Genomic DNA, 141,737 nt, shown 5'->3' with positions numbered 1-141,737 from the left:
TGTTAAAAACAACTTTGAGTTGTAATTACTAAGTTCATCAGTACAAAGTTGCCCCCAAGCAGCCCTGTAGCTGTTCCCCTGTTTCCAGTCTTTACGGTATGCTAAGCTAACTAACTGCAGCTACTTATCTAAAGCAAAGACATCAGTGTGGTATTTATTTTTTCTCATCTGACTCTCTGCTAAAAAGCAAAGCATCTAATTTCTGAAAATGTCAAACTCTTCTATATTTATTCAACTGCGGCCCGCTAAAATGTTATGACTAAAAGCACTGTGACTCACCTAAAGCATGCTGGGATAGTCTCCAGACGCATGCGGTCCTGAAAAGACAGAAAGGACTAACACAGATATTTAAAGGTGCAATATGTAAGAAGTGGCCACCCACTAAATTCATACTCAAAACAAATAGAGGCTACATATCATCAGATTAACCGCTAACTTCTGCTAACTCAGCTAGCTCAGATATCCATGCAGCTAGTGGTCCGGAGTGGGAGCTAAGTGCACCGGGGGGAGGGTTTGATGTTTACACGGCTAACCAAAGTGCTTTGGACCAGGACAGGCTGGGGCTAGCTGGTTAGCATGCTAGCTTCAATATAAATCTCTGCAACACAAAATGTAGACGTCACAAAGTCAAAACTTTTATTTTTTTTCACTAAACTAAACATTTTCACTAAAATTCTCACATATTGCACCTTTAAATATGTTTGAACAAGAAACATTTCAACTAAAGGTCAGACAGGTAGATTTTTCAAGAGGTTTGAACCGTTTACAGGACAGACAGCACAGAAATATTTGTTTTGTCTGTACAACTGAACAAACCTCTGAGGAAGACTGTGAGGAGTGAACATACATGCTCAGCATTTTAATTTGACACCTTTTGGTTTATTATTGTTAGCGTGTCATTATTATATGTTTGCGGGCAACAATAATACACAAAACGTCATGATAAAACTACATTTGGCACAAAATGATCAAATTGAATGAGCCAGCACAATTTGCACGTTAATATGAAACCTTCCTCGCAGTTTTTTTTATCCAAGCAGCTTCATTGGACTCTGGAGGAGGACTGACAAGAATAAGATGGCATCTGTTAATGATAGATAGTGTCCTTTCATGTCACTTCCAGCTCTCTTTTTCTCTTTCTAGGCTGTTTTTCTTTTGTCCCATCTGTCACCACCATGCTACAGGGTACACTTGTCATCCAAAGTCTCTCAATCTCCTCCCTTCAGTTTGCTAAACTCCATCTTTCTCCGTGGTTTTACCTCTTTATCCCTCTCTTGTTCCAGCACTCTCTTTCTGTCTTGTCCTGGCTCTCTTGCTTTTTCCTGGTATTTGTGATTCTTGTGATTACGTCTGATTTTGTGGGGGGGGGAAGGTGGCGGGGGCGTTCTTCAGCACTGAGAGATGCTCTCGGGGGGTTCAGCTTGTGAAAGGCGTCCAATCTAAATGCAGATGGAAATATCTTTCAATTCCACCATGTGCAGTACTCCAAATAAGGCTTTATTTTTCTCTTGTTATGCTCATTTAGTTTTCTACAAACTGGTGCCTTTGACTAACAGGGAAAATTTGAACGGAGAGGAGAGGAAAAGAAAACAAATGCAAAAATCCCCGAGCAAATTTGTTTTGGGCTTATTAAAGCTTTGCAATTATGTCTTGTCTTGGTTCTGTTTGAGACTTACAGGCCTTGTTGCTCCTTGATTCAGTGAGCAGAAACAGCTACTTCCTTCAGATTATTTATGAGAATATAGTTTGTTTTGATGCTTGTCCAAAACAAAGAGTAAAATCAGTTGTCATTTCTCTATATGCAAATAAATGACATTTCAATGCAGCATTATGCAAGAATTTGTATTTGTTTGCGATTTGGCACCTTTACATTTTGGATCGCAGTTCAGTTTTTCACCACTGTCGTAAATATGGACAGTTGAACGTATGTTAAGACGTAGACATACAGTAGCAAGCTGATATAACTCACTAGTCCAACAGTAAGAATTCCACATTGGCGTCCGTCTTTCAGCCTTTTATTTAGCGAAGCTCTCACCAACAACCTAAAGCCAATCCTAATTTCACTCTAGTGCAGCCTATTGCTCAGTCACACTCTCTATTTCTCATTTTAGCATTCTCTATCAGCATCCTCTCCTGTCTTTTCGCCTTAGTCATGATGTCCATAGAGGCTGCAAACCCATTTCTGTTGCCTGTTCGCTTGGCTCGATATCTGGTGCCCATTCCTGCACCGTTCCCCTCCAGCATTTACCGCTTCGGGCCTGAAAACCTCCTCAACCTGGCGGTCCAAAGCTCCTGTGCTAGCTGTGTAAACACCAACATACTTGAGTCATCTGGCTCCGAGCTAACCAGCTAAAAGCAGCATCCCTAAGCAGCAGTTGATTGTACTTGTTGCTAAAGTAACCGCTATCTGTTTATCAGAAAACTCTGTAAATCACGGTCTGTTGAGGCAGAGCAGCCAGACCACATCAGAGGGATACCCAGAAAACATTTTATTCAGTAAAATATGATCCAGTTTCACCGTTACAGTTGTTGGTGGTGTGTGACTTAAGTGCCTTAAAGCGCTATATACTTCTTGCTGGAGACTGCACGAAGAAATGGGAATGGCAGGGACACCGTTCTGCCTACTAAAAGTTAGTGAACCCTCAAGATGAGTTTATAAGGTTGATTTAAGGAAATCAACTTGTGTGGTTTGGAAATGTCTTTTATGTTTCACGAAAGCAAAACTTCAACCTTTCTCTTTTGAATAAAATATCACAAGTAATCCACAATAGAAGCCGCACAGAGGCCGGCATTGGTTGGTAGGAAGATAATGCCTGTACAGGTGATCCTGTTGTCATGGTTACATTGAACCTGCATGTCATGGCAACCAGACCGAGTGAATTGCAGATATCAATCTGCACAACCATTCAGTGACATTACCTTTACACGGAAACACCTCTTATATTGAATAACTTTAAACTGATGAGGTTGTGTGAAAGCTGGAGTCATTTATGTGAACAAAGAGAAAACAAAGGGCAGAAATGAAAGGAATATGTAGAAACTTTAATAATTTAGTTGGAGGCTGTGAGCCGCACTGTGATCACTGACGTGTTTGTCTTCTCATGCCTGTTTAAACTGTATGCAATTGTGTGTGAGTGCCTGGTTTCCCCATAATGTGCTCCTTTTCTCACCAGAGACTTACAGCCACTCATAAACTAAATCGCCTGACTGTCAAACTCCATCTCACTCTTCTCTTGCACCACTTCTTCTGAACAGGGTCACCAATAAGAATCAACTCTTAGAGATAAGTCACTTAGCCAACAATCTGGTTGGTATTTTCGCCCTCCAAATGACCTCGTCCCTGATCCGCAAAGCACTCAGAATCACAAATGATTCAAACCTTACAACTCAACTCTTTCCTTCCCTCCGGATGCAGGTATAGATTATCCATGCTCGTTTTAATAAGCAGCCATACAGTCTAAGTGTGTAGGTAAAGAAATGAATCTCGCATGGCAAGGAAAAAAACTAGCAGAAGCTACTCTTCTGTCTGTGATTGACAAAGGTTACATATTGTATATCCAGGCTTACAGGCCTTGACTCAGTGTACCACGCATCTTTATGTTTTATTACAAAAGCAAAGTCTCTTTCTTTATGGTTTGTTGGGTTGGACGTCATTCGCCACTCGCAGACTACAGCACTGGAAAATGTTTTATCTATGAAGCAAAAAACCTCCCCTGTACCCTGGTTTTTGACAGATTAAGGGAAAACTTCACACAATACACCCTGCTCATGGAATAATTTGCAAAGAGATCTAAAAATCAGACACATTTGAAGCCATTGATGAATTTAAGGGCATCATCAGGAAAGTGGTGAAGGTTACACTTTGTGGTTTTTCTCTCGAGGCCACTGTGTTTGAATAACTCCTCTTTTTAATGTGGATTTTATGTATAACATCATAAAAATGTTGTATTTTGGTGATTTTGTGTGGATGCTACCTCAGCCAGGTATCTCTTGTTAAAAGAGATCTGAATCTCAATGGGACTCCCTGATTTTTGTCTCTGTTGTGTGATCCCTGTAATTAAATGTTCCCATACCTCCTGTTTGTATTTGCATAATACCACTGTCAGGTATTATTAATAAAGCTAGAAATCTGTCTATCTTTGGTGGAATGATAAAAGTTCTTGTTTGGACGTGTGAAATCGCTAACAAATCCCTGAGGTCTTAGAAGCAACAGCACAGCCTACACTTTCTATACAACTCCTCTGCTGCTCAGTGTAGGTTACCGTACAGCATTTCTCGAGTTACTCACGTCCGTCCAAAAATATTTATCTGCTGAATCCTTGTTTTCTTCCCTTGTGAGCAAAATGTCCTCCAACCTATTTAATTGCATAATCTAATTATGTCCTCGCCTGTTGTTCGTCCTCTCCGCTGTAGGTGCAGCCTCCTCCATCGTGAACATGCGTAGGATCACCCATCCTACGGTACAACAAACGCTGGCAGGCAAAGCCGTCCTCCCGTGCGTCTTCACCCTCCAGACCAGCTCCTCCAGCGAGCCTCCTCACCTCCTGTGGACTCGTATCAGGCCACCAGCGGGAGGGCAGGGCGCTCCTCAGGAGGAGACTGTGCTTTCTGCTAAAGGTAAAACACAAGACGTGACGATCTGGTTTAGCTGCTGATTTAACACATACATTACTTAACATTCGTACAAGCACCTAGAGAATACAATGAAAAGGTGCACTAATTCATATTCTTATATTCACTCTGCAAATGACTTGAGTGTATATGAAAGAAGCTGTTATCACCCGACTCCGCAGCTCTCATCATCTCAGAGTTTTTTAATGATTTAATCTGAAGGCCTGAAGAACTTAACAAGCTGACTATAGCAGCTTGTGGAATTAAAATGAGATAAACTGTCTAAGCAGAGGTTTTTTTTCACTGCTTGTAAACGCTCCAAACTTCCCTGAGAGGAAGGATTTTAGCAAAGTCAAGGCTACGTAAAGATTGAATTCATCCATCGGGGGCCTCTTAAAGTTTTTGGTGCGTCTCAGTTCATTGGTTTGGTTTTAAGGCCCCGAATTTTACGACTGTTTTGGTTCAGCCTCACTGCTCTCATCAACCCCGTTTTCAGATGCAACAGGCGACGGTACACTACCTTTTGCAAACACAGGCCAGATTGAAGCCATTTATTGGAGCCAGTGTGCAGTCCATTACTTTAAACTGAACCACTCAAAGGAAATCAAATTACTGATCAAAGTTCCTGAAAACCTGGGTTGTATCTTTTTCTTCCAACATCAGATATTATTGACTAAATAAACAGAAATCAAACGTTTGATAGAACGTAATAAAAAGTAATATCTTATTTACACAGAGCTCATCTCTCTAAAACTGAGCTCATCTGCTTCATCAGAACATTTCATTGACTGATAGTGGCCCAAAACAGAAGCGAACAACCCACAGATGTCAGATTTTGATTCAGTCCTGGTCAGTCCACAGAAATACATGACATCGTGATGTTTCATGTGAACCTGCCCAGTCCAACGAGCCAGAGAAGTAAAGACAAAAACACAAATCTTTCATGGGAAATGACCAAACCACTAAAAGTAAGAGGCCGATTGACAAAATATGTTTTCTGAGCCTTTACACCGACTGTATCAATCTATTTATCAGTTTTATTTAACCTCGAAGGACCATTGAGGAGATTTACAATGGTCACGATGTAAAACAGGGCTCGTAGCGTAGCGTATGAGAAGAATACCTTGTACTTTTGCTGAAGTATTATTTTAATACCAGTAGTTTTACTTGAGTAATGTTTCAGTAGTGCAGCTGTAGTCGTACTTCAGTATGGCTCCAGAACAGCGGTCCTACATCACACTGAGCGTCAGGTTCAAAGATGGCCGTTGTCTAAAACTGTCAGATATTTAGAATAACCAGTGATAAATAAGACGATATCAAAAGCTCAGTTCTTGCTTGGCTTCACAGTTCACTGCTGTGCAGACGGATGACTATTCTTCTTAACTAGGTGTTTTCATCCTGCAGTCTACACACATCAAACTTGATATTGTACCCAAGTTTATTAGTTCAATTTATCTATGTTTCACAGTGTGCCTCGCAATAAACTGATGAAGATGCCACGAGGCATTTAGCATATTATTCCATGTACGTCAGAGAATTGCATTTTTTCTAATTCAGCTCTGATTTATCGACTGTGAAGCAACAGCCTATTCTGTGAGCCGGTCCCAAGATGATTTTCGAGTTGAAAGGAATGAAACAGAAGGTGGAAGCATCTGTATTAAAGCTTTATAGATGAAGAAAAACCAAAGCTGCTCCCGCCTCACAGCCAATCCAGTAATCTAAAACCAGCAGGATGCCAGCAGACACTTTTAATGAAGAAACCTCTCTTTCTGTGCCAAAGGTGATGTAATCAAGGTGAATAAGGCTTTCAGCGGCCGCGTCATGCTGCCAGGATACACTGCCAACCCTCTGAATGCTACCATGGAGATCTCCAGTCTCCGCACCAACGACTCAGGCACTTACCACTGTCAGGTTGTCTGGGGTAACGACTATGAGAGAGACACTGTGCCCCTGGTGGTCTCCGGTAAGTTCAGCAGCCGCTGTCGTGAGAAATGTTTAATGCCACAACTCCCCGAAGGAAACATTTAAATAAGCAGAAAACGGCTGCTGACAGACTGAGCAGCAGCAACACAAGGAGACTTTCAAATTCTTCCTCCAGCTTAATTGATTTGTGTGTTATTGCATTGCAGGCTTGTTGTGTGCGAATGCAAGATAGATACTGGCAGCTTTAAAGACAGGAGACCTGCCAACCCCCTTTACAGCTCTTTTATTTAATTAAACATTAATAATATTGTTTCACCCTATCAATATCATAATGACTGACTTAATTAATTGTAGCTTGCTGCGTTTTCTGTTTGTGTTGTTGTTGTTATCCAGTTTTCCACTTGAATATTGTGTAATTCTTTTAATTAAACAGTTTGGACTGAATACCAATGATCATTTTTCTGTGTTCATTGGTTAAAATTTAGGCATAGTTCGAGACTGATCTGTTTTTGGCCACAATAACATGTTTATTGATCCACATCCCACTGATTTATTGATTTTAAACTTGGCTGTTGGTGTATCTCCATGGCTGTGTTCGCCTGTGTAGGTGTGGTGTTTCACTATCAGACTCCCAGTGCCCGCTACGCGCTCTCATTTACCGACGCCCAGCGGGCCTGCCAGGAGAACTCCGCTCAGATGGCGACACCGGCCCAGCTGTGGGCAGCGTACTATGACGGCTTTGCCAGCTGTGCAGCCGGCTGGTTGGATGATCAGACTGTCCGGTGAGGAGACGTTCAATAACTTCCTTCTGCTTGTCACATGATTGTAGTGTCGCTCGCTAAGTTGCAGTTGAGTCCTGCCCTGTTTTAAAACATTATACTTGTTATCAATTAAGATGCAGATTATTTACCTGATTAACTGATTTGGGATTAGATTGACCAGAGTGCAGTTTTTCATATGAGCCCTGGTCAAAAACAAGAAATAGTCCAGTAGATAGTTCAACATTCTCAGAAATATGCCTATTAGCTGTCAAGATTCAGATGAGTAGATTGATACCACTCTCGTGTCTGTACGGTTCGATATAAAGCTACAGGCAGCAGCTGGTTAGCTTAGCTTAGCACAAAGACTGAAAACAAGGGGGGCAGCTAGCCTTCCGCTTTCATTTTTTATATTTAAGTTCTTGTACAGCTTAAACACATGAGATATAATGTGTAAGTGAGATTTAGAGTTGCTGGTAGGAGCCAGGCTGGGTTCATACTGACTGTACAAACATGACGCTGGTATCTCAATGAGAGCAGAGATGTTTATTTCTCAAAATGTCAAACGGAAATTACTTAGACGATTAAGCGATTATCAAAATTAACAATCAACCCTCAACGAATCTATTTTGAAGACTGCTCTCTTTGTTATCACACCTGCTATTTCTCTAATATGAAGACATTTGCTTTGTTTTCTGTACTGTTTGTTCCCTTGTCTTGGATCATCTGCTGTCTCAATTAATATTCAGTTCTTCTGTTTTGTCACCTCATCTACTTCAGATTCATGTTCTTCTTTTTCCCGCTATTGTTTTTCTTTTCCTTTTAATTGTATTTTAATTTATTCCAATCCATCGCCCCTTTAAAAGAGAACGCAAACAAGACATTTAAAGTCTTAATGAAAATAAAACGCTGCCGTGTGTCAGCTGAGATAATGTTCATGGAGTAAAACTTCAACCTGACATTGCTACTTATGTCCTGTGATTAATAAAAATGAGGTTCATTCCCAATATGACTCCCACATGGTCGTCTCCACAGCTATTCTGTCCAGTTGCCAGAGCTTGGTTGCTATGGACACAAGGAGTACTCCGCTGGAGTGAGGAATTATGGGAAGAGGGACCCGAAAGAGCTGTTTGATGTGTACTGTTTTGCAAAAGAGCTGGATGGTACAAACACACACACACACACACACACACACACACAAAACACATCAAAACTTGTCACAGCTTCCGGCTTTCACTGTTTGCATCATATTCTGTTACAACATGAAAGGACAAGTCGGTTATGCGCTGTTCGTTTTCTAACTTTCAATGGATCCAGTACAAAAAGACAAAAAAAAAAAAAACTTTCTTTTTCTACAAAAGTGTATTAATCTGTGCTTGTGAATAGTCCCAAACGATACACCAGCTACACATGTTTTCAGTAACGTTTGTTAAAGTCTGCAGTGCCCAGTTTTAGAAAATTACTGAGCCATTTGTATCCTCATTTTAAAGATCTAAAGATTTATATATCTTCACTAGCAACCGATGGGCCATGGTCATGGTAGGAATGTCAGAAACTATTGAGAGATGCACAAATTTGTTGAGAATAACAAACACAATATCACCAACCTTATCCTTTTTAAGTCTTCACATACAGTGTTAAAACCAGGTGTCTTCCTGCTAAAAAATCTGACAGGCATCCTCTGCTTCTTGACACGTTCCTGTCTCTTGTCCTCCTCGTCCAGGTGAGGTGTTTCACTCCTCGGTCCCAGGCAGACTGTCTCTGTCCTCAGCCTCAGACCGCTGCGTGTCCCTCGGGGGGCAGCTGGCCACAGTGGGGCAGATGTATCTGGCCTGGATGGCCGGCCTGGACAGCTGCGCCCCAGGCTGGTTGTCTGATGGCAGCGTCCGCCACCCGGTGGCGTGGGCTCGCCCGGACTGTGGAGGGAGCCTGCCGGGCGTCCGCACCGTCGCACCTAACACTACTGCTGACAACGCCACGGCACTGTACGATGCTTACTGCTACAGAGGTATGGTACAATGAGAGGAAAACCACTGAAAACCACCAATATATAATGATAATACTGCCATCTCCATCCTAATCCATGCTATTAATGTAGTAACAATGACAATAAATGTCATTTGCAGCTAATTTCTGATCCACATTAGTTGGTTTACACCGCAGGAACTTTCCTGAGGGACTTGGACTTGTTCCACCGCAGGGACCAGAGCCTAAATTAAGTTCCAGTGACATTATTTTAGGCCCCAAAAAGTCCCTGCTCAGAGGGTAGTGCTTTGCCAAAAGTACAGGATCTCTGGGAGCGAGGCTTGCAGCGCTGAACATTTCTGACTGGTCAAGTACTTGCAGCATTTTATTTCAGCCACGATTTTTAAAAATCTGCAGCCACAAACCAGATACATCGAGACACAGAAGAAAGTTAGACAAGTTTACCTAATCTTTAGACCATGATGGAAACTTAGACAACAACAGGCTGGAGGAGTCTTTTAGTTTCCTTGAAAAGTTATAGGTACCTTCGGAGAAAATGCAGCTACTGTCTGGTCTTTTACGTCAAGTCTCTGTGAAACTGTGGATCTGTGGGTTGACAGAAGGAGTTGGAGAGAGAAAGAGAGGACACGATGTGTTGAAGTGAAATATCTAGATGTTCAGCTTTTGTTCTCTATTTGTTGACTGCTACTTGCAAATTCCTCTGTAAAGCTTCGAGACAAACTTGACAAAATCCTTCAGCGATTGGCATCTGAACAGCAAATCCCTTTTTCTAGGTAAAGTGAAGAATTCGGGCTCCATCTCTGAGATCTACACCTCCCTGTGGAAGCCCTGGAGTTACCTCACAGCCTCAAGTGATGCTGAGTCTGCAGGGACAGACAATCCCGGCGGGACTGCGCTGCAAACCACCACTGCCAGAGGTTTTTTACATTTTTCTACGATTTGATAGAAGAGCATCAATAGCCTGATGAATATACACAAGTACAGTAAGATTGAACAAATGTTTTTGCAAATACGTCCCTTCAGGCTCCTCAGATGGCAGTGATCTTTCACCTTCGAACTGGACAGGATTGGTGGACCTCGAAGAGGAGGCCACCCTTCACAGCACTGATGCTTGTAAGGCTGGTTTCCAATTATGTATAGTTATCAAAATAGAGTGTAGATATGTGATAACAATCCATCTGACTGTGTCCTCAGCCTCAGACCCCTGGTCCTCAGAGTCTTCAAAGTCATTCGTGACCCTCCAGATCATCCCAGGACAGAAGCTCTTAGACTGGGGAGAGCCACTGGAGCATGGCCCCGACTCAGAGGAGTTCCTCCGGCCACCAGTCCAACCCACTGCTGCTGAGAAGAAGGTTGGTCTTGGGTTTAGCTTTTAAAAACTGAAACAGCATCACTGGACCAGCTAAGTTTCTGTCCATTCACTTGTTCAATGTTTCAGGTGATCTCAAAGATCGTCAAGTCCATTTGGAAGCCTTGGAACTACCTGGCGGGGAGCGAAGATGAGGAAGGAACCCAAGCGCCAAGCGAACCAGCAGCGGAAGAGGTGACGGCCATGAAAAAGACAGATGAGGGATCGAATTCATCCAGGACATCATCACCAGGTGAGTTGATTTATCCTGTTTCAAATGTGTAAACTAATACGGCCGATAATGGATAAAAGGCCTGATGGCAGCGCGTGTGTGTGCATGTAGAGAAGTCTGTACATATTTCTGGCGAGGCACTAATTGGCTCAGCTCTGTGATGTTGGGGAAGCATCAGTTGTGAAAACACAACGGGATGGTACGTTAATTACAGTACAAACAAGCCCTTGGAATGGGGTTCATTAGAGGAACACGGCGTTATTAAGGGATAAAACTGGGAGAGCAGAGGCCTCGGAGCTCTGGCATGCACTGAGCAGAGCGTGTCCAGAATCAATTCTCTTTTTCTGTAGGAACAGCAAAAACTGGCTTGAAGTGTGGTGACAAATTGAAGTCACACTGACCTTTCTCTGCAGTTCAGCCCGGCTCTTCCGGAGGGTCACTAACGAGCTGTGATTGACACCAGCTGTGACAGCTGACGACCTCCAGCTGGACGCAGTGATCTCCCTCACACTGGGAACGTATGGAGATAAAATCAAGTGAACATGTAGAATATCAGAATTCATTTTATACGATTTTATTCTTACCAATTTATGGTGAATAATGGGATACAGCATGACCATATAACAAAGCAAGCAGTTTGGGTCGATATTTAAATATGCTGAAAATGCCAACCCAAATATAGTGAAATAAAAAACGGATTTTAAAAATGTCCACGGCAGGAAATTAGTTTTCAAATTTTCAATTTTTTCTGAGTGGGACTGGGGGGACAAGGCCCCAGACAAATTGCCCCTCGGATTAATAGAATAAATCCAAGAATGTGAAAGTGAAATTAATTTTAAATCATCAATAAAAAACATGAAAAAAAAAGGTACTCAAAAATCACAATCTAGATCTACATCACAAAAGGAGAAGGTCTGGCACCAAGTGGAGTGAAATTTCGACTCATATTTCTTCTTCTTGGGAAAGACTGAATCTATTTTCAGCAGCAGACTGAGCAGAGTGGGCCTCGAGAGACGAGGGGACGCACGTCAGTCAGGGTCGGTCGTGCCCACCGCTTGCCAGGTACATCGACACATATCCTGAAACACCCATTTGATTTGTTACACTATGAGATTTTGAGATTTACAGGAAAAAATGTTACCAATTGGGACCACGGCAGGAGAACAGGGTTAAAAATAAGAAGACTCTATCAGGAGTGTTGGCAGGTATGGGCGTCTCCGCTGACACTGGCGTCTTCATTAACACCGATGTTGGACACTTGTTTGTGACCCGTGGGCAGCTCTTAAGGCCGGTCAGGCTACGGTCGGTACCTGGTAGTTAAAAATACATTAGCCACTAAGTTTTTCTGTAAGTTCCAACGCCAGATGTTTGCTTAGGTCATACTTGTACCCCTTGAATAGCTACTTGTTCTTATACCTACACTATAAATTATTCTTAAGTTCCCACAGTTGCTCAATTATCTCCTAACATCACATTTTTCCGTTGTACCTCCATGTTTGTACCGGTGCGTCCTGTAAAATCGTAAAATTACACCGTAAATTGAGAATAATCTGTATATAAAAACATTCTAACCAAAAATCACAGTGTGAGGTTCGGAGCACAGCTGAGGTCATTTTCCTACGTGATGCCCATTATTAACTTTCAGGCACGTGTATTATGGTTGGAAACATCAGGGTTGCCTTCAAACGCGGACGCAGGCAGATGATAGATAAAAAGTGATATCCGACTCATCGGCCTCGTGTCTGTGGGGTCCAGCAGGTTTACAGCTATTTATGTTCTGGCTGTGGATGAAAGTGGTTTCCAAACGGCAGGCATCTCCGCTCAGTGTTTGTTGAAACTGTGTTACAGGGTTGTTGATTCAATTCTGAGGCAATATGTGAAGCTGCGGTGGTCTTTAGTTTCATTCTGTTTCGCCTGACAGTGTATGTGTGTGTGTTTGTGTGTGTGTTTTTGTCTCTATGTGTGTATCCAGAGCTTTTAGACTTTCGCCCACGTTTCTTTCCTCTACTTATGTTCCCTTTAGTGAACATTTGCTGTTTTTAATGATGCATTTATTGACATTTTTTGCACCAATGTCTGTCAGTCAGCCTCAGGTTTTAGTTTGTCTTTTCTTACCATATATTGTCATGTTCTTTGAAAATGTCTTTGAGCCACAGTCAGTGATGGACATATTTGAGGGGCAGGGGTGAAATAAACGTAGAAATAGGCAGCAGCTGCATGCGGTTGTGATACACTTATAGTGAAATGAAAAGGCACCCTAGAGGTCACTTTATCATGTTTTATCTACTTTTCAAGAGGGCACTTTTCTCTTCGTGCATGGGGGGCACCAGTGGACCACATCGGATAATCTTAAATCTCTCAGACTGATATCTTCGGAGAGCGGGGTTCAACTCTACTGTCCCTCTGCAGCACTGTTACCTAATGCTGTGTTCAGGTCATATGAAACAATTCAGTATAGCTCACCGGTCTCACTGCTTTTGTAATAAAACAGCTTTCATTACTTCATCCATCGCTTATTTAAACTGTTAGCTGATAATAATGTGTTACACTCCGTAGAGGGAAACGTTCTGCACCATTCAGCCCTTTGCTTGTCCACGGAGGTTTGCATGCCGCTGTTGATAATACTGAAGTGTAGACGATGCTGGTACAGCTGACAGATAGCTCAGACTGCTCAGAAGTGTTTGTTTTGTTTCCCTTGGCAAAGCAGAGAGAATCCATAAGATGATTTTCTACTTTGTTCGTCACTCTTGGCTTTCCCTTTTGCACTATTCTCGCTGTCTGCAGTTATTGCTCTCCTCCTGACTCCCCTCTTTCTTCTCTTTTTCTTTGTGTCCTCCGCAGGTTTGTTTTCTTGGGGAAGTTCATGGTTCAACGGCCCCACGAGGGAAAACTCTGCAGCAGCAAGTGAAGAATCACCCACTCGTCTGGCATCTACTCTGGCCGCCTCCAGTAACTCAATGACTACAGAGAGCACCAAGAGCTGGGAGAATTCAGAGACGCACACGTCCACCGCCTCCAGCTCTGCACCTGAAATCACCTCATCCAGCGGGGATACCTGGGTCCGCGTCGAATCGGAGACAACGACCCAGTCGGGCGACAAGAGGGAGGAGACGGTGACGTCTAGAGCTGGTAGAGGCAGAGGAAGAGGGAAGAAGAACCGAGGGGAGGACAGGAACAGGGGGGAAGAGAAGGATAAAGGGAAAGGAGAAGACGAGGGGAGCGGAGAAATCACCGGTGCCGAAGCAAAAGGGGAGATCCAAGTTTCACGTCGACCAGTTGGAACGAGTAAACCAAGAGAAAGATCCAGAGAAAGATCTAGAGAGAGGGGTCACAGGAAGGGACAGACCACCACGACCACGGCCACCACAACTAACGCCACTCCTCTGGAGCTCACAGTGGTGACCACAACTGGGTCAGAAATCACTGACTTATCTACGTCTGAGTCCCCGTCAACTTCACCAGTACAAACCCCATCGCCATCAGTCTCACCAGATCTGTACCAGTCCCCCTCCTCTTCTCCATCACCATCGCCATCTGCCGCTGCGTCCACGTCCCCGTCCCCGTCCCCGTCCCCGTCCCCATCTCCATCTCCATCCTCTTCTCAACCATCCCCATCTCAATCCCTGCTCGAATCCCATACGCCCTCGCCATCCCCTTCCTCCTCCCCATCTCCTTCCCCATCTCCTTCCCCATCCCCTTCCTCCTCCCCTTCCTCACCTCCATCCAATTCCCAAACCTCAACCATCTCACCTTCACCATCATCAATCCCTTCCCATTCCCCATCTCAAACGGTTGGATCAGGAGAACCAGCCCCGTCTCCTCGCTCAGACAGCTCCACCAACCCCCTGACATCACTTAACTGGGTCCCAGTAGAGAAAGCAGTCCTGAACAGCTCTCTGGATTATCCTCCAATACTGTCGGGACCCCCAGATGAGGAGGAGCCCGCTTGGTCTCACGCCGTGGGCTCGGGGGCCCTGTTACCTGGCAACATGGAGGAGGAGAGCAAAGGAGGAGGGGTCAACATCAGTACCATCACTCTCAGCCCAACAGGTTAGCGCTGTCTGTTTTTCAGATGCCCTGTCATCCTGTGTGCGTCCATGTATCTGCATATTGATTTTAATTAATCCACAATGAAGACATTATTCCACAAAAAGCACTATTTTAATTTGAGAGCCTCAAAGGAACTCGGGTTTTGTTTTTGTACTTAATTGCTGAGATCTGTGAATTGCTGAAAAGAGTCCGATGGGGCAGGAAACAGGAGCAGTCAGATCATCAGACAAAAGGTTTTAAACAAATCCCCAGGGTGAGCAAAGCGTATCTGGAATGAAAAACAAAGGCAAACTGTGCAATTATCACCCACATTGTCAGTTGTGCATACATATTAGTGATTATTGTTGACTTTTGGGATACTTTAGCTAACATTCCCTCCAAATGGATCAGATATTCTGTCTAAGCTGTTGTCTTTTATCACGAGTTATAGTAATGTGGTCACTTTCTAAAACATTTCACTTACCAATCCACTAGTAACATTGGGGTCTCTGAGCATTTAGTGGAGACACTTTATGTTTTGCAGTTGATGCAGGAGCTGGATGTGGTGGAAGCAGTTAGCCTTCACCACAAGAGGAGACATTTGTTTCCTGGTAACTCGTTGTAGTTATATGTTGTGTCTTCTTAGCTGTCGTGCTAATATTAACAACTGGAAAACCTACGTACGTTCTTCACTGAGGACTAGACGTCTGGAGTACTGCGTGCAAGGTGCTAAGCTAGCTGTTGGTGTTCAAAAAACTAACAAACCAGAGGCTGTCTGCTCGTTAAAGGAGACATATGATGTCTGCTCTGATTGGTCAGCTCACACATGCCTGAGCCCGCACTGCTCACTGTGTCTCCAGTTGGCTCTGTCATGTTTTCAGTTTCCAGTTAGCTTCATCATACAGGCATAAATTATGCAAATGTGTGACATGGTGACGTAGTCTGATGTCACAAAGTCACTGAATTAAAGGCGGGACTACTGATGAGGCGTTTCAGGAGCAGTTTTTTCTGTGGGAGAGAGGAGACTTTGGGCTTTTTAACTTTTAAGACCTTTTACATGCACAAGAACATTTATAAAACACTGAAGTAAAGAAAAAAACAAAAAAGCATAATAGATCTACTTGAAAGTAAAAGTTGAAATCTCGGGAATATTTTTATTCACTTTCTTGCTGAGAGTCAAATGAGTAAATCGATACCACAGCCGTGTCTGCCTATTAAAATCGTAGCCAGTAGCTGGTTAGCTTAGCTTAGCTAAGGACACAGACTGGAAACACAGGGAAACAGCTAGCAAGCAAGCTAGTTAACAAAATCTACCTTTCAGGCTATAAACTGTGTTGTGTAGCAGAAAGGATGTGATGAGTAAAGTAATCATTTATTGAAATAATTTAACTTTTTAAAGTTGATAACTGGCCCAACGCTGTTTATAACCTGATTGCTTAACTCTCTATACTCTGATAGTTTGTGTTTCTTGCTCTGTTGTACTTAGGGACAATTTGGCTGCATGTCTCAGAAATTATTTTGGTAAGTACTTGGTTATCATAACCGGCAGAAATGAACACACAACACAACAAAAATAACCATCCTTAAAGATTGCCTTTTCCGTTTCCTCCTCTGACCTCGCCAGTGGCATATTTATTCAAAAAAATTCAGTGTGTATTCCCCAGGCTGCATACCTTTTATTCCCGCCAACATACACAATCTGTTGATTAAGTCTACAGCCCGGTGTATCTCAGTGAAGCTCCTGGCTGGCTGGTTTACTACTTATTTTCTGCTTGATAATGAGAGCTCATGCTGGATACATCCTATTTGAAAGCCCCGTGGGCATCACGCTATCACACAGTTCTACGGTGATTTATTTCGCTCCCTTTGAAAGCGGCTCATGTCTGCCGCATCCGTTGCTGAGCCGACTGCTCGGGGTGTGTGGAGTCTGCGGATGGAAAACAGCTGTAAACTGTATCGACAAGAAGCCGAGGGCAACCATCTGGGCTGTTGGTGTACAGTATGAGGGCTGAGTGATTGACTGAGACCCTGGAGTCATGCAGGCAGAAGGCCATAAACACACAAACACACAGTGATATCTTTGCTACACAAACAGAACGAGGCCGTCGCAGGAGATTCGACCAGAATAATAACTTCCAGCTTACATCTCTCTCTCTCTCTCATGTACACACTCTCTGCTTCAGTGCAGTCCCTTGTGGATTGGTTTCATGGCGGTGGTCAGTATTTCCACTCCTGACTGGATCACAGAGCACTTCATCAGTCAGTTCAATCAATGAAAGAGAAGAGAAAAAAAAGAAACGGCTCAGGTTGCATTCAAGGACCTTCGGTATCACAGCATATTGTTCTCACACACGTGCACAAACGGCACAGGTGCTATCAACTTTCTTTCCACCGTCTGATTTTTCTTTTAAAGATTTTTATCACGCCACCTTTTCTGTAACATTTAAATTGCAGCCGGTTTCTTTCTTCCCACCTTCACAAAAATGCCAACACCGTCTGTGAGGTCGAAAGTGCTTATCCGGAAATCATAATTCCAAAGTAAACCATATTGCCACCGTATCTCTGGCTGTGATTACTCAAAGCAAAAGCTGTGTTTGATGTTCGGATTAATACTTTGAGGTATCCCAGCGTTCCCGTCCTATCTCTGTAAACTTATTAGCTGGATTTTGCTGTTGCCAGCTTATTGTTGTTGTTTGTGCCGGTGGTGTCGGCCGCTGTGCAGGGCAAGGGACAGTCCTCTCTGTCAGCTCCTTCTGCAGACTATTGATTTTTCTGCACCACTCGCTTTAATGAACGGCCAATCGCACTGGGTCTATCTTTCACACGCACGCACACACACAAACACACACACACATATTGTACTAGTAAATCTGCTTGTCATAACAGTTGATTTTTGTCAAGGCGTGCGATGACCTTGACTGATGCAGAGGGTGCAAGTGCGCTTGGGCCTGGACTGATGTACATTAAATGAAATGCATGGCTGGTTTTAGCACCTGACTTCAGCAGAATTCAAACCACGAGCAGGGGATTCGCTCGCAAAACTTAACATAAATCCATAGAGCTGATGCTATTGAGAAATCTCCCTCTGTGGTGCTGGAGCGCTTGTGATTGAAAACCGTCAATCTCGTTTTTTTTCCTCTTTGTCCCTGAACGAGTATTTTGCCCAACGTGCTGGTGATTCAGAGGATGTGAGCTTTGTGATGTCTCCTTCTGCTTAGTTATTGGACAGGATCAAGCTCAAGGCTAATCATAGCCAAGGTATTGATTTTCGTTCATCGTACCGTGTAAATACAAACCTACACACACACATCGCCAACCTCACACACACCACCACCACCCCCCCTCCCAAGCAGTCCTCAGTGTCAGGGAGCGATGGCAGAACAAAGACTCCCACAGCCGAGCCTTTGCGGCCAGGATGAACGAGTGGTGGTTTTCAAAGACCTTAAGTTGCTATAATGAGCAGCTCAGGGGAGAAACACGTGGTAGTGTGTCAATTGATATGGAAATGTGTAATTGTGGAAGGGGACCACACACACGCACACATTTAGGGGGTGAATAGCGGGGCCGAGGCGCTCGCCGGGAGGTCTGCTCATTTCTGTTGAGGATGGCTAATGTCTGAAGTTCTCACGCTGCCCACTACGCTCGGCGAAGCGAGCCAAGGCCTCGCTTTCCATATGGTAACCATGACAACTGTGGCTGTGAGTGGATGGCGGGGTTGAGGCTCTCCGGCTTCTGATCCCTTTGAAAAGAGGCAGAGTGTGAAATGGATATGCGTGTGTTGTATTGGCTGAGCTGCAACGATGGAAAATTGGGGTGTGGCGTTTCTTCTGAGTCACACATTGATTTTATATTTGTTCACAATCTGGGCAGGAGGGAGGGAAATTGTGTTTAAGGCCCTCCAACTTCAGGGGATCACCACGGGAATGAACATTATAAGCTTTATTCAGGCGGTGAGTCGAGATACACCTGTTTCACCCTCTCCTAAATGAATGGTATTCACAAACTGAAAAAAAAACAATCTCCTTTGCAGTATCACTAATTAGCTCCCTTATTTTGAATCCCTAAATTCCCCCTCCACCCCCATCCGTCTGTCTCTTTCAGTGGAGGTGGAGCCCTGCGTGACAAACCCATGTCTGCACGGAGGAAAGTGCCTTCCTCAGGGAACAGGCTACAGCTGCTACTGCCCACAAGGATACGCTGGGGAGAACTGTGAGATTGGTGAGTGATGCTCACACACACGCACACACACGCTCACACATCCCACACAGACACACACACGCACGCATGCATCAACACAGTGGCATAATAAAGTTGGCCCCGCGTCAGTCTGCTCATATTGACATTAAGGCTCTCCAACGGCTTATTGGCAGGTCAAAGGCCGAGCTGTCCGTCACATCGGGAGAGGAGGTTGAATGGAGGCTGGGGTCAAAGGTTAGGGTCACACTGTCAGAGTGTGGTTATAGTAATGATCCCTCAAGGTCAAACTATTGGTAGCTTTCACTTCCGAGGTTTTTTTCCCCCTCACAAATCAAATTCCTGGCTTTAAGTAGCATCATGTGGTGAAGAAAATTAATGATCTATCTACAGTCTCCTGAATTTTTAAGTCAAATTGATTTCTTGTCCCCCACAAAACACCTAAAGGTTTTGGAATCAAGTCAAAGCCTCTCTTACTTTCATCATGACTAGAAAACTAAATCGTTTAATGGCGGAAATCCCAGACTCGGATCAGCAGCACAAACAAATCAATTGTTCTTCACCCAAAGGCCTTTACATGCCCACCGAACTTCATAGAAATCCGTTCATAGGATTTTATGATTTGCTGCTGACAGTAAAACTAACAGAGGGAGAAAACATAAGCTCCTGATGCAGGTATAACGATGGTGCTGATCACTGCTGTTTTGTGATGAGGTTTCAGATAAGATGGAGGGGGTAAGGTCATGTTGAACAAAACCAACGGTGACCTGCGTGAGCTGTGAGACAAAGAGGAACATTATCTGGTCTCAAAATCTCTCAGATCAATTCTTCTTTATCTACATGTAATTTCCTCTCTCTTTCTTTGTGGCAATTTCTCTTTTGTCTTTGGTTCTGTGCTTCTGAACAGAGGTGAGTCTTCATTATTGCTGTGGTGGTTTCAGAGGGGCCAGATGTGATCCACGAATAAACATCTGCAGAAAAATAGATGAAACTGTGTTGGGAGTGCTCCAAAATCTGACCGGCGCCGTTTGAGCGATTTCCACTCCATTTGTATTTGGCATAAACAGCAGATGTCACTTATGCTGACTTAAATTGGCGGCTGCATGGCGGCATGTGAACCAAATATTATGTGGACCAACAAAATAGACTAAAGGTTCGGAGGACTAAAGTTTTCATTCTCACTGAAGTTGGATGGCGGAGTCCACAAGGCAACTATAAGGACACAGCAGGAAAAAGATATCGCTGGGGTCACTTTCAGAGCGATTTGATGAACGATAGAAACGCCAATTAAAATTCCTTCTGAATTCACAGGGCCTCATTTCACAACTTATAAAAACGAAATGCTTATATAATGTAATATTAGGCTGCAAATGAGGCATAAGAAATGTAATTTTACCTGAGATACTTTGCCAAATGGTCTTTGGCGCTGTCTCTGAAGTTTGTTTTGTCTTTACTGATGTCCTATTTGACAATCACCAGGTCAGTTGATGTTAAATCATCAAAAAAATACAAAGTATACATACAAATGATGTGAATAAAATGTATCTTCAAGAGATGACAACTCTCTTACCAAGCTCCTGTCAGCTTTTAGGAATTTTTTGAATCCACTACCGTCTGGGGGTTTTGTGTTTCTCTGTGCAATTTAAAAAAGTAACAGGTCATTAAAATCCATTTTTCTTCGCTGCCGACACGTTATCGTTCATCAGCGTGGATGCTCACATCGTTATCTTTATAGTTAGCGTTATGTAGTTCTTGGTGTGGACGACCCTTATTACACACACTTTTAAAAAAGCTTTTAAGTGGCTGAATTGACAGAATAAAGGTACTAAAATAAACACGTGAAAGCTCTGAGAGATTACATTTAGTTTCAACACGGCATCTCAACTACGGTTTCTGCTTTCAGAGAGTCAAAGTCATACCTGCTGCCTCGTGAGTCACTTGCACTCCACGCTTTTTTGTTTCACATTTTTTCGCCTTTATAAATGTCTGATAATGTAGAGCTCGACAGGAAACGAGAGACGAGAGAGTCAAAAAATTCCAGGACCAAAGAGTTTCTATGGTATTCACCTTGATCATTCAGCTACCAGTTCACCCACTGCACTCCATTTAAAATGAAATGCTAAAAAATGCAGCCATGAACCACTCACAAAAACTCATTCATTCCATTTCCACCTAAATGTCTTGCTTAATGCATGATTTAAATGCCATACAGAGCCATGACTCACTCACATACTTGTTACTTCTCAGGACTTGTGCTTGATTCACAGAGGACAACGTTATTAGTAACGCCTGTGAGCTTTCCACTGTGTCAAATCAATATCGGCTGTGTTAAAGGGTCTTTTGAACTGCCATTCATTCTTCTGTTGCACCTGTTAGGGTTGTACAAGTTACAGCTTTATCACTGTTTTCCGGTCCATGTAGTTTGATGACATCGTATAACTCGCAGCACAGCTCTGTCCAACTTTAACTCGAGCAGCGGTCTGATCAGAATGACTGAAAACACCTGTAAGCACCAATTTAACAAGTCTTTGGATTGTTTTTTAGTTTCAGCTCATATTTTAATTCCATACTGAAGTCTTTACAGTATATTCTGACTTCAAAAAAAGTATAATTTTGTCACATTGTGCAAATCACAGCTGGTGTTTGAAGTCGGTGAGGCTTCTTTAAACAGGATTTACACATTCATGTGATGAATACCTTGTTTTTCCAAATATTTAATTTTGCTGGATTATCCAACAGCAGACATTACATACCAATATTTTCTGTACCTCCCACTTTAAATCCAAACTGTGCCTCTAATGCAGTGGCAGTTTTGAAGTGCGAGCTCTGGCGTGTTCCTCTGCGTCCCCAAAGCTGCGACACCTGCACGGAGGAAACTGTCACACTTTGACACGCAGATATAAATCTGTCTTAGGGGTCCTAATTTGTTCCTAAACATATGCTCAGCTCATTAAGCAACCACTCCTCAAGGAAGAGAGCAGTTTATTAATAAATGAACCACATACGCACTCGTCGGCGTTCACGGTCCCATTTCCGGCTGTGAACACCTTGATACCAAATTTAGAGCTAAGTTTTGTTGCGGCGTCACAGAAATACGGACGGACAGACAGGCAGACGATCAGACTGACAGGCAGCAGCTGATGCGTGGGTATGCTGCAAGGCTTTGTTATGGATTTGCAGAATTTGCAGTATTATCTCTCCGAGGAGCAGCTTCCCCTCTGCATAATGGATGAGAGGGACGAGGGGATCAGACTTTTTTATATCAAACAACAAAGAGCTGCAGTGATTTTAATGGGCAGAGGAAGTTGGTGGTGTGTGTTTAACTGTGAACCAGCACATCTGGAGGTCCCTGAAGGTCACGCCAGTCATGATTAACTTGGCGGAGTTTCGTATTTTATATCCATGATGATTTTTTTTTTTAAGTTACATGTTAGGTTTTTATGTTTTCAAACCACTTAACATGTATTTTTCTGCGAAGAGTCTGAGTAACGTCATGTTTCCCGGAGGAGGCATTTTCTCCACTGTTGAGAAAATAAAAATAAAGCTTCTCCATCACTTTGCAGGAAATCCAGCCTCTGCACTTTTCGGCTGAGCACACTAATGCATGATTTTCAGATGAATTTCTCATGCTTAAACCTGCAGAGATTATCTCAAAATTTGAATCAAAGCGTTTGGCTGAGTTGCACCCACACGGTTTCTTTTTTAATCTTTCAGAAATCAAAGTTTGATACATTTATGTATTAAATTACTAATCCCTGATTCATATTATCAAGGTTTTTTGTACAATTTCAACTTAGTTTAGTTACTTTGAAATGGATTTAATTCTAATATCTAATACCTTCCACATTCTTGTTACTGCAAATTTTCAAATTAGATGCTTTAAAGGATAAGTTCAACTAAAAATGAAATTCGTTCATTATCTACTCACCCTCGTGCTGATGGAAACTCAGATGAAGTTTCGCAAGTCCACAAAACATTTCTGGAGCCTCACAGCAAAACAGTGTTGCAGCAGAAGCAGATGGGGATGTTTAAAACATCAAAAAAAAAAACGACAGAAAAAGCTCCACACAGCTCATCCAGCGTAATCCAAGTCTCCAGAAGCCCTGTGATCCTGAATTGATTTGCAGAGACGTTATTTACACTCTTTTTTCAAGCTGAAATCTTCACTGTAGCTGGTAAACTAAAAGCGTTTGGGATCTTGGTGCTTCTGGAGACTTGGATTACACCGGGTGAGCTGTAAGGAGCCATTTTATGTATTTTCCAGTTGATTTTTTTTTTTGTTTCATTGATTTAGCACAGCTGCTCTGTTGTTTCGATAACATTTTAAACCAACTCCCCATCTAGTTCAGTTGTCTGGGAGAACACTGCAACACTGTTTTGCTGTGAAGCTCCAGAAACGTTTTGTGGAGGACAGAACTTCACCTGACTTTCCGTCAGCGTGAGGGCGAGCAGATAATGACTGCACTTTCATTTTTTGGTTAAACTTATCCTTTAAGTGATTCATGAGCCAAGCCATTCACAGAAGGTTATTTCTTCAATAAGAAAAGTGACATTTGAAAAACTCTCAAACCACCTATGCTCTTAAATTGCTATTTAATCTTGCAGACTGATTAAATAGAACATTTGACTGATCACAACTTTGAGCCCGCTGGAGGAGTAATAAATCATATTAGCATAAATCTCTGATCTGATTTTAGTTCCGGTATCTGTCCTCAAAAAACATTTCCCTCATTTTCCTTCATTAATCTTAAAAGAGCTGCAGTCTCTAAACAGCCTCTGCTGTCAGATTAAAGTCAAATCAGACCTTTAACATTTTGAAGCCAAAGCACAAACAGTTAAAGCTGAGAAAATTGGATCTTTAAAAAAAGATGGAAAAAACAATCTTACAACATACTTTATTCATAAATCACAGTTAAAATCCGGATTAAAAGTGAAAGCTCGCTATTCAAACACTCGGTGTTTGGTAATAAGTGTCTGAAAAGTCTTGTACGAGGCTAAAGGTCATTCTAGTTTGATCTGTCTCACACATTTAGCTCTTCACAGCCGCTGACCTTTTTCAGTGGCGAGCTTCTTTTTTCTCAGAACTAAGTAACCGTTAAGATCTGAGGAAACACTTTTCGCTAAGTTTAAACTATAAGTAGCTTTCTTTTTGCTCCCTCGCTGTGAGTTTTAATAGATTTCTTCAGTCCTGGGGTATATCTGTTATTCAGGGGTCCAAAAAAACCCCACAGTGGTGAAAGGAGATTACATGCTCTCCATTTACAATGATAAAGTGATACTTTATGGATCCCCGCAGAGAAATGTTCCTTTTTTGCTTGCTCTTTTCTCCCAAAGAGAGGTTAGAGAGCACAGTTAACGCAGTAGCACAGCCGCCCTGGAGCTGATAGGGTATCTGATGTTGCTTAATGCCTCTTCTGCAGGGTGGATGGCTGCCAAAAATGGGGGCTTGTACCCAGATCCGATGGTCAGGTTCACCAAAATTTATGTCTGTACTTTAACTGCTTTAAAGGGAAAGAAATGCAACTGGCTGCTTTCCATTTCTCGCTCATGCAGCCTTTTGTAAATTGGGACAATGGAGAGGAAACAAAGGAGATTAGACATACATCAAGTCAACCTTAGGCTCTGGAAATACATAAAAAAGGATGTAATAACACTTGAAAAGCTTTTAGAGTGTCTTCCTGTGCGAGAGAATGGGGACAAATCAGGAATGTAAAGGGGATTAGGCTGTCTGTATTCTCCTCACACCCTGTTTGAATTATGATACTGTACTCACCAACATGGATGCATTTCCACTCTCTAAACCAGGCCTAATGACCGGCTCGTTTTGTGTCAGAGCTTGAATGGCAGCAGACGCCCACACGCTCTCTCCCTCTTTATGAACAACATCTCCTCAGCAGAATACATCCTTTTAATTTGAACCCTAATGAGATCTGCAACCCGCCGCCTGTTTTTTTTTTCCTCTCTCTCTCTCTCTCTCTCTCTCACAGACGTAGATGACTGCCAGTCAGAGCCATGTGAAAATGGAGGCACTTGCATCGACAAGATTGATTCCTTCCTCTGCCTTTGCCTGCCGAGCTATGGAGGAGACACGTGTGAGAAAGGTGAGAGTGAGAATACAACACGCACACAAACGCACACAGAAAGATGAAGATTACTCCCAGCTATGTGAGGGTGGAATCATCATGCATCCCCCCTTTTCTTCATACGAGATGTTATTGGACTGCGTACCACCAATAAATCCAGGTCGCTGTTGTTGTTGTGTGCAGCCACAGTGCTGAGCTTGTTAAGATTCCCAGTCATCTGATGCTAGCTGTAAAAATGTTTGTTGCAAACTGTGCCGGTGGAAATAATCCTGATCAGTGTGCAGCGTCTGTTACAGCCGCACGTCAGGACACAATATCACAGAGATGCATCTCTCCGCAGTTATCAGACGGTGTATCTGTGTGTGTCACAGCGGCTGCTGGGTGACAGATACACACCGAAACTCCTGCAGGCACAACAACACGCACACTGCTCTCCAAGCATCAGTCAGCATTTGCACGGTTTTCAGTCAGCTTCCCACATCCATGAACACACCCGTACGTCTGATGTGTGGGTGCGATAGTGATGCTGCTTTTTGTGGTTCCAGATTATTGCTGTGTTTGTACTTTAAAGGTGCCCTGTGGAGTTTTGTAGTAAACAAGCAAAAGCTCTGTTTACATTCACTGTTCCTCGAGGTCAGACAAACATGTTGAATGTGTTTTTCTCTCTGTATAAGTACTTTCATTGTTTATGTTCACGTTTACTGGCTTGCAGTCTTCTTCTATGCTTTTGTTGGTGCGCTGCCATGCTTCTTTGTGCGTTAACGCCGTTTCAATCAGCAAAATAGCGTGAAATCCATGACAGGAAACAAAGTGGGTTTTTTTCTTCGGGGTGGCCAAGTCATGACCCGCCCCACTCTGCCTCTAATTGGTTAATAAGTACTCATTGCCTTCGCTGGTTGGGTTGGTTTGGTTTTGGCAGAGCCCCTGAGTAAGGAGAGCCGTGTCACTTCTGTTTACTCCAGTGGACCATTTTTTCACAGCAATGGCGCATCATGGAGCCTCTCAATAGCTAATGCTAATAGCTAATGGCATTAGGAGTGAGATTGGCTCGGATTTGGGTAAGAAAATCGGGGTACATCAGTCAATCAGAGGCAGAATAAGGTGGTTTGTGCCTTCACCATCCTGGGAAAGAAAATAATTGCCCTGACAGGAACATTATTAATAGTATTGCAAGGCTGCACATGTGCATGTGTAAAAAGAAAAATGTGATTTTGCATGTAAAATGTTTGCTCAATGGCACTACTAGTGGTCAAAATCACCACAGGTATGGGGACACCGAGACATTTTGTTTCATGATCAGGCCTACAGCGTCCTTACCTGTGGAGGTGGAGGAAGTAGATACATTTGTTGATAATACGGACCAGAAAGAGTTACTGTTGCCAAACTTTTTCTGTTAACGTAGCATTTTTCAAAACAGTAGGGATAAAGTAAAATGAGAAAGAGGGAGATAAAAAAGACAGAGTATAGACAATATATAAAAACAGTTAGAATTAAATGAACAATCCACAAAACAACATGTATAAAATCAAGAAAAACAAAAGGGTTTCAAGATTTTTCAAGGAATAATTTGACATTTTGGAAAATCTGCTTATTCGCTGTCTTAGCATTAATTAGTGAGATTTAGGTGCTGTTTGGCTGATTTCGTTTCCTTTGGACAGAGCCAAGCTAGCTGTTCCCACCTGTTTGATAGTGAGTCAATGACAATCAAAAAAAGCCAGGCAAAACAAGCAGCAGGGTGGCTTTTTCTGCAAAATACAAACCAGGCTAAGATGGCAATGAACTGACAAGTGATCTCATATGGAAATCAAAGAGGCAGCAACCAACCCTCAGATTCAGGGTACAGGGCAACACAATAGAAAAGGAGGCAATCTAGCCTCATTGTAATGAGTTTTAGACGTGTGTCTGTGTGGTAGGTGGCACTCATCACCCCTCATACCACACACTGAAACCAACACGCACACAAGCGCTGATTCATCACCTCACTGGTTTCAGCCACCTCCAGGTCCAGAGCTGTCCCCCGCATGTGTGTGTGTGCGCGCAGTAGGAGTGATAGTAATGAGAATTAATGAATATCTAACCTTTGCAGTTATAAATGAATCCGCAGCCCTTGGTGTTATTAATGAATACTAATAGTGCACAGCGAGGGCCACGTGTGCTGTGAATTGAAAACGAGCCTGTATAATTACAGTTCAGGTATTTAGCCTCTCAAGATGCCAGAGTCATAGATTTTAGTCTTAATCTGCCAAATGAGAAAGAGCTTCCTCTCTCGCACAACTACGCTCGCACGTACTGTAGCCTTCATAAAACATTGTAGCTTCTCTCATTTCCCCTCCTCTTCCCTCTTCATCTTTACAGACATCGAAGGCTGCGAGCACGGTTGGAGGAAGTTCCACGGCCACTGCTACAGGTAGGAATGATGAAAAACTGCGCCGTGCTGTTAAAATTAATGGAGTCACATTATATTTACCTGCAACCACAGGTGCCTTATCCATCTGCATTACTCCTTTATACCCTGGAGTTATTCGTGACACACTTACTGGGCGCTCTGTTCCATTTAATGCTGTCTGGCAGCATAATATATGAAATATGTCTTTTCGTAACGTTCTCCCACAGGTACTTCACCCACAGACACACCTGGGAGGATGCAGAAAAAGACTGCAGAGAGCACAGCGCCCACCTCAGTAGTGTCATCTCCGTCACAGAGCAGGAGTTTATCAACGGTATGTGTGTGTTTCTCTCAGTTTGGTTTCATTCGGATGTACGCAACGGGGACGAGGACGAGGGGGGAAGCCACTAATAATAAAATGATAAAGTAGTATAGTTGGTGAAACAACTGTTTTAAACTGATAGAGTCAAAGTCAAAGGAACATGTTGCACTGTTGTTTTGTACAGGTCTGGGTCACGACAACGCCTGGATCGGACTGAATGACCGCACCGTGGAGGAGGACTTTCAGTGGACTGACAGCAACGATCTGGTCAGTGATTCCTAGTGAATACTTGCTGCCATGTGAGAATTCAATCTCTCGTTTAAAGGAGACCTACTGTGCTTTTTTTAGTGTTTTATATGTTCTTGCGCATTTAAAAGAGCTTGAAAGGTCCGCGCCAACAGAAGCTCCTCTCTCCCACAGAAAACACTGCTCCTCAAACGCCTCTTCAGTAGCCCCGCCCTTAATTCTGTGTCATTGTGACATCACACTACGTCACCAGGTCACATATTTACATAATATATGCCTGGCAGCTAGTTTGACACGTAAGAATTGATTCAGCACAGCTGCTCTGTTGTTGTAATCGGTGCTGGCTCAGGCGTGTGTGAGCTGACCAATCAGAGCAGACTGGGTATTCAGGAGGAGGGGCCTCAAAGAGACAGGAGCTAAAACAGAGCGTTTCAGACAGAGCTATTATTGATTAAAAACTCAGATAATCAGCTCCATCAGGGCTGTGTTTAATCAGATTTGATAGATGTCAGGCATCCAATATTAGCAGACCAGACAAGTGACATCAGATTATTTTTTCAAATCATAATTAACTTGATTAATATCAAAGCAAAAATATGTTATCCGTCAAATTATATGGCTAAAAAAATTACCCTCCTTTTAGATCTTTAAAGATACTGATATTAAAAAACATTTGACTATTGTTGACAACTTACAACCCAAAATTCATTAATTGGCAAAAAACTATTAGATTACTTAGACATCCCAGATTTAGCTCAGCGGTTCTCAGTCTTATTCGAGTCACAACCCACCAAAGAAAACAGGTTGGTGTTCTTGACCGTCCTGCACCCGCCCACACAGCACTGGAACATTTAACACACAGCATCCTGAAAGTGGCAAAATAAAAGTGTGTGTGTGTGAGTTCTGATCTGACACACACACACTCTCACAAACACACTCAATAAAATCTATTTTAAGAAAAAATTATATCCCTGGTGCAAGCACTGTAATATAAAACCCATTCCCCAGTCTAAAATATGTCATTTCACAACCATCTGGCGACACCTGGAAATTAACTTGCCACCACCTTGGGAGTTTCGACCTACAGGTTGAAAATCAATGGTTTTGCAAACCCTGAAGTTTTTTGGGTTTTTTTTTCTTTTTCCTTTTCCTACAATAGAAATATGTGACATCACCTTTTTTTCCAACAGAGCCCCGCCCACTTCGAACCAGTGAGGAAAGCTCAAAATGAAGAAATCTCTCCTGAAAGAGTTTAAGATAAAAGCTTTGGCAGAAGATTTTGTATTCATAACGGACTCCGTTGCTCAGAGTGGGGAAACTGATTGAGAGCATTTCTTTCCATCACCTTTAAAGCTGTTCATTTTCTATCATTTTTTAATCAAACCTCAAAATCTCATCCTCAGTCTTCATCCTCTTAGAGAAGATTGGAGATTCCCCGTCTGACGGTTTCTGACAAATGAAAGTAAATGCGGCTCAATCCTGTTGTTTGCTGCCGTTGCAGGTATACGAGAACTGGAGGGAGAGCCAGCCGGACAACTTCTTTGCAGGAGGCGAGGACTGCGTGGTGACCATTGCCCATGAGGATGGCAAGTGGAACGACGTGCCCTGCAACTACAACCTGCCCTACATCTGCAAGAAAGGCACAGGTACTGTGATGCTGCTGGACTGAATGTGTGACCAAAAGTGCGAACAAACTTAACACCAAAGTAACTTCCTGTTCCTTCCTTGTTTGACACATCCAGGTCCAGTATGATTTAATCAATTCATGAGGAGAGCCTCTTCATACAGTCTGGCTGCTTGTGTGTTATGTCTGACCAGCTGGCCACCTGTTAGTCATCGGTGCTCATCATCAGTGCTTGTGCTCCTTATGTAGACAGGATTTCTCTCTCTGTGGTTGGTCGGTCAGACCACAGTAGTTGTTTGGCATCTCTCGCACTTTTTCTCCATTAAAGGTCGCCGCAGCAAAAGGCTCCAAAAATTGACAATGAACACAAACTTAAGTGAAGATTGTGATTCAATCTCAAGCCTGTATTGATTTTCGAGGGCAATATCAATCTCAATCTTCCTCTTATTGCCGTCTCTCCCTCCTTAGGGCTCCCTTCCACTTGTCCAGCCAGCAGAACTGAAGTTGCACTTATTGCCAATTACTGCCTTGTTCACACAAATATGATCTGAAAAGTCCTCTGAGCCGTTTTTGCCAGGTTTTCCTAATACTCACCCACACGGACTCGGCCGACCCAAATGTGAATGCGGTAATGAGATCATTGCGTGAGGCGAAGAGGGCTAAAGACGCAGAAGAAGAAACAGAGGATGGTCAGGAGGAGTTAGAAAAGGGAAGGAGAAAGATGGAGGAGGACATGGAGAAAGGGATTAAGTAGTCTGAGAGTGTTTGTTTGTCTGGCTGCGGTCTTATGCCTCAGTGGTTTGGCTGTACTCCCTGTCTACTGCAGAGACCCATTACCTCCTTCTGGCCTCAACACTCAGACACAGACACAAGGCTGCCATCTAGAGGCAAAACACACCTGCAGTATTGTCACTTGACATGTAATATGGTCAAAAAGACACTATATGTGACATTTTTGCTTTACATTACATTATGTTATTTCCTGCAGTGTTGTGCGGGACCCCGCCTGCAGTGGAGAACGCCCATTTGATAGGTCGACGGAGGTCACACTATGACATCCATGCGGTGGTACGTTACCAGTGCGCCGATGGCTTCTTCCAGCGCCACATCCCCACCGCCCGCTGCCGGGCCGACGGGAGCTGGGAGAGACCGAAGATCATCTGCACAAAGTGTGAGTGCTCAGTATTATTTATTGATGTGATCCTTTTACTGCTTTGTGTCAGTTTTGGAGATCCATACTTACAATTCTAAATCTTCTGTCAGGTCGTCGTTGCAAATGATTATTTGCTTTTTACTCTGGTTTCCTGGTTACATATGGCCAAATTCCTGGTCTCTGATGGTCATACAGTATCCAGAGCAGCTGTCAGTACATTTATTGCAGCAGTAAAACAGAAAAAAATGTCTTTTAATCACAAAAAAAAAAAGATCAATTCGAAGTAAGAAGTACCACAGTGGCCAAGCGGTCAGGGCCATTGTTCATGTTTTAAGTCATAGAGGGGATTTTTGTTGAATGTGACTCATCTTCTCTCTCTCATTTAATTTCCTGCCATCTTTCTATCGTAGACTCACTACTGAAGGCATAAAAGAGAATGAAAGTGCAAACTAGTCCATTCATGCATGATTAAATCACAAAGTAATATTCTCTTTTCAATGTTTGTCATTACTCTTAAAGTGAAGAATCATTAACTTCCGTATATGTTATTTTGAAGGAGTTATATATACAGTACGCCCACCACAGTGGTATAAAAAGCGATTCAGGATTAAATCCGTTTATTCATAGAAAACCAGACTGGTAAAAAACAATATTTTTCAACTAGATGAGAGAAATACTTTTATCTAGATTTTTTATAATAACGTCTGGCACATGTTTTGTCTGTGACTGAAAATACATCTGTCCACTCCAGTGAAGGGAATATTCTGCCTATTGGACTATATTTAGATACAATCTGAGGACTATTTAAAGCAACATTATGTAACTTTTTTACCTTTGAATAACAGCTTCAAAATCATGTTGATGGTACAGTGTCTTGTAAACAGGGTGAGTGGTGTCTCTGTCTCAGCCACTCCGCCCCCCTATCACTTGTTTCTGCACTATGTAACTTCAGTGAGAGGGCAGGATCACAGCGTTAAACATGTTTACTTCAACATACAAGTTTTCAACACATTATATTGTTATGATGTAATGAGTTTTGTTTATAGTCAGCACCTACATTATGTCTGAAAGATTCTTACAGACCTAACAGACATACAAGTGGTGCATCCAATTCATATCTTTAAGAGAAGTACAAAGACACAACCAGTTGATAGTTGTGACGTGTATAACATAAAACTCATTTGTTTCCGTCCTCTTTTCAGCCCGGAGATCTCACCGGTACCGACGCCACCACCACAATCAGCACCATGAACGCCGCGGCCACAGGAGACACGGAGGAGAGGGACACAAGGCCAGAGAGGACGCACACAGCTACTACTGAACCAAATAATACAACATCTGCAACGCCTAGGTGCTAACCATGGCCCATAAAGACAGACGGTAGTTCACATCACCCTCATCTCCTCCCCCCCTGCTTCTAGCCATGCTCTGTTTAGCTTTATTCCTCCTGACAAATAAGGTTTTCTTACTCTTAACATATCTACACATCTCCTGTCCCCCGAGTTAATTCGGGCGTTTTTGATGCTTCTCCTTGTTTTCACCCCCGCTTCCTTTAACCGAGGTCCATGCGAACACTAACTGTAACACTAACTGTTGTTAACACCCCGTCCTCCTAACACCTCAGTACGGTAAATCCTCTACCAACTAAAGCCCTCTCTCGGCCTGTCAGACTGATAGCAGTGTGTGAGCGTGTGTGTGAGCGTATGCATGTCAGAGAGAAACTTAGAAAAAGTGCTGAGTCACTTCTGTTTTTTGTAAAGGTTTGCTTGTTCTACATGAAAAATGACTCTCACCCTAGTATTCTGTTTACAAAGCACAGATGTAATTGATGCAAGATAGCATTCAGTCCCTGTAACCCTGAGCTTTTTGTATGTGTACCGTAGTGTTACTTTTTTCCATAGAAGCTCCTGATAGCTGGTCTGTTTTATTCTACTGACATGCTTTTTTCTAATATTTGCTATGTTTTGGTGTTATGTTACTATTTATTATGAATCATTTGCTAGTGGATATGCTTTCTTTTTCTAACTTATACTTAAGCGAGCCGATGTAACATCATTTTTCTATAACAGTATAGAAGTCCAACTCAACAATAAAACTAAATTAATCATCTGATTGCCTCTAATCTCTGTATTGTAAATATTGTTGGTGTTTGTTATTGGCTGATCCTCGATCAATAGCTGGACCTTGTCCAATCAAATAGATTCCCCCCCCATCCCCATAACCACTCTCAGCTAATGAATATGTCCCATTGACATAGGTAGTGTGGATGGGACTAAACAATACTCTTCTCAAGATAACCACTTGATTGTATCTGGATTGCTAAATACTTTCGATCTTTGCACGGCTATATTTACATGATGCTTAGAATGTCATGATTTTTTGTCCTTTGGTCCCTTTGATATTTGATCAGTCATCCACTTTTTTGGTGTTCTTATGACTTTTTGTCCTGCTGTTGTATTCCATTCTTAATAAAGTGAGAAAATGAACAACAACATGTCTGATTGTTTTTAAGTATGCTCCTTTATTAGCCACGTTAGCGGCGATAGCAATGTTGCTGTTTGTCCATTAGTCGTTCCTCCACTTTGGTCGTCCGTGGTGCCCGGAGGATAAATCCTAATCCGTGATGGAGTGTAACTAAGTACATCTACTCAACTATTGAATAATTATGATGTACTTTACTTGAGTATTTCCATTTTCTGGTACTTCATACTTCCACTCCACTCAACTTAAATGCACTTAATTTCTTTGATGACTTTAGTTACCACTAGAGCTAAAGCAGCTCAGTTTTTTAAATTGAGTTATTTTTTCGCAATCTGATAATAAAACAGAGCTTCCAATATTACTCATTCAGAAAAATGCTGAGAATCAGATTCGGTAACTGGTCGACCCTTAGTATACAGCAAACACATGCATGTAATACATGTGTAATTTACTTTTACCTGTACTGTTGAGCTTTAAGCATAGATTTATTATTACTTAAGTACATTTAAGATCAGATACGATCAGAAGTACTTTTCGTATGTTTGACTTTCACTTTTGCCTTTACTTAACTTTTACTCAAATATGACTTTTATGTGCCGAATGTACAAATGTGGTTACAATCTTAACATTTTCCTCACATTTGAGTCATAAATTAATGTGAAACAGGTTATACATCTGTTAAAAACATGTTTCTGTGTAAAAGAAACAATATGTTCAGTTAGATTTAACACTTTGCTTTTAGGTTTAGATTCAACTTAGATTTACTATTCAGATTTAATATTTAGATTGAAAATCTGGATATAAATTTTAGATTTAGCTGAAACACTTTTAAATTGAAAAGATTTAAATTGAATATTTAGACTCAACTTTTAGATTCTACTCTTTTTCAACATATAAACGTATTTTTAACACTTACATAAAATGTGTTTTACATGAATTTATGCCCCATATGTGAGGACAACGCACTAAATATTGAAAATCTATCGGTTGATCAAGTTTTAACATTCGGCACCTCATAGACTTTCGGTTACTTTTAACAACACTAATCTTAATTACTTTCCCCCACTTTCATTTTGCTGCTTTGACTGGTTTGTCTGGATGTCTACTGGATGGGTTGCCATGAAATTAGCAAATGTTAGCCTGACATGTTAAACTAAGAAGGTAAACACTGCACCTGCTAACATCAGCATGTTAACATTGTCATTGTGAGCTTGTTAGCATGCTGATGTTAGCATTTATCTCAAAGCATCACAGTGCCCAAGTACAGCCTCACATAGAGCTTCTAGCCTGAACTGTTGTTTTTTTGTTTTTTTTTACTGGAGTGTGTACAGATCCCCAAATCCATTAGCTTTAGACAGGAAAGTGTTGTTGTCCTCAGAGATTGCTTCTATCATGTCACCTCTGCACCCCCGCAGATAAAACTCCATCAAACCCCTTTACTTTGGCTTTACCTTTCTGAGCTTTGCCGCTCACTTTGTTTTTCACTCTTCTCAGCGAGCGATAGTTTTATCCTGTTTGGTTCACAAGGCAATTTTCCTCATCTCTGCTGTGTCTGAGCAGAATATTTGAGGAAGAGAAGAATGGCTCACCAGGGGGACGATACAAACAACAATGTGTTGGCCAGAAAAGTTAATAAACCAACAGCGCCCAACGTGTCGTAAAACAATCAATTAAATTTTATTGAAGTAAATTAAAGTTACCTAAGTTTGGTCTTAAAAATGAACACTTATCTTTACAGTTGACTGGAGTTGTGTATTTGTTTCGTCTATCCTGAAATTTTCTGCCATGATTTTAGAAATACTGAGGTCATAACTCCAAATAGGATTTTTCTTGATCCAAAAGTTGTCACATTTCAGAACACTGCCCCTAAAACACACCAGTGTCCACCTTTAAAGAAGGCATGCGTTACTTCAGGTCCTTTGGCACCCAAGACAAAAACAGTCAGGGCCACGGACAGCTGACCGGTGTGTCATGAGATCATTTGTTTGGCCGTTCTGTGCGGCTCACCTAAATCCAGGGTTCACCTCTTATCAGTTAGACGGCAGAGTTAACTGGGCCAACGTTTCACTGCACGAAGGGCACAATGACATCACCGACTGGAGACGATATTGACATGTGAGGACAGTGGAGTCAAACAACCGACCCGCTCCGTTTGTGCACTCAGACGCTCACACATACTGCGATCTGCTCGAATTAATCTGTACGCCATTTTTTATACAAAAACAAGCCCAGTTCAGCGCTTTATTTTTCATCTTCGTTTTTATTTTGCAAAAATAAAATGGAACATAAAGCCACACAGATGTACACAACTAGAGGTGAAGTAGTTTGCCAATAAATCAATTAGTTGATGGACAGAAATACAACTATAAGTTATGAAATCGAGCAAATACACTAAATAATCTCTGGTGTCAGTTTCTCAAGTGTGAAGTGTTGATGCTTTTCCCTTTTAAAATGATTTCATACTGAATATTTTTGGATTTGGAACAGTTGGTCAGACAAAACCGACTATTTCAAGATGTCACCGTGATTCTTTCTCCCCTGAATAATCAATTCACAAAAACCTGAAATTATGCATGTGGCAACATGTAAATATGTTGTGTCTAAGGCACCAGGTGGACTTTCTCCTTCATCGACATTATCTCTGCCATCATCTCCTTTATAAGCAACTCAGTCATTTCAAGCCTTCATGAACCCCTTTTATATTAAGTTTTTAAACAATGTCAGCTGTGATAGTTTTCACTGACTCGCTGTGGAGATTTAATGTGGATTTCTACATAAGAAGATGCATAAAAATGACTGTCACCAACATGTACAATCCAAGTTAATAGTTATAGTTTGTGAAGATACCAACTGGGTGTCTGCATGAGTCACCGGAAAGCTGTGCTGGCTGAGCACAGCCCTCGCCTCCATCAACAGCCCTCTTATCAGGGTCCAATAGTCCATGCAGGGAGTGCTGCCGCTTCACGAGGTGACTGATTTTCAACAGTTGACTCAGACAGCAGTTTTTAGATTTCCTCCGGGATGAAAAATTGTGTGTTTAATGCAGTTTGTGTGCCATCGAGAGTCCCCAGAAAACATTAGCCTTGTCACAGCGTGAAGTATTCCTCGACAGTCCGTGGCTGGTTTGTGTGTGTGTGTGCGGTCTAGTTTTTCTTCTTCTCGTTGTTGGCCTGTCCCTTGGGAACGGGTTTCATAAAATAAGCGGGGTTGCTGTAGCAGCGCAGGGCCAGCAGAGCCGGGGCGGCGGCGAGCAACGCATTGAGGCCGATAACAGGCCACCACTTGTCTGCTGGGACTCGGTACGTGAAGGGAGTGCGGGAGTGCAGAGATGCTCCGATGTGGCACCACTGGGTCTGAGAGAAGAGCAGGAGCAGGTCAACTTCATGCTGCTTTTTTCAAGGGATATCAATAACTGCAAAGACATAGTTAGAAAGTTACCTGAGCCATGGCTGCGGCAAAGAAGATGGTCCAGTCCAACATCCAGCTGCATCCAGGTGTTCTCAGACCGTAGATGAAGACAGTCAGCAGCGGCACAGCATAGAACAAATACGCCAGCATCTGCACGAAAAGATCAGTTATCATTAGGATCAAGAAGACACAGTACATTTGGTTCAGTCCAGCGTGCATTTTTCTCCAGACTCACCATGACCCTGGGAAAGCCAACTGGGTCTTTGAGGTAGGGCTCGTACTGGTAGACGTAGGTGAAACAGGTGTCTAGAGGACAGTCCAGCACCACCTGGAGCAGAGCGGGAGTGAGTTATAGTATCCATGCCGTACGTGCGGCCTCGTGTCTCAAGTGAGCAGAGATGCTGAACGTGTAGTTTTACTCACAAAGCCTCTGAACACAGAGAAGGCCCCTGCCGCGAGTAACAGAAGTGACAGGAGGAGGTCAACGGGTCGAAACAGCAGACTTTTCTTCTGCTCCACTGAAATCTGGTCAACACACAAACAATACATGTAAACTGTACACTTCATCACTGCAAATGGTCACTTAAGCCTGGTTTCAGAGTGTTTTTTAGTTGATTCTCTATCGCAAAGGGTTCTTTTTTCATACCGTCTAACTTTTTTGTAGACAAAGAGACAGAGCTGGACTCTATCCATCTAGAAGTCTGACAGAGTTGTTGCTAAATAAGTTAAGTACCTTTAAATCTTTGCTTCCTCACTGTAAGGATTCATTCTGTACAGTTTCACCTCTTCTGACCTCTAACGCTGCATTTCCACCCAAAGTACCTAAAACTTTTACTCCCAGGAACTAAAAAGTGTGTTTCTTCAGCTTGTTGTTTGCATTTCCACCACGGTCTAAAGTCCCATGAAGATTAGGTATGTCGTAGTTTTTCTTCTGTAATTCCATGTTGATATGTCGAAACACAATGAACAAAAATAACTGGTTTGTGACTGCAGGTCTTTAAAAATGGTGGCTGAAATAAAATGCTGCAAGTACTCGGCATACCAGAAATGTTCTGAACTACTCCCCAAACTGGGACTTTTTCAGGGGGAACCCTAGTCCCCCCCCGGTGGAAACGGCAGGTCCTTAGGAAACAGTCCTTAAAAAGGAAAACACTAGTACTCGAGATACACAATGTCTTTACTGACCTTGTCTGCTGTCACGATGGGCATCTCTCTGGGTCTGCTGAAGAGCAGAGACGCCGCCCAGAAAGGAGCCAAAAAGAAGGGGATGTTCCTCCAAAAGGCTGGTCGGATGTTAGACCCATATTTACCTGCAGGAACAAGAACATCATTCATAGAAAAAGCCACAAACAACACAGATAATGATGTGATGGATCTCTTTCATGTAAGCAGCACTCACCAACAACCACTCCTGGGATGAGAACAATCTGATGGGCCATCGAGGAGCCCGCCCACAGCAGCGCCAGGCTGCGATACGACTTCCTGCGTGGACAGAAAATCAACAGGTTTCAATACGAGGACACTCTGAACACACAGCAGACAGGTTGTGATGAGCTTACCCTTTGAACATGCGGTGGATGATAATGAGGAAGAGGAGGTAGTGAAGGACGCCCTCCCAGTAAGACATCATCACAGCGTAGGCCGTGCTCATGTGAGGCTCGCCCTGAAGAGACATCGACAGCACACGATGAATTTAAACGTTGAAACGAGAGGGGGAAGGTTTAGCTCAGTGCAACTCCTCTTACCTTCTTTACGTAGAAGCCCATGAAGCCAGAGATGAACCCATCCTGCTCCAAAGCGTTCGTCAGACCCACCAGGCAGGTGAAAGAAAACTCTGCAAATGCTGGAGAGACACACAGGAGGCACAGTGAAATAAACAAGACTCCACCTTCGGTTCACTGATGGGTGTTAAAGCGTGTGAAGTACCGTAGAATAAGGGGTCCACTTTCTTCTGGTTTCGCACAATGAGGAGGGTGAGAAGAAGAACACATCCCAGGACGACCATTCCCACTCCCAGGATAGGAAGAGGTCTGAGGAGAAACAGTGACGGTGATCAGCTCATCTGTGCAAGTCTGCAAGCATATTAACTTGAGCTAAGGAAACTATTATGATGATTGATTGTTGAAGTCATCTTTTATAGCTGAGATGGGTCAATCCATGGAAACTGAAATCAAACCAAATGTAGAATTTTGTTGAATATATTAGACCTGCAATGAAACACATTATTGCAAGCTTAGGCACCATTTCACACCTGTGACAGGGCGTAATGTGATGGGGTGGAAATATTCAAAGATATTATCTCTTCGGTCAAAGCTATTACCAATAGATAAATTAAAAAATCATGTTTCATACAGATACATTTTAAAATGTCATTTAAAAAAATGATTTCCCCATGTTTTTTGAGTGACAAGCTGGATATATTATGCCTGACAGCAGGTTTTGAGCAGAAATACAACGGTGTGGTGGGGTTTTCTTATAAAAATTGTGTTCTACTTTGTGCTTAAGTACCCTTGAATGTACCCAAATGAGTGTCTTCAGCCACTAAAAACATTATTGACAGTTTCATACCTATTTTTCACCTTAAATGTTAAAATAAAATGTTCTGAACAAAGGTCTAACTAAAACATTCACTGGTTCCAGCTCCTCATTCGGGAGGATCTGCTGCTTTTATGTGTCCTTTTGGGGGTTTGAGGCTATTTAATATGTCACCTTGTGCTTTAGAAAATTATGAGAACCGAGAGATGTTTCCTGCACCTTTCCTTCTTTTATTCATCGACATAATAATCAGCAGATGGAAAAATAATGAATAATCATCAGTCGCAGCACTAATTTGAACTACTCTATTTATATTCATACTTTCATCAGAACAAAAGGTGATAAATGAAGGTTTTCAGGTTGTGCATTACCCTCTGAGCAATTTCATTCAATTCAGTCCACCTGTTCCTCCATTTTCTTTTCAGAATATTTACCTCAGCACTCTTTATTTGGACTCAAAAGGGCCCAAACTCCTCTAACCCTTTCATAAAAAGGTCTACACTTCTTTAGACATCAAACTCAAAGACGTAACCTGAAGATGCAACGCTGGTCAAGTTTTGAACACCAATTAAACCAACATCATCTCATGAAGTAAAGACAATTCAATCATTGCTTCTCACTGATCTTGGGGCCAAAGGGGATGCATTTGAATGTTAAAAGCCTTACACTCAGGATGATTAATTAATTTACTTTTAAGAGATTACACTTCCCTTGAATTCACTTAGTTTTACCTTCACGGCTTAAGTGAATCTTGTTTTCCGTGTAGGCTTTAAGAATCTCCACAGCTAGTAGAAATGAGGTTACCTCAGGATAAAAACACACCCTCGCTAAACCTCCTCTTCCCTCCAGGCTGTGGGCCGCTTCATAAGCCTATTAACATCATCGGCTTTACACTGAGAGATACCTCCTTACTGCAGGCCAAGATGAGAGTGAAGTTATCAAACTTACTCCTGAAGAGCAGGGATGTTGTTGATGGTGTACAAAACTCCAGGAGCCAGCAGAGAGAGGAGGCACACGGACACTTCCACCGGCGGCCTCATGGTTGAAAAAAAACGTGTTTGTTTGACCTCTTTTTGAGAAAAACAAAAAAAAACAAACGTCCAGATAGAAATATTCCTGCTAAACACGCTCGGGTGCGAAGCGATGCATGTTAGACGCGCAGTGTCTTCTCCACTGGCACACCAGGAGGGAGGCAGATAATTAAAAGGAGTGTCACCTGTTGCCTTTTGATCCGTGACAACGATATGCTGCTGCAATATGTCTGCTATCTGTAGGTCTCAAAGTTCAACTCAGGAGTTCAACTCAGGAATGGGTGAAAATTTAAATGTAGCGATGCCAGATGTCAGATAAAAGACTGCTGAGTCGTGCGTAATGCGTAAAATGCGCATTTATCATAGTGGAAACGCGCAATTTGGGGACATTGGGTGCGATTCAGTGCAGTTCAACTCTACCAGGCGATTCATTTAAATCAACGACCCTATCTTCGTTCACCAATCAGTGTGTGCTTGCACAGACTGCCCCCTGGTGGAGGAAGTGCTCTCATGTTCTCTGTCATTTATGTCTTTTTTCAAGCCACTGACTCCATTTCATTCAGTTTGTGGATTATAAAAACACATAAGATGAATCTGTAATGACAGAAGAAAAAAAAACCCATGTTGATGTGCTGTCTAGGCCCCTGTGGCCCCTGGGGTTCGATTAAAGGAGCCATCTGTCCTGTGTTGGTGTAAGATTAAGAACTCCTCCGTCTGATGTCTCCAGTCTTGATTAGATTCTGGATTACATCTGAGAAAGAACATAAAGTTCAGAACACAGATTATGTTGTTTTTTAAGTCACATTTCTTGAACCGTTTCTTAACAAAAGCCTGCTTCAAACCACTCTTTTTTTCCTGCTTTTTATTGTATAGACTGCACGTATGTATGACATAACAGCCTCTTATGTATGGACAACATTACTAAAGCAGGCCCTGCATCGAAAGCAACTTTATCTCCAGTAACAAAGCGGCTGAAGAGGATTAATGCTGCTGTTGCCTCAGGAACTTAGTGACCAGTGGAGAGAGGGAGTAGTCAGGGGTGGGGAGTCCATGGAGAGAGTAGAAACAGACAGATCCAATCAGACAACTCTTTGCCCACACAGCAGACACACGTTTTTTTGAGGTGACACACATCTTTTGAAATAGTTCGCACAGCCTGCCGCCATGTGGCACCCTTTGCTCATCGGCATTATGACCGTGAACACATCTCTGACCGTCGTCTACTGGACCTTCATCCTGGGTGATGCCTACTGGAAGTGGATGATGGAGCCAGAGGACAAACCCAAGAAGATAGTCACCCCAGCCTGAGGGAGGCACAGTCGATATGGACTGACTTTTGCTTAGGACTAGTCTGCAAGAGCAGCCCCGCTTATAGTGCTTTCTGTGGAGATTGTGTAACTGACCTGCTTTCTGTTTCACCTGGAGAAGACTTGGAAAACCCCCTTTTGTTAACCTATACATCTTACTGAACTGAATGGATCCTACGAGTGAATGAGAAAGGAGTCATTCATACTGATACAGGTAATGTCCAGGATTTATCTCAAACTTTAGCACAGGAGTACACTCTGTGACCACTTTGTTAGGTACCACATGTAGCCAACAGTCTAATGCAATACAATACAGAGAATAAAAAGATGAGAAGCCCTACAATTCAATACAATCGCGCTGCCATTTCTACCTGTATAAAGTTTATAATGTTTGTTTTTTGTTGACATTGTCAAAAATCCAACAATATAGATTTTGAGGTCATGGGTTTTTGTACTGGACTACATTTTATTGAAAGTTGTGTCTAGTTTTTTGGCCACTTACGTACATAAATGGAGCAGACTTTAACAAACATCTCTGACATCCCTTCTAAAACACACGACCAGTGTCAAAAACACCATTACAGGTATTGTAAAAGTATATTTAATGGCCAGACAAGCTGTTGTGTTGGATTGTGTTAGATTGGAGAGGTGTGCCTAACAAAGTGGCCACTGAGTGTACACTGAATCACACTTGTTGTTATCTGTGATTTTGTGGTTTTCAGTGTGAACCAGCTGTTTAAATCTGCAGGTGAAGCTAAATGAACCCCATCTTGTGTTTTGCCGCCTGCTGACTTAGATGAAAGGTGTAGCTGGTGGCGGCGTCGATCAAATCCTGTCAAGGATTACCACAGAACACCTTGACGCTGACACACGCAGCCTTACTCTCGTGACAGCCTCGTCCTGAGAGAGACCTCACATTCATCTCTTTTTCAGCTGCTGCAGACTTGGTTTTTCAGTCATCCTTTGATATATTTTTAGATCTCCTCTTTCGGCTTTTGCACATCATGACTCATGCCTTCTACTACGGGCTGCACCCGGTCTCTTGGTTCATTCTTTTTATGAATGTCGCCATCTCCATCATAGAATGGCAGTTTCTCATTTCTCAGTTTATAAAAGTTTCCAAGCCGGCTCCAGATGAGTCTAAACCTGCCGAGAAGGCCTGATGCTCCACCAAGAGGATTTGGAAGGATAAAGTTTATTTTTTATTTTTGGATCACTGTTTAGCTGCCCACATGTAGAGAAAAATGACGGTGGGGCTTTTTTTGTTGTTGCTTTGTTTTGTTCCTTTAGTTTTACAGTAATTCTTCTGTTTGCATGACGTTTGTGTTTGTGGTTGTTTCCAGAGCCGTCTGTGTGTAATGACACAACAATTTGGAAATCCTTTCATTCACAAGTCGAAGAAAAGACTTGAGGAGCTGTTTCAAGTTTTGATCACAAGGTAAGGAATCATTAAGCCTTAAAACTTCACACTTCCTCACTCCATCGACATGTTGTTGTTCCTTTTTCTCATCATTTATACCAGAAATGGAGCTTATATGTTGTTCTCTATCAATTTCACAGCAGTCTTTCATACATTGAATTTGATGATGTAAAGTCTTCCTCCCCAAGGGAATATTCATTGGTCACAAATCTCACATTGCGTTATGAAATATCACCATCTGCTCTATTATGAAGCGAATGAGCCATGAAAATATAGTGTCATATCAGTGAATTATGTGACAGGATATTTATAGAACATAAGAAGTGGACCTGCTGTGCTCAAAGATGAATTTAAAGCGTGGAAAATCCATAAATCAATGCCAGTTTAAACCCAGGAGAAAGTGGCTTTACTGTAATATATGTATCATACATATATATATATATATGCAACGTAGTCATGGAGGACCATAAGCCTCTTTGGCGTATTACTGTCCACCTCTCCTCGCTCATATCTCTAATCCCTGCAGATGGAAAGCTGATATTGCTCTCTAACAGACTCAATCCTATTAACTCTGTCTGTCCTATATTCACCTCTCCACCGTCTCACACTCCTCACTCCCCTGGATATTTTGACCGAGGACCCCCTCTCCGAAAGACTAGAAGGAGGAATGCTGGGATTTAAGTCTAGACGAAAGATTAGGAGAATGGGAACACTTATGCCATCACGTTTTTCTTGTCTGGTGAACTACATTGCCGAAGCACTACTCTGTGACAGAGAGCTGCCACTCATTTGTGAACCATCTTGACATCTCCACCTGTCATCCATCCTGACATTCTCCCCAACTCTAAAAAAATATATAAAAATGTTCGAAAACTTCTAACGCTCTGTCACTCTCCCTCCTCGTCTCGCCCCCGTTCTCCAAAAATGTCACAGTGCCACGAAGGAGCTTGGATCTGCAACAAGACAATAAAGACACTTTCTTTATACAGACTATTAAAGACAGTATCCACCATGAACCAACAACCAGTTGTGTCCCTGAACGCCTCAGGAGGCCTCCTGAACCTCACACAGTTGGTGTTTGAGCAGCGACAGCTCCTCCAGCTGTCCAAAGGGAAAGAGGAGGAGGCCTATTTTGTGGACTACATTCCTCCAGCGAGAGATGCTATAACTCTGCCGCGGAACGTAGTCTATGTCCTTATCGGGGTGGTGTTGGTCATAGTGGCCACTTATGCCATAGTTGGACATCTGATTAAAGATCTGATGCATGACCTGGCAGGTAACCCCCCCCCCCCCCCCCCACTCAGTGGATGGTGACCTCTCCTTCCCATCACTCTTTCCACTCTGGTGTCCACGTTTGCGGAGTCCTGTGTTTCGACTTTCCCTTTTCTCCCTTTTGGATGACCATGTTGCGTGATGACCAACCCAAGTGTTTCCTTGTTGTACCATTAAGGTAAATGCAGAAAAACTGATTACAGTTTGAGTGAATGATTGTTGCTAATATAGCACCTTAAAGGGGCACTCTGGTGATTTTCTGTCACACTCTGTTTCTGCTGTCAGCATCTTCCCAGATTCCTCCCTTCTTCCCAGTGGCGCACAGGATGTTTGAGGGTCAGGGGCATAAAGAATAAAAAGGGCACCAGCAGTGTGCAGTGGGACACCAGTGCGCAGAAAGGGCATTGACATTTTCATCTACCATATGGGCATCATAGAGGATACTTTTTAGCTGCGTTTTTTGAACATGGGGGCATCAGGGGATAGTTTTCAGTCCTCCCCAATACCTATAAACTGAGCTTCATGTGTAAAACCAGTGGAGTGCCCCTTTAAAACACACAGAAGTCAGACAAAGTCATTTTTTATTCTATTTCATTCTCACTTTGTTCTATTTTTTTCTCCTCGCAGACTGGATTCTTGGCCCCAAAATGAAGGAGGATGATTTAGAGGAGGGGAGAGCAGAAGTAGAAGAAGAGCGGCGACCGAGCGTTTCCAGTAAGCTGACGATGGAGAAAGACCGGCTGAAGATGGAGAACGAAAAGGACGGGCTGCTGCCGGGTTGTCGCCGTCCGTCCTCCCCTGCACCTCTGAGAAGCTCCATCGCTTCGTCCCTCCTCTGGGACAAACGGATATCTACTCATAGTGTGACCTTCGCCTGCCCCATGACCCCTTACGTCACCTCCCTTTGAGTTTTGTCATATCAGTGATCGGTGTTGTCTGTTTGCTGTAGAGATTCAATGCATTTCTGTTTTATATAAAAAAAACACGTATAGTTTGTATTCAATTTGCTGATGACAAATGCTTTCTGTGATTACTTATTAAAAATGTGTATGAACCTGGTCCATATTGTCAGTCATTAAAAAGTACCTTGCGCTATTTATCATTGTTTTGTGCCCACATGATGTCTCATGCTAAGAAATGTAAATTCTGTACCTCAGTAGATGATGACGTGAGCTGTGAAGAAGACATTTCATCTGAGCGTCTGACATTTAATCACTTCTCCAACAAAAATGTCAAATACACCAAAGAAAAAAAACATCAAGAAAGTTTTGTAAAACTGTACGTGAATTGCTGTTTTGTCACACATGTTGCTGAATGATCAGTTTTTCTTGTTCTGGTGTCGGACTAAGCTTCTCTCAAGTAAACAACTGAATAATACAAGAGTGTCGTTATGTCTTGTCCGTGTTCGTTAATCCCTCTTACATTCCTCTAATACCTGGTTGAGTCAGGGGCGGTGACCTTATTTGTGAAGGCCAAGGATTAGATTACTGTTAGATTACTGTACATTAGCCATATTAAATACTGCCCCCATAAAGATGTAAGCGATAGATAGATAGATAGATAGATAGATAGATAGATAGATAGATAGATAGATAGATAGATAGATAGATAGATAGATAGATAGATAGATAGATATGGATGCATGTGTTTCTATATGCATCTCTCCACCTCATTTGGAAACTGTGTTGGCAGCATCGTTCCTCTGACCTTGAGTACCTCAAGCTGCTGCAGCTAATCTAGTTTCCATCTGCGTAGCTCCACAAGCAGCCACACAGGGAGTCTGTACAGGGAAACAAAATGAAGACTTTGTCAGAGTGCTTGTAATCTCAACTGAAGTCTTTCTCGGTCGGTGTAGTGTTTATCCGGGGCCGTGAAGAGTGAAGTGAATTGGAGAATCCTTGCCTGCTTCCTGGAAAGTTTTTTTGTTCACCTTCTGGTTGCTAAACTTTTGGTTACTTTATGCAGAAATGCTGCAGACACACTTTCCAAAGTCTACAGTTTTTTGTGGGTTTGCAGTGAAAGATCTATAAGATGTAGCCTGCATCATCCGAGACAGCGGTGACACTGAGGTATTAAGTGGATCCCCAGGGTGACAGCAGTTTCAAAGACTCGCAGACAGCAATGGATGCAGTGACGGAGGGCTTAAACGTTCGCTACAGGGAAGAAGACGGGATGGTGTTCTTCGAGAGCTACAAACCCCCCTCTCGGGATGCTGTCCACCTGCCCACCTACGTCCTCTACTTGCTCATGGCCTTGTTTATCTTGTTTGGTGTTCTTTATGCCATCATTGGCCACCTCATCAAAGACCTCTTGCATGACTTTGCAGGTTGGTGACCTCTCTGTAGCCAGAAGATGCTAAAAGTGCTTGTTTCACACTGATCTCTTTCTGTTTTCCAGACTGGCTGTTTGGGGAGCAGCCCGAGGAGGTGGTGGTGAACTACTGCGAGGCCAAGGATAAGTTCATGGCAGACTGGTGTCCAGAAACTTCCCCGGAGCTGGAGGCGATGGCCCGGGCCGAGGAGAACAAGGTCATGGATAGGGACTTCATGAAAGCCCCCGCCATCTGGATCATCTCTGCAGAACCTCAGAACGCGGGCAGGACGGGACCCCGTGTAGTGTTTGGGACGAGGAACTGATGTCAGTGCCGACCCTCTGGATGTGGTGTGATTGTATGCGTACTGAAGGTGAAGCGACTGGTTGTAATGAAGCTTTACTGTGAGAGGCTGAAGTCACAGAGGGACGCTCCTGCTGTAAGTAGACGGTGGTCTTATGAGGACATCTAGTGTCTGCTGAGGTTACTGCAGCGGTTTCACTGGAATAAAGTGGAACCACGTCACACAGATGTGTGTCAGCACAAGTTTGTTGGTAACAAGAAATAGTGGAAAAACTATGATATGCCTTAAGTCACCTCTGATACAGATTATTTAAAAAGCTTAAGACAGTGTTGCTTTTTTCTGTAAATGACTGGTGAGAGAAAACAAGTATTTATGTCATCTGTTTGTAAAAGTCAAGTGTATCAAGAGTATATGTTGAAGCTGCAGGGTAATCTACTATTAATAAAAACATGTAGAAAAAATGTCTTCAGTTTATTTGTTTAACGTTTACTTCCAGTCACATCTCATACGTGGAAAAAGCTCTATGTCAGTCAGGTAGTCCACATAACCTGAGTTATCAACGGAGGCTAGGAGACATCAGATATATTTAACTACTACGCCTCTGTAACAAAAACACACACAGGGAATGATGGTCTGCAACCAGTTTTTTAGTTTGAAGTCACTAAGGACACATACAGCATACTACAGCTCTGATTCAAAGGCTTTGTGCCAAGACAAGCCACAGGGCAGGCCAAAATCTCAAGACACTCTTGTTTTCGTATCTGTGCAAGATAGCCTCTATCTAATCACTCTGTTCACATTTATTTTTGGTTCCCTGGAAATGTTTGAAAGGATTTTTTTTTAGAATTTATCTCTATTCAGTAGCAGACTTTAGATGTTTGGCGGGCAGGGTCGAAAAAAATAAAAAAGGGCACCAGCTGGATGCAGTATAGGGGCATCCGAGAAGGCATTTTTCGCTGTGTTTTTTCAAACATAGGGGCAGCAGCGGGTCTGCCAGTGTCTGTATTTATGTTACGCCCCCCAGAAAAACCCCTACCCAACATAATCAAGTCTAGTTACAATAAAAAGTATGTCTAAAGTTAATCAAACAAACTATAAACCAACTACAAATAACACAAGTAAATAAAAAACACACAACAAAAGGGCACCCACCTAGACCAGCCCACAGGGTCCCATCGGACTGGGGGCTAACCCTGAACAATTACACAATATGAACATACTAAACAGACACAAAGCCGTGAAAAGAGGACTATCATACCCATCAGCATACATGGACATTTGGAGATGTACATCTTAACCAGGCTAAACCAAACCTTCATCTTAAAGGTTCAGTCCACCAACATAAAAATGACATTATTCCTCATTTACACCTGCGTGAACAAGAACCTGAATGCACACATATCCTACAACTTGTCCTCCATCTTTAGTTATAGCACAGGAAGTAGTTTTCTGCAACTGTCTACACTGATAAAGGTCAAGGAACAGGTCATACATACGGTTGAGTTTGGTGCACACTGGTGCTTCAGCTAGCACAGATCAGCCGAGCATTGCAGAGTGAGGGAGTGACTGACAGGCATCTATGGCACCAGGAGAGGGCGCCATGGTGAACATGCACCTGAGAGAAGCAGGAACCTTTTCCGGCTGATGTGTTGGCCTCCAGTAAAGAAGCAAGTGTGAAGCAGAACATCTTAGCTCTGATATTTCTGGCTCCTTTATAAGCTTCACAAGTCCTTCATCCTCCAGACTCATGTGTTGTTGCCACAGGCTCAGTTAGGAACTAGCTGCACTCATCCAAAGCTGTCTGTCGGGTGTATTTGTGGGTAAAGTTACACATCGGTTCTTTTGCTTCTAACAAGATTACCAACGCTTCCCTCTTCCCTCTCCACATTCTCTCGCTGTTACTAACTGCTAAAGCAAACAGTGACATAATCTGATTAACTTTGTCCCCCTAATCCCCCCCACTCTTTTAGAGCAGGACCCCCGAGTCACTATCTTCAAATAGATTAGACAATCAGCAGCCTCTGAGTGGGATTTCAGCTGAATCATTGGTTGTTGCATGTATCTTTAGAAAGCAAAGTTAGTGCTATCGCTTTGTTAAATTGATAAATTAGAGGCAACATGATTATGTAATGGGATTAAAATGATCTGCAGCCACACAAAGATTTAATGTTTTGCAGAAAAATGGGTGGTTCTCTGATTTAGATGCGTTTGTTATCCATTTACCAACAATTACTGCTCCTCTACTTTTTGTTTATTCTACTTGACTATTACTTATTACCATGTTCTGCTACTTTACACTTCAACATTTCAACCTGAATTAATGTATGGTAGTAGGCTTATCGCATGGAAATAATTGACAGCAATAGTTACAAGTTGATTTACAGGTTAAATCTTTGATCCATAGAAAGGTCTGTGCCACACAATCCTAATAAAAACAGGTCAGCTTTATTGCCACTTGGACAAACCACATGCAGAACTGCATATATATATATATATATATATATATATATATATATATATATATATATATATATATATATATATATATATATATATTGGTCAGGATATGAAAAATGTAGGCTACATTTTATTTTAGAGGGTCTTTTATTTTGGAAGAATCAGCTGTTTTCAGTCAAATTATGAAATGACAAGATCATTATTTTGAAGGATGTGTTGTTAGAAAGCGTTTTCACTTCCTAAGCAGCACATTGTTCCTCTCAGCTCCTGTGTTGGTGGTGGTGGTGGTGGAGGTGGTGAACAGCGGGGGGCTCTGCTCTGTGGGATGGGGGACTCTGCTTTCATTTGTCGGGGCGCGCATCCTCACACACCCCCCTCCACCAGAACCTGAGCGGTGTGCGCTGCGTCGACCGCGTACACGAACATGCTCCTGTGTGGTTTGTGTTATTTACCTCTGAGGGGAACAAATTGAGTAATGGACGGATGATTTGAAGGCAGAGGCTTACCGGCATGGATGCCCGTTGACTGAAGGGAGAGTCTATATGGATTGGAGCTCATCGTCGCCAGAGGAAATCTGGGGAGAGTCTGAGAGGTGAGGCGGCGGCGGCGGCGGTGGTGATGGTGACGAGGGGGATACTAGCGCTCATTTAAACAAAACCGCCGTGATTGTGTCGGTTATTGTCTCTCATGTTGCCTCCAGTGTTTTATCATAAAGCAGTCGCGGTGTAAAAAAGCCCATTTTTTCCACACACACACAGGCTGGAGACACAGTAGCCATCTGCATGCTTCATGGATCGCTGGATAAAAGCTATTGAGGCCACTGGCGATGGACATTTTGACTTTGATTAACACGTTGCACCGGATATCTGTACAAATGCATGCATAGAAGGATTTTCTGGTGAAATACGTGGAAAAATAAGCGCTTCGGGGGCTAATCATCGGCCCACTGTGGCACAAATTGGCTTACATTGCGATACTGTGGCAAATATTTAAAGGCCCAGTTCGTGCGTATTTGGAGACACTTTGTGTTGCAGGCCAGAAGTCATTTATAGGAGAGCACGACATCACAGCCCTCCTTATGCATTGAATACAGTGTACTAGTGAAGTGTTGGCGGTCCCACAGTCCAGATCCTCCATGCAGCGTGTCCATATTGTATGTAGGTTACTGCATCACCAAATCCCTCCTACACACAGACACACACAGACACACACACACTGTATCCCTGAATAGACCATCACACTCCCACAAGAAAACTGAAGAGAAATGTGATTATGGTGACACCCCACCACCAATAATGCAGAATGTGAACTATTTATCCACCTGGTGATCTTGTAAACCTCTGGCATGCACCAACTGTCTTTACATTTCTGAGCGAGCAGCTGTCAGAGGAATTTACATGGTAGTGAGTGGAAGAGGAGGGGGGAGTGCTAATGCAGCCCTGTTTGAGTTGTAGTGGGCTTATGGTGCTACTGTTATGTTATGGTCAGGTCACGCAGTACCCGTAGGTGTCATTTACACTGGGACACGTCCAAAAACATGTTTTTTTGTCCACATCACGTTTTAAAATGCACAATTTGTTGAAAATGTGCTAAATAAAATACCTTGCACCAAGAAATGTTAACAAATGGCCGACTGACGTGCCTTAGTTGTGATATTGGCATCGTTTTATTGGACGTGGTGGTAAATTTGTGGATGTGATACGTGTGTTACTTGGTTGGTGAACAGTATTTTGTGTTTTATGCTCAGTGTTTTTGCATTGTTGACCCTTCAGTGATGTCCTATTATGTATTTTTTTCCCACCGTATTAAATACCCTGACCTCTGACTGATCACCACTATAGAGAGGCAAAGTCCCTCCTCTCCACCATGTGACGTTATTTCAGAAAATAACCGCTGTGTTCCAGGTTTAAAGTCATGCAACGTACAAAATCTGACAAATGATCATCATTTTACATCTTCCTGTTTGATCAGCATCTGGAAAAACAATGGATGTAAAAAGCCACAGGGGCATTGGACCATATTTCGATGTAGAACAACATATCTGACGACCCGTTAGCTTCCGTTAGACAACAGCTAATGTTAGCATTCAAAAAAAACAGAAGGCATAAATGAACCTCTAAATATCAGCGCACATCTTTGACACATTTAAGTGTAATCAAACTTTAATGTTAGCTGGGAAGTGGTCAACACATTTTTACCAATATAAGAGTCTTCGCCTCCCTTTACTAATCCCCCTACACTGGGTGTCCCCTCCACTTTTCAACATAACGTGTCGCCCTTACATGGGCCTGTAAATCACACATTCAAACCCTCCAATGTGTTTACTCTAACATTTACTTATAACCAGATTAAATGTATAATTATTCAGTTGATAGCAGCAGACATGTAGCAGCCCTAGTTGTGGTTGGTAGACAGCAGATAGTTGGGTGCACTGAGAGGCTCAGATGAACTCTGACCCTCAGTGGCTCCTCCTGTCCCATCAAATCTCTCCTCTCCCCTGCTGGGACTTCCTGATGACCCCCCCAATTTCCCACAGAGGTGCAAATGAGATCATGCTGTTATAGTGAAAGGATGGTGAGATAAGTGGCTTTTTTCATTTCTAGAGGAGCCATCTGCCTTTAATAAGCTTATGAAATTCTCCAGAAATGTCCTGATGGATGTGCTGCTGCAGGTTTCTCTTTTTGATTTCACATATTTTATTTACTCTCTCTCTCCCTCCCTCTCTCTCTCTCTCTCTCTCTCTCTCTCTCTCTCTCTGCGTGTGTGTGTGTGTGTGTGTGTGTGTTACCCCATGCTGACAAAGCTCTTTTCTTTGTTTCTCTGGACAGTGCTGTGGAAGAGGAGACTTCATCCAAGATCACAGGTCACATGACAGGTACGAAGCTCTCATTAATAAAAGGCTTTGTGTAAAAAAAAACATAAACTGCTTATATGTTTTTTGCTAATGCATGTTTTTTTTTTCTCCTCTTCTTTAGATTTGTGTAGCGATGAAACAGACAACTCTCCTCCTCTTCAGCTTCACACACTCAAGGAGTTTGAACAGGTGAGAGCTTTTATTTTGAATTCTCATTGGGCTTGATGTGGTCGACACTTCCTTATCCATCAGCATAAGAATTGATAGTCGTATAAGCAATGAGAATACACTCCACAGTGCCATCTTGTGTCTGTGTTACTTCCTGCAAGAGGTAATGAGCTGATCTGGTTTGTTTTGATGCGATATCCTCACAATGAAATTGAGTGTTTACTCCAGAAATCAATGCTCATTATGTCCAAACTCTCTGTAATATATATTTTAAACAACTGTACAGAAAAGGAGAACACCTACAGCTGATGATATCATGTGGAAAACACCCTGAACCCTCCTGGTGGTTTCAGCCTGCCTCTGGCTACAGGATGACCCACTTTAGGATTTCTCATCGCTCTCTCATCTGCTGCACTATTTTCGGCACTGTCACATTTTTACAGAATACTATATTAGATATGTCTTTTAATGTTTGGCAGCAGGGTGTTGTAATGAGCAAGGAGAACGTTATTAACCCAAAGTCAGATCCATATATGATTATTCATGATGCTGAGTTGTACTATAACAAGTAGCGACTCCCATCAAACTGCAGGATCCTTGTGTTCAATGCACCTCTTACGAAAAATATAACTTGAAAGCCAAGAGTTAAATGAAAAGATTGATATCACTCCCATGCCTGTGTGTTAAGTAGGAGCCAGGAGACAGTTAGCCTAGCTTAGCATAAAGACTTGAAACAAAGGGGAGAAAGCTAGCCTGTAAATTAAACAGGTAAAAAGTTAACTAGGCACAAAATGGTGTTTCACATTTCTGTCTGTGTACTAATGAAAGACATGATAATTAGTGAGCTTTAGCATTTTGGTTGACTTTTTTAAAAAAATTCGACAGAGCCAGGCTAGCTGTTTCCCTCCATTTCTAGTCTTTATGCTATGCTAAGCTAAGCTTGAGTTTCATAATTAACCTTCAGACAGTGTTATTGATGTACTCTTTGAATTCTTGGCAAGAAATCAATTAATATTACAAAAAATAAGAAGCAAATCATTGCCACACTAGATGCAGAGCAATATTAATATGAAGCATTGCAGTGTTTATCAGTCAGTCTGTAACTTCCTGCCTAAATCCACATGTAACTTTATCTAAAACCTAAGTATTCTTAATCAGTAGTGTGATGGTAATATAGCACATAAGTAACCCACTTTGTATGAGTGTATATTGTCCATTTGCTATCGTTGTTTATCAACGTCTGTATTGTGCATCCCCCTTATTAACATCCTCCTCTTCATCCCCTAGTAGCAGAGGGAGTGCAGGGGCAGGGAGGATGTAGCAGACATTCTTTTTCTTTTTCTCTCAATCCCACCTTCTGTAAGTTTTGTGTTGGATCTATATTATTCATTAAACTATATACTAAACTGAATCGATACTAGCCTAAACTGTAGTAGTAGTGTCACCTTCGTGATCAAAAGTACAGCCCCAGACCAAGCCACGTCTGTCACATATATTTTAGGGGAGACATGACTACAGATATAGCTTTTACTATGGGGTGAGGGTTAGTTGCTCCCATTGGGCCACCCGCCCTTGTTCAAATTACCTACTGAGTGTTAACATATGTTTATGCTCTGTGCAAAAAGGTTTACATAGGTGTGCAGCCAGATGATGTTGCACAATATTACATTACACACCCGTGCTCCTTTTCAAGGCTCAGACACAGACGAGATCAGACTGGAACGAAAGCACTAAAACTGTCTTTGTGAAAGTCCTTTCATGTTATTCTGGAGGTGCTGCTGAGCCCTTGTTAAAACAGGAGGTGTCACCAACCAGTCACGAAAGCTGAAGTCACTTTCCGAAAGGCAGCGCCCTATTTCAAAGCTGGAGTCACTTTCGTGTCTGTCAGGTGTTGGATGTGTCACTTTTACACTGAGATAAACACTCGTACACGCGCCGCACGCACATATTTACACACATTCACTTCTATTTGTTTGTCTGTGATGCCGAGCTGAAAAGTGAGTGTGTGTGTGTGTGTGAGTGAAGTTTAAAAACACACACTGTGTACATGATGTCATCTCTAATGTGATGCGGAGACTCCGCTTGGCGCCTGTCCTATCTTTGTTCAGAATTATTTAGCAACAGCCTGTAATGTGACACGTTAATGGACACACTCACTGAACGCACCAAGAACTTATAATGACGTAACTGTGTTTGTAGCACGTCTCACTCACTTCATTATTGATGCTCTTTGCTCCGGATATCTGTCATGAAAATGGATTTGAGTGGAGGCTGCCTTCCTCTTTTTTATTTTCTTCCTGTTCACTCATCTCTCTGAGGGACATTCAGGGATTCACCGCTCTGTTAGATCCAGGACACCTCTCTATTAATAGCACGGAGGCTCACAGCTCCCAGGTCTCCTATTTCATCCAGCTTCTTTCCAGTCACCTGTCTGTCCCAATCCCATCAGCCCCTCTGCTGGTTAGTCTTCATCAGGGGGACTTTATGAATGTTGGTTTAAATGCATATCCATCACAGCCATGTGGTAAAGTCAGGGTGGTGTGGGGGCTGTGAGATGTGCGAAGGGTCAGATGATGTTGACTCATCCCCGTCATCATGATGCTTTTAACAACAGAGAAAGAAATGCAAAGAAGAGAAGCGTAAGGGCCGAAAACTTAATGTGTCACAGGGACCTTTCCATTTACTTTGTTTAAAAGCTTCTTTAGTTGGGTTTTTGGCTAATTAACACCTGAACGCCTCTGCTATGATGTTATCACCCATTAGCCTAAGTTGTTATGGCTTGTTAGCTAACAGTTCTAGTTTCACATCCAGCAGCATCCAGTTCAGGAATTAACTTTCATCAGAAAAAATAGACAATAGTTTGTTGCTTTGGAAAGCAAAACTCCCGAAGTGGGTTTAATTATATTGATAATGTCTCACTGAAGTAGAAAGCTAGGGAACACTTACTTAATGACACGTTTCTTAGCTTTATGAACCTGTTAAGTGTATTTCGGCACCCAAGAGTGTTGTTACGGAAACAAGAAATATGCACAATACCATAGTTAAACAAATTCAATCGAGATTATCCTGTCTACATGAAAGTGAGTCACTGTTGTGATTATACAACATGCAGTCAAGTGTGCTCAGAGCTTCAGATGACCTCTCACTGGGGATCCACACTCAAAAATATATTAAAAAACCGACAGGGTAGAGATTAAAATGAACAAATGGCATTTATATTTTCAATAAGGAAGCAGACAAAATGAAAAGGACAACCCGGGGACTCACATCTAACCCCCTCCTTTCTCTTCACCTCTCTTGTTTGTTCATTTCGTCGCTCCTGATTTGCAGAGGGGTGAGATTTCCCTTCATATCACAACTGCATGTGAGGCTCTTACCTCCCACCCTGCACCCTCCTCCCGCCCCTCTTCTCCCCTTCCACCCATCTCCCCTGGCAGTCTGGGATTCCAGGGATGTCTCCTCCTGTAAAATAAGCTCCTGTCCCGTCCCCCAGCACACCAGAACACACCATGGAGCTGATATGGCTGCATCTCTGACCGCCTGGGCTGCAGAGTCGCCCTCTGCACTGCGAACATCCCTATAGACTAGTGTGTGTGGGCGTGTGTGTGTGTGTGTGTGTGTGTGTGTGTGAATGTTTTAGTGTGTGTTTGCTTTTCTAGATGGTATCCCAGCAGCCTTTTAGAGGCTGGGATGCCACTTTGTAAATAATTTGTTTATTTGGACATTATGCTGTTTTGGAGGAGGAGGTAGCATGTCTAACGGTTACCAGACTCTCACTCAAGGACAGGCCCGGACAGCTGCTGTCCTCTAACATGGACTCCGTATCCCCACGATGATACGGACAGATCGAAGACGACTTTTTATTTTTGACCTATAACGGACATGTCAAGCGGTGTCGGTGCTCTTTGACGGTCATGTCTAACGGTTACCGTACTTTGTCGCAGCACCTGAATGACCTGAAGAAGGAGAACTTCAGCCTCAAGCTCCGCATCTACTTCCTGGAGGAGAGGATTCAGCAGAAGTACGAGGAGAGCAGTGAAGATGTCTACCGTACGGTGAGTAGTCAAACCTGTAGCAGACCTGACTAACTGGTGATGAGTGGGACTATAATCGGTGTAAGGAGCTGCACTTCAGGGGTCAAGGGTCGTCTCACAACAACAAAAAGACAAACATCACTGATGTTGCTTTAATGAGGGTATTTTGCTCTGAGTAGATAATCAAAAGAGCTTATTTGTGCCTGTGTCAGTCATAACAGGTGATTGATATCATTATAGTTTGAAGCTATGTTGTCCCGAAAGATTTGCTTCACTAAGCCACTTCCACTGTTTGTTGACTCAGCTGTCGCGCTGACCTGGTTGAGGTGATGTGACCTGCCATGTGTTTGTTTTACCAAGTGCCTGCTTTTAGATACGGCTGCTGTGTGAAGGACTTCACATTAACAAGCTCTTTGCTCAGGAACTCTTATTTAAATGCAATGATATGTTCAGTACCTAGGACCTGTGTTTTACAGTGCATCAGGGATGGGGAAGAATGCTTACAACAATTTCCCAGAGCCCAAAGTGACGTTATCTTTTGTCCAAACCAACAGCCCAAAACACAAACACTCTTTATTTACTGTCATGAGTATCCTTACATTTAAGAAACCAGAACCAGCAAATGTTTGACATTTTTGCTTGAAAAAATGCCTGAAATGATTGATCGACTGTCAAAATAGTTGTTAATAGACTAGTTTTTGCAGCTCTACTGTGCATTGATGTCCTATAGTAGTATTTTATGCCATTAAAATACAGTTCTGGATATATAGAGACCCAGTGAAATACACTTAATGGACTCTCAGCAATAGGCCTTTGATGAGAAATGAAATAAGATCAAAATAAAAAAAGTTTATTATGATGTTTGAGCTATAAGCAGGGTTGGTTGGTAAACCTCATTATCTTTTGGGACGGACTGAAATCTGCCTAAAAGCCGCCATCAAATCTCAAGTGAGACCTGCATTATTGTTTTTTTTTGTTTGTTGTGTATCTACAGAGGTACCGATCCAATATCTTTTATCAGTATTGCCGCCAATACTGACCTTTTGAAGCAGACTGGGTGTCTGCCATGGCACGACCAATCCATATTTAAAACACTTTATTTCAATGTCCAAAAGTGTACTTTAAGTATCAGAAGTGAAGTACTCACTATGCAGAATGGCTCCTTTCGTTCACAATGTGTGTTATTATAGAATATTATATTGTAATTTATCATCACTAATGAAAACATGTGAGAGCGTTTAAATGTTGCACTTCATAAATGTGTAGCCAGTTTTACACATTAGTAGTATAGTACTCCATCATATAAGTAACTACAAGTGAAGAAGAAGTATAAAGTAGTATAAAATAGAAATATTCAAGTAAAGTAGGCTACGGGTATGTTGAAATTGTACTCAAGTACTAGAGCACTAGAGTACTTGAGTTGTCCACCACTGCTTTGAGGAAGCTTAAAGTAAGTTATGGCCTTGTAAGTGATCTCAGCACACATTGATCCTCCCTGCAAACCTTTGGGGGAAAATCAAACTTCATTCTTTCCCTTTTTTTATCAGCAGGCTGCAGCTTCATGTATCTTTGTGATACTACCGAAATCTGCTTTCTGCCCGGGATAAAACTGTTTGCCGGGTGTGGAACCAATGTTTAAATTAACCCTCAATCTATGCAGGGCTGGCTATGACAGCAGCTGATGGAGATGGTGGAAATGTTAGATTTAAGTGTTGGTTTCAGCCCGGGGCGAGGGTTACATTATATCAAGCAGACATCTGTGAGACCATGAAAATATCTCTGATGATACAACACATGTACATGACAGGTGCAATATATTGTTTTGAAGCATCCCTTGGGTCTGCAGAGGGAACACTATGTGACTGTATGAAGAGTGCTGAAGTCACAAATGGTAAAAGCAGGTATTTAAAAAGAAGTCATTTGTTATTGCCACTCGGGCTGCAAGGGTAGGAAATTTTCCTGGAACAATAAGCATCTCAGAAAATATCACGGTTTCACAGTACAGTCATGTACAGTATTGTTTTTATATTTCTTCTTCTTATTGTTATTATTATTAGCAGTTACAATTACATTTTGATGTCTTTTGGTTGAAGACATGCTTTATTATAATGTTTCTTAATATTATATTCTAATAGACATGAAACTTATATAAACATTACATGTTATTTCTTTAGATTAGTAGATAAGCAAATGTAAACGATATGTTGCTGCAACACTAACTGACACTGAACCTCAACAATGCTATGTTGTTGCTTGGCTGTCTGCCTGATTAAATGATCTATTGAGGGAAAACTGACAACAATTATGATTATTTATAAACTGTTTAAGTCATTTACCTTCTCAAATGTGTGGATTCACTACTTTTTCTCTATAATTTACACGTGTTTTGGGTTTAGGAGAGTAATATGAAGATGTAACTTTAAAATGTGTTGGAGGCATTTTTCACACATGTTCTAAATCAAACTGTTGACATTAGTTGAAGACGCAATAGAAAAACAGATAGTGACAGAAATCATTTCAGTTCCTGTGTGTGTGTGTTATTTTTATGCATCTCTTTGTCCATTTCTCAGTCCATGTGTCCATCTGTGTCCCTCTGTCTGTGTGCGTGCAGAGTGTGCACCTACATTAAGGTGACCCAGTTCAGCTGTTGTTTGTCTACACGAGCCAGCCGCCCTTTTAAACTCGTCCCTTCAATTCCAAATCCCAGCCGATCATCGACAGATCTTTGATACGAGAGAAAACTAAATGACTGTTTGATCCAGCCGAACGAGACCTGAGCGTCCTGACGCTCACGCAATTACTGCATACCAGCAGTGATTGAGTAAACTGATCCCACGTCACACAGACATCCAACTGGATTTTAATCCTTGTGCTTCACAGGCTTTTTACTCTGTGTGGCTGAAAGTTAATCAGTCTAATCACTTTTTTATTGGAGACTAAATCTTTGTTCCGTAGTTGTTATCTGACCTGAGCTGCTTGTTGCTCTGTTGGCTGACGATCGTGACAGAGCGTCAGTGTTCCCGTCCTCAGTGTAATACAGTACAGACTAGGTGTGTTGGTCCTGGGCACATAGTGATCTCTCTCAGAGCTCTCAGAGAAAGTGTATTTATAGAGCTGGCTAGTACACTCATTTATTAATCACATGTATTCATACAACTGACTGTAGGACAAGACTCGTGCTTCATGACACGTGTGTTTGTACGTGTCTTCACAGTATGGTTTGTTACATTAGAGATTTATTTGATATGAATAAAATACAAATGATAAGTCACTTAGTCGGTCGAGAGAAAATTAAAGTTTTTTGATAATCGGTTAATCATTCATTTTTTACACAAAGATGCCAAAACATTCCCTGGTTCGTGTGTCTCACTTGAGATGATTTGCTGCTTTTATTAATATTATTGTGAAGTAAACTGAGTATCTTTGGGTTGTGGACTCACTGAATTTTGACTGATGTCACCTTTAACTTGAAGGATCTGTGATTGTGAAAGTTGTGATTTTTTTCAGTATTTTAAAACATTTTAAAGACAAGATAATCAATTATTCAATAAATGACTTCTGATTACTCAAATCATGAAAATAATTGTTCCATATTTAGCATCTCTAATGCAAAATAGCATATTTACTTTTTTCATTATGCAAATAAAGTGATAATGCCAGAGCATTTATATGGTTTAGTGTGGATTAGAATATGACAAAGTGAGCAGTTTAATCAATAGATGAATTGATAGAATATGATATGCTCCAGGTATGATTGGTTCATGAGTGACACTCCTGCACAGCCTGGTTATTAGAGGATCTGTTGCTGAGGGCCGACAGGCCAGGAGGGGCCAGAATAGCAGGTGCACAGTGATGGGTTTCTATATATAGAGCTGTTTTTTCAAGATGGGAAAATGTCTCTTACTGTAAGCCAAGATGTTGACACACACACACACACACTGGCAGCAATACGTGTTCCTCTTAGTGGCGTGTTACATTATTTATTATTATAGCAGGGAGGCGAATCATTTACCGTCATTAGCTATGCAGAGCACATGCCTGGTCGTGTGTTGCATAAGTCCTAGTGGCTGCTGCATCACCTCGCTGTGCTGCACAGTTGAGACAACTTTGTCTGAATAACATTAATTAGCAATGAGATTTGTATCTGTGTCCTTACAGAGCTCCACATGCTTAAATTTAAGACTCATTAAACATATACTTCAACATTATACCACCTAATGTCGAAAAATTAAAAGTGTAATTTCTCAAAATGTCATTTCACTGCACATCCATTCTTAAATTAATACAGAAACAGGTTACTTATAACGTATGCATATTTTCTGCTTTACTAAACACAACTTCATGTCCCTTAAAATAAGGTTCTGCCGTCCTCTTTTCTAACTGCTTATGTTTCGCAACTTTTATTAACTGCACTATGTTTTCAAGAAACACAGTCTTTTTTTGCCGAAAAACGAACTTCAGATAAGCTGAAATTCAATCCACAAGCAGTGTACAAGTGAACAACTTGTACTCTGTCATTTGGCTGACAGATTTCTGTTTAATCATCATTTTTATCATTGTGAATTAAAGACCAAGCCACAACAAGGACTTTGAATATATCTTGCATATCTGGCATATGTCATACTTTAGCTATCACTTGCTAATAATTGACAGATTCACTGATATTGATACTGTGTCACCCATCTGTCAAAATAAGAAGTAAAATCAGATTCAAACTGTGTTTTTTTTTCCTGAATATTTGTCACTCTCTGATTGGCTGGGAGTGTTCGTGCAGAAGTATTATGTGCTTTGGTCACATGTGCAGCACGTGCATGTGTAGCCACCAGCAGTATGCGTGTGTCCAGCCCTCATGTTGCCTCTCAGAAAATGTGTATGTGTTGATTTCAGGCTGCGAGTGTTGGTGCACGTGTAGCTCGGCTCTTCGTGAGTGTTAGAGATATAAAGCCCTCCGACGGGGACAGGGGAAGGTCAACAGATTTGGACAAGGCACTAAAATATTTCTAAAACAGAGAAAGAGAAGGGAAGAAGAAGGAGAGGAGAGACAAGTCAGTCTGTTAAGATGAAGCTGAGCCAAGCTGGAGTGATAAAGGTGATAAAAACCAGTGAGAGCAGCTATCTGATCCGAGTCCAGCAGACGGACAAACGACAGACAGATAAACTGTCCTGTCTCTTCAGTCTAAGGTCAGAATGGAAAGAATGAGCCCCTCCATTCTCACCGTTTAAATCCTCTTCCCCAGTGCTAGAGCCTAGATTGGCCCTTAAATGTCCCCCGTGGACCGCAGCAGGTAAACAAACTGTGGAGTTTAGCCTTTGGCCTCAGGGGTGAGTATCTGAGCTGCCCTGAATTCGCCAGCTCTAAATATAACTGCCGTGACAGCACAGTCAGATGTTCTGTACTGATGATACACAACACCAGGCAGCACTCATTCACACAGAGAGATGTGGGTGTGATGAAGGAAAACCGAGCAGGGAACGAGAAAGGTGATCGAGATGTTAAGGAGAGAATATATATAAGTAATGAAATACAGTGAGGCACACTTTTTAAAACCCTCACAGAGTCTCATCTCTTTGATATATAACCTGTCATTGAACCTCAGACATACAGTAGAGATCACATAAAATGATGTAATGTTTTTTTTTACCTACAGCTTACATACCTTACATACAGCTACATGATCCTAAAACAGATTCAGTAGTCCTTTGTCTCTGCAATATATGACGAGCTTTACTATAATTAAATGTCCGTTTTGCTGCACGTGTGATACGTAAGTCAAGATACGCCAAATTAAAATATTCATTTTGTGTTTTTATGATTTAAAAGGTCACACGTGTCATATCTTTTGTATCGGGACTTGATTCATTGTGTCATTTCTATTGTAAAACAGACCTTTTTCACTGCAGACACTCTGACTTGTCATAGAAGGAAAGAAACAGGTGAAACAAATTTCGTTAACGACGGCTCAGTTTCCATCACGTGTCCAGATGAGCCAGCATGCACATTACCAGTACCCTGAAACTAGCTCACTTAAATGGAATATCATGCTTTTAGTATTATTTTGATATCAACTAGACCTGTGCTTCTCCTGATTTGACAAGTCAACATTTCTGATGTGAAATATTTTTATGATAGGCTGTACTCACACAGGGGTTTTCAGGCTAATTACACAGGTTGAAGCCCACACAGTCCCGAGAGGGAGTATAATCAGCCAATTAAGTGAAAACACCTGCATGGGTATGAAATTGCAGAATATTGGCAGAAAATGTGTTTTTCCCATAGGCCTATTGCAATATTAAACAAGGTTTCCCTTCACTTTAACAGTGATTCGACAGTATATTATTGCAATTGACCACCTGCCACTATCACTGAATCTGCAGTGTAGTAACACATGTTAATTTACAGTATCTGTTGTTGCTGATGCGTGATGATGATGTGTGATGATGATTGACCTTTGCTGCTTTCATCTGTTGCAGAACATCGAGCTGAAGGTGGAAGTAGAGAGCTTGAAGCAGGAGCTCCAGGAGAAACAGCAGCTTCTGGATAAAGCACTGTAAGTCCACGAATATTTATCATAGCTATTTATTAAAATAAGAGACAAGATAAGTCTTTACTGATACCACAGGACAGAAATATAAGTGCAGATTGTAAGTAGACTATATACATTAAAAATAATATAAGCTATATGTGTAATAACTTAATGTGCAACCTTACAAGGATACAGACTTTTGTAAGTGTGGTTGTTGGTGTCAAATAGTTTCTGTCCCTGATTGTTTGACTGAACTGAAAACTCTCTGTTTGAAAGTGTCGAACTGTAAAAGGTCCTCACTGCTCCTTAACATCACTGATAACCGGACAAGACAGGCAGATATCGACTGTTCCTCTTGATGGATACACCCTTCATGAACAGCCTGTGAAACATAATGAGATCTTATTATTCTAATGCCTTCTTCAGTCATATGTACTCTGATTAAAACAGTACATAGCGTGTTCGGGAGGGCAGATCCACCTCCATCTATGGTCCTGTCTTAACTGTGGTAACACCTCATATCTCTAACAGCTCATATGTCATGCAGCAGCTGATAGAGATAACACACACACACACACACATAATGGACACACACAAACCTTGATTGGAAAACCCACAGCTTGAACCCCTGACATGTTACCAAACTCTCGAGTAGGATTATTGTAGACAGGCTGTAAAAATGCTGCTGTTGTAAATGAGACATGGTATAGCGCTTCAAACACTGATCGTCGAGGCCAGCCTGCTTATCAGGTTTGGGGTTCAGATACTAAAGCGTGCAGTCGGGGATCAAACCACCGACCTTCTGATTAGTGGACGACCCGTTCCAGCTCCTGAGCCGCAGCCAACCCTGGCTGAGGAGGCCAGGAGATGTACTTTAACCAGGGGGTTCAACTTGAAGCAGCCATGATAGCAAGTGTCAGATCTGCCTGACTTTACTGGGGAGAACAAAAACCCTGAGAAACACAGGTAGTCTGCTCCCTTTGTGTCTTCTCTTTGAAGAGTTGTTTCAGGTGATTTGATAAAGGGTGAGTACAGTATACAAACCCTCATGGCTGCACAGGGAAAATGTTTGATACTGCTGACTCAGATGTCCTCCTCTTCTTGGACGCCTTCTCTTGTTCCAGGATGTATCTTGAAACTGCTGCAGGAGTTTAGTAGATTGCGTGGGATAATTAGGCAAAGATGGAGCGTTTCCAGGATTGTTAGCATGGTGGCATTTCAGTTTCCACTCTGTATGGCTTACGCTCCACAACAGCTGGCCCTGCGTTTAGCTGAAATGGACAGAGATGCTGCTTAAAGGTCAGGGCTGTTGACCTTTAATAGTTCATCATTGGCCAACTGTTGACACTCTTGGAAAGGATGAATTGGCTCTTATTACTGGTCTCTATTACTGTTGCTGCATCGTGTCAGCAGAGATGATTCTGACAGTAAAGAGGTTATTGTTTCACGACTTTGATTCTGCTTTCCACCTGGCCTTTGTCATTTCTACAGTACGTATTCAGTCTTTTAGTTGACGGTAATCTAACTATCACCATTTCTACTCAGCTCTGTGGACTCTTTGTTGTTCTTGCTGCATATTCCGTGGTTTGGACATCGACCAGTTTGCAGCACTGCCAAAATGAAGAACAGCTCAGTCACTGCGACTGTTGGCAAACACACAGCACGTCATAAAAATCCATGACGTGCGAAGGAACACTAACAGGCAACAACAAATTGTCTGTCTTAAATCTTAATCTCTTGAACGTGAAACTTCCCAGCATTTCTCTGAGATTACTGCATCAACTCTCTTCTGACTTCATCCAGAAGCGCTCAGGGGGTGAAGGTCTCGGCCACCACACATAAAGGCCATTTGTCCATGACACAGACATCTGCATTACTCAGACCGGTTCAAAATATCCCAGTTATTTGAGCTGTTGCATGTGGCGGACAGAGTTAAAAACGTATGTAGAGACGTTCTAGAACGGGACTCAATGGCGACAGGGTGGCGTGTGCCATTCTGGGAGCAGAAATTCTGGGGTGGCGTTGTTGACTGACTAAGTGATAAAGACAGATGCTTGCACAGTTGGAGTCAGAAGGAGTGACGGGAGATGCTTACGTCATGAAGCAGCATAGTTTGTTAGTTTCAGTATGATTTATGGGGGACGTGGAGCAAAAAGACAGGCCGTGTGTGTAAAGAATTTCAGATTAAGTTGAAAAGTACCTTAACTGCATCGATTGCTGTATCGAGCCTTTCACCACTTTCACACTGTGACAACATCACTCATGTGAGAATACATGTTGGCAGCATTAACCATGACAATAAAAGCCTACACCATGGGCGGGGCAGCTTACTCAATCTCTGCTATAAGTGGGTTGGTGGTGTTGGGTATCCCATGAGCATCATCGCCGACAGGAAAGTGATGACATCATATTGTCTCTTGGCTCTCACTCACGTCTCCATCGTGCTCTGATACTGACCCCTCTGACTACATTTATGCGTGTTTGAACTCTAACTTTCCTTTTTCCCTGTTGAACAGCACAACAGCGGAGAGCTTGACCAATCACAATGAGGCAGAGCTGCAGAGACGGTGTCAGGAGAGACAGCAGGAAATCGATCACATGCAGCAAGTGCTTGAGACCAAGATTCAGCTCCTGCAGGAGGTACGCCCACTCTAGACATATTTCATAAAAACATTTCATTGATATACAACTAATATGCGATAATATATGTATAATATTTTATATTTCCATAAAGAGGAATTTGCAACATGCGGCGACTACACTATTATACAAGATTTTTATGGTTATGTTCAGGCACTGACAGCACTGTAACCATAGCTCTGAAAAAAAGTGGATGAAAACAACAATTACTATCAAGTATTCAATAATAGTGCAAAGGCAACCATGAACTCATAAAGAAAAGATGCACGTTGTGTCTGAATATAATCCAGGCAGCGATTGTGTTTTTAGCACAACATACGTATGAAAATAATTATAGTTATATGAAACTGACAAACAGGTGCCTCGGATTTACAAATCATAACAGCTTCTACGTGTGTGTTTATTTTCCAGGAGGCCCAGCTAGCACGCAGCGAGGCGGAGCGGATGGCTTCGCTGGCTGGATCACACTCCCAGGCTTCCCTCCTCTCCCTGGACACCCCCATGGAGGACATCCCAGAGGACGAGAGGCCTCCCAGCATCCTGTCTCCTTCCAACACCACCAAAGACAGGTGGAGAAAAACACTAAGAAATCTGCTCATCAATTTCAAACAAACCAAATCCTCCTCCCTGTCTCGCTGACTGACTCTGTCTGTGTTTAGGTTAATAGAGGAGCTGACTAAAGAGCTTCGCTCCAAGGACGCCCTCATCACAGAGCTGAGTGGAGAGAAGACGACTCTCACGTTGAGGGTGGGGGAGCTGGAGGGGCAGGTGGAGGAGCTGTCTTCATCTCTGCTGCAGAAGGACAAGGACGTGGAGGTATAAACGCTTTTTATTCCTGTTTAAATGACACTCAAACATCTAAATTCCTCTCCGATGGCGTCTTCGGAAACCCAAACTTGCCCATATCTTTCCATAACACTTAAGTAAATGCGTCTCTATCATTCAAAACCTCTCAGTCAAACAATTTAGACTTCTAATATTACTGCATTCCTCCGGACCACCATGTCGCCTCTGGTCAGACTTTCTATTCTAGAAAGAGGCTCCTGAAGCAGCATGTGTGACATTCCTGAACCTCATTTTAACAGCTATTCATGTAGGTCACACAAGAGCTATTTGCACACACAACAACAGCTTAAACAAACTTAAACACACTGCAGGTGCACATGCATGGAAGTACTGACGCACTTGTACACACCCTGAAGCATGATGTCATCTGATATTTTTACGAATGTTTATTCATTCTCCTTCCTCTTTTTATTTGTTTCTTTACTCTACATATTGTATGCAGTTATTTTATTAGTACATACAGCCGATTTATTGTCTGTCTCCTCTGTTTCAGTATTATCAGGAGGAACTGGGTCACGAGAGGCTGCGTATAGAACAGGAGATGCAGGTATGTGCAGCTCTGTGTTTGTATGTAAGGTAAAAGACTAAGACACAGGTACAGTTTGTGCCGTTCATTGTTGTATTTAAAACAACTTTGATTAATTAGCCTTCACGTGTCATTATAAAGTTCTCCACTAAGTGTCAGAACAGCTTCACAGATCTCATTGTTTTTAATGTCAGACAGACTCTGCCTCCTTATGGAGAAGTGAGTGTAGCATTTTCAAACAGGAGCTGACAACTGCAGATAAGATATCAGAATAATTTGTTTATTACAAGCTGCTTTACGGAAATTACCGAGGGTATTAAGATATAGGGAGATCAGAAAATGTGTTTTGCATTCATCGTAAATTGAAGAGATTGTGGTACAGAAAGAAAAAAACTGAAAAGTTTGAACATCCTCCCTCATTTTGCCTCTGAAAAGAAGTGCAGTGTTCAAAATGTTACTATAATGCAGTCTGTCACTGCAGGATGGTTTGTGCAGAAACCAACATGATAAAATCAATACAGCTGCTTTCTGTAATACAAGAACAGAAGCATCATTATACCACCGCTGAAAGAACAAACTATGGAACGAAGTTAACATCTAGTGAAACATCCTGTGGTGAGCTTAAACTTTGTGCAATCTGACCCTGAATGTTTCATAAGTGATCGAGGGTGGTTGATTCCAGTCTGATGAGCAAACGACTACAGATATGTGATGATGAACTTTCCTCTGAAGCAGGCCTATTCAACTTTTTTTTTTGGAAGGGTCAGATTTGGAAAAAAGTGTAGTGCCAGATGAAAATGTCTGCTCTGAAGCAAACAAACAGAAGTGAGGAACATGCTGTGAAAAGATAACTGTAATACTGCAGTCGATACAGCGTCATGTGAGGCCTCCAGTGAAAGTACAGTTCATCTTACAGAGGATTCATCTCATCATGCAAAGTGCCAGAAACTCATTACATTTACAGGCTTTAGCTGCACCGACACCCCCGAGGACACATTTCTCCCCTGATATGTAATGAAGCTACACATGGAGGGAAACCATTACCTTGATGTCAGCTCCCTCCATCCACAGAGAGTCTTTACCATTTGTCGCTCTATTTGTAGCTCTACAAAATTACAGTCATAACCACTACGCATAGCTTCATTTTTCGTCTTGTTGGTGCTGTGCAGTGCTGCTTCATGTTGGTTTGTTGTTGAGTCTCAGACAAGCAGCGTTGTGTTGTCGGTGTTCCTGTGCAGGCGCTTTAACTTGTAAATCAGTTGTGAATGAAGGATGCAAATTTACCTCGTGAGCTGGCTCTTTGCTCAGATTTCACATGAGATGTATGTGCAGAGGAAAACAAACAGAGCTGAGGAGTACTGCATTTAATGATGGACAGCTGCACTGTATGTGCAAAACATTTAGTCACTAAGGGAGCAGTGAGTTAGTGTCTTTGGGTGTGAACAGTATGATTAACATGGTGCATCATTTTGAGTTTGAGTGTTCATATACAGTAGATAAGCAAAGATATAACCTTGATATAGGTACATGTTGAAATACAGGTTTCTTGGGTCAGTGCTGAGTAAATGTGACATTGCAAAATTAGAGGGAAGTGACAGTTGTTTTGTTGATGGATCACACTTACCATCACATATACCATGAAACATATATTTGGATTGTAAGGGTCCCATATTCTGCTCATTTTCAGGTTCATACTTTTATTTCGGGGCATCTTTCTAAAAAAAATGTTTAAATGCTTTCATGTTCAGAAAACATATTCTTCTTCTCACACTGTCGATTGCTGCAGCACCTCTATTCACCCTCTGTCTGAATGCTCTGTTTTAGTTTAGTCTCTTTTAGCCCCCCCCCCTTCCTAAAAGCCCAGTCTGCTCTGATCGGTCAGCTCTCACCGGGCTGAGCCAGCACCACTTAACTGTGTTTTTCCGCTTCACCTCTGCTGGCGTTTTTGCAACCAACGTCATGCTACGGTCACAATATAGTTGTGACATCATAACCGTACGGAAGTCCTGGCGGCTCGTTTGAGGGAACAGTTTCTGACTTTGTGCATTTCTCAGTGGTTTGAGTGTTGTCATACTTTCACAGTATTTCTATAGCAACTGGACCTGATTTATAATAAAAAATAGTCATGGGATTTTAACTTTCTACAATATGGGCCTTTAAGTATTCAAGGAAAAACCATTGCAGCTATTTTGTATCTTTAAATGACACTAATATTATTTTAAATGTGGGCTTCAGTAAAACCTCTCAGCAATTTAATTTTTACTGCAATGCCAGAAATTGTTTAGCTGGAAAGAGATCATGTGAGGATCAGTGTAACTGGGGTTTTGTGTGTCTGCGTCTGTGTGCACATTCCCATGAGGTGCCATCTTTCATATGTGTGTGTGTTCATGCAGGCATCTCGCTGGTTAGCAGTTTAGCAGGTCTGGTTTCAGCCGGGCTGTCGATAGGTCAGATCGACCTCTGAGTGCTCAGCGGCCCCAACACTGATATCAAGTTGTGTTGTTTCAGACAGACAACTGCCCTAAGAGCTCTTAATTAGTTCCCCAGACACCACAGCCATTTAGATCAAATCTGTGTCTGGAGAGAGACAGGACGAGGAAGGAAAGACATGTCATCTTGAACCTCTTGACACAATTGCTTCCAGGTGCTCCTCTTCAAGAACCATTTGTATTAATTGTCACACTGCAAGCAACTAAATGTCTCTACACTTTAACATTTGCTTGTATTTATGGAAATGGGAAATATCAGAAAATGACTCAGGCCTTTTAATCCTTTGAATAATCAGCAATCGATAAGGACCTTGAAGGAGACACACGGTCCCCTAAATTTGTCTCACACATTAATGAAGATGCACTCTGTGTGCTCTGTCCTGAAGCCATAGCATTACTTCGAAGATGAAAGCATATCTGCAGTCGACGGGGGAATTTTCACTGCGTATCAGCTTGGAAGTCTACAGCGTGACAGCATGACCATCTGTTTGCGTGCCTGAGGGAAAACAAAAATTGTGGTCACTGCAGAGACGAGCTTGCATGGTCAGATGCACGAGAAAGGCCCAGTTGTTTGTCCACCACAGTCATATCATTGTTTAAGTATCTGCACCACGGCAACGGGACATACAAATAATACTAATTTGAGCATGTTTTGAGACAAGTTTGACAAAGGTGCTTTAAAGGACCAACACCACCACATCAGCATGGTTGTTTAATAAGTTCAGTGATATGCTCACAAGTTAGCAAGTCAACCCAGCAACCTAATGTATAAAATGTATACTTTTTTTTAATTAATTTATCATGAATTCTTTATAATGCCTTTTATAAAAGATAGGAAAACCCACAGTTGTGTCTTAAATATACTTAATTCCACTTAATTACTTAATAGACAACAATCTATTAGCAGCAGAAGACTGTTGAAAAATGATTATCTGTCTCTGTTATGCTTCCAGTATGACGATGATGACCTCGATGTTCATCTTCATATGTAACCTCAGGCGATCTTTACATCAACACACACACAGCAGCTGTGTGTAACTAATGCACATACTGTACTACCCTATGTGTTGTCTTGGTAACCAGTTTTATTGCTCACTGATCATTGTGTGTAGCAGAGAAAACATCCTTTTGTCTTTACCCTGCTGAACCTCCTCCCATGTACAACACCAATATGATGGCGGCCATGAAAATGATTCATTTTATTGGTCTGGTCTGTAGTTTATACGTACATGTGTAGTGATGCATTCTTAGTTACAAACACCATTAATGATATAATCATAAGGGTTATGTAATTATTGCAAAAATAAATGTTAGTCCATGTTTTATACTACTACTATTGTAATACACACAACACATGTGTATGTTTGGATATTTTACTTCATGTACAGTAGAGTCTGAAGGGAGGTGGAAACTGGTTCTCAACCCTTAGGCTGTGTGTGTGTGTGTGTGTGTGTGTGTGTGTGTGTGTGTGAGAGAGAGAGAGAGAGAGAGAGAGAGAGAGAGAGAGAGAGAGAGAGAGAGAGAGAGAGAGATGTGGCTCTATAGCATAATCATTACTGAATATCTGGCATTGTGCTGTATGTTTGGGTGTTGGTTGCTTTTTCTTTAACAAACAACAAAACAGGATATGAGACAGAATATAATATTATATCTCATCACGTACAGTAGTTTTGTAGTAATGTGTAAACATTATACAGAATTTTGATCATACTGTAATATATTATCAAACTAATTATAAGGCTATACATTGACCTACATATATAACATGTTCATGCTAGCCTCCTGCCTTGTGTAGGTCACATAGAAGAGAATAAAGTGTCGCTTTCAGTTTTATTTAATTATACAGAGCGTCACTAATGTTACCATGTTACTGAGCATTTCACCTGTTCAGTCAGGCGAACACAGCTTAGTAAACCAGGCAGTAGGAGGTATCAGACTCCAGGGGGAACATACTCTGTTTCTTTTACAGAAAAAACCCCAAATACAACAGATACTCGCTGTTTCTACGTTTATCTGCGTGTTTTAAAACAAAAACAGTCGTTTTGAATCGGAATCATAGCGGATTTTATACCGTGAGCATCTCTGTGTGACTGCGCCGGGCTCCTCCACCCCCCCTCCATCTCCTCTCGTGATGGTACGCTCCGCCGCTGCAGGTCTGGTCCGGGCAGCCACATCGTTATCTACCCGGAGGATCTCAGACCGCACGGAGAACCGAGCCCGGTGAGAGCGTGTCTGCCTCCGTGTCTGTCTGCGGAGGCTGTGACATGAATGAAGGGTCCCTTCTTCGGACGCGGACACCGGGGAGAGACTCAGAGGGCTGTCCCAGGACGCGTGTTACCGCTCCGTGCTCGCCGGATGCATTAGCCTTACCTATCCGTGATGAACCTGTCGGCGCGCGGTGCGTGACAGCCCGGTGATGGTGATGGTGCAGAGGCGCGTGCGGTGCTGTTGGCCAATGCGAAACGGCGCGAGGACGACACACAGCTAAATAACTGCATCTGATTGATGAGACATTGACATGACGTGGTCTGCGGGGCTGTGCGCCATATTCCCGATGCACCTGCACCTCCGGCGAATGAATGGACTCGTGGATTTCTTCCAGTGATGATCCCAGTATCTGTTCATCTATTTATTTTTACCTCATTGTGTTCAGTCCTGCCAAAAAAAAACCACATGTGCAACCATTAGACTCCTTCTTCTCTACCTCATCCCATTCATTTTTAAGCCATTGTAAAGACTGATGTCATGAGGAGCTTTACATTAATGCAGATGGAAAAAAAGGCTTTAATGTGTTTTGCTCTGATGCGGCTCTTTTGTGTTTAGGTGGTATCAGATTCCTCCTCGTGTTAGAGTAAACTCCTCGATAGTTATTATAAGCCTGTGGAATGCTCGATCTCAAGATGAAGGAGACGTGTCGCATCTGTGGACGGGAGCTCTGTGGTAACCAGCGGCGATGGATCTTCCACCCCACCGCCAAGCTCAACCTGCAGGTGCTGCTGTCTCACGCCCTCGGGCGAGAGCTGGCCCGGGACGGCAGAGGAGAGTTCGCCTGCTCCAAGTGCACCTTCATGCTGGACCGCATGTACCGCTTCGACACGGTGATCGCCCGCGTGGAGGCCCTGTCCATCGAGAGACTGCAGCGGCTCCTGCAGGAGAAACATCGGCTGAGGCAGTGCATCGGCGGGCTCTACAGGAAGACGAACTCGGAGGAGGGGGCTGTGACGTTACCTGGAGCTCACGAAGGATCAGGAGATGGGATGGTGGACATTTCAGGTCTTACTCATGCCAAGTACTGCGCCCTGCTCCAGGATGATCTTGTCTACTCGTTGTATGAGTCCTGGGCCGACGACTGCCTGGAATGTCAGCACCACCACCCTCAGTGTCCTGCTGCTCCGGGGTCAGAGGTCACAGTTGCGGGCTCACATCGTGTTCCCACCACTCCCAGGAAGTGTCGGGGATGCTCCTACTTGCGGGTGGCAGACTCGGACTATGAGGCTGTTTGCAAGGTCCCCAGGAAGCTGGCACGGAGTATTTCCTGCGGGCCGTCAACCAGATACTCAGCCAGTGTTATCGGAGGGAGTGTGACTGGAGGTGGAGATGGAAAAAGAGAGCGTGTGGAGGATTTAGAAGAAGCCCCCTCCTCTCTGACTCTGGTGCCTGGTTCCCAGGACCAAACGAGAACATCAGACAGCGATCGCACCCTGGCTGGACGAGCCAGCTCCAGCCCCTCGGTAGCATCCTTAGAGACAGCCGAGGAATACATCCGGCCTGGAGCCATAACAGATGGACGGCTGAGCTCCCCCAGGGAACCAATAGACGACCGGATATCTGACTCCCTCTCTGAGGAGCACATGGGAGTCCCACACGGACAAACCTCACCTGGACCCAGCCTCTCTCTGGCCCTCTGTTTGCTGCAGAGTTACGCTGTCCACCGGCCGGTGCAGACCTCTAAGGGGAGCAAGCTGCCGGTGCTGCTCCGACAGAGCTCCAGTAATGGAGGTGCGTTGCTGGGCTCCCCTGAAGCTCTCCTGGGAATGTCTTACACATCTCCAGATGGAGAACGAGAGAACCACTTGCCAACACCTGAGCCGGAGACCCCTCTGATCAGACTGAATCACAGGCTCGACCAGGATCTGAACTTTGCTGAAATGGAAGATTTATTTGAAGATTTGTACAAAGAGTATCCTCGCCCGCCTCCCCACCAGGTATAAAACCATGATGAGGATGCTGATGGTGCTTTAATCGAAGGATTTTACTAGTGCAGGATGATGACACTCAGTGGAGAAGAGAAATCCGCCTATGCACTGGAAATTTGCAACTAACTTAGCAGACTTTGATGTTTGACAGCCTGCCCACTAAACGATTATTCTCACCACTTTTTTTTTTTTTTTTTAGCTTAATTAGCCTCATAATCCAACTGTCAGTCACTTAAATCCTGCCTTGAGCTTCTCCAACAAGCTCTCACCCACAAGGATGTGAGCTGCAGTGCTGTATGTATGCGTGTGAGCTTAGTCCATGTGTGGCAATACATTACATGAGCAGTCAGGTACACGGGTAAGCTGTGACACAGGACATGGCCTAATTACCTAGTGTGAGGTCATCAGTCAGGTCAATAGAGTAGAGAGTGAATGAACAGGCACTTTTGACAGTTTAGTGGGTGTAAATATCTCCAAATTTCATATGTAATTGCTTATGTAGTTAAATTGATGTAGGTATTAGGAAGCTAAGGATCTAGTTTTCCAACACAGCCTGCAGACACACTAGAGGCTCCCAGCTTTTGCAATGAGGAACTAGTTTGTTGCAGCACAGGATATTCTGCTGAAGTATGCAGGCACAAATATGTATCCGTATATTCTCCAAGATAAATATCCTCCGAGATCGTGTCTGGAGGGTGTATATTTGTCTCTGAATTCGATGTTCTTCCTTAATAAGTGTGTGATGCGGGCCAAGGCCGCTGACTGAAGTAGGTTAGATGTGGGGAGACATTAAGACAGAGTGACTCCACTACTGGCCTATTTTCACTCGGAGCCCTTGAGGCGAAGAGACATCCACGCAATGTCAGACCACCCCGACATCTCAACACTGGTTGGCTAGTGCAATAAACCCAATTAAATGATAGAAAAACTTTAGAAAATGCAGTAAAAATCTATATACATTTAGTTTAATCTCTACTACGTTAAACCGCAATTTGATCTTGATGAATAGACGTTTAAGTCAGTGTATCTCGATGACATTTTTCCTCCCGTCAGTGTGAGTTAGAAGCATTTATAGGCGGTTATGTAAAGATAATAATGGCTCAGAGCACTCTGAGCACACTCACTTGTGCTAACTCATGCGTGCAGACACTCCCCCCATCACTTCAGAGGCTCGCTCCCCGTTGTAGCTTTTTACAAAGTGCACACATGAATGAGCAGGGTTTCTAAAATGTCGTACACATATTACACAATCCACTGAGTGTTACGCAGCCTCTGTGTTTTTCATGAATTTTGAAACAAACAAAATGTCTTCCTCACAAATAATGGTCACAAGACTGAGCAAATTAACATATTATAACATATGTATACTAAGAATTGTTTTTATAACGTGAACTCCTGACTCTTATCTTTAGAGCTTGGTTGAGGAGCAGCAGAGTCAACTGAACCAGTATGAGTGTGCGGCCGGTCAGTGTGTCAGTGAGCTGCAGAAGGCCCAGCTCCAGGTCCAGTCCCTGCAGGCCAAGATCCACGAGAGCGAGGCCAACAACATGGTATGGCACATAAGAGCGCTAATTACAGCTGGATGTGTTTGATAAATCCACATGTGGCTGACTTTGATTCTCGTCTCCGTGTGTAGAAGCTGCAGGAAAAGCTGAACGAGATGGAGTGTGAGCTGCGTTCAATCCGTCAGGCTGCTCAGAGTCAGGAGAGAACCATTCAGGGCCTCACGGAGTCCAACAGCACCAAAGACCGTGAGGTGAGTGTTCGTATTTATAGATGAACAACCAGCGTGACATGATACTTGTATTTGAGAAGGTGCTCATACTTGTAATGTATTCTGCTTAAAGGCCCAGGAGCTGTGCCAGCTGATTGAAGGGCAGAACACCACGCTGTGCAAGCTGAGAGAGATGGCACACCGCAACCAGCTGGCTCAATGCAAGGTGAGAAAGAGTGGATGTATAATGCTGCAAGGATTGCAGGATGGTGAGAAATCTTGTCTCTGATCCATGGTTATTCTTTCTTCAGGCTCCAGAGGGGGTCAGCGAGTCCTTGACGCTCGCCCAGCTGCAGGGCGAGCTGGTGGGGGTGCAGAGCTCTCTGTTCGCCCTTGGCCTGGAGCTGGAGGCTAGCCAGAGGAGTCTGAGACAGAGCCAGAGGCAAGGAGACGACCTGATGAGGTTCAAGGACAGACTCAACTCTGATCTGCAGGAGGTGCTGCAGCACAGGGAGGTCACTGAGAAACACAACCAGGTCAGTGTGAATTGAGAGAAAACCAAACCTTTGAAAGACGTCTTGAACCGTGCGTAACCTGTCATCTCTGTGCTGCAGGACCTTCGCTGTGCCCTTCAGAAAAGTCACTCGGAGCTTCAGGCTAAAGAAGCAACTCTGAAGGAGAGCGAGGCAGAGAGACACGCTGTGGTGCAGGAAAAAGACCGGAGCATCACACAGCTCAAACGCTCTCTGCAGGACAAGGAGCAACAATTACAGGTTACAATCCCACACACTTTCATACTCTTTCAATAAAGACGCATGCTAATGTTTCTGACCCGTCTCTCTCTTTGTATCTGTAGGAGTACTCAGAGATGTTGGAGTCGACAGGAAGCTCCAAACCAAGAGACGCTCTGCTGGAGAAACTGAGAGAGCGCATTAAAGACAGAGACAGAGCTCTGGAGGTAAAACACACTCACCCAAACACATTCATATAAACATACCACGCACAGAAATTAATGGATCCTAGCAGAAATAGTGAGAGGACACCAGAATGCCCTTGATACTGAAGACTAGCCTTTTGCAACCACTGTTCCTGTTTGTTCAGCGCAGGGGAGATTAAGTGGCTTTTCATCTGGAAACAGCCAAGTGTGCATCTTGCAGCAGTCGAAAGAAGCAGAGGTAGACAGTAATGCAAACTCTTGCTAAACCAGAAGGTCAGCATAAAAGTATAGTAAAAAATCTTCAAGGAAATTTTTTAGGACCGGACATAAAAGATCACCACTGTCTTATATAAGTCTTGTTGCAACCGTACAGCATGGGGAAAGAAGTGCTTAGTATGCCGTGCATCTGAAAAATATTATGTTCGGTTGATGCAGGTTTCCCTAACGAAAAATGTTAATGTCAGCCCCTGATGCATTTCATTGCGGTAGTTTGCAAGGAGCAGGAGCGTTGAATTCTGCACCTCTTCTCATTTTGTCTGTTAACTGCAGTATGATGAATGTCTGGGTGAGGGTGAATATCACACTCAAGGGTTCCCAGAATAGCAGCAGTGTGAATTTTTTTTTCCTTCTCCCCCTTCTGCTGTCTGCAGCGCTCCATTGACGATAAGTTCCGCTGCGTGGAGGAGCGCGAGGGCCAGGTGAGGAGGCTGCAGCTGGCCCTCAGGGAGAAGGAGCGAGACCTGGAGAGACTCCGCTGCATCCTGTCCGGCAATGAGGAGACCATCACGGTACGATCGTGACACACAAACAAACTTGTGAACATTTGAAAGACATATGACGTATTTAATGTCCTGTTTTGCCGTGGTTACACCTGTGATTGTGACCGTCAGAGTCTGGATGCCCTGGTGCGAGGTAAAGAGCTGGAGCTGGAGCAGGCGGCAGAGGCTTACAGGAACCTCCAGTGGCTGAAGCAGCAGAGTGAGGAGAAGGAGAGAAGCACTCTGAGAGAGAAAGACACCATCATCAGCCAGCTACAGGCAGCTTTACAGACACACAGCCAGGAGACACAGGTGACACACACACACTCATTCATGCCTTTGTTGCCAATGCTTCAAATTGTTTGCTGTCATTTTCAAAGCTCAATAAAAACCGGTCCACGTAGACAAACCTGCACTGCTGGTTTTCACAAATACAACAGTTGTGCTGACGCGGCCGTTTCTGGATGTATGTTGCTCTGCATGTCACAGGATCTGACAGCCGCCCTCGTCGCCAGAGTTCAGGCCGGGCCCACTGAGGTCGTAGAGGAGCTGAAGGCTCGGCTGGCGCTGAAAGAGAAACTCTTCCAGGAGCTGCTGTCAGACCGCAGCCGCCAGTCGAATGAGCACCAAGCACAGGTCCAGGACATGCTCAACACCCTCAGCTCCAAGGACCAGTATCTGCAGGTAGGCCGTGTTCCTGGTAAGGTTAATGGTTATAAATATGTACACAAAAATCCTTCAACCTCTTCCCTTGTTCTCTCTCAGGACTACTCCTACAGGCTCTCCCTTGTGATCAGCGAGCAGACCGTCCAGCTGCAGGAGCTCCGCAGACAGCTGTCATTAAGAGAGCAGGAGATGTGCGAGCTGAAACGGGACAAGGAGAGAGAGATGGGAGGAGAGACGGAGCATCTGCGGAGTCTGCTCAAAGAGAAAGAAGCCTTTATCAAGGTACCTGTTCGCCCATTTCCCTCCACTTACTCCCGTGAACCTGCACTCCTGATCTTCACAGTTCACTTTATCCATCAGGAGCTGATGCAGGGCCAGGAGGAGGCGATGCAGCCGTCCTCTACAGAGAGTGAGGCAGAGACAAAGGCTCTCCAGGAGGAGTTGCAGCTGGTACTGAAGAAGGAGAGGGAGGCTCAGGTATCTGTACAAACCCTGTGATGCATCAAAGCAAACCTTGTGTTTTGTTTTTTTAAATCTCACAAGTCATGTGTTTGCGTCCTGCAGAAGGAGCTCTCTGCTCTGCGTTTGGCTCACCAGCAGAGCATGCGAGTGGACATCAAGGACAGCTCCAATCATCAAGTAGGATTTTGTTTCATTCACAGCCAATGAGACAGTATTTGTGCTGCTTAAGAGTGATGTATTTATAATGTCTCTCCATCCTTCTTCAACCGTGCCTGCCACTTTGATCTAGGTTGTGCTGGAGCAGCTCGTGTCAGAGTACAACAAGTTGAACGATGCCCTGAGGGCGGAGAAGAGATTATACCAAAATCTCACGCACATTCACACCAAGAGTGACAGGTATGGGAGCTGCACCCAGGTGTCTGACAGGCCAAGTTACCTGTCGATACAGTAAGTCTTTAGCCTTTCCTCTGAAAACACTTTCTCCTCTCCCACAGCTCAGAGAAGATCCAGGCCCTCCACACCGAGCTCGACTCGGTTCAGGCGCTCCGCGGACAGCTGGAGGAGGTCCTGGCCAGGACCCGTAACATGACCCTGGCGCTGGACAGGGCAGCTAAAAGGCAGTCTGACTTTGGAGGTGGGGATGGGCAGGGTCCAGCCTCCAGGGCTGCGGGGGGCACTGTCACTAACGCTCCGTGATATTCTGTCTGTCCACAGCACTGTTGAGTGACACTTAATGTGAGATGAAGCTGTCTGTAGCCACTGATGGTCAAAAAGTGAATATTATCTTAGAAAACCTTCTCTTAAATGTGAATAAAAATCTGAACTGACCGTCAGCCTTCAGGCAGCTTCGTCCAGATAGCACAAGCACAACTCACAGTAGCCGAAGCCTGTTCAGATTAACCTCCATGGTATGAAGTGGCAACATGCAACCCAGAGTCTTATTTATTTATGCATATATTTTGTGAGCGTGGTGTGAATATGTTGTTTTTTTTATATCGTGTTTGAAATAACTGCCTGCGTATTGCTTTGCAGTGCGATTGTTCTGTATTGCCATTTCTGTGTACTGTCTCTCACCGGTGTCGCTCTTCCAGCCTTACTGTCACAGTGAAGTTACGTCTTGTGGAGAAACTCGAGCTCATGCCTTACAGTGAAACGTCTCACCATCCATCATTTGTTTTTAAATCATCTGTTTGTGAACAGGATGTGCACACTTAACAAGGCCCAAGATACAAAGTCCTAAAAAAAGATGGCCGAGTAGTTTCCTCCTGCTTTCAGCTTAACCCTGGATTGCTTTCCTGCACAGTTTATAACTGCTCTGCACTCGTTACAGTTTAGTCTGACAGATATGCATGCAACAGGTCTAGCCTCTTTAGATATAAAGTGGTAGATGTCCGCTGATTACATCCGTTAAGGTACTTTAATGATATGTTTTGTTTTTAGTTTATCTGCTTGTTGGACTTCAGTTCAGCCTTGTACCAAGAAAGCAGGAAAATATAATATCGAGTCAATTTTACTGTCTGTGCTCGCTATAAATCACATGAGATGTGAATGCCAGAAATAATACTTGCCCATTAAATATTTATATTCGGTAGAGGACATTTTCTTACTTGGATCTGTGCCCTGATCTCTCATCCTTAGCCTCGGAGATGGAATCCTTGTCAACACTTCTTCCTTTTGTATAAATGCAACAAGAATAAAAATGTGCTCGCTTTTTGTCAAAAGCACTTTTGTTTGTTGTGTATAATTGGGGATTTTGTCTTAAGAACATCCCAAACCTGAAATCCCTTCAGTGGTCCTTATATGCCTTCCCTCTTTTCCCCCAGAGATCAACCCACATCTGAACCTTTCCTCAGTGTAGAAATACTCTTGTTTGCCTCCTAGTTTGTCCTAATATGCAATTTTATAAGCATAAGAACACACATGTTAAAAATGTGTCACATGGTGAAAAATATCAATATTTATCAACAGATTCCTGCAGATAATTCATATCATAAATGTCCACATGCAACTATAATGTGTACTCCCAGACATTTCCAATCCAAATGAGTGTTTTACCTTCATGTACCTCCTCCCTCATGCATGACATTGTGGCATGGTTTTCATGTTTGCATGGCTGTTCTGCTCTAAAGCCCAGATAAAGGAAGCTCATGTGAGCCCTTTTACTCAACATATATTTAACAACAACACAAAAAAAAATCACATAAGTTTTAAATTACACCAAACAACACACACAGTGTCTACATGTTCCCAGTGTGAGAGTGGTGACAGTATGTAGTGCCACTGTGTGTAAACAGGGCCCCACATTCAGTCAGTTCAGCTTACAGAGCACATTGTTCCATCAATAATAACCCAGCAGTTTCCTGTCCTGTCCCTCACAGCAGAGACATTTAATGTTTCACTCTCAGACTTGTTTTAGGGTGGAGACATTTGTAGTAACAACCTGCCTTTTGAACTTTCCCTGAAATAATCCCACAAGTCCCAACAATGCTGAGAGCAACTGTAGATACACACCCATACACCCAGTGATGGAATGTAACCAAGTAGATGCACCCAAGTACTGTAGTTCACTTGAGTATTTCTATTTTCTGCTACTTTATACTTCTACTCCACTACATTAATTTGATAAGTGTGATTACTAGTTACTTTGCAGGAGCTAAATAAGAGCAGTTTTAAATTATTTAATCAGGAATTAGATAAAAACATCTATTATAATCATCGATATCATAAATATCGGATCAGAGCATCAACAGGGCCAATAATCGGTCCACCCATAGTATACAGTATATATATACATGAAAATACAATATATATATATACACACACACACACACATATATATATATATATAATTGTACTTGTAATTTTTATACTTAAGTACATTTAATATCAGAGACTTTAAGACTATTACTATTACATACACTATCTGTATGGGTGACTTTCACTTTTACCAAAATAATATTTTTGTTTTACTCCAGTACAACTTGTACTTTTTTCAACACTGCATGCACCTATGACTCACATCTAGTACTACACACTGTGTGTATGTGTGTGTGTTTGTGTGTGTGTGTGTGTAGGACCTATTCTGTAAAACGATTTTACTTTGAATTTCCTGCCAGTCACTTTCCACTGAGCCGCTGCTTCCTGGCAACAAACCACTGTGTTTGCATGTGTGTGTGTGTGTGTGTGTGTGTGTGTGTGTATCTAAATTACTCAGAAAACAAAGATCATGCTGCCCACATATTCAGTTTTGGCACACAGTTACCACAAACCTTTCATGTTGGTGAATATAAATGTGCCAAAATCCAACACGTTTGTTTCAGTTTGAAGTTTTCCTCATGAAAACACACTCTGTACTGGGTTGCGCTGCCTTGAGTGTGTTTTTGGCTGCTGCTGCAACCTGTGACATAATATTTCCCCTTTCACTCCCATGACTTTCCAAAGTGATGATTCAGAGTCCAGACAAACTTCTGGGAAGAACGGGATAGAGAGTAGAGAGATCTAGAGAGGCAGATAAGAAGAATAAAAGAGGATTAAATCATAAACAACAGAAGAAAAGAGCCAGTGGATATTGTCCTTATATGGTTGTTGTGTTTCCAGAGCTCAGCACTGAGGAAGAGGAGGAGGAGGAGGAGGAGGAGGGAGACGATGAAGACGGCAGCAGTGACGAGTTCACGGACAGCATAGAGGAGGACGATGATAAAGTGACGTCCAGACGTTTGGCGTCCATTCAGGTAAAACACTTCTGTTTACGTTTCACTGTTGAATCCCTTTAAATACCGGCACAGATTGATCTTCCTCCTACTGATTTAAACCTTAACCTGACTGCATAATAAGACCAATAACAAACAGCATCTTTTTTGACTTCTGTGAAGGCTCGTGGCGCTGAGGGGGTCCTGTCCCAGAAGACAGTTGAAGGGCAGCTTGAAGAAATAAAGTTACAACTGGAGAGGGATGGATACAGCTCCGTGGCTCAGATGAGGTGAGTATTTGTCTCAGAGATGCTCAGAAAAACTTTTGATTGTTGTACTGCTGATGAGTTTTTCTAACCTTGACAGCTTCATTAGGCATATGTCTAAATTGCATGTCTTTCTTTGTGTCTTCTGCCAGGAGTGCACTGCAGAGGCTGCAGCAGGAGAACCAGGCTCTGAAAGAGGGCCAAGGACGAGCTGGCTTTGTGGGACTGAACCAGGAAGAGGAGGAAGAGGAGGAGGACGAGGAGGAGGAGGAGGAAGAAGAAGAGGAGGAGGAGGAGGAGGACGAGGATATTGAGGAAGAAGATGAAGAGGAGGAAACATCACCACTACATGTGCCTGCGGGGAAGCGAGGTCCTCCGTCTGTTAGTCTGAGTGACCAGGGAGGGAAGAGGCAGTGCACGAGGCCTCAGACGTCCCATCATCACACACACCAGCCTCAGATGGTAACATATCACACATTCAAAAAGAAATGAAATCATGCTAAACTTTACTATCTAGTTCAGATTTACAGTCATTTGTACTTATTTAAATGTTACTCTTATTTCTCCTTAAACAAACCTTATAGTTATAGTTTTTGCAAAGCTGTGCAGGAACAGCTCTGCCTCCAGGCCCTGGCCTCCTGTTACAGTCTCTATGTGCGGGTGTTTTGTTCTTCTTCAGTCCCGTGGTTGTTTATGTGAGTAATGGAGTCCCCACTTCGCTGTTACAGGAGGAGGAGCGTGCCGGCGGCGGCAGCGAGGTGGGAGAGCTCTGGCAGGACATAGAGGAGGGTCTCCATGAGCAGGCGGCCCGTCTGAGCTCCGACCTGGCTCTGAGCCACCAGGAGAACAGAGAGCTGCAGGAGAGGCTGATGGTGTCTGAGGCCACGGTCCACGCTCAGGCTGAACAACTGAAGGACTACAGAGACCTGCTCAGTGAGTCTCACTCAGATGCAAACAAATCCTTTTTAGCGTACAGTATTTAAGTACTGTCCCTCTCGTGTCTCTGCAGCGGAGACATCGGTCCAGCAGGCCAGTAAGCAGGTGCAAGTGGATCTCCAGGATCTGGGTTATGAGACTTGTGGTCGCAGTGAGAACGAAGCTGAGAGAGAAGACGCCAGCAGCCCAGGTGACAAACGCACCGAACTTCTCTCAAACTTTTTCAGCCCGTAAAAAAAAACTCACTAATCCTTACTAATCCTGCATCAATGTGTCTCTTCCATCCGTCCCTCCTTCAGAGTTTGATGACCTGGAGATGTGCACGTCACTGTCCAATCAGCAGGACTACGAGGGCGGCAGCTGGTACGCTGGTAACTGCAGCGGGGACAGAGGTGCTTATGAAATGGGAGATGAGTCGGCGGCCTCTCTGCAACACCTGGTCCAGGATCTCCGCTCACAGCTGACCCGCTGCCACAAGGTGATCCGCGGGCTGCAGCTACGTGTGCGCTCCCTGTCCACCACCAGCGACTACGCCTCTAGTCTGGAGCGGACCCCACGCAAGGTGCTGTCACATTAACCTCTACTCGACGTTACTGGCTGGTCTTTTAGGATTATATTAGTTTCATAATGATGTTTGTTATGGCTCACCTTCTAGGTAAACTGGGCCTTTGAGACATCACCAGCGCCCAGCGGTGTAGAAGAGGATGAAGGCTGGATGTCTGACACCCAGGGGATTCGCTCAGTGTCCAAGCCCAGCAGGGAACTGCAAGAGCTGATGGAACGAGTTGCGTCACTTGAGGCGCAGCTGAAGAGCTCCGGACTGGAGGGCAAAGGTCAAGCAGAGGAGGGGAAGTGTGCCACCTGGCCTGGGTGAGTGGACAGAGACAGAGAGGCTTTTGGAAAAGATAGAAGCTTCTGTTGGTCTCTTTTAACAGATTCACACAAATATGGTTTGTCATATGGATTATAGACCTTAATGCTCGCCATTAATACTTTGCACTTCCTCCCGTTACAGGAAGTACAACTCTCTGATCCAGACACAAGCCCGTGAGCTGTCCCACCTGAGGCAGAGGATGAGAGAGGGGCAAGGTGTCTGCCATATCCTCACCCAGCACCTGGGTGATACCACCAAGGTACCGTGAAACCCTCTGCACTATTTTAACGTATTAATTTGACCGCGTTGTATCAGTTTTCAACATGTCTGTGAAGTTTTCCATTCACTGTTAATTCTCAACACCTTCCAGGCCTTTGAGGAGCTGCTGCGTGCCAATGATATCGATTACTACATGGGTCAGAGCTTCAGAGAGCAGCTGGCACAGAACACTGCCCTGGCACAAAGAGTGGTCGCCAAGATCAGTGGACGTAAGCAACATCCTCGATGTTATAGATTCACATTCTTGTGGTGCTTTTATGCCCGAATTGTAATATTGAACAGCATCTCTCTTGTCCGTCTTGTTTTAATCCCATAGGCGACCGTGCAGAGAGCCATGAGGACAAGACAGGCCATGAGCTGCTTGCCTTACGGTGAGTCAGGTTATATTCACATGTGCGTCTGTTTTCATATGTCTGAAACACTTTTTAGCAAGTTACAACTGAACTAAATATTCCAGTATCGTGGTTACGGCACAACTGAGTGAACCACAAAGCATTATATTCCACTTATCTTTCCTTGTATGCAAACACAAACTGCTTCACACACTGGATACTTTCATAGGCTCTCGTTAAACTAAATCACTATCAAAATAGATTAATCTCAGCCTCAGCAGCCACCTTCTATAATATCACCTGCAGCTCTGAGATCTGTGGACCTCCCTCGAAGTTATTAGCTGACTTTGCAGAGCACTTACTCTGTCCTGGTGATTAGTTTACTGTGTCATGTGACACGCGAGGCTCCACACGGCTCCGTATGGTGGAGGGGAGACAGAAGGTTGCTGTTAATCCACAAACAGGCCACAGCATGAAGCCTTAGCTGAATAGACTTACAGGTGTCCCACCAGCCAGGCTTAAGGGTCTCAGTGTGACTGTGTGACAGTCCTTTACTGGTGGAGGATTGTTATTTGTGGATGTGCAACAGCATCTAGAACTACTTTGATTTCCTTGTATAACACATAAGATTAATTAAGATTATTAAGAAGTCTAAGTGTCAGAAGACATCAGTATTTCTTGCTGGATCTTCTTGGACAAGGCTTACCCAGCTCAGGCTGTAGTGCATCAAGGACTTGGTCTTTATTTTTCTGGACTGGACTGATGGTGCGATGGCTCCTCTGTGGAAATCTATGATTTTTAAGAGCAGCTCCATGTACAGGGAGTCTCTGTGGTCTTTTTCTACGAGTCGAGACCAAGCAAGAGAGACCGCTTTTTTAAGGATGCTTTTGGAGAGAGACAGGGAGCTTATGCTGCGACAACTGAAACAGTAAGGGGAACGTACATGTAGTTACTTTACATGGGCATTGTTAGTTTGAGAAAAAAGCATTTACTTATAAACAGCTGCAGATTGGTCCACCTACAGCAGATGATCGACTTGAATATGAGACTTTTATGGACACGCTTCTTTTGTCATTGACAGCTTTCACTTCAGAATGTATAATGGTTTATTATCCTGTGTACACCTGCAGGCTGAGTAAGGAGCTTCAGCAGAAAGATAAAATCATCGAGTCACTCCACACCAAGCTGCATCACCGTCCAGAGACCCCGTCCAGCTGCCACGCTCTCTCCGAGACCACCGACCAATCAGACAGAACCTCCCTGGTGTCTGATGAGTACAGAACCAACGAAGACTTGGAGCTGTGCTCTGATCTAGACACCAGAGAGTATCAGGAGGAGCACCGGCTGCAGCAGCCAGGACACGGATCACAACAAGACGGTATTGTAAAAGTTTAATCATATGTTCACCTCTCCTGTCTGTGAAGTGTCTCTTCTACCCTTTCCCTTTCCCCTCCTTTAGTCCGTCCATCTTTCCTTCCTCCTCCTCATGGTTACCTCAAGTCCTCCAGCAGCTGCCCCAACATGCAGTTCTCCAGAGGTATGGGCCTCACAGCTGGCTATGACTTGCAAAGTACCTACATTTTCTTTTCCTCCTCCTCCTCCTTCACGTTCTGTGCATGTCACTTCCTGTCATTCTCCTCCAGCCCTCTCCAGTCAGCCTGTCTCCTTCTCCCTGTCTGTCCCCTCTGGCCCTGACGTCTGGGGTATGAGAGTCACTTCCGACCCCCGGCCCAGGGCCCTGTCTGTGATCGCTGTTCGCCCAGAGCTGGACACGCTGTACAAACAGATGAATGAGCAGAGCAGGGGTGAGGGGCCGGGGAGGTTGTGTGCCGTGTGTGACATGAATTCAAAAAGACTTAAATTTTGTCACCTGTTTGAAAGGATGCCATTAATTAATTTCTCTTGTCCTGTGCGTGTCATGTTTCACTCTTCACTCTTTCGTGTGTGTTCACAGGCTTTGCGGTCCCTCACGACAAGGCTCTGTTCACTCTCTCACCTGGTGCCCACAACCAGCACGACCTCTCCAGCTACAGCCAGCTTTCCCATCATGCCTTTCAACAGTATCAGCTGGGTGGCGTCCCTGAAGGCCACTCGCTGAAGTCTGATTCAGGTCTACTGACAGGAGGAGGGACTTTGTGGGACATGGAGAACATGGGTCAGCCGGTTGGAAGCTATTCTGCATCACCGGGACACCAGCAAGGAAGCAGCCATGCAGGTGGGACCTGCGTTCACACCCCCATGTTGGCAGCCATCTTCTCCATTGATGTATACTTGAGCAAGCAATGACGATCACAATATTATGTTTGTTTCCAGGGGTCAACTTGATAGAGGAGCACCTGCGGGAGGTGAGGTGTCTCCGTCAGCGTCTGGAGGAGTCCATCAGGACCAATGAGAGGCTCCGACAGCAGCTGGAAGAGAGACTGGCCACCATTGGGCGTGATGGAGGTACTGCAGCCACACTTAATAATGCTTTAGTAACAAATAGGTTCCTATAGGTCCTTGAAAGTTTGTGAATTTGAAAGGAAAAAAATTAGGGCCTTGAAAGATTTTGAAAGTAGACATAGACTTTGAAGAATTTGATTTTTATGAATGTTTGGAATACCAACGGTGTCATTTAACTGAGAAATAACACAAGTCACTCCGCTTTTTTCATCCAGGGGCACCAACAAACATCTACATCCAAGGACTGGACACAGTCACTCAACTGTCCAATGAGATCAGAGTCCTGAAGGAGGAGAACTTGGCTCTACAGTCACGCCTGCAGGCCAGCACGGGTACTTCATCTTGAAATCCAAAGAATGTTTTAATGGATTTGATTCTTCTTGAATATTAACCCGCCTCTTCCTTCAGACACGTGTGAGGAGGTGGTGCAGCTGCGGGAGGCGGTGTTCACGGCACGTGCCCGCCTCAAACAGGCAGAGCTAGAGGCCGAGCAGTGGAAGGAGGAGCTGAGACGACTTCAGGCTCACAGTCAGGAGCAGGGCCAGCAGATACACATATTGAGGCAGGAGCGGCAGACCAGTCAGGAGAAAACCAACAGGTGGGTGTGTTCGCTCGCGGTGTGTATATACAGATCACACAGTTCTCTGACTTTAACGTGCTGTGTCTGTGTTTCCTCAGGCTCCAGCATGAGGTGTCTCTACTGCAGCAGCAGCTCTGTGAGAGCAGGGAGCTCATCCACTCCCTGCAGAGTGAACTACAGGTGTACGATCGAGTGTGTTCCAGCACCAAGGCCAACAAAGGTCAGTCTTTTCATTGTACACGAGATAAGCTTAAAGATCCCCTCTACACGTTAGGATTTTTCTGTACGCTTCCAGTTTCTTTGCAGGAAAAAAAGTCTTAAAGGACAAATATTGCTCCCATATCTGTGTACAAAAAGTTGAAAAAGCAGATAATAACTAGACAAAACGAAAAGGCTGGATGATAAAACTTCAATCCTTACATCTGGGAAAAGTCATGTAGTTAGATTTGACGCTCTCCACATATTTTGGCACCATCTGGTGACAGAATTAAGAATTGCATCATGGTAGACCTTGGGACACTGATATGAGAGGGCTAAAAGAAAACATAGATTACTCATATTTTTTTTTAATAACAAAAACTTCAGTTTGAAAGATGCTATAATCAAACAATTATCGCTACACTCGTCGTATTGTTGCTCCAGGCTACCTGTGTGAGCTCCCAGGTCTACCGGTGGAGTTCGGCGAGCTGCTCGGGGAGGTGAGGAGTCTGCGAGCCCAGCTGCAGAACAGCGTCCAGGAGAACAGCGCCCTCAAACAACTGGAGCTCCACAAACAGCTGGAGCAGAAGCTGGGGGTCGTCGGCTCTCCTCGGACCCCCTCCCTCTCCGCCCTCACTGCCAGCCCTCAGAGAGAGAACTTCTACAGGCGACAGCTGCTGCACGGTGAGACGAGACGCCGATGAATACGACACTGACATGATACTCACGAGATGTTTGTGAGGCTTTAGTGTGCTGTGGTGTGGTTTGCTGTGTGTCCAAGCCTGGTTTGTTTATGTGTGTGCTCCACAGACCCAGCTCCGTCTCCACCGGTCAGGGACATTGGTCTGTTTAACTGTGGATCTCCCGGTCCTCCCTACTCAGACTTGGATGACAGCCATAGCACTGCCAATGGTGTGACTTTAACTGCACTGCATGACTGCATCTTAATCTGTTTTTAATTTGTGGACTGATTGTAAAGCTCTGTAACAATAATAACAAGAACAGAATATTGTTTTAATCACAATTCTTTCATGCACTACAGAAAATACAATAATGTCACTGAGAGTCCTTCCAAAATACATTGTAGCTCTTTTCCCTCCAGCAGACCCTCTCGACCCTCACTCTGAGCTGGAGGGGGACGCCCCGGACGGATCATTTTCGAACCGCAACGGCCGCCACGCCATCGGTCACGTTGACGACTTCAGTGCTCTTCAGCAGCAGGTCCTAGAGGGCCGGAGCCTCGTCCAGCGCATGGAGTCGACCCTGCAGGCCTGCCTCGGCCCGCCGCTGCTGGACGGCAACCAGAAACAGAGCAGTGAGCTGGTGAGGAAACAAGACAACAAATCGTTAAAGTAATGACTCGAGAGCGCAAGTGTCTAACTGAGCTCTGTGTGCAGGTCCTGGACTATGGCTGTGTGAAGAGTCTGCTGTCCAACACCAAGACTCTGAGGCAGATCCTGGAGGAGGCGATGTCTCTGCTGAAGATGTTCTGGAGAGCAGCTCTGCCCAGCACTGATCCCTCCATCCACAACCTTAAGAAGGTTTGAAACACATTACATTGTTTGACTGGTCTGATATATGTACACTGTTTTTGTGTTATTGTCAACAATTCCCATGAAAAGAATCAAAGCAGGCTCAAGGTGGGTTTTTAATTGTTTTGGGGGCTATATCAAGCTACTCAGGCAATACTTGGGATCTGTTAGCGATGAATCCCAAACATGTTCGGTAAGAAAGCAGAAGCTTTCATAACAAATGTCACTTTGTGTGCATGCAGGAGCAGTGTATGCAGGAGGAGATCTTGTCCCTGAAACTGCGCATATCGGAGCAGGAAGAGGTTCTCAAGGGGACGATTCAAAGACTGAGGAGCACGAGCCGCACCAAGGAGAGCATGGAGCACTTCATAGTCAATCAGTGTAAGTGTTTGCCTCTTGTCTGAGTGTGTGAAAGAAGAGAGAGATCACGAGAGAGACTCGAGGCCCTATTTTTGTGGAGTGTCAGTGTAAAAGGGCTGTGTGAAGGTGGAAATGAATTGGATTGTGTGGTCTCATTGCTCTGAAACAGCTGAGCCAATCACAGTAAGATGTGACAACAACAGCTCAACAAATGACACTGTACGAATAATCGACCTCCCAGGAAATCATATTGTTGTGTGAATGGTGCAGACCTGAACACACAGCGCTGCAAATCTGCAGCTGCAGGCTGATGATGTGGGTTTTTTAACAGTCAATACAACAACAGGGCGTGAGAGAAAGAGTGTGAGAGAAAAAAAATGTAGGAAGGACAAGTGTGGTAGAGAAGACCTAATAAGTTATGAGTGATGGGAGTGAGAATTGCTGCTGGTCCCTTTTTGGAGGCGCAGCTAAATTAAAGATTGGAGCTTGCAGAGAAGCAATAAACCAGGCGAATCATCGGCCTCTGCAGATCTCACATAAAAACAAGACTGCCTCTCATATCCCAGGTCTAAATGCAAAACTGAAGGGAAATGTGTTATTTTAACTGCTTTGATTAATGTAGCACCTTAAGTGTTGATGTGGACTATATACTAACAACACAACACATCGTCTTTTCTTGTTTTTTTCAGTGTCGAGGACTCGTGATGTGCTGAAGAAAGCAAGGACAAATTTAGAGGTAAGCTCATGGACCCTCACATATCCAGGGTGTCACACATAATGTAGGTTATCTGTGCACATACACCATAGATTCACAGTATTACGTGTATCAGTATTGTATGTTGTGATGTCAGTGGTGTCCATATCCTGAGTATTTATGATGCAAATTCATCACTTTTGGCTTTTCTGTCTCACTTGTTTCCTTCGTCCTGCATTTGTCTCCCCTCTCCTCTCCTCTCCTCACCTCCTTTACACCCCCCAGAAGAATGAGCTGAGACTTTCCTCTCTAAGCTCCTCCCCTTCCTCTCCTTATGCTGGTAATCGTCTGACATCTTGTGATCTTGCCAATAGGTAGATGTTGTCCCAGACCCTGAATTTTATTAACCTGACTGTAGCAGTTTTTTTGCCTAATGGTTAAACTGTAGGTGTAAAAGTAAATGTGATGGTGACTCTGTGGTCTGGGGCAGCTTTTACCTCCGTGTGGATTTGCTTTTTCTAACATCACAGCTCTACCATCCTGTCCGACAGCGAACTCCATCCGCTTTTAGCTAACTTTAATTTTTAGCTTTTTTATGACATTTCTGCTTTATTAGAGAGAAAACATGGGAGAAAACGGAGGCGATGCTGTGCCAAAATCCTTGTCTTGAGTGGAAAACAAGTTGTCCACACACACACTTTGGCTTTCTCTAGATAAAGTGATAAAATTAGGAGAAAAGCAGCTGTGATTGTGTGTTTACCTTGTTTTCTACCTGGGACACTGCCATGACCAGCACCTATGTATTAGATGTGTGATCTTAAAATCCCACTACACCTACTAGCTATTGTAAATAACTGTATTTCTAAGTATAAATATGTGTTTTCGAAGGATTAGAGTAATTCCCGAACACCACAACACTCACGCCAAATTGCAAACACACCCTTCTACTAAGCTACCACTGGACTAAAGTGTTGTTTACTTGTCCACTCGATTAAGGTTGAGTCTATTCATAGCTTCAGACCCCTAACAGTTAGCGCCAAGATTACTCCACACTGCATACTTTCCATTCTGTGTGTATGCTGTCACAGTATGGCGAAAGGGCGTTCACGCAGAAACGTGTGTGACGGCTTCAATCTTGGGATTGAGCGGTGTCATAAACATCCAGATTCATTCACACCGCAAGACGCGCAGCACAGATAATACACAGCAACCGTGTGTGTGTGTGTGTGTGTGTGTGTGAGTAACATTGCTTACTTTAATCACTCACTCAGCTTTTCATCTGCCAGCAGTTGTTTTTTGGGAGTTCTGTTAAAACTAACATGCACAGAAAACGACTTCTTGCTGAGGTGTTTTTAAACAAATTGTCAAAATGTGACAAATCAGCCTGCGTAAGGATTGCTAAACAAGCTAATAACTTCCATCTTGTTTCTCCTCTTGTCCCTGAATCCAGCTGAGGACCCAGGAGGCGCTGCCAGAGAGCAGCCTGCTGATCGCAGTTCCCTGAAGACCAGCGGCGCTTCCGGAGCTGCAGCCAATCAACGCCCAGCAGCGAGGAAGCGCAGCAGCCAATGCCTGCTTTAGACTTTTAAAGAACCAGCCTCAACACTACCACCTCTGACCTCTTTACTTAAACAGCCAAGACCCCACCACAACCTCCCCCCCTCCACACCAGCCTTTCCTGTCCCACCCTTGCCTCCGCCTTTACCTCCGTCCAGCCTTGAGAGTGCTTCCTTCCTTCCTTCCCTCCTCCAGGCAACATGTGCACAGTATATAATCTGCACCTTGAGCCTTACCGAACTCCCTTCACCCCCCTCGCCAATTTTCTCTCACTCTCTCCCCTCCCCCGCCACACGCCTATTGTCTTTGAGTGATGCAGTCAGCAGTTTGCCTTGTCGTGTGTGTGTCAGAAGAAAGGGTTTGAAATGTGCCTCTGGTGGTTTCAGTGATGTGCGTCCTACTGATGGAGCTGGTTGAAGATGCTTCCAGACACCGATCTCACACCAGGTGTGTCTTTTCATAAAGGCACTCTGGTTTCGGGGGGTTGTATTACAGAAACTTTTTGGACAATTGGACCAGGTTTTAATTGGCCTTAAACCTGCATTTTTTTCCTAATGGCCAGCAGGGGGCAACGCCACTGGTTTCAAAAGGAAGTCAAACTGTATGTAAGATTATGAGAAAATGACCCTACTTTTCACTTGATTTGTTACCTCCACAAACTTTTTCGGATTGAATTTATGGACTCAGTTGCTAGTTTGAAGTCTTCTTCAATACAGAATGATGTTAATTTGGTAAATTATGGTCGCATTTAGAGTAAAATAGACAATCTGCTTCAGGGCGTGGCTATCAATCAGAAAATCCTCCCCAGCTCCACCCTCTAGTCTAATTATGGACACTCCTGGCTCTAAAACTAAGATGGCAACAGCCGCAATGCCAAACTCAAAGCTTCATAATGGTAGTCCACAAACCAATGGGTGACATCACTTCTGGAGAACTTAACTTGCGAGTTAAAATAAAAAGTTTCCACAATACAAACCCCCGGGGTCTGTATCTAAGAGCATCCTCTCCTGAGAGCCAGACAGCCTGAGGACGGAATAAATGTTCATGCATGTTTAATCGTGGCTTGAGAGAGGAATTCTGCACACGCGTGCGCACATATACACCATATCTATATGTGCGGTTGGAAAAAAAAAAAAACGGCTCACTCAAAGACAAGCAGACGCCCTCAACTTTGACTGCCACAGAAATGCAAGTTTACGTACTTCTCGTGGCGCTTTTATCAATGAGGAGATTTTTTTGCAAACGCAATGCAAAGAACAGTGACACCCACAATGTATCACTACACACAGTGGAGGAATGTAGAGGGTAGAAGTAGTCATGTACTAGAGCTGTATATCTGTATTCGTGGAGGAAGCTTATGAATGGTATGTGAGCCATCAGCCGAGGGTTACCGATGGCCGAACAAAAAGCCAGAGAAAGGTTCCATTTCAGCCGCAAGCCTCCTCGCTTCAGGTGCTTTTTTTGGCATCTATCTACTGAATTTACTGAAAAAGGGGTCAATATAATTCTTAAGGCTTTTGATCAATCTGGTTGGTTGTGATTTCTAAACGAATGTACTCTAGAATATGAGGTTAAAGTGCTCAAATGGAACCAGGCTAAACACGCGTATTCAAGCTCCTCTGTAGGAGTTCTCATACGAGCATGTGCAATAATGATGTTGTTTCTTGAATGATCATGCTGCACCGGGTTATTCTTATTATTATTTCTTCGCTTGACACTGGAATTATTATTATTATTAGTCACACTCATAAAAAAAAGTTAGGACACAATACGATTGTATTGGAGTGTTGATGCATGACAGAGATTGTATAAAATCTAAGCTATGGAACAGGGGATTGCCAATACTTGCCAAAGTTTGAACTCTTTACTGTCACTTTGACTTGCCTTATCCATGCGAATGACAAACCCAGGTCTCATCGGACCGTGGGGATACCGAGGTGTCTTTTCTTTTTTTAAATCAAAGGGCCTCCAGAACCACAGAGATGGTAACCGTTAGACAGCTGGCTCAGTGTATTTCGAATTGTGCGTTGGAAACGAGCTCCTTTTTGTTTGGACCAAAACTCAACAGAGTGGATTTTTTCCCACATGGCCATATGCCATATTGTCTTTGTGTTATTTCTCTTGGTTCAGGCCGTCTCAGCATTCCCATGGCAATGGCAATATAGGTTATCAAGTTCTTCTAGATGATGCAAACTTTGGCAGGGTACTGGTGGGATCATTGTTCTGTAATTCACTCACTTGTAACCGTTCAACTACACTCTTTAGTTTGATGTGTTTTCTCGCTGTACATTTGCCATTTTAAGCTGTAAATAACCTGCTTTTTCTGTATGACCTTTTGTTTGTGTGTGTGCGTGTGTGTGTGTGTGTGTGTGCGCCTGTGTGTGGGTGTGCGTGTGCATGTGGAAAAAAAAAACATCCAACATTTGCTTTTCGCAAAGTTGATTTCTGGGTAGCTGTGCAATAGCTTTCTATCTTTTATTTTGATGTTAAACATCATCGTGTTTCACTTCCTGCAATGTATGGTTTATATGCAGCGTATGTTAGAGGATTGTGTCACTTTGAATCATTTAGTCACCTAGGCTGTGTCTGTTAAGAAATCACAAACTATGCCTTCATGATATCTAAGTCACTGATCACAGTATCGTTCACCTATAACAAAGCTCTGATTAATGTTGCTTCGCTTGCCTTTAAATTTAGCTCGAGAGCGTCTTCACTCGGCTCTCGGTGGTAGAAAATGGCCTTTACTAGCGCTCGTCTACCTGAGATCTGCCAATTTAGGTTTTGTTTGCGCTCGAGTCTTCAGAAAAAGACAAAAATTGCCAAGTATTTCGATAGAGGGGAAAAGTTTGATATTACCTTTTGAAATTAAAGAAGGGAAAAGTTTTGAAGATTTGTCTACTGTAAAAAAAGCCAATGACTGGAAAGATTGTGAAACGTTGGATCCACAAAGCACCTTGTTAGAGCGTAAACAAAGCCTTTTTGCTATTTCTTATTAAGAAGGGAAGTCTGAAACGATGTATTTGTTGGTCCTGAGTTGCGTGTGTATATAACGCTATTTGATTGGTGCAGCTTTTATGTGATTGGAAAGCAGCTTTTTTCTGAGTTTGTGCATAATGAACTAGAAAGCCGATACAGGACTCATACGGATCCTGTCTCTGATGACAGTTAACAGTTTGCTGTGTTGGCAAAAAGTATTATCGATGAAAGATTTTGGGAAAGAACGAATAAAACACTCAAAAAGTTTGTGTGGTTTACTTCCGTTGAACTCTGTTTTAGTTTCAGTTTGTTTTATATCCGGACCCTTTAGCTTCTGCCTGTGCTGTTACTACCATGTTCATTAAAGAGTAAGTTAACACCAGGGGGTTGAACCTCTGGCCACATCCACAAGTGATGTCACAGTGTACTGACAGTACATCAGTAACATGTAATATCGGTTGGATGGATTTTATACACCAAAGTGAACTGAACAAACTTGAAACTTGTAGGTCTTCAACCCAGACAACAGAATACTGACACCAGAGAGAGAGAAAAAGACATGAATTAGGACCAGCGTTTCCTCTTTATTTGCATACAAGGAACATCTTGTACAGTGAATCATCACACTGGTTCTGCAAAGCATTTTTTTTTTAAACATTCATGAAACAGTTGTAAAATTCAAGTTTTGGTTTTAAAGCCTAAAAACACCATGAGGCGTCCACGGCGCTCGTCCACACTCCCTCATCTTATCTTGAAAACTCTTTGGACGAGACGTCACGGCTAGGCTCGACATTCACAGAATACTTTCAGACGGTCTAGCTCAACACCAACAGGATTTATGAAAGCCCCTTTTATAAGTCTGTCGAGTGTATCAACAGTGGGCATATACTGTAAGTGCAGACATTTAAACGGCACTACTTGTGAGTGACACAAACAATTTTCAAAAGCCACCACACCTCAAAATACAGATCATCTTCAATAGTTATACTGTAAAGACCACACACGTGAACAAACTTTGTACAACTTTTAAAGTCATGGCAACTCTGTATCCTCATAGCCCTGTAAGTCCATCAGAAAATGTGCTTCTCTTAATGTGCACCACACAGTAAACGCTTCAAGTTCTAGATATTCAGTACATGCAAAGCAGCAGGTTGTCTGCGTGTACACGCCTCTGTGTATGACTATACATGTAAGCAGATACATACAGTACATTCCTATATGATAAACAGAACTCAGTATAGATGCACACACACTTATAAAGCACTGCAAGTTCATCATATCTAAAACCAAAAAAAATTAAAGCACAAATTGGGCTCAATAGTTCAGAGAAGCTACAGTACAAGAGTTGTCTGCTGCATAGTTAAAAGCTTATATCAACACTCCTGCTCACATGAATGCTAAAGTGCTCGCATAATATATCAAAGTAAAGGCAACAGAAGAATTTAAAGGGACCCCAAAATCGAATATACATATTTTCTCTTCTCTTAAGTGCTATTTAGCCATCTAGATTATCTTGATGGGAGCCGGCAGTTTGGATATCAGCCATAGAGATGTCTGCCTTCTCCCACATATCATGGAATTAGATGGCACTCAGCTCGTGGTGCTCAAAGTTGTTAAAATGTATTTTTTTTGGCACTTTGAGCACCACAGGCTGAGTGCCATCTAGTTCTATCATTTTCAAGAGAATTAGACATTTTAATGATATCTTATAAAGTCTACAACTCCACCAAAACAATCTAGATGGATTAACAGCACTACAGGTCAGCGTAAAAATGTGTTTTGTGTTCTGTACCTTTTAACATCGGCCTCTGCCCACCAATGCCATCAGGAAAATAAGCATTTCCTGTTGAAAACCTACAAGCACTCCATCCATAACAACCATCACATTAACATAACTGGAATCTTGGACTTGTTTAATTTAGGTCATGTTGTAGATTTCACTAAATGATGGCTGAATTGTGAGAAACCCAACAAAACATGACCTTACTGACAAACTAAGTTGTTGCAAGTTATTGCACTTCAAGTCTGCTGCTCTCTTCAGCACCTGGACACTGACTTTAGGCCACATTTAGTCATTCTGTTACTCTGCATGCACTTCCAATGAATGCTGTCAAATCAATTAGATCAACACTTAATGCAACTGGTTCACAGAGGATATGACGACACGATCCACATCAGTAACACTCTAAACACCTCCACGCCAGAAAATCTCGTTTTACACACCGACATGCATATATTCACAAGGTGCAGCAAACGCTCGAATACACACAGTGAGTTAGTCAGTCTCTGTCTGTGGATGTAGCAGGTAAATGCCACAGTATGGTTCTCATCTCCCTCTGACACCTTGCACACACTCACACACTTCGCTACTTTTGATCAGAGCCCTATGTAGACAGAAGTGAACAACCTTTTCAAAACCCAAGCCACAGTCAAAGCCACTGGCCTTTTAGCTCACCTGTAAACTTGTTTCAGTGCAAGATTTGGCTAAAAGTGATGATACAAAAGAAAAACCCTCAGCAGAATACGAGCATGCTGCTCTCTAAAAGCACTGTGGAGCACCCGAGTCGAGGTTTAGATCGGCTTGTAAAGCAGAGAGGTGACGTATTTCTTCTTGTATCTGTGAGTCGCGCTCAGCACCATCACTCCGTCCTGCGCAGACAGAAACACAACACACAGACAAGATGTAAAATGTGTCCTTACAAATAAATGTGTCTTACTGCATTATTAGCATATTTAGCACAAATGTGGTTGAAGAAACTACAACTATAATTCTGTTACACTGCTGAGAACGATATTTCATGTGGTGCCACTAACATCTGGAAAAGCGTGAGGAGTATTCCAGCTGTTTCCAGTGAACCTACCTTTATCGAAAGAGCGTAAAGGTGGTTTAGCATGACGTGGTTGGGTTCAGGCAGCAGGGCAGGGTCACACTGTCGAGAGAGAGTGAGAGGAGAACTAAAAAAAAAACACAAGGAAACTACAACAAAGACAACTCAGATCAGTGTGTGAGGAAAAGGCAACAGTGAAAGAGGGAGCAGATACTGACGGATATATTGGTGTCCTTGTTGAGAATGACTTGAAGGAGGTGAGGAGGGAGTATAGGTGGAGCTTTGAAATGCTCCTCAGGTCTGAAGATGTACTGCTCCTGCCCATATGGACCTGGAGGGGAGCTGGACAGATCTGCAAACATACAAAAGTGAAGATTACACTTCTGACAGGAACAATACCTTTGTTTAGTTTGTATTAATGTTTACTATGAGTTGAAAACGACTATACCAATTAGTATAATTCCACACTATCCACATCTGTCTATAAGACCTGTATTGAAACACCACAAGCTGCTGTGTCTGTCAGAGCTCTGTCATGCAAATTATGATGAGGATGGCTGACTAACCAAAAAAAAGAAACATTTCAAATAACTGTTGTTGTTAATTTGCTAACAGTCAAACAATGCATGACCACTGTGGACAAAGGCTGACCTGACATGTCGGAGCTCTCCAGAGAGTCGACCTGCAGGGCGTCAAACACCTCAAAGTCTGATTTCTTCACCTGGATCAGGTTGTTGATGGTGCCGAGCTGACTGGTTACAATTGGCTGCCAAAGAGAAACGATAATGAAAAGGCATTTTCGTAATTATTGTTTATAACTCTGCGAACATTTGCCGGGGCTTTTAGAAAAGGCTTTAACGACAATGTGGTTACATTTACACAATAATCATAGAGCACAGTACAGCAAGGTAATGTGTGTACGGCTTCTTCTTCTGTTGTTTTGCTGACCAAACTACATGATAACAGCAACACTGACAATATCAGTCAGCACTTTTTGGAATGGATTATATTTTAATGTCAGTTTCTTAACAAAGGCTTTTAAAATGTCTTAATTTTTCATAGAGGTTACTTTCCTTTCATGCTTATAGCATCAAAGATCTTTGACTGTTTGAGATCAATTACAGTTATGACACTGACGTACCTCTGACGAATCATGGACCCACTGTCCATCTACAAAGAACTTGTACTGGTGCTCTCCCTCTGGCAGGTCCAAAATCGCTACAAAGTCGTTATGGCTTTGGAGAAAGGAAAGGAAAGTATATTAGTGTAATGCTGGGGTTTGTATGTATCAGCTGAGATCATTTGCGTTGGATTCCAATGAGACTATGAAAGTGAGAATGCACTGCCATTTATAGCCTACCAAATACAAAACAACAACAAGCGGTTTACCTTTTATTCAGTGGTATCTTCGTGCTCCAGTTGTTAAAGGAACCAGCAATGTAGACCTCCCTTCCTCCTCCGGCCCAGCGGATGACCGTGGGGCGAGCCTGAGGACCAGTTTTCACCAGGTCGTCCAGATCTGGGGTGAATTCTTTCTCCCCCGACGCCTGCAAGCAATAAATTTATATCTCAACCATGAGGTGATCTTACAAAAGATCACATGTAACAAATGACAACAGAAGGCCCCTGCAGAATAAACACAATTCTGTACAATAATCTGTTTTTATACGTTTTGCAGCAGCACCTTGGACTCCGGCCCGTGGGTGTTGAAGATGTTGGGGTCGTCTGTGCTGTCCACCATCTTGCTGCTGGGCTCGTGGTCTTTGTGACTGCCGCTGCTGTCGGAGCGGTGGGCTTTGGCTCCATGGCGATCTCCGGCCACCCTGTCACTTGTGTTGCCCATAATGCCTCAGTGTTTGTGGTGCTACTGGATCGAAGAGAAGAGAAGGCAACTTTTTTTATGCATGAGGACAAACCATGAAGGACTCTAATTTGATTGTAAACTAGCCATTCAGATATTGGAGACAGATCAAAAATGCAACAAAGAATCAGTACTGAACTGTAAAGGTGATAAGAAAGATGTTTTGTTATGTATTTATTGGCTTTCGTGCAAGAATAATGCCATCAGTGCAAACACTCGACGTACTATTGACAACAGATTACAAGTAAGATATCAAAAGGTGTACAATTTTTCAATTATTGTGCACAAAAACTTAAAACCAAGCCCCAGTTTGTGCCTCTCATGTGCTGTATAGGTATGACAACACAGATCAGGCACAAACTGGGCCTATTGTGACAGAAGAGGAGTGAGGAAGAAGAAGTGTGACATGTGACCAATTTTAAAATAACACCATCTCAACACAACTTTTTCCAGGTGCAGTGAATACACCCATGATGATGAACTGCAGTCTGGTTCTCCATAAGGCTGAACAGCTTTACACTAAAGCTAAAGCGATTAGCAGTAGGCTAGACATTTTCTTTGCCAGATAGCAGCAGTAACTATGGCAGTGCTGTCTCCTCTGTGTCTGTGAACCTGGACCTACTACAGCAGATCAGACTACAACCGCTTAACGCTAATACTATCATCCTGCCAGACATAACACGGCGCTAACGTCAACGCCCACCAGCAACAGGTTACACTTTCACAACTAGCTGTATAATAAATATAATACGCCATTAATTAAAAGCACTAAGTCCACATAAGCTGGTAGCTGTAGCCCACTGAAGGTCTCCTGGCTGTCAGCTGTGAAACACCTCGCAGCACTTCGACGGCAGCATATTTTTAGCTGCTGCTCGCAGTTAGCTAGCAGCTAGCCGTCACTTTCCCCACACCCAGCGAGCTCGTTCGTCTTGTTTACAGTGTCGACAATGACAACGCGACGGAAAGCTCACCATGTAGTGATAACAGGGCTGACAAAAAGTCACCGACAGCAGCTGATGTTGTCGTGTGGTTTTGTGTGTAGCGGAGGGCTCACCTTTCTCCAACAACTGCAGCGAGACGGTGCCCCAACTACGGCGAGCGGCGAGGACAAAATGAGTCGGACGATAGCGTTACACCTATCAGCAGGGTGAAGGACTGCTGGACACCGAGGAGGAAACGCTGCTAACTATATAAACACAACATATATATATATATATATATATATATATATATATATATATATATATATATATATATATATATATATATATATATATATATATTTTTTTTTTTTACTCAATTAAATTGGTATCATGTGGTGGAGTGGTATGTTCAGGGGTGCACTAACTTTTTCCCTTGGGGGGGCCAAATGTGAAAGTTAATGGTGGGCCACAGGTCAACAGCAAAATACCTACTATTATATTGTTCAGATGCAAAATGGTACTGTGTCCGCCATGCTCAGATTGTGAGAAATACACTACTCAAAATTAGGGATGTTGGGATATGTATGTTGTATAACAGGTTATTTGTTGCGTCAGTGGTTTTACTCATGTAGAGTCATGTGTGAGTTACGAAAAAATGGTTTTGTTTGATTGGGAAACTGCTTCAGCTCAGTTGTGAGGCTATAAAAGATAGAATATCCCATTATCCTTAACTAATTTTGAATAATTTAATTAATAATTAGGATACCTGCATATTTAAAGAGCATTTCTACAACATGAAATATAAACAAACTTAACGTTAACATAAATTATATATTACGTATTTCTTTATGCATGTATTTTTTCGCTAAGACCACCTGGCAGGCCAAATCAAGCCTTATGGTTGGTCAGCTTAGCCCACAGGCCCCACTTTATTGTCTCTGTCTATTTAAGCTTTTTAAATATGAATATTAATATGAATGTGAATATAAATATAAATATGGGTGTTCTTGGTGTCTGTATAAAAATAAATATGCAAATTCTTAATTGGCAAATTATTCATATTTGCAGGTAATGTTTTGAAGCCTTTTCTAAGTGACTGAGATTTTAAGACATCCATAGACTGGCCTTCCTTTCCAGTGAAGATTACTGTGCTCCAATCCTCATCATAGAGCAGAGTGAACCTCTAATCAAAAGGCACAAGTGGTATTTTACAAAGATAAGTCATGTAAATCCCTTCGCTTACAGTCTGTAATATTACTGTATTATATCTGCATGCTTTGCACGTAGGTTAACTGAGAAATAGTCATTTCCAGAATCTATTGATCAGCTTCATTTTTTCATTTGGTCGACAAAAATATTTCGTTTTTGTCTTACTCTTAATCTTGATATTACATTTTCACACATTTCCAGTTCCCTTTGTAATGTGAACAGAGCAGAGTGAAAAAATACTCTATATCAAAGCAAGCAAACCAGATCACACATACATAAAACATTTAGTAGTGTTCCTGTCTGTGTTTTGTCTGCTCTGACACAGTATCACCATCATCTATTGCTGCACATTTAAACTCCATCTGGCTCTTTTATATGGGGGCAGCTAGGATCCATTTTGTTGACCTGGATTGCAGAATTACATGAATAAATCTAATATCCTTAAACTGATATGATTAAGGAGAACAAAAATAGACATAAATACTATTGTGATCTGGTTTGCTTTTGCTCTACTGACACACACCAATACATCAAATTTCAGGTTTGCATGGAGACACGTCCATGTGTTCTTTATTAACCACTAGGCGGAGCTGTTGATACATCTCAGTGATCTTCAAACCAGTTATCCCCCCTGTGAACTTGACACCACTGAACCATTGTTTTACAGGCAGCCCTCAGGCAAAGACCATTTGAAACTCCTACACGAAGTTACCACATGTTCAGGTTAGCGATCATGAATTCAAGGCCGGTTTTTCTTAGCTTTTCTTAGATTTCTTAAAATCCACATCAATGGAACTTATAAGAAAGACCAAAGTCCGATTGTCATCTTACGTGGAAGATGAAGATGTCCCACCACTGGGCTGTGTGGAAGAACAAGAAACACAATGTCAAATGTAACAGTATCCTGTCGTGGGTGTGTGTATGTGTGTGTTTTGGAGGGTGGGGGGTCTTGATGTGTTGAAATGGAGTGACGCAAGACAAAAAACATGCCAGTAGTAACAGCATTACAGTCCAATGACTAGTTATTGTGTTACCATCACAACGCATAAATAACCATAGCTGAAAGCAGATATATATACAGTACATAAATACAGTATATATATATACATTTAGTAAAAAAAACACATGTCAAAGTTCACGTCGAGCGTTGTAAGGCACATGAGCATCAAATAACACACAGAATGTGGAATTAGTGACTCTCACATTGCACCAGATGCGTGTGTCTTCACGCACGCAGTATTCCAGTGTTAACAACTTATTGATTCTTCAGGGCCAGTTATTTTTAGTTGCCAGCTGCTGTCTGGAGCTGATGTCAGTCCAGGGCAGGTGTTTACAACTTAGAAAAAGTGTTAGATTACCTCTCAAGGGTGTGTGGACTTAGCACGTAGCATTTAAACTCACAGTGTCGTTTTTCCTCATTCCGAGTTAAAATAAGACCATTACCTCTTCACTACAGGCTCCACCTTTCTCTACAGAAAATATTTATTCTGTTAACAAAAAGCACAATGAAAAGTACGTCCCATTGAGCTAATATTTTGGCTTGATCACATTTTTTTTAAAAGAACAAGATGATTTTAACAACCTACTATATGTTATACTGTCTTCTTTTTATGTATGTATTCATGTACAGGACTATCTTTGTGTCAAATATTGTTTGGGACGGAGTGTAAATTGCGAACAAGAAGATAAGATTTAAAGCATGCTCACCACAACTGATAAATTCTTCAGCTACTGACAGAAGCCCCATAGTGGGTTGCATACAGCTTTCCATCCACTGAGCTCCGGTGCCAGCTGGTGGAAGTCATGCTCTGTATGTTTCAAGTCTGTCTGTTTTCTCAGTTATTTCAGCCATTTTTAAGTCAGTACATGTTCTTCTTTCAGCCGCTTGCGTCATCATTAGGAGATTCCTAAGCCGGTCTTCATGTACTCGTAAACCACGTAGCTGATGCTGACAGCAGGAATGACTTTCATGAAGTTTGGCAGGATGCCTCGGTAGAGTCCGAAAAATCCATCTTTGGCTACGATCTTCCTCATCAGACTGGTCATGGAGGGCTGGTCTGACGCATCCAGAGATGCTGGAGAGAGAAAATAAGACAGTGAGGAAGTGCCGCGTGTGGAAGCACGTTTCATTTATTCTTCTACTGTTTGTTAACAGCAGCTTTAATATAACATTTAAAGCTCCAAATATACAGTGTAAGACGTAACAACTCAAAATAAATATTATATACTGTTCCTCAAAGGGATAATTCTGTTGATTATTATAATTTTAGTCACCCAAAAAAGGGAGAGAGCCGTTATATCACTCTCTCCAAAGCCACCTGACTCCTTAAACAAAAACAGTTCTAACATTTTATCCTGAATAACATGAAACTTGCGCGTTAATAATTCAGCCTTTAATACACCAAAGTCACACAATAACACAAACGAACTGATAGGAATGCACCAACATGTCAGCTGAACATCAGTATCGGCTGATATTCACCTTGCTGACTGCCAAATAGATTACCTTCACCATCTGTTGTGTCATATTAAGAGATTTTAATCAGCAGAGAAAGATCTTTGTTTTCACGACTGAATAAAAGATAATAATAAACAAACTGACTTTAAAGGACAACACATACTGTTTTGCTTTGTTTATATGTGGCAGATCCAGCCACCTTTCTAGCTTCAAACAGTGTTCTGGGGACCTTATTTTCCTCTGAGAACAGCTTGTTTATTCAGTTATGGAAAATATAATTATTATTACCTCACTTTTATTGTAAAAGTTAAGAATTCTTAGTTTGAATTTCTTCTCCTAAACTACATAGTGCCCCTTTAAGTTCTGAAAAATTCTTATCGTTAAGTAGGAAGGCAAGTATAGCGGGCTGAAAATGCTTTTGACACAGTCACTTTAAAAAGAAAGAAGAATCTTTTTCATGTGAAGGACGGTTATATTAAAAGGTTGTTTTGTAAATTTGTATGATCTAATTTGTAGTGTAATGAAGGCTGAATGATTTTAATCCAGTTTGGTTTATGTTTTTGTTTTTTTCATGATGATTTCCTTGTTACCATGGCACAAACAGGGGAATAGAAAACAACAAAAACATACTAAAACACATCTGCAGCAGCTATTGGCCACATAGTTACTATAATTTCACAATCAGTGCATCCCTACTAATCTATCAAGGCAGCAGTAGACCAGCAACTCCCTGGATCTGCAAGGTAAAATTACATATTTTGTCAAAGTAATCTGGTGGGGATGAAGACAGCGTAGATGGATATAACAGTTTCAGATCTCCATCAGAAACTGCTGTCTGAAAGCAGTGACGACTTTCTAAATATAGTGCACACTCAAACTGATATTGAATTTTTTTTTCGGTTGCTAAAATGAGTTTGGCTGCTACAGCGGTAGCTGATGCATATCTTCCTACACTGGTACTCCTATTGCTTCTCAGAACCGGGGGGTGCCAACCACCATCTACTGTTATTAATACACTGTCTATGGACAAGTACCTCATATAGATCGACTTCAAAACACTTAAACTACCTCTTTAAACCACAATTTCATCGCAGGGTGTGAATTAATTGAGACGTGGATGCCCTTCTGCCACATAAACATCGTGCCCATCATGAAAGACATTATTTACTGTGTGATTACGTGCCGTGTCATCACTGGTATCGAATGTCTGGCTGAGTTTACCTTGCGCCTGCATCCGTGTGCGAACAAGTGCGAGTGGATAGCTTGCCAGCTGGCCGCAGGTACTAGACATGGTGCCGCAGGCTACCAGCACCAGAACTCCAGGGTTCGCCGAGTCTTTGGGATGATACGACAACCAGGCGTTCTTCAGACTCTGAGACACGGCAGAAAAAGAAAAGCGTACGTCAGCGAAGCACAAACATTACTTCTATGATTGAATTGAGTGTAGCCCAGTAATCCTAGATGAACGGTTAATTAAACAAAGTGCACTCTGTTGTGAAATATCACCAAAGGGGCAGAGTACATCGCAAAGCCTGCATACCTCATATACAGCCAGGTCTATCCCCGCGTAGGGTATGATGCCCACTAAGTTTGGAACGTAGCCCTTGTAGAAAGCCTTTACACCCTCCTTCCTCAAGATCTTCTTGGCACAATCAAACATTCCTGAATACTGGCCGGTTTTCCTCAGGGTCAGTCGAGTTTTCAAAACCTTGAGGAGAGAAAGTGCAGGCTCCTTTGATTGATGTGGTAATTTGAAGTTTTGTGGAACACTTTAAAGAGCTGACCTCATTTTATTACAATGCATCCCATAAGTGAGACAGCATGATGAAAGTGTGATGCAACTTTACCTCCATCGGGTAGATGGCTGTTTGTGCTGTTGCTCCAGCCAGAGAACCAGCCATAAACCTCTTGTGTGTCTCGATCTTCTTGCCCTCTGACGATAACAACTTCTTATACTGCAGAAAACATAGACATGGCAAGAAAATAAATATGTATTCTAAATATTTGTAACGCATCAAATATATAAAAGCTGCATTTCAGAGCTTACTTGTTCATATGCCATGAATTTGATTGCTGTCTCAGGCGCAATCTTTAAAACATTGATCCCGTTCCCCCTCCACAGTGAAGCCAGACCTCCCTCTAGGATCATCTGCTTGAAGCCGCCTATCAGGCTAATCCGGTTGGTCTTAGAAGAATGAACCTGCAGCAGAAATAAATGAGGTTTACAGGAGAGTTTCAAACAGAAACCCTGAGAGGCAAGTGGAGACATTCTTTTCAGGTGATCCATCTTCTAAGTCCTGTCTAAATTGTTTTCTCTCCTGTGTTTATGACTTGAGAACTGCCGGAAAATAAAGTTTTGCTGGGATAATTGAAGTTCCTTAATTCATTTTTCCACTTGTGAAAACACATGAAGAAAAAAGATCATTTTGGATATTTTTTTTCTATGTATGAAACCAAGTGAAAACCAAAATTGAAATTGAAAGTGAAATTTAGGAGAATTTTTTAAATTTCACTTTGTTTCACACATTTCTGTTTTCACAGATGCAAAAAACAAAACTTGAACAGAAACACAGAAAATAATTTAGATCAGACTGCAAACAAATCTTCACTGGCCCCTCAGGGCTTCCGTAGCTTCATCCCAGAGGCAAAGAATACGTGTTTCCTTTCATATATTTCACCTGCATGAAGACTTTCATTCTGTCCAGAGGGGCCGTGCCGGTGCGAGAGACGGCCCCCGCCACTGCACCTGCAGAAAGCTGCTTCCACCAGCCGCCTGAGCTCTTCTCCTCCTCTGTGAACTCATCTGGGATGGCGAGACTGTCACCTATGTCCAGCACCTAGTTAAAACATGAACACATCTAATCAAATCACTTTTATCTATGGACACTGGTCAGATTGAAGAGATATCTTTCAGCAGAATAACTCTCACCCTCGCTATAAACACAAGTACTCACAGGTGCGTGTGTCAGTTTATGGCCATTATAAATACTGTAAGAGGTTCTGACTGTTTTCACTATGAGAACGTATTTTCACAGGAAGACGCGTCACACACACACTTCTCCTTTCTGTGTCTATTTTCACAGCGACGCAGCAACATTTTTTTCATTCTTGCCACATTACTTGCTGCACACTGGAGAGAGGGGAGCGTTTACAAAACCTTGAATGAAAAGGTTTCAAGGTTTTCACTGTATATTGGCTGAAACTTGCAGGACTTGTTTGTTTTAACAAACACTGACTTGAGCTGCTTGTCCTTTAGCTTGTGAAAACATAATCACTGAGCCGGCTGAACCCTCGTCGTGCATGCTTTGGCTGTTTCAGATAAACATGTCTAGTGTTTTCCCAAAAGCACAAAGGTGTTCGGAAGTGCCAAATATGGAGCGGTGGCAATTAAATGCAACACTGCAGGGAAACACGAGGGCTTGTGCTGTTGGTGGTGTGTCCTGTGGTTACCACTGTGACACATTTATGATAAGAGAATGCAGCGCTGTCTGGTTTTGTTATCTAAGACACCATAAATCTGCAGTGCTGGGGAGATTTCAAAACATTCAGATAAAGAATGACATGTTTTTCTCATGACAGGGCATTATCTCGTGCAGGAGGAGAAACAAACAAGTCAATGACATCTTCATTTGCACTAGAGGAGTGAGCTGAGGGAAACTGAGTGGAGTGGCGTGACCCAATTATGTTAGACAGTCTTCTGCTGCCAAAATATGGACTGCAGAGAAAATCCATAATATCCTGCATAAGAGGCCTGGACGACGCACGTGATCTGTCCCACTGCGGCTACATTTGTATTTGCCTACACAGTGTGTTTGCATGCGCCCTGTACCGAGGAGTGTTTCCAGTAGCGTATGATCTCTTCCAGGTTCTGGGCTGGGTGTAACAGGAAGTGTTCCCTCCACTCGTTCCAGTCCACCATCATGGTCCCATCAATGTCCATGCTAAAAGGAAACACACAGAAACATCTTTACTCATGAGCTGTTGACCCAGATAAAGGCAGACGGGGACATTTCTGGTTTCATGAGTGCAGATATGTCAGAGAGGGTCAAACCTCTGTAATATCTTCTGTGAGTTCTCTCTGCTGATGTCAATGCCCAGCTCTGCGAGGGACTGCTGGATCTCTGAGGCATCAATGCGCCCTGGCACAATGTAAACAGCGGATTGGTGGATTTGTAAACATTCACATACACATGTGCAATTATGAGTGCACATCTGTGCCAAGTATTTGAGGGACACTTCTGCTCCCTCCAGCTCCTTACCATCGTTGTTTCTGTCCAGACTCTTGAACGTGAGCCGCAGCTTCTTCTCGTGCTCCTTCAGGTATCTGGAGAACTCGTTGAAGTCCAGACTCCCATCTTTGTTCTGGTCACCGGAGGACACGATTTTCTGCAGGAAGGGAGACATAATCTTCATTTGCCTGCTCTCTCTCTCTCTCACACACAGACACACATCCTACAGTCATACTACTCAGGAATTTCATGCAAAACGAGCAGGCCAAGCCCTGAGACTCCTGTCTGTGCAGGACACCCCCTGAGAAGTCCTACCTGTGCAGCACCCAGGCGGAATATGCCCATCGCCTTGAGGCCCGCTCGGAGCTCAGCGACGTCCACCTTGCCATCCTTATTGGTGTCGAGCCTCTCGAACAGGTCCTGGTATGACCTCTCACTCTTGGCATCCCAGCAGCGGGCGTTTGGTAGTAAAAGCGTCCGTAGCGTCTGAAACATTGTGGCGCTTAATGTGGAAGCAGCGTCCGGAGTGAGTCGTCCTGCGGGTCAGGAGCTGATTATTAATCCATTATTCAGATCATTTATGACCCCTGCTTGAATCCAGGCGTGTCCTCGACATTCACGATGAAAAACAGGCTTCACAGTGACTTTAATGTGCAGGCTGCTCCATGCAAGAGGAGGAACTCCGTCTCCGCTCAGAGGGAACTGCAGCAGCGGAGGGCGGAGCGACGCAGGCGACGTAGCTACTGTAGTACGGAAAAGCAGGAAAGATGGTAAAACGGGTGGAAAGATAATCCCTGGATTAACCATATGCATAATCCTGCTTATGTTTCTAATAGCGAACTTTCTCATCTGTTTCATTCGCCCTCGTCCCCGGTGATACGCGATGCTGCATTATAGAGGGTATTTAATCTCTTCATCTAGCAGGACGTGTCAGCAGAGAGAGAAACACACGGTGTGGTGTTTCACTCAGCGCAGCGCCGCCGGTCGCCTCCAGAGGGCGGTGTTTCCTCAAACTAAAGGGGGCGCATGCAGGAAGAAGAGTCAGGGGCCCTGCATGAGGCACCTCTGGGCCCCTGAACAAAGTGACAGATGAAGCTCACTGCTGAATTGATATTAGGTACTTAAAATTAGTTATGGATATGGGTGCATATGTGGGGCAGCAGTGGCTCAGGAGGTAGAGCAGTCGCCCACCAATCGGAGGGTCAATGGTTCGATTCCAAGCCCCCGCTGTCGAAGTATTCTTGGGCAAAATACTGAACCCCAAATTACTCCCAGTGGCTCCTCCATCAGTGCATGTGTGCATATGGTTATCACTCCTGAAGACCAGAATGGCACTATGTAAGTACAGTCCATTTACCATTATGCACGTTGACTGTGTGATGCATTGTCACGTGTCTGTGTGTTTGTTGGTTTGTCAGCAGGATTACACAACAACTACTGACCAGATTTTAGCGAAACTTGGTTGGAGGATGGGTCTCAACCTCAAATAGGCCCCATTAACTTTTGGATAAAGGGACGGATCCAGGGATTTTTTTCTCACTTTCTTTAACATTGCGAGATAGGGCGTTTTTCAACATTTTCGTTATTTCGTTACACATTAATTTGTGGATCTTGATGGGAAGAATCAGGTGTGTTTAGGTGGCTGGTATGTATGAATGAGCCAGTAAAATAATAAATATAGCCAATAAAATCTGTGTATGACACAACGGAAATTACTGTTGGCATTTTAGGTACATTTTGCTGATAATACTTCTGCAAACGGTAAAATTCAGGACTTTTGCTTGTAATAGTGGTATTACTACTTTCACTTAAGCGAATGCTCATGCCGAATGGCTTCAACAACATTCATTTTTATGTTTTTCTATATATTTTCTTTAATTATTTTTATTTCCTGGCTTTGTCTGTGGAAATTCCTTCCACCTACAGATCACAAGTTTAGTTTCATCTGTCAAACTGAGCATGTATCATGTGTGTTTTTCAGTGTTGTCATAATGTTATTATACATTTCTTCTCTTTTTTTTTTAATCACATGCCAGCTGAATGATATCCTCCCTTATTTTCCCCACTTCTCCTTGAGTCAGGGGAACTGTGTCACTTCAGTTCAATAACTAGCTCGTGTTGGTGACGCTGACAATACAGTTTCAGGCTATAATGGACTTTTCTTTGCACGACCCTTACAACCGAGGTATTTCCTTCTTCTCGGCGTCCAATCAAACCTCGGAATGACCCTCGCGTCATGCATTATGTTTTTCAGTGGGTGTGAAGGAGGAGATTTGAAGTTTGAATCGTACGTGTGTGTGCAGACAGAGGAGGAACAGCTGAGGGAGCAGCAGTGACAGCGGCGCAGAGCAGGGAAAGTGTTCAGCCGTCTGTCAGCTCCAGCCACCACAGACAGACACACAGACAGACAAGTGTCTCACTCACGCGTCCAGGATACAACATGTCGTTCATTCTTATGAAGAAGAAGAGGTTTAAGTTCAAAGTTGACTTCGACTTGGAGGAATTGTCGTCGGTTCCCTTCGTGAACGGAGTTTTATTCTGTAAAGTCAGACTCGTCGATGGAGGCTTTGCCGAAGAGTCGTCTCGGTAAGAAGTTTTTGCTATTTATAGCGACTTCTCACTGGTTGTCCGAACAAGCTAAAATTACATTTAAGCGAAACTTCTTTCTGACCACTTCCAAGTCCCTTTTTTTTTTTAGTTTAACTTGGACAGTTGTTTAACATTTGATGCCTCTTTATCTACAACTGCATTCCTTGACATTTATGCTAATGTGTAATTTACGTTTAGCTAGCTATCACCAAGGCAACTAAGGTGCTAACAAGCAGTTTACTAACGAATAGCTAAAGCTAAGTGGGATATATTAACATAAAACTTTACTTTACCAAGAGTTGAAGACTTTCTGCTGTGTGTGAGGTGGCAGCACAACCCAGGAGGCTGTGATTTAGCGATTTAAGAGCCAGTTTTGCTCTTATATTCAATTAAATACAACACAGGTTATTTTTTTAATAGATAGAAATAAGAGTTTTCTCGTTAGCCTCTGTTAGCAGTCAACGCAGTTGCTAGGTAACGCAACTGAACGTAACGTAAAGTAGCTTCACTTTAGATTTTGGTGTTTCAGTCAACAGTGGGGTGTAAACATGAGATTAATAGTAATAACTGTACTTTATTATTGTGTTTTATTATTATGTTGAATAGAGCAGAGTCTCCCTATAATGGCTACATTTCTTTTTCTACATGATCTATTCACTGCTTGTTTCATTGCTTATATTTATGACAGAAAACACCCAAAAAATGTCCTTCTATTGTGAAGGAGCATGTAAGGTTCAATCTCTTGGCTCTGTGATTTTAACGGCTTGCAGCATTTAAAATGAGTCACTGTGGAAAAACGGACACATAACAGCACATGTAAACCGCTAACCCCTCATTACTTATCCATGGTTACTAAAAACTACACTGTAAACACTGTGTTCTTAGTTGTGTCCTGCTCCAACCACAACTTTTGTCTCTTTTTCCAAATACAACCCTATGTACAATTGTGTTTATGATGCGTGGGCCATGTGATCACTCTTATTTTTACATTATTTCTATATATACTATTATTGTTAAAAGAGTTCTTAAAAGATCCTAATGCTATCTTAATAATATCAAGCCATAGTATTATTTTTTTCTATTCCCGGCTTCAAAAACTTACATTGCCAGTGATAAAATGTACTAAAACAGCCTCAGAAACAGAAATCACTAACTTGCCTTAAATGTTTGTCGTCTTGATCCATATGGGACAGTGAGCATTCAATCATAGAAGTTAGGTCAACATCCAAACACAATAACAGTAATTTTCTTCTTATCACAGACTGGACTGACATGTTCAACTGACCAGTTGAGATCACCAAATGTTTGCAAAGGATGAGTGAATACATCATCTAATAGTACTTTGTAGGTCATAGCTCAAAGCCTAAAGGAAGATATTAAGCTCATGTCACAGAAATTATCTGCTTCACTCTTCTACATATTCTGATTACAATTAGAAACATACAAAACTTGATCTTTTATCATTCTTGATGATCTGGGGACACGTCTGCCTCACGCACTCTGTGGGTAATAATCAGGCCAATTTGTGATTAACATCTGCTTCAGTGTGCATGTGTTTTTTTTGTTTCTGTATGAAGTAGTGTTTCTAAATATGCTTCTCTCACAGGGAGTCAGTCCAAGCCAACTGTGTGCGCTGGAAGAAGAGATTCTCTTTCCTTTGTAAGATGAGTGCCAGCGCGGGGACAGGTGTACTGGACCCCTGTGTGTGCCGGGTGTCTGTGCGCAAGGTATGGGGCATTTTTTTCTGCCACCAAGCTGTTTTGTTGACACTACAAAAATGCGAGTCCAGTTGACCGAGACTTGAACGTGCTAAGAAAATGTTCATGCACATAAGATCGGAAGTGAGGTTAATTTGTAACCACGAGTGCTTTGTGGAGGGAGTGTTCGTACAGCAGGGAGTCACAAGTATTGTAGTAAAAATAGTTTGTGAGATAGTCATGAAGAAGGCAAATTAAACTCATGTCTGTTTTCTTGTCATTTTTAGGAATTGAAGGGTGGGAAATCTTTTGCAAAGGTAAGTCTGTAGACCTGCATTTGTTGTAAACACGGCAGCTTAGGTTCCAGATATCTATTTGAAGAGTCTTATCATAAAATGTATGTGATAAGATTCCACCTCAAAGTGCCCTTAGAGGACTTTTAGCGAGTCTACATGCTAAGAATGTTTTTCTTTCTAGTTTCCGGCTTTGGTTACTGATTGAAAAATCCGTAAATCAAAACCTCAGCTATGTTAACCAATAACCTTACTGAGTTAAAGAATTCGGTTATCTGAGTTCTCAAGAATTGTCTCAGTCCCATCTGTGTTTCCAACGATGCTGAGCTGGGCTGGATTTCTTAAATGTAGATTACTGTGTGTTTTATAACACCACATTATGTCAAGATGATGCTTTATGTACAATAAGATTGTTAATGCTGACAATCAGAGCAACTGCTCAGTACAATTTGTATTCAATAAAATCTGATCTTTGACTATTTTAACTGACTGTCAGATGGGTAAAACTGGTTGCTCTCTTATATCCCTGTGCAGCTGGGCTTTGCTGACTTGAACCTGTCTGAATTTGCTGGATCCGGCAGCACTACGCGGCGGTGTCTCCTAGAGGGATACGACACCAAGAACACCAGACAGGACAACTCAATTCTGAAGGTGTGGCAGTGTTTTAACACATAGCTCCAAAATCCTTCAAATACCTTTGGAAATGTCAGGAGTGTATTTTAGCAAAACAAAGATTAGCCTAAGACATATCCATGCTGTTCTAAGGCAAGTCACCAGTTCTTGAGTTGGAAGAAAGTTGGATTCATGACATGCATGGAAAAGTCCTGATGTTTAATGCAGCACATGTCTGAGCCTGTGATCCATAAACTATCTGAGCCATGGGAATGAATTAGAAATATGCTGATTCTCCCTGGGGCTCATATCGTCAATGGGTTTACATTTCACAAAATGTACAGTTGTGTGCAGTTGCTAGTCGGCCTAATACTGACAGTTCTTTTCTGCTTTTTCCTGTTACAGGTCGTCATTACCACACAACTCATGTCTGGAGACCCCTGTTTCAAAACGTAAGAGCTCCTTTTCATCTGTTTCGTGTTTATTACTCACCCTGAAGGTCTGACTTTCAATTCAATTTGAGACTTGTAACTAAGGAAATGTTGACATGATATTTACCTTAACTCCAAAATGTTATAGCTGTGGTCGCAACGAAAGTCTGTACCCCATATTGAGAAGTCTGCATTTAACCACAGAGGAAAGAGTTTCACATCACATCCTGTTTGTTGCCGAACTGAAAACACTTTTGTCTGATGATATAGACAGCCACAGCTAAAAGTTATTGAAAATCATTTAGTAGCTGAGATCTTATCCCAGTCTTATCCAAGAGCTGATAACGCCTTACCCAGATATTAATGTTCCCAACCTCAACTGATATGCGATCAGCTCAGCCCAGAAGTTTGTTTTTTCTCTTTTGTCAAGAGCTGTATGCAGAGCAGTTTGTCACAAAGGACGTCATGTAACATCACACTCCTGGCAAAGTCTGCACCATGTGCACACAGTCAGCTTTCCTCAACCAACATTAAGTAATTCCCTATGTTCTTTCATCTTCCAACGCCCTGTTGGTGTAATAATACACCGACTGCTGCCTAGGAGACGTTCAAAGTGTAAACTCAAGGATGGCCGAGTCATTCTTCCCCCGCAGTGTTACTCATTCTGTGTGGTGGATTAACAGAAGAGCAACAAGAGAGATGACGCTCAGTTTTTTTTTTTTATGTGCGTCTGTCACTTTTTCTGTCTCTCCTCCCCCATCTCAGTACCAGAGAAGTGGGTTTCCTGTGTTAAAGTCTGCTTTAACGGAAATTGTTAATTAGTAATTGTCATTCTGTTTTGATTACTTAACACTTATTACTACAGTAATTTGATTTGAAATCAGCTTGGCCTTTAATGACATGTACAGACTGAAACAAATGAAAAAAAACATCCCAGTGTCACTGCAGTTCTAGGCTTATCACCTTTTTGACTGTATTGAGTAGCTTACATACAGAATCATTTTCTTTTATCTAGTGTTATTACAAAATGTTTACATCTCATTCATCTAAATAAATGTTTGATGCTATTGCATCTCAATAACAACACAGTACATGAAATAGTCACAGAAGAAACATCAGATAGGTCAAATCACTGCGTTTACAACATTTATATCTTCAGATGTTTCAGTGTTGCCTCAAAGCAACAGTTGAAATAAACAGGTTTTCACATGTCCATGCAATGCAAGTCAGCTGCCAGCCGTCTACACTGAAGTGACTGTCGTGAATCTTGACGTCAGAGTGATTCAGTCTATATTTTGTGATTTGGTTTGTAGAACCTGTTGTTTGTAGGAAAATGAGTCAGCACAATGTGGGTAGTGATGTGAATGTGTGGTGCCGTGTCTTTTTGTATACTACAACCACAACATTTTCAATCCTACACATACTTTTAGTGTCTGTGTAAACATATCCGCTGTTGATAAAGAAACTAAAGAGGCTCTTTTCTATCACACTTAGCCACCCTGCTTCTCCGTAACATCACTGTCTTGTGTTCCCTTTAGGCCCCCATCCACAGCCATGACTCTGGGAATCCCACAGGCTGAAGCAGAGTGTCTCCTTGAGGACAGAAAGGGAGGCGACCTGCACATATTCCATTCACTCACTGGTATGTACACACTGAATCTAAGAGTTTTCTCTTCCTTACAATAGCAAAATTCAAATTTTACTTGACAAAAGCAAAGATTTTGCTGTAGCCATTAGTTTTGACAAGAACCATCCATGAGATACTATGATTCTACTGTAAAATTAAAATAAAAAAAACTAAACTAAATGAGTCCTCTATGGTTTTACCACGGATAATAGGCACTTCCTCTGAATAGTATTTTTAGCTGTACACGCATATTTCTTGCTAAACGTTTTGCTTCCGCTTGTGTGTATGTGTGTGTTTTTTTCATTTAGACACTCCAGGAAAGTCAGTATCAGTCCCAGAAGAGCTGCTAGCGTATGGTCACTCCAGAACGCCCAGCCATGCAAGTCAGCAGTCAAAAATCTCAGGTACCAAACACAGAGATACATATTTATTTCCTTCAAACAAAAACAGCATTACTGTACCACTACACCAACCACACAATCGTCAGCATAACCTTAGTGTACGTTTTTCGCTCTTGTAGGTTACAGCTCGAATCACTCCAGTTTAACAGACCTCAGCCATCGGCGGAGCGCGTCAGGAGGTTCTGCCTCCACCGGCATCGGCAGCATCTTGGAACCCGGTGACCAGCAGGGGGAGAGCAGGACCACTCCTGAACATCCATCTACCCCTGTTAGAGCTCCAAGGTAATACTCATAATCAGCCAGAGTCTAAAATTAACACTCACATGTAATTGCCATCATTTATGTACTGCTAAATTATCAGACTTTATATGAGAAGTTATTCTTTGTCTGGCTATGATCTGCAACACATAAGGTGATATCTGTATGTATGAATTTCATCTGTTGTTCTCACCTCCATGTGTCCCCAACATATTTACTATGCTGGTTTTGACCTTTGTGTATAACAACCTTGTCATAAACAAACCTGGTTATCTAATCTTTCCCTGGTCTACTAAATATATTGACTTAGGCCTTTTGTTTTTTATATCCTCTCCTTTGAAGCACATGTGTGTAATATTCTATGTTGTTTCTCTTTCTCCAACAGACATCCAGTAAAACAGAACTCAGTGGAGAATCAGCTGAAGAGAGTCGATGCCACCAGGGTGGATGCCGATGACATAATAGAGAAAATCCTGCAGAGCCAAGATTTCAGCCATGGCTTCTTGGACTCCAGTGCAGAGGGTGTGTACAACTAATCCTTAACTTAGTGGACGCATGAGGCTGTCTTGGAAAGTTGCCTAGCATCCTGCTGATGGGATCAAATTACTTTGAGGTGTTGCAATGGAACAACGCAACGTCTTTAAGTACTTCCTTGAAATGCTGAATGCTGATTAGACATTTATGGCAAGTCATGAACTGGATGTCAGTTTGGACCACAATTGTATTCTTGCCAGACTGATTATTAAGGTTCATTAGATTAAGGATTACAGAGTTTAGGTTGCATATCATTTCTATGAATATCACAAGGGCAGTTTAACCTCACTGATAGCTGAGCAAACATTGTGGCGGCCATGTTACAAACACAGTCCTTAACCAGAGACTTAGTGTAGAGGACAGATATTTGTGTTAAGAAATGGTGACTGTCCCCATCCACCGAGACTCATGTTGCACACATTCATGTATTTTTTTGATGGTTCCTCGACTATCAACTGCCTCCCTGGATGCTCCCCTGTCAGCTGCCTCACCCACTCCCAACATCCCCCTATCAATTGTCGTCTATTTTTAGGTTTTCTACAAAGTGTGAGCCATTTCAAACCCTGACTGTGCGCTGATTGGCAGTATCTTTATTTCTAATGTGTGTGTGTTATTGTGTCTGTTGCTGCAGAGGAGGGGCTCAGCTTGTTTGTCGGTCCTGGTGGGAGTACAGCCTTGGGAAGCCATCACACAAGGTGGGTGTGATTATGTAACTGTGGATTGTGGGTGCCACGCACAAGCATTTACTCCAAACACAAATAATCGCTAATATGCTAAATTGAGATTCTGATGCAGAGTCTTTCTATTAACCGCGTGACTGGTCATCACATTTCTAAAATTTCACGTTAAGTCACTTTCGATCTCACAACTCGGTGTAAGTTCAGCATACAAACCAGATCTGATAATTACCCTCACTTCCTGCCGTGTAACACATTGTGGCATTCTCTTTCAGGGTCGCAGCTGGAGCCTATGAGCAGGTGGTGATCAAGCGCTAAGCTCTGGGAAGCATGTGCCTGTCATAAAGGGTGCCGTATTACACTGATGCAGGGGACACAAGACTGAGAAGTGGAGGTGCCATCAGATCTTGCTCCTGGCTCACTCAAGGAGATTTGACTTCTCGTCTGCAATCCCTCTGCAGCTGAACGACAGTGTCCGTTGACCAGGAGAGCCCCCTAGTGATCAAGATGTGGAGGTGACGGCCACATTATTGGAACATTTCGGTGGCCGAGAAACTGATGTACTGACATTTCTGTGCTCTATGAAACATGTAAGACGAGTGGTTACTTCTGTAATTCTACACATAACGTTCATCCATCTTGGGGACATTTGAACTACAGGGGTGTCCCTATTATTTTAAAAAAGTATCGAAGTAAGTAAATAAGTATCCAACATGTTTTTACCTTGGTACGGTTGATTCAGTTCGACCAGTTTTCTTGTTCTGTAAGTGTCTGGAGGGGGGACTGTGTCCATTCCTTCAAGATCCATATAGGTAAGCTAATTAACAGTGGTTACAGCACAATTGGGTGTCAGTAGCTCGAGCCCATTTAAGATAAACACCTCAGTTCACCTGGTTGTGAGGGAGGATGTCTGCAATGTGTGTGTGTGTGTGTGTGTGAGACTGTTGTCCGTCAAAAGTGATGGATTTATTTTTACCGTTGATTCTGTAAATGTGCCAAACTCTGTAAAATGTATTTTCGTATGTTATCTATGTATGTATTGGAGGTCAACTGTGTAAAGACCACGGTGTTTTTAAGATATCTATATATTATTTTTAAGATGGCAGAATGTTGTTAATGTATTTAAGGCCTAATAAAAATAAATCTTTTTAAAAAATGCACTCTGGATAACCCAACCACTTTTTGTGCTGTCTTTCACTTTTTAATAAAGGAGTGTGGGGGAATTAAACACTGGGTAAAAAGAAATGTACCCAGAATCAAATATAAAAGGGAAACAGAAAATAAGAAAATGAGAAAGGGGCAATTAAATCAGTAGTATATCGTGAAACAGTGATTTGAAAATGGAAAGTGAAATAAGTTAGACATTGCCATTTCCGGTCCAGGTAAGACTAACATTTCAAAGTAAACACGTACTGAGTCTATAAACCTACATTTTTAGTTTAAAACGTGTATGTACACCATGATATAGATATGTAACAATTACACATCATCTGCTCAGAGTCATCAGACGAACTTGTTTGCGCAGTCATTAAATATAATTCAAACCCTCTGGTTTGTGAGTGTGTACATGCTTTTATTTTGAAAACTAAACTCCCCGTGTTGAGCTTGCAGCAGCCGTTCACACTGCACCACTAACGTTACAGTTCCGGTTCCACCTCGCAGCAGCACTTTAGCTACAACGACGGCGGGAAGTTGTTATCATCAATTTAATCCCAAATCGGCAACAACTCAACGGACTGAATTGTTACCGATCGGCATTTCACTATCTAACATTTATGGATCTGTAATCGGAAGGACGCCAACTGCAAACTGAGCTTAGCGGCGTGGGATTCAGCTAAACATGGCTAACGTCGGAAACCAGCTACCAACACAGGCCGTTAGCAAGCCTGCATCAGGAAAACATGGAAATGTATTGCCCCTGTGGGGCAACGAAAAGACTATGAACCTCAACCCAATGATTCTCACAAATGTGCTATCGTCGCCGTATTTCAAAGTTCAGCTTTATGAACTAAAGACCTACCACGAAGTTGTGGACGAAATCTACTTCAAGGTAACATTAGCCGATGCTAAACCGCATGTTAGTTAGATAACCAGCTAGCGCTACTGTGGCGACAATGTACTGCAGTCGTCAAATTAACAGGCAGCCGGGATCAGAAAGGCGCCAGTCTTAGGACTTAGAAACATGTCCGCTCATTTTACATAATCAACGAGAAGTAGTGTCGAAACGCTGTGGTTTTATTAGTGATGCTAACTGGTAGTTAGCAAAGTAAGCTAACTTGCCCATCGTTACGGTGGCGGTAACCAATCTAAACACAGAAAGGATACCGTTACGTTACACACACACTGATGGTGGGAGTACCGTTGTTTTGTTTGTTTAAAGGCCTAAATGTGGTCAGAACTTAAAAAGATTTCGACAGTTCAAGATTGTGCTGGCTACAGGTTAAACTACGCAAGTTATTCGCTTGGATGGAGAACGAAAGTGTTACACGGTCGTCTCAGTGTTGCTCATGAAGCCTGTGATGTTAGTCATCAGGGAGGTGGAGAGGACAGGTGTGTGTGTGTGTGTGTGAGAGAGACACTAATATTGCTGTGTGTGTGGCTACAGGTGACTCACGTTGAGCCTTGGGAAAAGGGAAGCAGAAAGACAGCAGGCCAGACTGGAATGTGCGGAGGGGTAAGTGAGAAGTACGTGCTTTTTATATTCCCCATCTTTCCCCCCCTCTTTAGTTCCCTATCTGTTGATATGCTATGGTTAACAAGTGTGATTAATGTACCTAAATCATTAGTACTTCACCATCAGGGTATTGCTGTCAAAGGGTGAAACTTTAGGAATACAATATTGTGAATAATGTGCAGTGATGTCCTTGACACCATGTCTTCCTCCTTCCTAGGTGCGTGGAGTTGGGACAGGCGGTATTGTGTCTACTGCTTTCTGTCTTCTATACAAGCTGTTCACTCTCAAGCTGACTCGCAAACAGCTGATGGGTCTGATCACTCACACAGACTCTCCATACATCAGAGCACTCGGTTTCATGTACATACGGTATGAATTCTTTGTGTGAGATTTCTATATTTGACCACCATCATTCATCCGAGTTATTTCAGACTTGCAAGTCTTCTGTTTACTACTAGATATTTTTGCAAATAAACATAATTTTCATTGCTGAATTACCTGCCTTGTTTAGAGTTAATGTTTTATTCTTAAGGCAATATTTAATTAAAAAACACAAAGTGAGGTAATAGATGATAACCGATCTTGTAACTGCGAATATGCTACTAAATGTTTAAATGTGCGCTATGTAGTTTGGGGGAAGAAACTGACCTAAAAGGACAACAGAGTTTTTCTACTATGTTACTTTGTTTACAGTTGGCGCACCCTGCCAACGGTGGTCTAGGGACCTTATTTTCCACTGAGAGCAGCTTGTTTATTCACTTAGAGAAAATAATAGTGCTGAGTCTGTGTAATCGCCTCATTAATATTGTAAATATTAAAATTCTGAGTTTGAATTTCTCCTCCTAAACTCCATATTGCCACTTTTAATGTGTATTTAATTGCTTTGTATTTGTTGCACTCGGAGCGTTAAAAGTTTTCTGCCAACCATTTTATTATCCTCACGTTTTGGAAATCATTGTGTGAAGTTTCGTTGGAACAGGTTCATGAAAACATATTTGAAATCTGTTCAAGATGAATTTCTGATTCAGTTTGCTCATGTTGTGCCCTACGCTTCTTTCTGCCTCAGATACACTCAGCCCCCAGCAGATTTGATAGAATGGTACGACGGCTTCCTGGATGATGAGGAGGTATGTCACCTCGGGTAATAATTTGATGTTTCTATCTCTCCTTTACATACACAGTTGTACAACACATGTTAAAAGCTGTCCGTTTCCCCCCCCTCCTTGTGATGCTCATAGCTGATTTTTCACCTTTGCCTTCATTTGGCTTAATTGTCCCCAATTTTTGTCCTCTAAACCTGATTAGCTAGGTAACTTGCTCACTGCTCTGCTGCTGATTTTGTTTATCAGGGTAAGTACCACATATGATGCTGAGTAAACCTTTCACTGTAATATTAAGGCATGCCCTTTGTTTTTTGACAAGCTTTTTTTAAGGACTTGTTGCACAAAACTAAATTTGGGATACATAGCAATTGGAGCTTTATAGGGATACACATTCAAACAGACAAACACAAAATATATGACACATGTCCTCTGTTGCATGGATCTAATGTGTGTTCTCGATATTTAATGAAAATATAATCTGACCCCAGGCTGTGCAACCAGGCCTCCTTTTGATGTTCTGTTGCATTATATTTGAATTGATCATATGAAATCCTACACAACTGGTTAATTCCCCTGTTTTTTTCTTTAGATGCCCATTGTGCAGCAGGTGAATTGGATATTGTATCTCAGCACTGTTGGTTTGCGTGTGTGAGTGCAAAGCGGCTGTTCTCTACCATATAAAGTTAACAACTCTTCAACCCCTCCAGTCTGTGCTTACACTGTGGGCAATCTTTACGCCTCTGTGGCCTCCTGAGAGTTCATTGTGCTTTTGGAAGGCTGAGGAAGAAGGCAGCCATGGCTTCTCTCTCTCTCTGTCTCTTTGGCTCAATGAGGATGTGTCTCAGATACTGCTCTCCCTTTTTTTCATGTCTGCTCTGTAAACACGTGCAGCCACTTTTTGAAGTTTTAAACAGATGATGTGGAGAAAAGGGAGGTGGATTTTTCAATTATAACAACATTTGATAATTATTAAGGCACACATTGTAAATACAGACTCCAGGAACTGCCAGACAGCTTAGATGAAGCAAACTTTTAATGATATTTAAAGTTGTGTTTCCTCTATTTAAATAATCAGAGTAAAGCCAGACACATTTCATTGAGGAATATGAGAGATTAAGCTAGATGAACAGAGGTGAAGGTTCAGTACTTGGTCATCACAAATTGCTTTTTTTGATTGGAGGCAAGATTCAGTTTTACCAATTTATTTATCGAATCTTCTACGCCTTTCTCCCACCGTTTGATTGTAGGAGCTCGACGTGAAGGCAGGAGGCGGCTGTGTGATGACCATCGGAGAGATGCTGCGCTCCTTCCTGACCAAACTGGAGTGGTTCTCCACTCTGTTCCCCCGTATCCCAGTGCCTGTGCAGAAGAATATTGACCAGCAGATGAAGGCCAGGCCTCGGAAGGTTGTTCAGAAGGAGCCGCAGGAAGAGGAACCTGCGGCTGCAGAGGCAGGGAGGCAAGGGGAGCAACAACAACAGCAACAACGACGCCGCTCCAGGTAACGCAGTCTATGGTTCAAAATATATAGTTTTGGCTTGTTTTGTATACGTTTGACTTTCTTTTAAATGTTCCTCTCGAACAACTGGCCTGAGTCAATTACACCCAAGAAAAGACAACACTTACGACATGTCAAGATACCCAAAATGTAGGATGATATATAGTCTCATATCATGATAACTGTATAATACCAATCCAATGTCCAGGCCTGAGCTAACGGTATCTTTCTCACCAGGACACCCAGACGGACGCCGAGCCCCCGGAGGTCACCCAAACGGTCAAGGAGCAGGAGCCACCACCGCGAAAAAGAACGTCACGGCCCCAGCTTTGACCGAGAGCTGGAGAGGGAGCGTGACCGACAGAGGAAGGAGAGGGAGGGCAGGGATAGGGACAGAGGGGACCGTGGGGACCGTGGCGACAGGGAGAGGAGACGGTCCCGCAGCGCAGACAGGAATCACGAACGGCGAGAGCGCAGAAAAAGTCGCAGCGGCAGCCGCGACCGAAAGAGCGAGCGTAGAGACAAGGAAAGAGACGGCGGGGATGACAGGAGCAGGAGGAAGGACAGGGAGCACCATAAAGATAGAGGCGCCGAGAGGGAGAGGTCCAGGGATAAAAAGAACAGGGGAGAGACTGACGACAGGAGGCACAAAGAGGACAGGGAAAGGCACAGAGAGGAGAGGAAGGCCAAACGATCGAGCCGGAGTCGAAGCAGGGAGAGGAAGCACAAAAGCGGGGGAGAAGAGAAGAGCAGGAAGAGAGAGAGCAGGGACAGAGAGCGGGAGAGAGACGGAGAGCAGCGCTCACACAAACGTAGTCGCAGCAGAGAGAGAAGCCACCATCAGCGGGAGTCCAGTAACGATCATAGTAGACATAGTGAACGCAGAAGGAGTCAGAGCACTGAGTAAATGTCGCCTCCAGCAATATTACTTCTTCTCCTGTGTTTTTCTTCCTTTTCCTACCAGTTGTCTGGTCTGTCAATTGTGCTAAAGAGAAGGAATGTCAGCACATCGGACATCTGGAGCTGTTGTGTAATGTTGCTTTATGTTGATGTTTCCCTGCCTTTTTCCACTCCCCCATTGTTAGTCTTCACTTGAAATTTCAAAAGTGGTGAAAATGGCATTTTAATTTTCTATGGTTCGTTCTTTTGCCCCAGGTGTGGGCTTGTACATAATGTTCCGGAGGCTGTCTACACACGATGACTGGTCCGAGTTGCATGTGGTCGCTCAGCTCAACACTATCCTCCATATAATTTATGTAATTTATAGAGAATAATTGTTAAAGCCCAGAGTAATTTTTTTCAATTTGACTAATACTACAGTGCATACGTCTGGGAGTTCCTCGTCTTTAAGCTGATTAAACGCGCTTCGAAGGGTCACAAGTGAACGGTTGAAGGTCTGATTTCAGCGTAGCAGCAATGTCACAAAGCAATTCTGTCCACGATCGTGTGTACACAGCCTGAGAATGTTTTAATCCTCAAAAAGGAAGGTCTGCAAAGGGTAATTTTTATCACACACACTGAGCCCTGCTTGTGCTGTGTTTGGATTACTGCTCTGTTGCATTTTGTTTTCTAATAAAACACTTTTACAAACGACTCACATTGTCCTTGTTTTTGAAAGAAAGGGTCATGAAAATGTCTTACAAAAAAGGTGAATGCAAACAATTTTAATAATTTTATTAGAATGTAGTTTGAAAATAATTTCAATATTAAATATACACTTATGGTTTATACACGGTGAAACACTTCCTCATATATTACCTTTACGATGGCTGGTAATTTACAAAAGTGAATAAAGTATAAAAAGGACAAAATGTATAACCTCAACCAACAGCAGACAAAATAAACATTACATTGAACAACATACGATAGAGGAGCTTTAACCAAGTGTTGCACGTCATCATAACCGTGCAACTCATGATAAGTAATGTAACAGCACCAGTAATGTAAATGTCAGAACAACCCACTCTAATCCCATAGTCTTCCAGATCTAAAGTTATTGTTGAGTATTATGAGTAACGGGGGAAAATGATTCTTACAGCCACTTTCACAGTAAGAACCTCACATTTGAACGGGAGATGTGTGCAGACTTCTATCTAACGAGTCTTGTCCTGTCCTGTTTGCACACACACAGGCGCTGACTCTGGTCCACTAGCTTCCTCGTTTCTGGCCTCCACAGAGAAACAGTAGGTCGAGTTCGGGCTCAGGTCGGTGAGAATGATGCTCTCGCCGTACACAGTCATCTCCTGAAGCTCAGTGGAGCTGTCTTGCCTCCGGATGATCAGGTTGTAATAAGTGGCGGCAACTACTTCAGACCACTCGACGAAAATGACTGTTGGCATCGCTTGGTTGACATCGAGTACGGGAGCTGAGAGTCCTCCTGCTGGGGAGAAAAAAGTCACAGTTGTTAATTAGATCCTGGCTGACTTCAGATTTGTTTGTCCAATAAATGAGGCTGCATGAAAGCTTTAAAGGCATACTATGCAGGATTTGTTGGTTGTTAGAAACACACTGAAATGTAAAAGAAGGTTGGTTATTGAGTCTCATTCATCACTTTTGCCAAACAAAAGCATGAGATCAATAATCAACTATCTTTCTCCAGAAACATCCCAAACACAGCAAAATAATAAAAATACAGGCAGAGGACTGGAACTGTAGATTGTAAGTAAAGATTGAGAGGGATTATTTTTGTAAGACCACATACATGACACGTTTTTATAGGAGAATCCCTCATAATATACTATGAAGTACCCTTCTCATGTAGCTTTAAAATGGTAAAGCTCTCACCCTTAAAAAAAAGCCAGATTTTCATGCATGTATATTTAAGAAAATCTTCCACAAGTTGTTCAAAATGATTAAAACATCTGTAACATCTGTTCTCACAAACACAAACTCACCATTATCTGCCATTTGCTCGCTGAGATCCCTCCTCCTGCGTCCTTCTCTTACCACTAAAGGATCAAAGATTTCATCCATTAGTTTATCTCAAAAATAGATTAAAATGTGTTTTCTTTCTCCAGTATCCTTTTCATGAACACTCATTAGTTCTTACCATGCGTGACATTTGTTGTTTCGCTCTCTCCGGCCGCGTTGCTGGCTGTGATCAGCAGGTTAGTGGAAGCGATGTTGGCCAGAGAGCAGGACAGCCCTGCAGTGGTGCACAGCTGGACCTTAGGTGTAACGCTGTTGTCGTACACGGTGTACGTGGTGGCGAACACAGACGCGTTCCACGAAACTGTGACGAAGGAGCTGTTGCCGGTGTAGACCACTCCTGATGGCGGACAAGGAGCTGGAAGAGGAGAAGGTGGAGTTAGTTCAAACTGCTTTTTTTTTAAATGCCTCTGGGAAATCAGATTACAGGTAATGTTAAGTTACTTTTGACGGGTCATTGCAGGGAGAGCTCAAGTGTTACTACTGATGTTGATGATGGATGGATTTATTATAAATGCAGATAATACGATGCCATGATAAAGACAATTACACCTACCTCATTGGAACTGTCAGCAGAAAGCCTGAAGTAAATGTAAAAAGTGTGTTTGAACTGACTTTAGTATTAAATGCAGTCTACCTGTGGTTCCATTGAGAGGCGCAGACGGGTCGCTGGTACCGGCAGCGTTCCTGCTCTCCACTGTAGCGACATAGTATGACCCGCAGGGGAGAGGAATCTCAAAGAACGTCACGCTTGTGTAATAGGAAGAGAGCTCGAACTGGGCCTGGCTGTCTCCCAGCAGATTTCCTGTTAACCTCAAGATGTACTCGGTGTTGTTGCAGGTGACCTGCGTCCAGTTGAAGCGCATCACCTGGATCTGATCCCGCATCGGCCTCAGCTTTACATCGATGGCGTCTGGAGCACAGGGAGCTAAGGGAGAGAGAGGATGATTTATATTCAATTTAATGCAAACACTGTAAAGCTGTTTGAGGAGTAACATGCAGCTGCTGTACCTGCTCCACTCTGCACTGGGTCACTGAAGGAGCTGTTGCACGACCCATCTGAAGCCTGGACGGAGAAATTGTAAGCTGTTCCACAATTAAGACTGTGGATAGTACAGGTGGGATTTGTGCTTTGACAGTACAGCATGTCTCCATTTGCAGCCTGGGCGCAGCCAAAGAATTGTACAGCGTTATCTTTGGGCGTCCATGACAGCAGCGCAGACCCATTGTTACAGTGGTACGTAACTGAGAGACCATCAGGCCGGCAGGGACCTGAGCAGAAAGCAAATGGGTCAGTGTATGCACATGCACTGGTGTTGTTCATGTCTTTTATATACAAGGACAAATACCTGAGCTCACTGTGATGTTCTCACTGGCCTTGCTGGTGCAGTTCTCGTGGCTCGCCGTCACAGAGACTGTATACTGGCGGTCACAGTGGAGATCCGATATGCTGCAGTTAGTGGAGGTGGTGTTGCAAGTATGCACGTGTCCGTCTACGCCCGTAGCGACAACCTGGTAGGTTTCAGCAACAGGAGAGGGGCTCCAGGACACCAGCGCGTCCCCACAGGAGGGGGTGACCGTCACGTTCGTGGGCGGACACGGCTCTGTGAAGGGAGATATGTTGCCAAATCAGCCATAGTTGACTCAGATTTAAAACATTTTGGCCTGAGCTTATTTTTACAAAATGTCTAATGGGATCCACTCATGTGAACAACGCTGTCCTTCTAAGCAAATACCTAAAAAGATATATCACAGAAAAAAAAAAATGTATATACCCATGCTTATCCTGTAGGTTGGACTTCTCATACTGCTGCACTGGTCTGATGAAGCAGATACAATGATCTTGTAATGGAAGTCACATTGTGCTCCGTGGAGGTAGCAGCTGGTGCCGGTGCTGTTGCAGGATAGGTAGGTGTGGTCTCTGCCTTCTGCTGTGGCGGTGTACACAGTGTCTCCCTCGCTGCCATCCATCAGATTCCACATGACGAGGATGGAGGAATTGTGGCACTCAGCAGCTGCTGTGATAGCAGAGAGGGAGCAGGGGGCTGGGGGAGGAGACAGATGTAATTATTTGACACAGCACTCAGCGTTAGTGGACATTATTTTGGATTAGCATAAAATGTGGTATCATCTGCATATTTATTTCAAGTCAGAAATCTGTTACCTGTCTGTAAGTCGATGGTGGCACTCGGCTGACTCTCACACTTGCTGTTTTTAGCGATAACACTGAAGTTATAAAGTACGCCACATGCCAGGTCCTCCACCTCACAGGTAGTGTTGGAGGAAGTGCTGCAGTTGGCTATGTGGTTCCCTCCGCCTACAGCTGACACAAAGTAGCTTTCTGCCCCTGTGGTGGCGTTCCAAGATATCCAGGCAGAATTGGCCACACAGTCGAGTCTGCCTCTGATTCCCTGAGGCTGGCAGGGAGCTAGAAAGTACACATGAGAGGTAAATAAGCGACTCCATGGATGGATTTATCCAAGGATGGACGGCTTTTGAAGATTTCATACCTGACGTGATGCTGTGGATCTGTGCGTGCCGGCTGCGGCAGTCTCCTCTGATGGAGGTGACTCGAACCGTGAACATTTTTCCACAGGTCACGTTGCTGATGGAACATGCGTTGGTCGTGGTGTTGCATGAATCCATGATTCCTCTGTTGTCCGCAGTTACTGAAACCAGGAAGTGGTCAGCTTCTCCGCTGGCATTCCAAGAAATCGCCATGTCGTTGGACGAACAGCTGACCTCGGCACTCACGTCTTGAGGTGGGCAAGGAGCTGAAATAAAGAGAGTATGATCACTCAGCCACAGATTTTATGATGAAATTGTTTGGTATGCAGAACACATGAGTATAAAACTGTAACTGTGTTTATGGGTGTTTGGTCTTTGTTCACGGGTTCTTCTCCTCTTACCTGAGTTGAATATCACAGCCTGACTGGGGACACTCGAGCAGTTGTCGTCCATGGCCACGACCTGAACAGTGTAGCTGCTGCCACACGTGAGGTTGCCCAGGCTATAGCTGAGGTCAGAGGTCTGGCAGCTGACGTTGCCATAGCTACTGCTGGCCGTCACTGAGTACTGTACAGCACCCCGGCTGGCAGGCCAGGACACAACAGCGGAGTTGTTGAAACAGTCCATCACCACTGAGACGTTAGTGGGAACACATGGCACTGCAGGGAGGAGGCAGAGAGCAGGAAGTCAAAATGGAGGAAGAATTCATGTGATTAGCGTATTCAATCGAAGCAGAAGAAACCCTTAATCATGTTTACTATTTTACATATTGTTTGCATATTTATCTTTTTTGGTATACTTTTATTTTGTTTCCAGTCAGATTGCATGTTTCTGTTTCCTTTAATCCTCACCTGACTGCAGACTGCTGGTGTGACTGGAGGTGATGTTACACTGCTGGTTGGAGGCTGTGACTGACACAGTGAAGTTGTGCCCACAGGTCAGACCAGGGACGCTGCATCCATCAGAGTTGGACATGCACATGTTTGAGATGCCGGTGTCGGTCTGCATGTTGGCTGTGTAGTAGTCCGACCCGTTGGTGGGCTGCCAGGTTACCATGACGATGCTAGACAGACAGTCCTGCGTGGCAGAGACTCCTGCAGGTGGACACGGCCCTGAGAGAAAAGCCGCACAAGTTAATTTCTACTGTTATATTTGAAACCACATCTGATTTGTTTGACGTGTCAGACGTATATAACCTACATGTCTGTACGGAGGCTGGAGGACTTGAGGTGCCAGGACAGTACTGGCTGTGAGGTGTCACTGTGAGGCTGTAGGTTTGTCCGCAGGTGAAGTCAGAGAAGTGGGCTGTAGTGAGATTAGTGGTGAGTCCAGTTGTTTGGTTTCCTGCCTCGGCCGATACATTGTAGAACTTTGTCCCATTACTGGCATCCCAGCTCAGAGAAACGACTTTCGTACTGCAATCCACAGCGGAAGACAAATTCTGGGGCACACAGGGATCTGGAAAGACCATGGTACCAGATTACATATTTCTTTCAAGGAAACTTCATAGAAATGACTCAAAGATTACAGCCCGGTACATAACATACCCATATAGATGACAGAGCTGTTGCTGGGCGGGCTGGTGCAGTTGTGATCCTTCGCTCTCACTACCACAGTGTACCGCTCTCCACAGTGCAGGTCGTTCCAGGTGCAGGAGGTGGTGTTGGTGTAACACATGTGGGTGTGACCATCGAGCCCAGTTGCTACAGCAACATATGACTCAGCGCCATCGCTGGGCCCCCAGCTGACAGAGCCCGTGTTAGACTCACACTGTACATAGGTGGTGACATGGTAGGGGATACATGGAGCTGGCGGGAGAGAGGTGGGAGGTGAACATGCAGTCAAATATACACAGGGAATTAAAACTAATGTGTATTATGGTGTACGATGTGAGATCATACCAGTTTTGAAGAAGGCAGGGCTGCTGGGGAGGGTGTCACACTCGCTGCCTCGTCCTTGTACGGTGACGTTGTAGTCCTGTCCGCATGGTAAAGCAGCAGGCAGAAGGGTCTGGGTTGTGTTGTAGCTCTCTACATATCCGAGGCTTCCTGTGGCTGTTACTAAGTAATTCACAACACCACTCGCTTGGTTCCAGGAGATCTGGACTTCTGAACTGTTACAACTTGTCTGCGCAGACACATTCACAGGCTGGCAAGGCTCTGAGCAAGATAAAAAAACACACACACACACACACACACACAAGAAAGAAAAATGATTCAGATGAGTCATTAATTCAAATTCTATATCAAATAATTTCTAAAAAAATGGGATTCTTCCAGCCTCACAAATATATATGTATACATACATAATTATGTATATATATATATATATATATATATATATATATATATATATATATATATATATATATATATATATATATATATATATATATATAATTTATATATAAATAAGTTACTTTTTACCACTCAACAAGACCTTTAAAGCTGTTTAGCGTCTGCAGTACCTGTTTGGATGAACACGGTGTTGCTGGCCTGGCTGCAGCAGCCTTGACTGTGTGCTGTTACAGTGAAGTTGTACGTCTCTCCGCAGTCCAGCATTGGAAACTGACAGGTTGAGCCTGTAGAGTTACACATCTTCACCTCCCCTCCTGATGTCTTGATGGCACTCGCTTTGTACATCTCGACATCAGACCGCTCCTCCCAGGACAGGGCTGCGGTGCGGGAGCCACACTGCAGGTCGACTGCCACACGACGAGGCGGACAAGGACCTGTGGAGAGGTGTCGAAGGATGAAGGTTCATTTAAATCTTGATCAAACAAAACCCAGATTAATTCTTACTGTAAACACTCGACTCACGTGTGGTGAGGTTGGTGTGCGTCGGCGCTGTGAGGCTGCACTGCTCGTTGGTGGCGGTGAGGCTGAGGTTGTAGGTTTCCCCACAACTCAAACCAGTCACGTTACAGTAGTGCTGCTGAGTCTCACACAGAGTCTGAAGACCTCCACTGACAATGGCTGTCAGGGAAAAGTTTGCTGTGCCATAAGTGTCGTTCCAGGACACAACGGCAGCACCATCAGAGTTACAATTGACCTGTACCTCCACCTCTCTTGGCAGACAAGGAGCTGAGGAAAGAGTACATTTATGCATGAGCACCACAAATTTTAAAAACCTGAAAGAAAAGAAAATTTGTCCTGAATATGTCTTTACCTGATGTAAGTGAGACCACGGTGCTGTCAGAGCTGTTGTAATACTGCCCCAAGGCCTTGACCCAGACGCTGTAGACTGTGCCACACATCAGTCCTGACACACCACAGAACGTATCTGTGTTTGTGCCAGCACAGGAAGCCTTGTGTCCATTCTGGTTGTCAAAGTAGGCAACATAACCCACGGCGAGGTCACTCTTCTGCCAGGAAACTGTCGAAGTAAGCTGTTCACACGCCATACTGGCTTGAACGCTGGTGGGTGGGCAGGGCTCTGAATGAGGGGAAAAGACGCACGTTAAAGCAGCATACCTGTACACGGTGAAGTCTTTTGCACATTTCTTCCTGATCAGGTGACAAACCTGTCATGAGGCGGGAGGGTTCAGAAGTCACAGAGTTGTTGCAGGCCTGGTTGTGTGCCATCACGGTGACATTGTAGATCTGACCACACTGCAGGCCATTCAAGGGGCAGCTGGTGTTCGTGGTGTTACAGGTGACCGTCAGGCCCTGATCAGTCACAGCCTGGACAGAGTAAGATCTGGCACCTTTTGCTGCCCCCCACATCACCTGGGCAGTGCTCACATTGTAGTGGACGGACAGATTCATGGGGACACAGGGCTCTGGAAGGACAGAGTAGTTTCATTAAATGTGAACACTCACATGTCTCTACTCTTGGTTGTAAAATGGTTGAACTCCCTCAAACACGATGGCTGATAAGACACTGTACCTGTGGTGAGGTATCCTGCCATTTGAGCAGTGTTGTTGCAAGTATCTCCCAGAGCTTTCACGGTAACATTGTAATCCTCTCCGCACTGCAGGGAGCTCAGCACACAGTTGGTGTAGTTGGTGTTGCAGTTGGTGGTGTGGCCTGATGATGCTGTAAGCTCAGTAACGTAACGCGTGGCTCCAACGCTGGGCTGCCAGGATACGATGGCAGTGTCTGCTTCACAGTCCACGATGGCTTCGATATTGCTCGACTCGCAAGGTCCTGTGGAGTCAGGAGGACAATGACCTTTGAGCTATTGCTTTTCGGCATATATCTATGCACAAATCTAACTAAGAAATATGATGAATAGACCCGGATTAGTCTCCAGTAGCGAAGTAATCATTGGTGGCATTACCATGACTGTCATTTAAAGTTAAATGTCTCAACAATTACAGGATGGACTGCTATAAAACATTCTTGTTGCCGTCACAATAAACTGTAAATCTGTATGTACTGAGTCTTTACCTGTTGTAAGGGTGGTCATGGTGCTGTCAGAGCTGTTGTACTGCTGTCCCAGCGCCTTGACCCAGACTCTGTATACTGTGCCACACATCAGTCCTGAGACCATGCATTGGGTATCTGTGTCTGTGCCAACACAGGAAGCATTGTGTCCGTTCTGGTAGTCAAAGTAGGCGACATAACCCACGGCGAGGGCGCTCTGCTGCCAGGAAACAGTCGCGGTAAGTTGCTCACATGCCACACTGGCTTGAACATTGGTGGGTGGGCAAGGTACTGAATGGAGGGGAAAACAGAAATTAAACATCAGAACAGCCACTCCTGTAAATATTTTCACATACATCTTTTCCCGATCAGGTCACTAACCTGTCTTGAGGCAATGGGTGTTAGAGATTAGACTGTCACAGCCAAGGTTGTGTGCCGTCACGGTCACATTGTAAATCTGACTGCACTGCAGGCCATTCAGGAGGCAGCTGGTGTTGTTGGTGTTACAGGTGACCGTTGGGCTCTGATCGGTCACAGCCTGGACAGAGTAAGATCTGGCACCTTTTGCTGCCCCCCACATCACCTGGGCAGTGCTCACATTGTAGTGGACGGACAGATTCATGGGGACACAGGGCTCTGGAAGGAGAAAATACTGGAGTTTTAGTTTAGCTCAAGGAAAATGCCTTTAAGATTGTGGTGTTTATCATTTACAATGGACTCAATAAACTTTATTTAATATCATTCTTGTTTCATGGTTACAAAAGAAGTTACTTGATTCCAATTCCTTAAGATCTGTGGCACCTGCATCCTGTCCTTTATTAACTGTACGGATTTCCTTGACACAGATTTAGTCTGTGTTAATATCAACACTGTTAGATTTAACCAATAAACACCTGTAGTAAGCGTAGCAGGGGCACTAGCAGGGCCAGGACAGCCAGTATGCATCGCCTCCACGATGACAGAGTACTCCTGGCCACAGACCAGGTTGTTGAGGTTGCAGGATGTGCCCATCTCACTGCAGGAGGAGTTGTGTCCATAGATGGAGGTTGCTTGGACGCTGTAGGCCGTGGATGCAGCGTCACTGTTCCAGCTGACCAGAGCTTCACGTGTAGAGCAGTTCAAGTTCGCTGACACGTTGGTGGGAGGACACGGGGCTGGAAAAGGAGAGAGGTACAGTTGAGTAAAAGAGACCTAAAAAACTAGTGTATTTCAAAAAATGCTGAACCATTCCTTTGAGAAATGGTTGTTATAGTAAACTTATTCAGTGTACCGGTGAGCTGGTCGATAGGGGTGCTCATCTCGCTCATGCACACATTAGTGTGTCCCGTCACAGTGAAGGTGTAGAGCTGACCGCAGCTCAGGTCCAGGAAGGAGCAGCTGCTCTCAGTGGAGTCACAGGTGGAGTTAACACCCGCAGCAGAGGTGGCTTTAACAGTGTAGTTCTGTGTTGTGCCCGTCTGGTTCCACTTTACCGTCAGGACATTGCTGCTGCAGTTCTGGTCGACGGAGGCGTTCTCAGGTTTACAAGGAGCTAGAGACGGTTGAAAGAAGAGCAAATTCCCTTACACTCATATAATGTACTCTTCAGGAAACATCATTTTGTTTTACAATGATTTTATATTTATGCACATGAAAGAGCTGCACTGACCAGACTGAACCGTGTAGTCAGAGCCAGCAATGACTGCGCAGTGAACGGAGGACGAGGTGACGGCCACCTCATAAACCTTGCCACACAGCAGATTATGAATGGAGCAGGAGTTGGACGTCGAGTTGCAGAAGGCTCTGTGTCCATCAGTGCTGATGGCCCAGGCGGTGTAATCATCTGAGCCTGAGGTCCGTGTCCAACTCACATTCATCACGTTGTTGTTACACTCTAACTGGGCTAAGACATCTTCTGGGAGACAGGGAGCTGTGGGGGAGTGGGAGAAATGTATGTATTTTATTATTTCCATTATTTTTTATGTATGTGGCGGCCTTGATCAGACTTCTACTTTGGGTTCAAAACCAATAAAGAAATCTAAAAGGTGCATGTTCATTGCCGTGCACCAGTGTAACCTTATATCTTACCAGACTCAAAATGGATGTCAACATGTTTGCTGCTGTTGCAGCTCTCTGTTGAAGCCACCAGCGAAGCAGAGTATGACCGGCCACAGTGGAGCTTCACAGCACAGGAGGTGTCGTTGGAGGAACAGGAGGCTACGTGGCCGTGCTGTCCTGTCACCTGTACAGTGTAGAAACCTGCTCCGCTCGTCTCAGCCCAGGAGAAATTCCCTTTGTTGGTCCCACAGTCCACACGAGCTGTGAAGTTGGTTGGCTGACAAGGGGCTGAAGGAGGAGGAAAACTGGTCTTAGATTATGATTTTTTTTCACTGCAGCAGGTAAAAACCCATAAAGCTGTTGCCATAGAAACAAATCCTACCTGTGCTTATTTCTATGGGCGGACTGTAGCTGCTGCGGCAGTTTCCGTCCTGTGCTGCGATGCTGAATGCATATCTCTGTCCACACATCAGGTTAGTCATCGTGTGGGAGGTGTTAGAGGTCGTGTACTCTGAAGGAGGGACTGCACCACCCATCCTCTCAGTTTTTAGAGAATAGTTGATCCCAGACTCTGGACTCTGGTCCCATGTGAGGGTCAGCGTGTTGGTGTCACAACTGACTTGGCCCGTCAAGTTAGTAGCCGGACACAAAGCTAGGATAACACAGAAGAAAATTGAAAAGAAAAGTGACTCTCTGCACTATTTATGCCATCTAGGAGGCCAATTCTTACATACTGCACCTTTAAAGAATCAAAATCTCCTCATTTCAGGTCCCCTCACCTGTTCTCAGCTCCACGGCTGAGCTCGGCTTGCTCCTGCAGCCCCTGTCCACCGTCACAACAGTAACAGCGTAGGTTTGCCCACAGTGGAGGTCAGTGAAGTTGCATGAGTTGGAATAGTTTGAGCTGCAAGTGTGATTGTGGCCATCATCTGCAGTTGCTGTTGCTATGAACATGTCAGCCCCTGTCACATTAGACCAGGAGACGATGCTGTCCTGACACGCTGGAGACACGGTGATGTTCCTGGGAGCGCAAAGACCTGCGGAGAAGGCGAGAAAAGGGGTTTAATGTAGCCTCTCTACAGCTGAAATGTAGGGATATCTATGGAAATCTATCTTCAAGTCGTTCTGCACCTGCTCTGAAGCTGTAAACTGCACTTGGGTTTCCTGCACATGTGTCAGAGTACGGTGTGACAACGATGCCATAGGTTTCACCGCAGTGGATGTGAGGTATCTGCCAGCTGGTGGAGTTGGTTTGGCAGTGGTGTGTGTGTCCATCCTGGCCCGTCATTGTCACGTTGTATCGTGTAGCACTGGGGCTTCCGACCCACGACACCAGGGCTGAGTGATTGAGACAAACCAGAGTGGCGCTAACATTCGTTGGGGCGCACGGGACTGGAGATTGAGAAAAGAAAAAAGACACGGTGAGTAGTTGTAGTTAGTTTGTAGTTAACAACAAGTAGTTTAGCAATTACGTATATATGTGACACTTTGGGAAAGATTGCGACGTGTATTGTACGCTAAATATGAAGCTGGAGTGGGCAGCCGATAGCATTAGCTTATCACGAAGACAAAGCAGGGGCAAACAGCTAACCTAGCTGGCTCTCTCCAAAGATATTTAAACCTCTAAAGCCAACTAATTAACGCATTAAACCCTGTTTGTTTAGTACATACAAAAGCTTGCGGTTTTATATGGTGAACCACACACTTATTGTTGAGTAGGTGGATTTTGTTACCTTCAGAGAGAGCTAGGCTAGCTATAGCACCATTTTTAGTTTTTTTTTTTTTTCGCTAAGCTAACTGGGTACTGGGTAAAATCCCATAGGCTTTTTGCAGAGGAAACCAGGGTGATGCTAACTTCCGGGTTAGCCTTCAAAAACACCTCATCTCTACACCACTCTATTAAGGGGTGGTCGACAGACTTTGATCATGTTGGGCTTTTTTGGCTGGTTTATAAGTAGTAAAATGGTGGAAGGAATTACCTGTTTGAAGACATTCACTGACACTCGGGGTGCTGTTGCACTGCGCCCCCTGAGCCTGGACTGTCACGTTTAAATCCAAGCCGCAAGGAAGATTTTGGAACAAACAACTGGTATTTGTAGTCTGGCAGCTGTCCTGATACCCTTCACCTGCTACCTGAGCCAGGAAGCCGAGGCGTCCCAGGGGTTCAGTCCAACTGAACACTGCTGCGTTGGTGCCACAGGTGTATTGCTTAGACATGATCGTGGGAGAACAGGGAGTAGTGGTAATGTTGGTGCAGGAGCTAGGTGCACTGTCACACTGGCTTCCCCGTGCAGTGATGGTGGTCATGTAGGTTTCACTGCACAGGAGATCTGTTAAGGTGCACGTAGCAGAAGCTGAGGTGCATGAAACTGTATGTCCGTTTGTAGCTGTCGCGTTAACTACGTAACCTGTGGCATCGGCCATCGGCATCCATGACAGAGAGGAGGAATTGGTGCCGCAGATCAGGGTGCTGTTCTGGATAGAGGGAGAGCAAGGAGCTGAGAGGGAGAAATGAAAGGGAGAGGGGTCAAAATGTGTTTCTAAAGACATAAATGTCTAGTTTTTCTTCAGACTGTCCCTCTCGTCTACCTGTCATGAGGGTTGTTCTGATGCTTCCAGTGCTGTTACAGGTGGCATCCTCAGCCATCACAGTCAGGTTGTAAACCTTTCCACACTGCAGCTGGCTCAGCTGACAGGAAGTTGTACTGCTCCTACAGCAGGTATAGTGCTGAGAGTTTTCCTCTTGAGCGTGCACAGTGTAGGCCACGGCGCCGGCAGCAGCCTCCCAGGACACTGTGGCCATGTCTGAACCACACTGGAGGGCGCTGGTGACGTTGACAGGGTCACATGGTCCTAGAGAGAAGATCACATGATTAGTTCCAAGTCAAGAAGATGCTTTTTGAATTACATAAAATGTACAAAAATAAGTAAGCACAACCTGTCGTCAAAGCAGTCTGACTGGGAGCGCTGGTGCAGTAGCCGTCCTCTGATGTCACTGCAACGTTGTACTGACTGGCACACTGCAGGCCGGAGATGGAACATGTGAGGCTGGATGAGGAACATGTTTTAGAGAAGCCGTTGGGCCCCGTCACCGTCGTCGAGTAGGAGGTCGCACCAAGGGAGGCGTTCCAGGAGGCCAGGAGAGAGTCTGTACCACAGTCTGTCACTGCTGTTAAACTCTGAGGGGGGCAGGGTGCTGGAGGAAGATGTAATAGTGCGTGAAATAAAATCCAAGTAACGTAATATATAGTTCATGGAAACTATTATCATCATCTTTATTACCTGTCTGAACAGTTTGTGGGTGGCTACATGGTCCAGTGCAGCTGCCAGAGGAAGCTTTGACAGAGACATTATAAGTCTGTCCACACTGAAGACCGCTCAGAGTACAGTTGGCCTGGTGTGTGTCGCAGGTGGCTGAGCTAATATTTCCAGTCAGTGGCATGGCGGTGACACTGTAGTTGAGGGGCACCACAGAGGGGCGCCAGCGAACCATCATGTCATTGGTGCCACAAAGCAGGTTTGTAGTGATGTTCAGTGGAGCGCATGGTACTGACAGAGACAGAGCAGTATGGGAGTTAGTCAAACAGATATTTCAGGTAGAAATGGTCATGGTTAGCCTTGGTGAGAAGTTATATCTGCGTGCTATATCTGTTCAAGTATAGTCCGACCTCTCTCGCAGTACCTTCGTCTTGTCTGTAGGGGGCACTGTAGTTGCTGACACAGGTGCCATCAGTGGCAGTCACCATAATGTCATACACCTGGCCACAGAGGAGGTTACTAAGTGTGCAGTTGGGGCTGGGGCTGCTGCAGTTGAAGGTCTGTCCGTTGCTGGTGGCCATCATAGCATAGCTCACTGCATTCACGCTGGGGGCCCACGACACGTGAGCCATGTTGGCTCTACAGACGAGCTGGCTGGAGACATGAGAGGGAGGACAGGGCTCTGGAGAGAGGAAACAAAACATCAAACACTGTAATGAAGTCTTTATATATAAAAAAAATCCCACTTACACTAAAGTCTTTTTACCAATAATGTCCTCATTAAATCACCCATTATGAAAATGATGGTGTTACCTGTGTTCAAAGAGACAGTGTCACTCAGTTGACCTGTGCAGTTGTGATCAGCTCCTGAAACACCAATGTTGTAAACCTCCCCACACCGGAGTCCAGGGAGGCCACAGGAAGTCGTATTGGTCATGCACTCTGACCTGTGACCCCCGCCGCTCACAGCGACAGCAGTGTAGTATTTGGCACTGTCACTGGCCACCCATGACACAGGAACCGGATGCGGCGCACATGTGTGCACGGCTGTGACGTTGGTGGGAGGACATGGCACTGAGGGGAAATAAATATGAAGAAGTTTGAGGCTGCGTTCAAGGTCTCAGTACTCAGTCTATTTCCTTAATGATGATCAATCTGCATTTCTCACATGATTGCACTGTGACCTCCGTGCTGGGCAGACTGAAGCACGTCCCGGTGACGGAGAAGACCACCACCGTGTAGGAGCTTCCACACAACAAGTCTTCCGTTGTGCAATTTGTCTCTGTGGAGTTGCAGTGCAGGGGGTTACCCATTCCTCTGGAGATGATGGTGGTGTAGTTTTCTGCTGGAACTGAGATGTTCCAGGTGACCGTCAGCTCGCCGGTTACGCAGGCCACACTGGCCCTCACATCCTCAGGGCCGCATGGCACTAAAGGGAGAGGCGTCATACATCAAGATTCAAGAGATTTATTTGTCACATCCATATTTGTAAATGTAAAACAGTACAACTCTAGTACAACCTAGTGGCGATTGCAAATAGCTGCATTGAAGAGTAAGTGAGCTGATAGTTAATATGCAGAATGTCAGGAAGTTAAAAACTCCTTGTTATATGTTTAATTCCCTACCTGAGTCCATGTTGATAGCTGTTGAGGTGGACGAGCAGACTCCATCGTCATAGCTGACGGTGACGTTGTATCTCTTTCCACAGGGCAGAGAGGTGATTTTACAGTTGTTGAGTGTGTTGCTGGTGCAGTTGAGCTGAGCACCACTCTGATCCTCTATGGTCGCTGTGTAGAGGCCCGTGGGCCGATGGTTCTGCCAGACTATCAGAGCATGGTTGGCGTCGCAGTCTCTGTATGCCTCAATGTTGGTTGGAGGACAAGGGGCTGATGGAGAGGCAGAGGATTAAGTCGATTAGATGTACAGTGGATCTGAGTTTGTCAGACTGACATTTTTAAGAACCCTCTAAACTACCTGTCGTAAAGGTGACCACGTTGCTGGAGCTGCTGTTGCACTTTAGATTGGTGCCGATTACATTGGCGGTGTAATTCTGTCCACATTGCAGTCCTTGCAGCAAGCAGTTGGTGGCCATTGAGTTACAGCTGTACGAGTTTCCATTTGCATCCTGAGCAACAGCGATGTAGGAAATGGCACCGATACTCGTCGTCCAGTTAACTCTCGCAGAATCTTGGCTGCAGTGGACTGACGCAGAGACGTTGGTGGGGGTACAGGGAACTGGAGAGAGAGGAAAGGTTTGTGTTCAAGACCAATCTATATATGAAACCATAAAGTGTCTTACAGAGCTCCCAGTACGTACCAGTCTCAGCAACCTCTCCCAGCACTCTGTTAGTGGAGCAGTTGTCATTGGAGGCCACGATGAACACACTGAGGTGTTCGCCACATGGCACCCCGGTCACTGCACAGCTGTTGGAGGAGGAGGTGCAGTTGTAGGTTTCTCCAGTGTTCCCCTGTGCTTCTACAGTGTAGGAAAGAGCTCCAGCAGCAGAGTCCCAGGTGGTGATCAGCACGTCATTGCGACACTCTGCTGCTGTCTTTATGTTTGTTGGTAGACAAGGAGCTGGAGAGAAGAAGAGGAAGAGATGAAAAGAGACTTACTTTTTCTTCTTTGGTCTTCTCACAAGGCGAAAAGCAAAACAAACCAAATCCTACTCACAAGTCCGGACGAACTCAGGTTGGCTGGCTTCGCTGTTGCATCCGGAGCTGACGGCGTACACGGTGTACCTGTAGTACTGACCACAGCCCGTATTAGTGAAGAAACACCTGTTGTCTGGCGTCCTGCACTCGGTCGACTTGCCAGTGTTGTCCACGGCCGTTGCCACATAGAAGAAGGTGTTGTTGGTGGGCTCCCAGCTGAAGATGATCACATTGCTGGAGCAATCGTGTGAGGTGCGAGGATTAGCCGGAGCACAGGGGACTGGGTGAATGAGACAGAGAATTAGCTTAAATAATGAGGAAGAATTGGTTTAATATATATAGATTTACAGGTTATATTCACCAGCTATTGTTTTAAAGTTAACAAATATCTCACAAGGAACCTGAGATTTGACTCCTTTTGTAATTTAGTAAACAGGTGTGTGCACTGGGTGTGTGTGCAGACATGAGATCATTTCCCTGGGCGGTCAGTATGTGTTTGTGTGTCGTCTTAATCTTTTCACTTTCCAGACTGATACCATAGCTGACCTTTGAGATAACTCCCCGCCTTCAATTCTCTGTAAAGAGCTTTAGATTAACCGGTGTTGGATGGCAGGTCTCGGTGGCTAATGAGAGGGTGTGTTGCAGCGCTCAGCATGAGAACAGATTATAGGACACCATGGGAGGATCCTCAACAGTCTCCCACAGGAGAGACTTATGGGGAGGGTTTGTGATAAAGAGATTGGAGTACTGTATGTGAGAGGTAAAATGAGAAGGTGTGTGTATGCATGTGGGAAACATATACAGACAGGTGAAGAGGAACAGGGAAAGGTGGAGAAGGTAACGACAGAAACAAGCCACGTTTGTCGTTTCCACGTGAGCAGCTCACCTGTCTCGAACAAGGAAGAGATGTTGGAGATGGCCTCACAGTCGTCAGAGATGGCTGTCACATGGACCTGGTATTTCTCACCACATTGGAGCATGGTGATCTGGCAGCTGGTGGAGGCTGATGTACAGTTAAGGGACGCGCCGGTGCCGTCCACAGCAGTGGCCCGGTACATGTTGGCCCCAAACACCAAATCCCAAGTCACTGTCACCATGCCGCCGGTGCAGCTGTAGTCCACAGATATGGTC

General features: G+C 43.4%; 7 protein-coding genes across 13 annotated transcripts in view; 4 read left to right on the top strand and 3 right to left on the bottom strand.

The window, feature by feature from the left end:
• The window catches only part of LOC141017069 (neurocan core protein-like), a 38,513-nt gene extending 5,285 nt beyond the window's left edge, over positions 1 to 33,228 (top strand). The window contains exons 3-20 of the mRNA XM_073491688.1: positions 4,414 to 4,617; positions 6,392 to 6,574; positions 7,142 to 7,316; positions 8,328 to 8,455; positions 9,016 to 9,300; positions 10,052 to 10,195; positions 10,302 to 10,391; positions 10,473 to 10,630; positions 10,717 to 10,882; positions 13,685 to 14,908; positions 18,989 to 19,105; positions 25,069 to 25,182; positions 27,520 to 27,571; positions 27,778 to 27,884; positions 28,057 to 28,139; positions 29,620 to 29,764; positions 30,731 to 30,913; positions 32,098 to 33,228. Of these exons, the coding sequence (XP_073347789.1) occupies positions 4,414 to 4,617; positions 6,392 to 6,574; positions 7,142 to 7,316; positions 8,328 to 8,455; positions 9,016 to 9,300; positions 10,052 to 10,195; positions 10,302 to 10,391; positions 10,473 to 10,630; positions 10,717 to 10,882; positions 13,685 to 14,908; positions 18,989 to 19,105; positions 25,069 to 25,182; positions 27,520 to 27,571; positions 27,778 to 27,884; positions 28,057 to 28,139; positions 29,620 to 29,764; positions 30,731 to 30,913; positions 32,098 to 32,216 (3,677 nt within the window). The 3' untranslated portion in view covers positions 32,217 to 33,228. The remainder of the gene's footprint in view (positions 1 to 4,413; positions 4,618 to 6,391; positions 6,575 to 7,141; positions 7,317 to 8,327; positions 8,456 to 9,015; positions 9,301 to 10,051; positions 10,196 to 10,301; positions 10,392 to 10,472; positions 10,631 to 10,716; positions 10,883 to 13,684; positions 14,909 to 18,988; positions 19,106 to 25,068; positions 25,183 to 27,519; positions 27,572 to 27,777; positions 27,885 to 28,056; positions 28,140 to 29,619; positions 29,765 to 30,730; positions 30,914 to 32,097) is intronic.
• A 2,388-nt stretch (positions 33,229 to 35,616) lies between these two features.
• Positions 35,617 to 40,574, bottom strand: tm6sf2a (transmembrane 6 superfamily member 2a). The gene is made up of 10 exons (XM_073491220.1): positions 40,268 to 40,574; positions 38,711 to 38,814; positions 38,530 to 38,627; positions 38,344 to 38,447; positions 38,184 to 38,266; positions 37,970 to 38,094; positions 37,208 to 37,309; positions 37,020 to 37,112; positions 36,815 to 36,934; positions 35,617 to 36,729 (listed from the first exon to the last, which is right to left on the bottom strand). Exons 1-10 carry the CDS (start codon positions 40,357 to 40,359, stop codon positions 36,520 to 36,522), a joined length of 1,131 nt encoding a protein of 376 aa, XP_073347321.1. The 5' UTR covers positions 40,360 to 40,574; the 3' UTR covers positions 35,617 to 36,519.
• A 9,249-nt stretch (positions 40,575 to 49,823) lies between these two features.
• Positions 49,824 to 95,217, top strand: LOC141016580 (myomegalin-like). 2 transcript variants are annotated; one of them, XM_073491036.1, is made up of 47 exons: positions 49,824 to 50,013; positions 52,250 to 52,296; positions 52,397 to 52,464; positions 56,388 to 56,498; positions 62,949 to 63,025; positions 65,518 to 65,641; positions 66,053 to 66,210; positions 66,301 to 66,457; positions 66,981 to 67,034; positions 75,111 to 75,248; positions 75,335 to 75,454; positions 75,546 to 75,638; positions 75,724 to 75,948; positions 76,027 to 76,185; positions 76,269 to 76,370; positions 77,000 to 77,137; positions 77,240 to 77,419; positions 77,597 to 77,791; positions 77,873 to 78,055; positions 78,134 to 78,250; positions 78,338 to 78,412; positions 78,525 to 78,631; positions 78,730 to 78,869; positions 81,833 to 81,966; positions 82,108 to 82,214; positions 82,343 to 82,652; positions 82,919 to 83,123; positions 83,200 to 83,316; positions 83,426 to 83,688; positions 83,782 to 83,996; positions 84,142 to 84,259; positions 84,371 to 84,488; positions 84,596 to 84,650; positions 85,742 to 85,989; positions 86,566 to 86,826; positions 86,925 to 87,056; positions 87,269 to 87,385; positions 87,462 to 87,651; positions 87,732 to 87,853; positions 88,276 to 88,515; positions 88,642 to 88,743; positions 88,934 to 89,154; positions 89,229 to 89,372; positions 89,606 to 89,744; positions 90,413 to 90,459; positions 90,703 to 90,757; positions 91,868 to 95,217. In XM_073491036.1, exons 1-47 carry the CDS (start codon positions 49,964 to 49,966, stop codon positions 91,996 to 91,998), a joined length of 6,609 nt encoding a protein of 2,202 aa, XP_073347137.1. In that variant the 5' UTR covers positions 49,824 to 49,963; the 3' UTR covers positions 91,999 to 95,217. The 2 variants fall into 2 exon arrangements, with proteins under 2 accessions (XP_073347137.1, XP_073347136.1); XM_073491035.1 differs by lacking the exons at positions 49,824 to 50,013; positions 52,250 to 52,296; positions 52,397 to 52,464; ... (5 more) ...; positions 66,981 to 67,034; positions 90,703 to 90,757 and adding an exon at positions 71,750 to 73,707 and having other exon boundaries at positions 91,868 to 92,002.
• A 297-nt stretch (positions 95,218 to 95,514) lies between these two features.
• prkab2 (protein kinase, AMP-activated, beta 2 non-catalytic subunit) lies at positions 95,515 to 100,773 on the bottom strand. 6 transcript variants are annotated; one of them, XM_073492004.1, is made up of 8 exons: positions 100,694 to 100,773; positions 99,448 to 99,645; positions 99,168 to 99,325; positions 98,920 to 99,013; positions 98,430 to 98,544; positions 97,997 to 98,130; positions 97,812 to 97,880; positions 95,515 to 97,599 (listed from the first exon to the last, which is right to left on the bottom strand). In XM_073492004.1, the coding sequence occupies exons 2-8, from the start codon at positions 99,619 to 99,621 to the stop codon at positions 97,522 to 97,524; spliced, it is 822 nt and encodes a 273-aa protein (XP_073348105.1). In that variant the 5' UTR covers positions 99,622 to 99,645; positions 100,694 to 100,773; the 3' UTR covers positions 95,515 to 97,521. The 6 variants fall into 6 exon arrangements, with proteins under 6 accessions (XP_073348105.1, XP_073348108.1, XP_073348106.1 ...); XM_073492007.1 differs by having other exon boundaries at positions 99,463 to 99,645; XM_073492005.1 differs by having other exon boundaries at positions 99,448 to 99,642; positions 100,694 to 100,736.
• A 1,538-nt stretch (positions 100,774 to 102,311) lies between these two features.
• LOC141016687 (mitochondrial adenyl nucleotide antiporter SLC25A24-like) lies at positions 102,312 to 109,389 on the bottom strand. Its single transcript, XM_073491200.1, has 10 exons — positions 108,774 to 109,389; positions 108,489 to 108,615; positions 108,281 to 108,368; positions 108,059 to 108,170; positions 106,908 to 107,066; positions 106,277 to 106,429; positions 106,077 to 106,184; positions 105,770 to 105,937; positions 105,451 to 105,601; positions 102,312 to 103,846 (listed from the first exon to the last, which is right to left on the bottom strand). The coding sequence occupies exons 1-10, from the start codon at positions 108,951 to 108,953 to the stop codon at positions 103,668 to 103,670; spliced, it is 1,425 nt and encodes a 474-aa protein (XP_073347301.1). The 5' UTR covers positions 108,954 to 109,389; the 3' UTR covers positions 102,312 to 103,667.
• Positions 109,390 to 110,765: 1,376 nt separating this feature from the next.
• On the top strand, positions 110,766 to 118,735 carry LOC141016873 (EEIG family member 2-like). Its single transcript, XM_073491442.1, has 11 exons — positions 110,766 to 111,044; positions 112,654 to 112,774; positions 113,032 to 113,061; positions 113,572 to 113,688; positions 114,055 to 114,101; positions 115,619 to 115,722; positions 116,016 to 116,111; positions 116,228 to 116,390; positions 116,752 to 116,888; positions 117,532 to 117,595; positions 117,853 to 118,735. The coding sequence occupies exons 1-11, from the start codon at positions 110,899 to 110,901 to the stop codon at positions 117,893 to 117,895; spliced, it is 1,068 nt and encodes a 355-aa protein (XP_073347543.1). The 5' UTR covers positions 110,766 to 110,898; the 3' UTR covers positions 117,896 to 118,735.
• Positions 118,736 to 119,211: 476 nt separating this feature from the next.
• Positions 119,212 to 124,445, top strand: prpf38b (pre-mRNA processing factor 38B). Its single transcript, XM_073491430.1, has 6 exons — positions 119,212 to 119,627; positions 120,183 to 120,251; positions 120,469 to 120,620; positions 121,318 to 121,378; positions 122,602 to 122,855; positions 123,090 to 124,445. Exons 1-6 carry the CDS (start codon positions 119,418 to 119,420, stop codon positions 123,757 to 123,759), a joined length of 1,416 nt encoding a protein of 471 aa, XP_073347531.1. The 5' UTR covers positions 119,212 to 119,417; the 3' UTR covers positions 123,760 to 124,445.
• The last annotated feature ends 17,292 nt before the right edge of the window (positions 124,446 to 141,737 follow it).

This window comes from Pagrus major, chromosome 21 (assembly GCF_040436345.1).
Source record: "Pagrus major chromosome 21, Pma_NU_1.0".
NCBI classification, from domain to species: domain Eukaryota; kingdom Metazoa; phylum Chordata; class Actinopteri; order Spariformes; family Sparidae; genus Pagrus; species Pagrus major.
This window is presented reverse-complemented; position numbering and strand designations above follow the sequence as displayed.

What these genes read in the sequence shown, in the direction of transcription:
- tm6sf2a (XM_073491220.1), bottom strand. Translation starts at nt 40,359, where the DNA reads ATGAGGCCGCCGGTGGAAGTGTCCGTGTGCCTCCTCTCTCTGCTGGCT. An exon ending in TGGGCTTCTACGTAAAGAAG is followed by an intron (nt 38,448 to 38,529) that starts GTAAGAGGAGTT and finishes ATGTCTCTTCAG; the next exon opens with GGCGAGCCTCACATGAGCAC. An exon ending in TTGCCGCAGCCATGGCTCAG is followed by an intron (nt 36,730 to 36,814) that starts GTAACTTTCTAA and finishes CTCTTCTCTCAG; the next exon opens with ACCCAGTGGTGCCACATCGG.
- LOC141016580 (XM_073491035.1), top strand. Translation starts at nt 72,388, where the DNA reads ATGCTCGATCTCAAGATGAAGGAGACGTGTCGCATCTGTGGACGGGAG. An exon ending in AAGTGTGCCACCTGGCCTGG is followed by an intron (nt 83,997 to 84,141) that starts GTGAGTGGACAG and finishes CTCCCGTTACAG; the next exon opens with GAAGTACAACTCTCTGATCC. An exon ending in ACCTGGGTGATACCACCAAG is followed by an intron (nt 84,260 to 84,370) that starts GTACCGTGAAAC and finishes AACACCTTCCAG; the next exon opens with GCCTTTGAGGAGCTGCTGCG.
- prkab2 (XM_073492004.1), bottom strand. Translation starts at nt 99,621, where the DNA reads ATGGGCAACACAAGTGACAGGGTGGCCGGAGATCGCCATGGAGCCAAA. An exon ending in GGGTCCATGATTCGTCAGAG is followed by an intron (nt 98,545 to 98,919) that starts GTACGTCAGTGT and finishes TCTCTTTGGCAG; the next exon opens with CCAATTGTAACCAGTCAGCT. An exon ending in GGAGAGCTCCGACATGTCAG is followed by an intron (nt 98,131 to 98,429) that starts GTCAGCCTTTGT and finishes GTATGTTTGCAG; the next exon opens with ATCTGTCCAGCTCCCCTCCA.
- LOC141016687 (XM_073491200.1), bottom strand. Translation starts at nt 108,953, where the DNA reads ATGTTTCAGACGCTACGGACGCTTTTACTACCAAACGCCCGCTGCTGG. An exon ending in GAATGAAAGTCTTCATGCAG is followed by an intron (nt 106,430 to 106,907) that starts GTGAAATATATG and finishes TTTCTGCTGCAG; the next exon opens with GTTCATTCTTCTAAGACCAA. An exon ending in CACACGGATGCAGGCGCAAG is followed by an intron (nt 103,847 to 105,450) that starts GTAAACTCAGCC and finishes TTCTCTCTCCAG; the next exon opens with CATCTCTGGATGCGTCAGAC.
- LOC141016873 (XM_073491442.1), top strand. Translation starts at nt 110,899, where the DNA reads ATGTCGTTCATTCTTATGAAGAAGAAGAGGTTTAAGTTCAAAGTTGAC. An exon ending in TTTGCCGAAGAGTCGTCTCG is followed by an intron (nt 111,045 to 112,653) that starts GTAAGAAGTTTT and finishes CTTCTCTCACAG; the next exon opens with GGAGTCAGTCCAAGCCAACT. An exon ending in ACCCCTGTTAGAGCTCCAAG is followed by an intron (nt 116,391 to 116,751) that starts GTAATACTCATA and finishes TTTCTCCAACAG; the next exon opens with ACATCCAGTAAAACAGAACT.
- prpf38b (XM_073491430.1), top strand. Translation starts at nt 119,418, where the DNA reads ATGGCTAACGTCGGAAACCAGCTACCAACACAGGCCGTTAGCAAGCCT. An exon ending in CTCGGTTTCATGTACATACG is followed by an intron (nt 120,621 to 121,317) that starts GTATGAATTCTT and finishes TTTCTGCCTCAG; the next exon opens with ATACACTCAGCCCCCAGCAG. An exon ending in CAACAACGACGCCGCTCCAG is followed by an intron (nt 122,856 to 123,089) that starts GTAACGCAGTCT and finishes CTTTCTCACCAG; the next exon opens with GACACCCAGACGGACGCCGA.